The sequence below is a fragment of the Triticum aestivum genome, chromosome 5D (genome assembly GCF_018294505.1).
Source record: "Triticum aestivum cultivar Chinese Spring chromosome 5D, IWGSC CS RefSeq v2.1, whole genome shotgun sequence".
Lineage (NCBI taxonomy): Eukaryota > Viridiplantae > Streptophyta > Magnoliopsida > Poales > Poaceae > Triticum > Triticum aestivum.
This window is the reverse complement of record NC_057808.1, coordinates 149,161,245-149,305,423: the sequence shown is the minus strand read 5'-3', so window position 1 is coordinate 149,305,423 and position 144,179 is coordinate 149,161,245.

Genomic DNA, 144,179 nt, shown 5'->3' with positions numbered 1-144,179 from the left:
CATCTTCAGATCGCTTGACAACTTCCGAAGCGAAGACTTGATCTTTGACATCGTCCCCTTCCGCAGTGGCTATCATGCACTGCTCGGATGAACCGCATTTGCTCGCCTCAATGCGGTGCCACACTATGCCTATCACATGACAGATATGCAGATTACCACCCCCATACTTGATGGTCTCTTACAGGTGCCGTAAGATGCCCGGACCACGCGGTGTCATAACAGTCAACGGAAACATGGAACGCTCCCTTCGTACCGAGGAGCACACCGCGGCCCTGGTAGTGGAAGTACAGGGCGACCTTAACAAGCAGAACATCAATTCGGCGGCCAAGGCCCCGGACACAATTAAACGAGTCCGGACTACTCCGCAGCATGACAGTCCAGCTCGTCAGGAGTTCGACTAGAAATTCGGCCTCCGTCTCAGTCCCGACCGGATTGCAGCTTACGTACCACGCGTACATAACTATGCACTAAAAATACCATGGGCAAGGACAGAGGCATAACCCGATCATGGTCCACAATACGGCTCGACCTTATCTGGGCACTCATACTTTCCCTTTCCACTCTATCCTTTTTCAGGTTTCTTTTCCACAGGCCCCTTACGACGACCTGATCGTTGATCCTTTCGAAGGATAAAACATACCACGGAGGCAAGCAGTATAGACGTGTGGCAGAATATCTAGATGATCTTCTTGACGATCACTTTGCCTGTTTTCAAGACCCGCTCGCAGCTTCCCCTTGGACCCGGCATGTTAAATAGCCCTATTGCTTATCGCATTACCTGTACAAAATATGCTTTGACGTATAAATCAGATTATAATGGAAACAATTTCCAGCCCAACATACGTGGCACTGGCCTACTCCTTCATTATATTTCACTGCTTTATCGATTGCACTCGTACACATTGGTCCGACTTAAATCGCCAGGGGCTCCATTGCGCTCCATATGTTTGCTACAAGTCCGAACACTTTTTACAGTATAATTCAGCGCCCCGAATATAACATTATATGCATTGGCTCTGAATCATGTCTTTTGTCAATAGTTGGGTTGCCCGGCTCCTGTGCTTGCTACCTTATGTTCCGTCTTATCGGCTAGGGTAGTAAAGGGAGAACTACTGCGATTGTGTTTCTAGTTCATCTGCATAAACACCTCAGTAGAGAAAGCCGAAAACTGACTGTCATGATGCCGCGAGAGCTGGTCAGCTATTCGGCGGCTAAACATAAATCTCTTGCAATTTTTTCCGCATTATGCGACGGATCGGCCTCCACCCGATCAGGTGTCTATGGCTTCCTAGTCTGGATAAACAAGTACTAACTAGGGGTTGCGTCTACACTCCTATTGTCAAACTCCTATGGCTAAGTGAGGGTGATAAAGCCACATAGTCTAATTGCCTGGTTCGGTGCACTAAACACCTCCTTCAAGGACCAAACTCTTGGGTCAAGTGTGTTTAGGTTCCAACCCGAACACCCCCGTACTACCTACGTGGGGGCAAAAGCCGACGACTGGCCAACTCTCAGATTTAATAAACGGCCGCACAGGAGGAAATATTTTCAAAAAAAACAACAACAAGCAATCTATTACATATAGGCTTTGTTCCATAATACAAGACCAAATAACACGAATACATTCATTCAAAGATAATGTCTTTCGCACACTGGCCCTCTACAATGCGGGATCCTTCCAGGACATCATCAAAATATAGCTCGGGCGTGCGGTGCTCTTTGCCCACAGGAGGTTCCTCGGTCGCAAGCTTGACGGCGTTCATCTTCGCCCACTGTACCTTGAAACGGGCGAAGGCCATCTGCGCACCTTCAATGCAGACCGACCGGTTTATGGCATCAAGCTGAGGGCAGGCATCGACCAGCCGCTTCAGGAGCCCGAAGTGGCTGCTAGGTATGGCTTCAGCGGGCCATAGACGGATTATCAAATCCTTCATGGCCAATTCGGCCACCCTATGCATTTCGGTCAGCTGTTTCAGCTGATCGCTAAGGGGCACTGGATGATCTGGCGCAAGGTATTGTGACCAGAACAGCTCCTCCGTTGAGCTCCCCTCTTCGGCTCGGAAGAACTCCGCTGCATCAGCAAAACTGCGAGGTAGATCCGCAAACGCTCCTGGAGAACTCCAAATCCGGGTCAGTAAGAGGTACCTTTTCTTCCGAAATTTTCTCTGCATAATAAAGGCCTTACCCGCCGCAATCTTCTTGGCCTCCTGGATTTCCCGGAGGGTGCCCTGGGCCACAACCCGGGCCTCTTGTGCCCTTTGGTGGGCCTTAGCAAGTTCGGACTCTTGGTCAGTAATCTTGCGCTCCAAGGACTCGTATTTATTTATGGCGTCCTTGAGCTCCTGCTGAACCTCCCCCACCCTTGACTCGTGTTTTTTGCGGGCGGCTTGTTCCTTCTTCGCTCTCTTCTGGGCCTCGGCCAGCGCGTTCTCGAGGGACTCCACCTCAGCCGGAGCTCCTATGAAACATCATAATAACATGATCAACACAAACAATTCATAACATTTTAGATCTGAACAGGCCATTGCATACCTTGCTTGTCCTCTAGTTGTTTTTTGGCACGGCCGAGTTCTTCATCGGCCTGCTCCAGACTCTGCTTCAGTTTGGAGACTTCGGCAGAATGAGAGGTCGCAGCCAGCATGGACGCTTGCTTATTCATACAGACATATATGATTAGTCTCCTACGAAAATTATTTGATCCTCTGTCCGGCCTTTCTTTTCGAACACCGGACAGACTCTCAGGGGCTACTATCTATACTACAACTTTCTTTTTGCATAATTACGTCACATACCTCAAAGCCTGTTAGAAGGCTGGCGCAGGCTTCGCTCAGTTCACTCTTAGCAGATTGAACCCTCTCAACCACCGTACCCATAAGGATACAGTGTTCTTCTACAATGGAAGCACCTTGAAGCGCTTCAAGTTGAGTGTCCGGTGCCTCTGGATGGATAGAAGTCACCAGCGGAATAGGGCACCTCCTTCTTTCGAAGGAGGCTGCTTACCTGATTCCGGAGCCGTATGGGCCTCCGGAATAGTACTCGGCTGGGGGCCAAATTGGGTATAGCCTCCATCGTCAGTTTCCAGAGGGATCTGCTCCCCCATGTGTCTGACGGCCGAGGTATCACCCTCTGGCACCATCTCGACGGCCTCCCGTACCTCTCCCTGGCCTGGGAGGGTCCTTCGGAACAACACCTCGGTGTCGTTCGTAGCATTCGGGGAGGAGGCCGGAGGAGGCGACCCACTGTCCATCACATTTGGATCCAGCGAATTACCTGAAGATGAGGATCGCTGGAGGTGGACGTGAGCCGGACTGCAGCGCATGATTCAACATGTTAAAACCACGAAGTAAAGGAGCTGGATATATATATATATGTGCATGAGTGCCTTTTAGTACTTACGATTCGGCCAGGGGCTTCTCCCTGGGACGCCACTCAGAGCTGCTATCGGTGTCCGGTTCGGAACTGTCCGCAAGGGAGACCCTCACTTTCTTGGACGCCTCCGCCTCCAGATCCGTGGATGCCGCCCTTTTCTTCCTTCCCCCTTGGGGGGAGAATTGCCTTCCTCCACCTCCTTGTAGTTTTCGGCGGGGGAGGAGTTGGTTTCGGCGTCTTCGGACGTCACGTCCAAAGTGCATTTACGGTGGAGGCCGCTTCTCGCCTCCTGGCCCTTCTTCTTGGCCTTCTTCTCCGGCGCCTGGTAGGGCGCCGGAACCAGCATCTTCGTCAGAAGAGGGATAGCTGGGTTTTCAGGCAGTGGAGCCGGACACTGGATCCGCTCCACCTTCTTTATCCAGCCCTGAAAAGACAAATGGAGAAGCTTATACACCTTCCTTGAATGCATAGGTAGAGGATACACCTTGAAATATGAGGAACTTACCGAACTGGCGGGATAAGTCAGGTTCTAGCCGCGGTCCTTAGTTGTCTTTGGCCAAGTCTGATTGGCCTTGAAAAGCACCTTCCAGATACCTTCGTGCCTGGCGCCAAAGAACTGTTTCAAGGTCTGGTGCTTGGCTTGATCGAACTCCCACAAATGGCATGTCCGGCTTTGGCAAGGAAGGATCCAGCGAAAAAGAATCACCTGGATCACATTGACAAGCTTGATGTTCTTGTCCACCATGATCTTGATGCGCGTCTCCAGCACTGACACCTCGTCTGACGATGCCCAGTCCAGGCCCTTTTTTAGCCAGGAGGTAAGCCACATTGGGGGCCCAGACTTGAATTCGGGAGACGCGGCCCAGGTGGTGTCACGGGGCTCTGTGACGTAGAACCACTGTTGTTGCCACCCTTTGATGGTCTCCACAATGGTGCCTGTGGGCCATGTGACGTTGGACAGTTTGCTCACCATGGCGCCTCCGCACTCTGCATGCTGACCATCCACCACTTTCGGCTTCACATTGAAGATCTTTAGCCATAATTCGAAGTGGGGTGGGATGTGGAGGAAGGCCTCGCACACGACAATGAATGCTGAGATGTTGAGGAAAGAATTTGGGGCTAGATTGTAGAAATCTAGCCCGTAGTAGAACATGCGTCCGCGGACGAAGGGGTGGAGGGGAAATCGTAACCTGTGGATGAAGTGGGGGACGAATACCACCCTCTCGTTGGGCTCCGGGGTGGGGACGATCTGCCCCTTGGTCGGATGCCGGTGGGCGATTTCCTGGGCCAAGTACCCTGCTTCCCGGAGCTCTGTGATGTTCTCCTCCGTGACGGAGGAGGCCATCGACTTGCCCTGCGCTCCCGATCTGGACATGGTTGGAGTGCTTTTTTGGGGGCGGAAAGGATGGAGGCTTGGGCGCTGGAGCTCGAGAGTGGATGGGCAGAGAGGAAGAAGGCGTGGGTGAAAGAGTGGATCTTTATCCTCTTAGAAACGCAGCGAATATCAAGCGCCTCCCTACTCGCCTTAAAGCTCGCCTATTCCCCAAGGGTCGTGCGGACGACGCGGTTGGATTACCCACGCCCGTATTAATGAGAATCCCGCAATAAGGGGACACGATCTCTGCTTCGACAAGACGTGCCAATGAAAACCACATGTCGAAACATGGAGTGGGAGGCTAAAAAACGGTTCAAAATAATGACCTGGCAGGGATGTAACATCTCGCTACAAATGTTGTCACTAGATGGGACTTGTGAAATATTATACTCTTTGCGCTTGTGTGTGGTGCCTGTTTTGCAGAGCCGGACACATTTTCTGAGTTCGAAGACTACTTTGAAGTGTTCGGAGGAGGAACCTGCCTTGCAATGCCGAAGACAATCTGTGCGTCGGACACATCGTCATTGAAGCCTGGTTCAGGGGCTACTGAGGGAGTCCTGGATTAAGGGGTCCTCGGGCGTCCGGGCTATGTGACGTGGACCGGACTAATGGGCCATGAAGAAACAAGACAGAAGACTTCTTCCCGTGTCCGGATGGGTCTCTCCTTTGCGTGGATGGAAAGCTTGGCGTTCGGATGTGAAGATTCCTTTCTCTGCAGACCGACTCTGTATAACCCTAGGTCCCTCCGGTGTCTATATAAACCGGAGGGGTTAGCCTGTACAGGGGAATCATAATCATACAGGCTAGACATCTAGGGTTTAGCCATTACGATCTCGAGGTAGATCAACTCTTGTAACCCCATATTCATCCAAGATAATCAAGCAGGAAGTAGGGTATTACCTCCGTCAAGAGGGCTCGAACATGGGTAAACATCGTGTCCCTCTCTCCTGTTACCTTTGATCCTCAGATGCACAGTTCGGGACCCCTACCTAAGATCCGCCGTTTTTGACACCGACACTCGCGACCACAAATGCCGCGGGGGATGCGGGGACAAGTGAGGACGTGAGCGCTGCTGGGGGCCGTGGCAGGGGCAGGTGGCGCCATCGCCACTTCCCCTGCGGCTGACACGGGGGCTGAAGGCGTCGGAGGAGAACAACTTCAGCAGCGTGTCGACGGTCAAGCTCCGCAAGGTCTGGACGGGAGGGTGAGTCCTTTTACATCCCCTCCTCCCACCGACGGGCGCAGCCACAGCAATGGCACTCGGACCTGGATGAACCACCGCCCTCCGGCCTCCCTACCACGGGGGCGGTCACAACACGTGTGTCTCCTCTCAGGCGAGCCACACAACCACTACACCCGACGGAGCCGTGGACCGTCGAGCGCCATCACTGCACGACCCCACTGCCCAGGTGGCCGCCCCACCGCAGCGTGGGCGCGCCACCGCCGCCGCCGCCGTGGGCACCGTCAGGTCATCAACTTCCATGCCAAGCACAGCCACGGAGGCTATGGCGTGGGCCCAGCTGCAACTAAGGTTCCCACCAGCAACCGACCAAATGGATGAATGGCGTGCCACCATCGAGAGTCTGCTCGGTTTCGCTGAGGCTGGAGGCTCGCGACGCGCTAGCCCGCCACGACCTCCCCAAGTGACGATAACTGCTGGTACTACTGGCCGAACGGAGGGGGCTGTTCCCACTGTGCAGTCCCCACCACGACAGCAGGTACGAGCGCAGCAAGATCAAGATCCCGACGATGTCTCGATGGCCTCTTCCGACGCTTGAGCATGTCCGGGCCAACAGCGAACCCTGGAGGATTGGCGGCGGGGAGACGCGCACGTCCTCGTGGGACGGCCTCTCGATGACCCCCGCCAGAATGACGAGTGCGGCAGCCTCAACGTCGACGAGCCTACGTTCGGTGTTGGCAGGTGCCTACATTTTGAGGTCGGCTTCCCTGCCTTTACACAAGAGCTGCGGCAAGTCCGTTGGCTGTTCGTCCGCACGTTCAAGTCGGAGATACCCGAGAATTACGACGGGAGACTGAACCCGGCAGATTTCCTGAGCATCTACACCATCACTATTCAGGTTGCCGGGGGAAGAGACGAGAAGGTGTTCGCCAACTACTTCCTGTTGGCTCTCAAGTCCAACATGAGATCTTGGTTCATGCACCTACCGGTTAACTCCATTTCATCATGGGAAGACTTGTGCCACGAGTTCATCGGTTCCTTCACCGGTGGCCACCAGGAGCCCGACAGGCCCAGCGACCTACAGCTTCTCTAGCAAAAGGAAGAAGAAACTCTCCGTATGTATTTACAAAGATTCAGTAAAGTCCATAGGAATATTCCGAATATCCATCCCGAAGCTGTTATCGCAGCCTTCCAGTCCAATGTCCGCAACCGTCGCATTCGTTCTAAGATGAATGTGCGGTAGCCTAAGACTGTGAAGGAGTTGTACACACTAGTGGACAAGTCTGCTTGTATAGAGGAAGGAAGGAAGTTGCCAGGGGAGGAGGATTGCATCAATGTGGATTCAGAGGAAGAAGATGAATCAGCCAGTCAAAGAAAGGGCAAGAAGTGCAATAAGAAGCCAAGAGATAAGACCGTGATGACTGTGGAAGGTTCTGGCACGCCTAGTACCGTGATGACTGTGGAAGGTTCATGCACTGCCTGCCGGGATGCCGCTGCCGCGGAGAAAGCCGGGAAAGGTGATGGGCCGTACTGCATGATCCACCGGACTAAGGGCCACGACCTCCATGAATGTTATCAAGTTGGGCAGCTTGTCAAGAGACAGATAGCAGAGTATGATAAGCATGATAAGGAAAAAGGTCAGAATGCTGCTAGCGGAAAGAGCCGAGGTGGTGAAGCAAACTACCCCGGCAAACCCTTTCGGAACCAAGGAAAACCCGCCAAGGGCCAAGAGAAGGAAACTTGTGATGATTTGAGTGATGGAGGGAATGAAGAGGAAACCAGTGAGCAGGAATTTCAGAGGGCCACTAACGCCCTATGCCTTGATGGAGGTGCGTCTATGCACTCCTCCCATCGCCAGCTCAAGTGATGGGCACGAGAGGTCAATGCTGTGGAACCAGTGCTAGAGGCCCGGAAGCTACTCAAATGGTCCTGCACGCCCACAATCTTTGATGAGGAGGACCACCCTTGCCGCACCACCGCGGTAGGGAGTTTGCCGTTGTTGGTCTCCCGAACAATTCGCAACCTCAAGGTCACAAAGATGTTAGTGGATGGCGGGGCCGGGTTGAATCTGATTTCCCGAGCAGTTACTAACAAGCTTCAGATAGGAGAAGAAGAGCTGGAGGTTACCGGCACGTTTCAAGGAGTCAATCCCGGTAGGAGCCGTCCAAAGGGAAAGATTACGTTGCCGGTTATGTTTGGTGGAGAGCTACACTATAGGACTGAGAAAATTGCGTTTGATGTGGCTGAGCTCCCCCTGCCATTTGGAGGAGAGCTAAACTATACGACCGGCCTTGGCCAAGTTCATGGCAGCATCCCACTATGCTTACAACAATTTGAAGATGCCTGGGCTGTTGGGAGTCATTACAATCCCATCGGATGAGATGGATGCGATTATCTGTGTGGACAGGATGTATCGGGATGCCATCGCACCAGAGGCTGCGGCGGCAACGGTCCCCACGAAGGAAAGCAAAGGGAAGACGAGGTATTGTAGGACCTCCGGCAAGGAGTCCGGGAAGCGTGCCCCCTCCGAGTGCATGACACCCATTGACAACGTGCCGGGGTGTTCCAACAGCAAGAGATCCAAGGTCGCAGCACCCCAAGTGAAGAAGGTCCTGGCAGGACTGGCTGGTGTTGATGGTACTTTCACCATCAGCGCCACCCTTGACGACAAATAGGAAAGCGCGCTCATTTCCTTCCTGCCGGCGAATATCGACGTGTTTGCGTGGCAACCATTTGATATCCCCGGTGTTCCTAGGGAGGTAATCGAGCACCAGCTTGCTGTCTGCCCACATGCCTGAGCTGTCAAGAAGAAAGTAAGGAAGCAAGCTTTGGAGCGGCAGCAGTTCATTGCCGAGGAAATCAAGAAGTTAGAGGCAGCTGGATTGGTCAGAGGAGTACTGCACCCTACATGGTTGGCAAACCCTGTGGTAGTTTGGAAGGCGAATGGGAAATGGAGGCATTGCATTGATTTCACATATCTCAATAAGGCTTGCCCGAAGGACCCATTCCCCTTGCCGGGCATCGATCAGATTGTGGATTCTACTTCAGGGTGCGATCTGCTCTCCTTTTTGGATGCATACTCCGGATATCACCAGATCTTCATGCCCAAAGAAGTTGAGGAGAAAACATCGTTCATCAGTCCATGTGGTACATACTGTTTTGTCCGCATGCCTTCCGGACTGAAGAGTGCCGGATCCACTTTTGCAAGAGCAGTCCAGATTGGTTTTGAGCCACAACTACACAGAAACATAGAAGCCTATATGGATGACATTGTGGTCAAGACCAAGGATAAGGCCACCCTTATCCAGGATTTGGAAGAGACATTTGCTAATTTGTGCAAGATCAACTTGAAGCTCAACCCGGAGAAGTGTGTATTTGGTGTTCCCTCTGGCAAACTACTTGGATTCTTCGTGTCCCATCGGGGGATTGAAGCCAACCCCAACAAGATCAAGGCCATTGAGCAAATCCAAGCGCCAAGGACAGTTAAGGATGTGAGGCGCTTGACGGGATGCATTGCCACGTTAAGCAGATTCATTTCCAAGTCTGCCAAGTGTGCCCTGTCGTTCTTCAAAATTTTGAAGAAGGCAGGGCCTATGAAGTGGACCCTGGAGGCAGATACAGCCTTGCAAGAGTTGAAGGCTTACCTGTCATCTGTGCCTACCTTGGTTGCACCCAAACCTCAAGAGCCGTTACTGCTTTACTTGGCAGCAACCAACCAAGTGGTCAGTGCAGCCTTGGTAGCACAAAGAGAAGTGGATGAAGCAGAGAGCGGCCAGACCGCGGCAGAGTCAGAAGAGGATCAGAACCGCAGTAAGCACGACAATGAGTGCAACCCCAAGGATGTGGCAAGGAAGAAAGTGGTGCAGCGCCCAGAATACTTCGTCAGCTCCTTGCTGCAAGGGGCTAGATCGAGGTACTCTAGTGTGCAAAAGTTGATCTTTGGCCTCGTCATGGCCTCAAGGAAACTGCGCCACTACTTCCAAGCCCAGCAGATCACGGTTGTTACTCATTTTCTGTTACAGAGGATACCCGGGAACCCTGAGGCTACTAGCAGAATAGTGGAGTGGGCTTTGGAGTTCTCCAGCTTTGGTTTGAAGTTTGAGAGTGTCGGCGTTCTGGGAACGGGGGTCCCCAGACTTGCCTGCCTGCGGCCCACAGCGTGGCTAAGCCAGCAGGCCGTACGGCCCATCTTCATCGACAAGGCATCCAAGACCCTCGCGAGGCGGATGATGCAAGACCTCCTCTGGAGTAGCCTAGCCAGGCAGGCTCACGAGGAGCGGAGGTATCAAGGCGGGGCAAAACCTCACGAGGCTCTCATGACGTGAGCCATGACGAACGACACCAGGAGGGGGCCAGCGCGCGTAGCGTCCTTATTTCCTCTTTGGTGCTAAGGACGCCAGCGCAGGCGAAGAGTACCGAGGCATCAGGCAAAGGTTGCTATATTGGTGCAACGAGACCAAGACAAGGACGACGGCAAGATGGAGGTCATCGTGGAGCCCAAGACGGGGTCACCACCAAAGCCTTTCGCAGGCGAAGACCGCTTTTGTCAGGATAGCTTGTACTAGTTGTCCCCGTTTAAATTTGCCCGCCGTTGTTGCCTCCCTTCCCGCTCGATATTTCGGAAGAGGACCAGGGCCTATATAAGTAGAGCTAGCCACCATAGCAGGGGGGCATCTCATCTTAGCTTGATCCAATTCGATCGAAAGCATAGCCACAAGAACACCTCAACCTCAGGAGGCTATTCTTCCCTTGTATTGTTCATCATCAGCCCAAGAGGCAATCCACCACCGCCACACTGGAGTAGGGTATTACACCACAACTGTGGCCCGAACCAATATAAATCTCGTGTTTTTCTATGTTGCGAGTTCGTCGAGTTCGTCCGCGAGATCTTAGCGAGCTAGGGCGTAGATCGGTAGGAGGGAAAGACTTCGCGCGCACCCCAGTGTTCGAACCTTAAGGGTTTGCCGGAACCCCACATCCTACATTTGGCGCGCCAGGTAGGGGTGCGCCGGGGCTCCTCTCCAGCAACCTGCACCCCGTACTGCCGCACTACGCCCCCATGGCAGGTGCCCCGCCGCCCACCTCTGCGGCCGACACCAGCAGCAGGGAGTCTAGGTACCGAGCCCTGGCCCCCGCCCTGCGGCGAGTGCAGTGGCCGACCAAGTTCAAGCCGGAGATGCCGCCGTGTTACGACGGCGCCGCAGACCTGGCGCTGTTTTTAGTGGCGTATGAGGAGGCCTAACTCGAAGCCGGAGGCGACGACAAGATTATGGCCAACTGGTTGCCCATGGCCCTCGACGGCGAGCCGTGTGCCTGGCTACTCAACCTCCCGGATCCACGGTGGCATCCTGGGAGGAACTCCGCAACCTCTTCACCGCGCGCTACACGGTGCCGGCGCACCACGCGGTCGGGGCACTGCTGGGTGGCTCCCAAGCACAGCCTTCAGATCACCACGTCAAGCCGTTCCTCTATCCGATCGGGGCCGTCTCCAAGCGCCCGGGGGCTCCGCCAGGTTGGGCTGCCCCGGAGGCCGACCTCACCTTCGGCTCAGAGGACCACCCCGGCTCCACCGCCGGCTCCGGCATGCTCCCGATGCTCTGGACGCCCACCATCTGCAACGTGGCCGTCACCAAGACCCTCATTGACGGTGGAGCCGGCCTCAACTTGCTCTCCGTAGAAGCCTTCAACCTTCCCCACATGCCGCCCGAGCGGCTCAACCTCAGCTAGCCCTTTTCGGGAGTGGGTGGTGGAGCTGCCCACTCTCTGGGGCAGATCCGCCTCCCTGTCACCTTTGGCACACGCGACAACTACCGCACTGAGCTGGTGGACTTCAACATCGCCACATCGGTCTCCCATACAACGCCATCCTCGGGTACCCGGCTCTCGCTCAGTTCATGGCGGCGACTCACCCGGCCTACAACCTCATGAAGATGCCAGGGAGTAAGGGCGTCCTCACCATCAAGGGGGACACTAAGGAGGCCGTGATGGCGGTCAGGCTCACCTTCAAGACCGCGGCAGTAGCACAGCCAGCCAGCGCCGGTACGCCTGAGGCCAAGGGGACTGCGCCCACCAAGAAGAAGCAGTTGTTCACTCAAGACAAGGCGGAGACCAAGCAGGTGCCGGTCAACGAGGACGGGTCTTCAAGAGCCACCTTCACCATAGGAACCGGCCTTGACCCGGGACAAGAAGAAGCCTTGGTGAGATTTTTGCGTGCGGACAAGGACATATTCACGTGGGATCCCAATCAGCTAGTAGGGGTCCCGAGAGAGGTGATCCAGCATCACCTAAGGGTATGCCCCAACATACGCCCCGTGAAGCAGCGAGCAAAACGGCAATCCACGGAGAAGCAGGCCTTCATCGTACAAGAGACACGCAAGCTGGAGGCGGCAGGCACCATCCGAGAAGTTCGATACCCTGAATGGCTGGCGAACCCCATTGTAGTACCGAAGAAAGGCGGCAAGGAACGGATGTGCGTTGACTTCACCAACCTTAACAAAGCTTGCCCCCAAGATCCGTTCCCGCTACCACACATCGATCAAATCGTCGACTCCACCGCCAAGTGCGACTTGTTTTGTTTCCTGGATGCATTCTCAGGATACCACCAAATCAAGATGGCGGTGGAGGATGTGGAGAAGACAGCCTTCCTGACACCATGCGGGGTGTACTGCTACACCTGCATGCCGTTCGGGCTCCGCAACGCTGGCGCAACCTTTCAACGGTTGATGCACATCGCCTTGGGGCGCCAGCTCGGCAGAAACACAGAGGCCTACGTTGATGACATAGTGGTCAAATCTCGCGAGGCGAGGACATTGATTCAAGACTTGGAGGAGACCTTCGAGAGCTTGCGCCAAGTGAACTTGAGGCTTAACCCGGAGAAGTGCGTGTTTGGCGTCCCCTCCGACAAGCTACTGGGGTTCCTCGTATCCCACAGAGGGATCGAGGCGAACCCGGAGAAGATCAAGGCCATCGAAGACATGAGCCCACGACAGACCTTCAAGGAGATGCGGAAGCTAACAGGGCGGGTGACCGCCTTAGGGCGTTTCATCTCCAAGCTAGGCGAGCGCGCCTTACCCTTCTTTAAGCTCATGAAGAAGAAGGGCCCGTTCGAGTGGACCCCGGAGGCCGACCGAGCATTCCAAGACCTCAAGAAATACCTCACTAGCCCCCCGGTGATGGTGGCACCGCGGCCTCTCGAGCCTCTGGTGCTCTACCTTGCCGCCACACCGTACTCCGCCCGTGCGGCGCTGGTAGCGGATCGGGAGGAGCGCCAAGACAATGGTGTGCCGCGCCAAGCCAGAGCCGATGCAGCGCGGGGTCAGGAAGGTGCAGCAAAGCCATCAGCGGCGGAAGACCAAGCTCAGCAGGGAAACATCGCAGAAGCTCCTGAGGACGGTCAGGTCTCAGGAAACCCACCACCTCAGGATATGCCACAATCTCCGCAGGAGCCTGGTGTCTTTGAGGAGCGGCTCTTCAAGCCCTCAACTACGCCGCCTCTTTCAAGCATGACTCAGCCTCGGGAGGAGCTCCCACAGCCTCCGACCACGGGAGCCCCAGCCTGTGGCCCGGCCTCAGGAGCCCGGCTGCTCTTGGCACTACTAGGAAAAGGGCTATAGATGGAATGGCCACTAATGGCGCACCAGAAATGTGGTGCGCCATTGCTATATAGCAATGGCGCACCATGTGCTGGCGTGCCATTAGTGTGAAAGACACTAATGGCGCACCAGACAAACGGTGCGCCATTAGTAACAATTTTTTTTTGCCAGACATACTAATGGCGCACCAGGACATAGTGCGCCATTACTAGTTGTAACTAGTAATGGCGCACCAGCAACATAGCGCGCCACTAAAATATTTTTTTTATTTTAAACTTTTTTGCAAAACTACTAATGGCGCACCTGGTGCAGTGTGCCATTAATAGTTTAGGCTAGTAATGGCGCACTGCTCCCCGTGCGCCATTATTGTATATTTCATGGACACTTGATCTCGATCCCCCTTCCATCTCGATCGCTATCCCACCTCGCCAGATCCGGTCCCCCTCGCCGCCGAGCACCCCCTGCACCCTCTACCCCGCTCCACCGGGCGCCGCCGCCGACCCCCCGCACCCTCCCCCGCTCCACCGCCGCCGACGACCCACCGCACCCTTCCCTGCTCCACCGCCGCCGACGACGACCCACCGCACCCTCCCCCGCTCCACCGCCGCCGACGACCCACCGCACCCTAGCTCCCCTGCTCCGCCGCCGCCGATGACCCACCGCACCCTCCCCGGCCCGCTCCACCGCCGCCGACGACCCCCTGCACCCTCTCCGGCCTGCTCCACCGTCACAAATGAATGCTATAGCTAATTCCTCCCTCTCCCTCGCCAGTTCCCCTTCGTCCCTCTCCCCCGCGCCAGTTCCTCTCCGTCCGCTCCCAATCCGCGCCCCCGCCGCCTCCCTCTCCCCATCCTCCCCTACGACCCCACCCCACTCTCGCCGGAGCAGCGCCGCAGGGCCGACACCAACATCGCCCTCGCCCGCGCGCGCCGGAACCTCCGCCTCGCATTCAACAGCTACACATTCTACACCGAGGACAAGGACATGAAGAGCAATGGTTATCAGAACTCCGGGGTAACGATGGAATCCTACACCGGTAACGACAAGGACAGAGCACCCCCCGCAACCCCCGACGAGCCACCGCACCCTCCCCCGCTCCACCGCCGCCGAGCACCCCCCGCACCCTCTCCCCCGCACCCTGTTTTTATAAAAATTATTACTGTTTTTATAAAAAATTATTACTGTTATGATTTAAACAAGTTTCAACATATTTAAACACAAATAAATATCAAACAGCATTTTAAATGCATTTTTTATAAAAATTATTACTGTTTTATAAAAAAATATTAATGTTATGATTTAAACAAGTTTGAACATATTTAAACACAAATAAATATCAAACAGCATTTTAAATGCATAAAAAAATTGGGAGCCTGGAATCGAACCCAGGACCTCCTAGTGTGTGTGCTGCTTGCTGACCAGTCGGGCTAGTGGGCGTGTTCTAATGGAGATAGGGTTAGGTGGGATATAACCTGACCAGTCGGGCTGTAAGTAAAACAAAATTCTAATGGCGCACCAGGGGGAGGTGCGCCATTAGAATCGACGTACTTATGGCGCACCAGGGGGAGGTGCGCCATTAGAATTTTTATACTTGTTCCCCTCGCACTGTCGCCTCCCTCCCTCCCTCGCTCGCCAGATCCCCCACTCCTCGACCCCAACCGTACGCCACCGCCCCCTTGCTCAGCCCCCTCCGTCCGCCGCGCCTGCACGCCGTCGGCGACGCCGCCGCCGCTGTGGTCTTGCGCTGCCTCGACGCCGCCGCCCCGACCCCCGCGGGACTCCACCCCCGCCACCCCTGCGCCCCCCGAACGGGATCGGCCGAGCGCGCGCCGCCCGCTCCTTTCCACTCCTCCTCCCTCCGACGAGCGAGGGCCTCCTCCAGCCCCTGCAGCAGCCGGCGAGCGCGGCCCCAACGCGCCCATCCCGCCTTTCAAGTTCAAGTTCAGCACTTTCATATGGTATCTCCAGTTCTGAAAAGTAGATTCATATTGTATCTCAAGCAAGTCTCATTTCTCATTATCATAAGGAGTATAGGCAATATTTACAGAGCTTCACTTGGTCCAAATCAGAACCTATAATGCCCACATCAATTTGTTAGTTTATGTTCCAGCTTGACAGTTTGTTTGTTGAAAGCAGTGATGTTGTTAGTTTAAAGGGAGCAAGCTTTGCTGCCCATGAAATCTGTTACTCTTTAGGTCCTGGCCATGTTTGGCATGAATAACCTCCAGATAATTAATTATTGTTTGAGTAATAATAAAAAGTAGAAGTGTGATTTAGAGACGAAACCTTCGAGGAGTGACAAACCTTCGAGGTCCCTGCCAAGACCTGCCAAGACACTCAGCAACATAGCATTTAACACCAGACAAAACCTTCGAGGAGTGACAAACATGGCTTGCACTGTTGCACAAGGTGGCAAACACCACTTACTAAAAATATATCAAGCAGAAAACAGATTCATTCAAACAAGACCCTCACTCAAAAATATATCAAGCAGAAAACACCAGACAAAATTCTTGTAGCTCCATTCAAACAAGACCCTCACTCAAAAAAGTTTCAAATGCAGCCTCTCAGATTTGCTGCATTTGTGGCATCGGTTTGGGACACTTCGTGGAGTTGTGCTGCACAATTAACTTCATGGAGAACATTAGAATTTGTGTTTAGTGAAGTAGTTAGTGTACTGTACTTGCAATAGTTTGCTTGGTCTTTCTTTGGTTTAAGTTAAGTTATTGTCAGATTTTCCTCTCCATTGCTCTGTGTGGTGCTTGTGTTTCTACTTGCAGAAATGTACCATGAGTGGTACAATCTAATTTACTACTGCTGCTATATACATCAATGCTTTACTACTAGCCCTTGAGTGGTGCGTGTGCTACTACTTGCAGAAATGTACTACTTGGGAATTTTGTCAACTTGTGATGCTGCTGCTGTACCCTGAGAGGCCCTTGAGTTTGCCGAAATGTCGATTGACTTCCGTTCCGGCAAATTCGGGTACTCCATATGTCCTATTTTCAGCAAAGGTCATGCTGAAATTTTCCGTGAATTTTAGCATGACTTTGCTAAAAATAGGACATATGGGGCACTTGCGACTAATGCATGGGCCGGGGTATCTTAGTACTTAATTAAGTAGGATCAACTGCCCCTTTATTCTTGCTGCATTAAACCATAGGTGGCAATAGAGCCAAGTGATTAGGCCCAACTTAGAATTCTCCTTCCCTTTTCTTGATAGGGTGTATTATTAGAAGATACCCATATATATCAGTCAACCTAGGGTACCTCGGCATCGATAAACCCTAAATGATGAAAACTTAACTTAGCATTTAGGGTGCCTCAGCGTCGACAAACCCTAAAGGATAAAACCTTGGCTTTTAGGGTGCCTCAGTGTCGATAAAAACCTAAATGATGAAAGCTTAGGCTTTTAGGGTGCCTCGGCGTCGACAAACCCCAACATATTCTATTTGGATGGCCCTGCTAACCCTTGACCATAAATACTTGAGATGGATGTAACAGGCTTAAAGAAAGAAATGTTTTTAGGCCAACTCCACTGGGCCTGGCTGAAAATGCACAAGTGTGCATGACTAACAATATTCTATTGTAAAGCTAAACAGGAAAGAGGAACCACTCAACCTAACCATTAGCTCTCAAAATTACCACTTCACTTCTTACTACTGAAAATCATAGACCATCTCCATTCACCAATTGCTCAAACCAGTTCGAAGGGCGTGTTTTCACCACACTGTGGATTATCTTATTGGACCCAACAGAGATGATGTAGTTTTGAATTATGAACATAGGAAATGTCGTCATCGGACGACGAAAGTCTCTCGGGGGAGTGCGACTGGTGCCACGACGGTCGAGGTCTGTGCGACAGGCCTCACCTGGACGATGATCGGTGCTTCAGCATTAAGCTCGAGGAGACCTTCGAAGTTGAAACGGTACGCAACGACGACAAGTGTTTTTTTTCATAATTAAGCATGACTTCAACTATTCCAACGTGTAATTTCATCTTTTACAATTCGAGTATAGTTTATCCCATGCCATGCAAGACACTATGTCTTGGAGAGGATGGATTTTGAAGATCATGAAAATTTTGAAACGAAGAAAATCCACCTAAGGACACATCATGATGTGGATTTTGAAGTAAATTTGTATAATGCTGAGAGCGTAACCCATTTTGGTTGCAAAAATTGGGAAGCATTTTGCAAGAGTAAAAAATGGTTTTGATGAGGGTATGCTTGTCACCATGGATCTTGGTGATCCTGGCATCGACCAAGACAATATGGACATTTGGGTCCTTGTTGATACGCCTCCAGTTCTACCGGTATGTGAGTTTCTCAAACATAGTTAATTATTAACTAATTTATATTGTTCATTTCAAAATAGTTGACAGCTTATTTTCATTGACAGCTTATTTTGATTGTTCAAACAATGTGCGGAACATGGTAGACAGAACCTACTACACCGATGGCTCTGAGTTAACTTATAAGGAGAAAACTCATCTGGTCGGATTTTGTACTGATATTGAGAATTACAATATCTACAATCAAACTCCTCATCATTATGGTCCTCAATACGTGCCACTAGTGGACGTGTTGAACTACGGTAACTACTATGGAGATACCCTGGTAAGATTTCTTACTATTACGACATCCGTGCATATTTTGCATAGTTCTAAAACTAGTACATTATCATTGCTAACTATGAAGTTATTACTATGTTTTTCAACAGATAATCCCAGAGGATTGTGTGCCTCATTTGATGTATCAGAATGGTAGGCTTGATGTTTTGAATATACAACCAGGTCATCCTACGAATCTCAACTATCCATACCGGATTTCTAAAAGAAGTGGAGACATGCAAATCAAAGAATGGAAAAAATGTATGGACAGTCGCAAGGAGCTTCTTGGAAGCAAAAGGAAGCGAGGCGCAAGAATTGGAGACAGGATGATCTCCATTCTCCATAATGGAGAGTTAGGGTCTATATTGTTTTATGCTATTTTACCTTAAAGAGGGTATTTCGGTCCTACCTAATACTGATGATCATGTGCTAAGAACAATTAAATAGGGTTGGTTCGATGACTGTGAGGATGATGATCGTATGACTTGTTATTAATAACGAGTAGAAGTTGTATGATGATGATTAGTAGGACTTGTTAGGATTAGTATTAATTTCGACAAACTCGCTACTCGCGGTCTCGAGACTTGTAATGTTCTATCTTTGTTCGGTCTTTTGATTTCGGAGACTAATATGATGAGTTGTATTCGGAGACTAATCTTCTATTGTATTCGATTAATCTGCTGTTGTTGTGTGGTGCTGTTTATATTGTGTCCAATAATATATTTTGTAATCTGTGCAAATATCAGAAAAGAAAAAAAATCCCTAATATACATACTAATGGCGCATCACCCAGACGTGCGCCATTAGTATGCCAAAGGATACTAATGGCGCATCGCCCACCAGTGCGCCATTAGTATGGCAAAGCACATGCCCACTGGGAGGCATACTAATGGCGCACCGGGGCCTATACTAATGACGCATCACCCAGACGTGCGCCATTAGTATGCCAAAGGATACTAATGGCGCATCGCCCACCAGTGCGCCATTAGTATGGCAAAGCACATGCCCACTGGGAGGCATACTAATGGCGCACCGGGGCCTATACTAATGGCGCACTGCCTGGTGCGCCATTAGAGTACCAGATACTAATGGCGCACCAGCGGTGCGCCATTAGTAAAAATTACTAGTGGCGTGATGCTAGTGGCGCACCAGTGGTGCGCCATTAGTAGGCAAAACTGGTGCGCCACTAGTAAGCCTTTTTCTAGTAGTGTGGCGCTCGAGCCCCAGGAGGAATGCTGGACTAAGGAATTAAAAGAGTACCTGATGCACGGGACATTGCCAGAGAAGGAACAGGACATGGAGCGTGTGGCCCGGCAAGCCATGGCATACTATATCGAAGACGGCGAGTTATACAGAAAATGACCGAACGATGTCACGCCGCGCTGCATCTCCAGCGATCAAGGAAGGGAGTTGCTGATTGACATACACGGCGATGACTGCGGACACCACTCGTCCTCACGGACCCTCGTCGGCAAGGTGTTTCGCAGTGGGTTCTATTGGCCTACAGCACTCAACGACGCAGCCGAGCTGGTGAAGTCCTATGAAGCTTGCCAATTCCATGCCAAGCAGATCCATCAGCCTGCTCAGGGCCTCCAAACCATCCCGCTCACGTGGCCGTTTGTAGTCTGGGGGCTGGACATCCTAGGCCCGTTCCCCCGGGTGCCAGGGGCTACCGCTATCTCTACGTCGCCATCGACAAGTTCACCAAGTGGGCGGAAGTGGAAGCCGTGCGTACCATCCCAGCCGGCTCTGCCGTCAAGTTCATCAAGGGCCTCCTGAGCCGCTTCGGGGTCCCCAACCGCATCATCACAGATAACGGTTCGCAGTTTACTAGCAACCTCTTCAAAACCTACTATGCTAACCTTAGAACGCAGATCTGCTACGCTTCGGTGGCCCACCCCAGGAGCAATGGTCAGGCTGAACGCGCCAACGCTGAGGTCCTGAGGGGCCTCAAGACCAGGACCTTCAAGAAGAAGCTGGAGGCCTGCGGCAGGGACTGGCACGACGAGCTCCAGTCCGTGTTGTGATCCATTCGCACCACCGCTACCAAGCCAACGGGCGAGACTCCGTTCTTCCTCGTCTACGGAGCCGAAGCAGTCCTCCCTCACGAGGTCAAACATCGCTCCGCGCGGGTCCTGGCGTTCGACGAAACGCAGCAGGACGCCATGCGGGGGATGCATCTCGTGCTGGGGGAGGAACGTCGTCGCGAAGCTGCACTAAGAGCGGCAAGGTACCAGCAAGCGCTGCGGCGTTATCACTGCCGCAACGGTCGCTCCAGGACGCTCGACGTGGACGACCTCGTCCTGAGGCGGGTCCTCTCCAGAGAAGGGCTGCACAAGCTTTCGCCCATGTGGGAGGGCCCGTTCAGGGTCGTCCATGTCTCCAGGCTGGGTCCAGCATGCCTAGAGATGTAGGACGGGACACCTATCCAAAACGCCTGGAACATCCAGCACCTCCGGAAGTTCTACCCATGAAGCAAGGCCCAGAGCCTGTGAAGAAAGGCCTAGAGCCTATGAAGAAGGCCCGGTGCCTGTGAAGAATCGCCTCCCGTGACACTATCACGTAATAATGAGTTGGGGCTGTACACGCCCCGGAGTCGCAGGAGCGCCGGCCTCAGGCCCTGGGGCTCCCTCCCACGCCTAGTAGACAGCCCTTAGCTCCGCGCTGGTGAGAAGACTTGAAGACTAGATTAGGTGCCGGACGCGGCTTTTCAATATTTGCTTTCCGTAGTTGGCTCGTTTTGCCTTAATCGAAGTTACTCTTGGTGTTCGTTGCTGATTAGATTCCCTAGCCTTTTACCGCATTTTTCGGCTCTGGTTTGCTCATGTTCTCTCTCCCGCATGCCTCGCGAGCGAGCTAGGCAGGTGCCCTCGCGAGCATTTTTTTCTCCTCTCTGCCTTCTCGCGAGCCACCCTCGTTCGAGTTTTTTTCTCTCTGCCTTCTCGCGAGCCACCCTCATTCGAGCCTGAAAGCTGGCACATCTCTCCTAATCCGTGCCCCTCGGGTACCGCGATACAAAGCGCCAAATCAAGGCTTGGGTGGACGGCAAATCCTCTGGCGCACCCCCTAACGAATATTTTGTAGTTCCCGAGCAACGCAGACACCTCGTGAGGGATAGGGCGTCCCAAACGCGCCAGGTTAAGTTATCTTCACGCGAAATAACAACACGGCATGGGAATAACACGCACCGTGCATTAACCAAAGAACCATAGTTCAATACACGCCCCTCTGGGCCCATACTGGTTTCGTTTTCTGATGCATGGAAAAAGAAAAAGCTAAACAAAGCGGCGTTGCAGCAATCCGCGGAGGCAGGCCCTCAACAACGCCCCGAGCCTATCCAGACCCCTCCTCGCGCTTCACGGAGGCGCGGCGATGAGATGACCTACTGCCTCCTTTGAAGCGGGCGCGGTGGCGCGGCGGCTGGTCATAGCCACCGGTGCTGGAGCTGTCACCGGAGGAAGAGCCGCCGTAGCTGGAAGAGACGCGGTCTCCGCCAAGGGCAGGCTCGCCCTCATCCTCGTCGCGACCATCACCAAGGCCGAGAACCTCCTCACCGTCGTTCGTCTTGGGGCAGCACCTGGCGCGGCGACCATCTTCCCCGAACACCCTCACATAGAGGGTCGTTCTGCCGTCATACTTGAAGTGGAGCATGCACCGCCTGCCCAGGCCGCGCGCGCGGGCGAACGTCTGCCAGCCGCGGGCCAGGGCTATCTTGCCCGCGGCGGAAGTCTCGACTGCGACCCAAGAGGCCTTGCTGCAACAACCATCCGCCTGCAACCAGAGCCCGCCTGGACCAGGGGTCGGCAGTTCATCGACAAAGAAGCGCGGAAGCTGGAGCCAGTTGCCGGTCGGGTTCTCCGACCAGACGACGAACTCCGGCGACACCTCCGCTGAATGGAAGCGCTGGCGGGGAGGCCGCGCCACCATTGCGCACCTCCCCTCGTCAGCTGTGTCGCCATGGTTGGGACGATCCCCTCCGCGTGCCGCGGCGACGCCGTGACGGCGGGCCACGGCGGGGGTCGCGGCATGCTTGCGCGTACGGCCGCGACCGCGCTTGGGCGCCGGGGAACCAGGGCCCTCGCGAGGGGACTTCCCCTTCTCGGCGGCAGAGAACTTCCTTCATGGTGCCATCGAAGGAACTGCGAGCGATGGAGCGAAGAGGAAGGAGCAAGCAAGCAAGGAAGAGATGGGCAACGGGGGCTCCGCCCCCTCCCCATTTATAGCAAGAGAAGGCCAACCGACATCTCCCATGATCGCAGGTAATGATGGTTTTCCCTGCATGTCGCAGGGACTTGTCAAGTCGTGCAGCTGCCGAGGCAACATGGGGAAGCGGAGACGCCCACGTCCAATCAACCGCCACGCGTCAATCGAGGACGCAGGCTTTTGGGGCCCGCGGTGCTCCGAACTTGACCCTTGGCTTCGCCGTAAAGCAAAGCCCGAGCGCACCTTGGGCCCGGGGGCTACTGTCGGTGTTCTGGGAACAGGGGTCCCCAGACTTGCCTGCCTGCGGCCCACAGCGTGGCTAAGCCAGCAGGCCCTACGGCCCATCATCATAAACAAGGCATCCAAGACCCTCGCGAGGCGGACGACGCAAGACCTCCTCTGGAGTAGCCTAGCCAGGTAGGTTCACGAGGAGCGGAGATATCAAGGCGGGGCAAAACCTCACGAGGCTCTCGTGACGTGAGCCATGAAAAACGACACCAGGCGGGCGCCAGGCGGGCGCCAGCGCGCGCAGCGTCCTTATTTCCTCTTTGGTGCTAAGGAGGTCAGCGCAGGTGAAGAGTACCGAGGCATCAGGCAAAGGTTGCTATATTGGTGCAACGAGACCAAGACTAGGAGGACGGCAAGACGGAGGTCATCGTGGAGCCCAAGACGGCGTTACCACCAGAGGCTTTCGCAGGCGAAGACCGCTTTTTTCAGGATAGGTTGTACTAGCTGTCCCCCTTTAAATTTGCCCGCCGTTGTTGGCTCCCTTCCCGCTCGATATTTGGAAAGAGGACCAGGGCCTAGTAGAGCTAGCCACCATAGTAGGGGGGCATCTCATCTTAGCTTGATCCAATCCGATCGAGAGCCTAGCCACAAGAACACCTCAACCTCAGGAGACTGTTCTTCCCTTGTACTATTCATCATCAGCCCAAGAGGCAATCCACCACCACCACACTGGAGTAGGGTATTACACCACAACGGTGGCCCGAACCAGTATAAATCTCGTGTCTTTCTATGGTGCGAGTTCGTCGAGTTCGTCCGCGAGATCTTAGCGAGCTAGGGCATAGATCAGTAGGAGGGAAAGACTTCGCGCGCACCCCAGTGTTCCAACCTTAAGGGTTTGCCGGAACCCCACATCCGACAGAGAGCACTTCAACCATTCAAAGCAGGTTGCTGGCAGAGTTTATTGCAGAATGGACGCCAACCCCTGATGAGGAAGCAACAGAAACAGCTCTCCATGGCAAGGAATCACCCCAAGAATGAATTATGTATTTTGATGGTGCTTTTTCCCTACAAGGTGCAGGAGCTGGCGTGCTTCTTGTTTCCCCCTCTGGTGAGCACCTAAAGTACGTCTTCCAAATGCACTTTGCCCGGGAAGAAGCCACCAACAATACAGTTCAGTATGAAGGGCTACTTGTGGGGCTCAGGATTGCAGCAGAGTTGGGAATTAGGAAGCTGAACATTCGAGGAGATTCACAGTTAGTGGTGAGACAAGTCAACAAGGATTACCAAAGCCCATTGATGGAAGCATACATTGAGGAAGTAAGGAGGTTAGAGGAGCGCTTTGACGGGTTACAAACAGAGCACGTACCCCCTGTGGAAAACAACATAGCTGATCACCTGTCAAAGTGTGCTACCCAGAAGCTTCATGTGGAACCAGGGACTTTTGTTCTCCACCTCTCTCAACCCTCCGTATCACCAATCACAATGGCCTGAAAAAGGATAAAGTTGGACTACGGTAAGCCTCTCCCGATCGAGCTATCCGCTCCCGGCAGAGACCCTGTCGGAAACAACTCCTCACAGCCTGCCGGACCACCCCCTGTCGGAAACAACTCCTCACAGCCTGCCGGACCACCCCCTCCCGGCAGAGACCCTGTCGGAAACGAGGCTGGTGCTCCTGTAGCTGAGGTGGTGACGCTGGTCCTCGTTGTCGAGCCTCAGGCTCCAACTTGGGCAAGGCACATCTTCCGCTTCCTCCAAACCGGAGAACTCCCCGGTGACCCAAATGAAGCTGAGAAAGTAGCTCGGAGGGCTAGTATGTACCAGTTTGTCGATGACACTCTGTAAAGAAGGAGGCCCAACGGTGTGACATTGAAGTGTTTCTGCCGGGAGGGCGAAAAGGAACTGCTGGCTGAGATTCACAGAGAAATGTGTAGCTCACACATTGCATCAAGGGCATTAGTTGGGAAAGCATTCCGACAAGGATTCTATTGGCCCACAGCCCTCCAAGACGCAGTTGGGCTCATCACGACATGTGAAGCCTGTCAGTTCCATTCAAAGAAAACACACCTTCCTGCCCAAGCTCTTCAGACAATCCCTCTATCATGGCCATTTTCGGTATGGGGGCTCGATATCCTCGGCCACTTCCCCCGAGCAATCAGGGGCTTTGAATTCTTGTTCGTCGCCATCGACAAGTTTACAAAGTGGCCGGAAGTGACTGCCATGAGAAAGGTGACTACTCAGTCAGCTATCAAGTTCTTGAAAGAATTGGTGTGGCGTTTCGGAGTTCCGGCAAGGATCATCACTGACAACAGCACCCAATTCACGAGCCACGCCTTCATGCAATATGTTCAAACCCTGGGATGCAAATTCTCATTTGCCTCTGTGGCACACTCCCGGAGCAATGGACAAGCTGAGAGGGCGAACGCCGAAGTGCTTCGTGGACTCAAGACAAGGACTTTCGATACGCTGCAGAAGCACGACAGGCGGTGGATCGAGGAGCTGCCGGTAGTTCTATAATCCCTCAGAACGACACCTAATCGAGCTACCAGGCAGACTCCCTTCTCCCTGCTCTACAGGGCAGAAGCAGTTATTCCCACAGAAATCATTTACGGGTCTCCTCGGGTGCTTGCCTACAATGAAGTAGCGCAAGATCATCACCGGCCTGACGACGCTGTGCTACACGAGGAGTATCGTCTCCGGGATGCTACGCGTGCTGCACGCTATCAGCAAGCCCTACGTCGCTATCACAGCCACAGGGTTCATGCCTGGTGTTTTGAGGAAGGTGACCTTGTCCTTAGGCGCGTTCAGTCCGCCAAGGGTACACACAAGTTATCACGAAAGTGGGAAAGCCCTTACCGGGTAGTACGAGTATCTAGACCCGGCGCAGTCTGTCTCGAGACTGGAGATGGCACACCTTTGCAAAACTCATGGAACATTGAGCATCTCCGTAAGTTCTACCCGTAAGGCGCAGAGGCTGCTGGGCCCTACCCTGCCCGACATCCACCCATTGTACATGGCATTGCCGAAGTTGCATGTAACCCCTTGTACAAGCCGGGGCGATGACCCCATGCAAGGGAAAATAAAGAAGCGTTATAGGGGGGCCCCAACGAAGATTGCGTGCATGCACAAGAACACCCAGATCATTGCATAAGCACTTCATGAGCATTTGCATATGCATATAGATAGGATTGCATCCTGCATTCATTCTCATATACATGGAGTTGCACATTCTTGCCGTGAACCTGGCTTTGACAAAGACGAGAGGATTGCACTGTACGGTGATCCCCGGCAAGCCAAACTAATAAGTTCACCTCTTGTCCATTAGTATTCTGTAAAGCTACAACTTTGCATGAGAAAACCTCGCCTCTCTCTTTGAAACTTAGGTGCTCCCATCCATGACTCGAACGCTACCTCGGTCAGGGTGGTACTAGTGACCTTTGGGAAAAAGGAGTTGGCAGGGGGTTGGCCCCTCTGTCTGTTCCCCGGTAGACGTAGTTCTCCGGCAGACGAAGAGGATGCCTGCAGGATATCCTGCCGGGGAAGACTTATTTATTCTATTAAAGAGGCACTTTGCCTCTACATGGACATACACATGCACGAGTTCCCGACAAGATTCATCTTTTTCATTCATATGCAATTACAAGTACAAGCATTACGGAATACAAAGACGGACTTGAGAGATTACATTATTTGAATTAAAATTTGGCGATTGCCGGCTAGTTTTAGAATAAAAAAAGATAAGTGCCCCGTGATCCCCTCTTTTCATTTCCCCTCCTTCAGGCACTGCGGTGGAAGGAGGAAAAGACGAGAAAAGGGGCACCCAAGCAGGAGCCCACCCCGATCCCGTCAGGTCCCGTCAAGCAGGGCCTGACAAGACCGGGATTGTCGAGGCTGCGAAGGAGGAGTGCGGGAGACGGGGCGACGCCTTCTGGTCGCCACCTCCAGAGCCGGCAAGAAGCCCTGGCTTGAGCGCCGGTAGGGTCATCCAGCAAAGCTCAGCCAGAAGACTGCTGGAGGCGAGGAGAAGGCGCCAAGAGAACATCCCTCCCCGGCTACCACCCGAAGAGGCTGGTGATGACGGTGCCGGGGAGGGAGGGGAAGAGCGGAAAGACGAGACAGCAGGTCATCGGTCGAAGACGAAGGCATCCGCGCCATCATACTCCGACCTGACCCCCTGCCACCCGCATTCTCTGTCTTCCCTCGCTTTCTCCTCATGACCGCTGCTCCCGGAAAACGCCAAGCCCCCGGCCCGGTGCCTCCTGCGGAGAAACAGCAATCAGACAGAGCTGCCGAAGGGCCCGAGGCGTGTCGCACCCCTCCTTGGTGGGTAGGAAGGCGCGCCTCTCATCCACAACAGCCCCATGGCCTCCGGGAGGGGCAATGATGGGATTACCAATGATCTCCGGCCCTGCCTCCCGGCCGAGCTTGAAATAGACCCAGAGGTTCACCGCACCAGGAACCAGGCTCACTCCCCAAGCGTCAGCACCAACATGAGGCAGCAATTGCCCCGAGCAGAAGCCCGGGGGCTGGCACCGAGCCCTTCCCTTCAGCATCACCAGAACAAGCAAAGAACCAGGAAAGAGGGAGGAGAGGGGTGCAGCACTGGATGACTTTGCCCTCCTCTGCCCCTCCTTTTTATAAGACTGGCGGGGAAGGGCGGCTGCTCCATCAATAGGCAACCGCTGCCCTCCTCCAATTCAAAACAAACGGACCCATTTCAAGATGGTCTTCCACACCACGTGCCTCCGTTACCTACCCCGTGCTATGCATGTGGCATACGTGGCTAAGGATAAGAGCGCGATGTGGGAAGAGTAATTTGGCGGTTTCTACCCCATGCGTTAAAGTTATTCACAGGCCATCACTGCCGCCACTGGTACACGTTGATGCTAAACAAACGGTTTTTTACCCCGTTTCGCGACGGCATTTGGAACCGTCGCAGAGTGAGTGTGGGCGATAGGGGGTGTTGGATTACGGGTTCCGGCAAAACCCTTGAGGTTCGAACACTGGGGTGCGCACGAAGATCTCTCTCCCCCTAGCTCAGACTCTCGCCATGATGTCAAACCCTAGCTTGCCGAACCCGAGGAACAAGGGACACAAGAGTTTATACTGGTTCGGGCCACCGATGTGGTGTAATACCCTACTCCAGTGTGGTGTAGTGGATTGCCTTGTAGGCTGGGGCTGAACAAGTACAAGGGAAGAACAACCTCCTAAGAGGTGTTCTTGAGCTCGGTGAGCTTGTGCGTGCGAGGATGGAATGGGTCCGATCCAAGATCAGTTGCCTCCTACGGTGGTGGCTAGTCCTATTTATAGAGGCCCTGGTCCTCGTCCCAAATATTAGGCGGGAAGGGATCCCACAACGCCCAATTCGAAGGGGGACAGCTAGTACAAGCTATCCTGACAAAATGTGGTCTTCGCCTGCCAAAGGCTCTAGTAGTGATGCCGTCGTGGGCTCCACGGTGACCTCCGTCCTGCCGTCCTGCTGGTCTTGGTCTCGTTGCACCGATATGGAAACCTTTGACTGATGCCTCAGGACTCTTCGTCTGTGCCTGCCCCTTTAGCACCAAAGAGGCAACTGGTACTCTGCGCCCGCAGGCGACCGCCTGGCGCCCGGCTGGCCTTGGTCGTCATGGCACACGTCATATGATCCTCGCGAGGTGCCGCTCACCTTGATCTCTCCACTCCTCGCGAGCCAGCCTGGTGAAGCTGCCCCTGAGGAGGTCTTGTGTCACCCGCCTCGTGAGGCTTGGCCCCTCGCGAGGGTCTTGAGTGTTTGTTGGTGAAGATGGGACGTACCAGGCTGCTAGAGGTGCCATGCCATGGGCCGCATGCAAGAAAGTCTGGGTACCCCCATTCCCAGGATGCCGACAGTAGCCCCCGGGCCCAAGGCGCGCTCGGACTTGGCTTTGCGGTGAAGCCAAGGGTCAAGTGCGGAGCGCCGCGGGCCCCAATAGCATGCGGCCTTGATTGACGCGTGGCGATTGATAGGACGTGGGCCTCTCCACTACCCCATGCAGCCTTGATTTCTGCTTGGCTAAGCAGCCATAGTTTCCTATACAACACCACCCCCATCGCAGGCAAGTGCTCCTAGGCTCCCTCGTCTTCTGGAAAACTACGGATCTTTTCCCTTGGCCTGATCTGACACCAGCTCTCACTGCTACCATGGCACCAAGCCGGAAGAAGAAGGGGAAGAAGGAGTCACGTACCTCGGGTCCTGCGCCGCCGATCTTCGAACCCGTTGTCGAGTGGACGGTGGTGCTCAACAAGGAGGCGATGGTCAGGGTGCGCCCGGCGCTCGCCGCCGACTCCAGTTAGTGGGGGCGACGGTGGCCTGGCCTGCTTCCCATGCTGAAATCGACATGACGGCCACCGAGGTTCCCCTTCATCTTCACGCCCTCAGGGCCGGTCTAATCCCTCCCTTCTCTGACTTCTTCAATGCGGTGCTCTCGCATTATCAGATCAACGCGCTGCACCTTGATCCCCAATCCATCATCCTTCTTGCTATCTTCGCCTTCGTCTATGAGGCCATGGTGGGCATTGCCCCTTCCGTGGCCTTGTTCTGCCATTTCTTCTCCCTGCATCTGACAGACGCTCGCCAGCGCTCGGGGTGCGTGTCTTTCCAGGCTGTGGCTGCGACAGCTGGCTCGGGGATCGACTTCGAGCTCTTGCCGGTCGTCGGTGGTTTTCGGAAGCGATGGGTGTATGTGGATGTTGGCGTGTGCAATGCCTTGCTGCTACGTCTGCGGATTCCGGCCGCCCCATGCTCTGACTGGGAGCACGCCAGGCTCGTCGACCAGCGGCTTGCTCATGTCTGGCTCCCGCTGGCCAGGCTGAAGGGCCTCGGGGTGACGGCGCCTATGGTGGTGAAGGAGTTCATCCGGTGCCGTATTGCTCTGCTTTAGCGTCAGTCCCGGCCGATGTGGACCTTCTCCGGCTACACGGACTGCATGAGGCTTCAGGTGCCGCCTCTAGCCCCTGTGGCGCGGCGCATGGTGCTCGAGCTCCTGACTGGTGACCCAACGCCAGCCAGCCTGCCGGGAGAAGGTAGTCTTCTATACTGCTGCTCGAACAAGGTGGAGTTCACAAAGCATATGCCCCCTTTCGACGAGTGGGGACTACGCCCGGCCGGCTCGCGAGAGCCCTGTCTTCGTGGCTCCCTTGCCCGCCGCCAACGCGGCGATCTCCCTGGAAGTGGGCGCAGGGGGGCAACCACCACTGGCCGCTAGCAACGCGGCTGCTGAGGAACCGGTGCCGCTCGGGGCTCCTAAGGGGTCGTCCTGCGGGCCCCCAGAGAGCCGTTCTGAGTGAGGGGACGGAGGGAAGCTGCATCCTAGTGCTCCTGAGGCAGAAGCCCCCGAGGCCCTGGCGAGTCGCCACGGAGTGAGGGCCAAGGTCTCCATGCAGTCCAGCACCCGTGAGGTCGCCTCTTCAGGAGCCACACCAGCCGCATTCGGCACTGGTGACCACACCCAGGGCTTCGGTCGGCTCCGACCGAACTTCGACGCGCTTCGGAAGAGGAAGGGATATCCAAGTTGCAGCAGTGATGCCTTCCGGCCATTGAAACAGAGGAAGTACATTGCCATAGACGAGTGAGTACCTTATCTTTGTAGTTTCTTGAGTGATGCTTCCCCTCCAGACTAGGGTTTCTCAGGGCCCCTTCTGCGAAGACGACGAAGTCTCCCGGGAGGCAACCTCCTCCTGCCTCGAGTCCTCTACTGACCTTGGGAGCCCCAAGCCGGCCTGCCGCACTTGTTGCAAGGTCGGCCGGTGGGGCAAGCGCGCCGGCCTGGCGTCTCGACCCCGCGCTCTTGCCGCCCCTCCTTCGCGGCCTTGCCTGGGATGCGGAAGGTGTGCCAAGGACTCCTCCTCTGGTTATTGACCACGGCTGGGTGGCCTCAATCCTAGTCTCTCCTTTGGGCAACGAGCTTCCGCCCCTCGGGGCCCCCGACGGGGCCCGAAGGGCAACTGGAAAGGCGCCGGCCCCCAACCCCCTGCTGGGAGAAGGCAAGCCACCTTAGACCTCTTCAGTGACTTCCGGCAAGGAGGACGGGCCCGGTCGTGCGTTCGAGCTTGCACACGAGAATGGTGCCGTCCGTCATGAGCTCTTTCGGGAGGCGATGGGTGCGTTGAGCCGGCTTGGGGAATAGCTCATGGATGTCGACGCCCGCCTCGAAACTAAGGGTCTTCGGCTAGCAGATGAATGGCATCAACTGAAGGTGGCCATCAACCACGGGCGTCTCTGGCACGAGCGTGCCAACGCGAAGGCCGAGGCATCCCTTGCAACCTCGTGTGAGGCCAGTGCCTGAGCCTTGGAAGAGGCCAGGGAGGCTGACCACTAACGCGAGGTTGCGGAGGAGCGCAGGCAGGAGCTCCAGGCCTTGAATGCCTCCCTGGAGCAGTAGGTCGAGGCCCACAGGGCTGTTTTGGCGTCCATGAAGGGGGCGCCTTCCGAAGAGGACGAGATCTTGAGGCGTGAGGAAGCGCTGGTGCTGGAGGCTGCGGAGGGCAGCCTCGAGCTTGAACGGTTGGAGACAAGGGAGCGCCAAGTCATCCAGGCGGAGGATGCCGCAAGCGCGCGATTGGCCAGGATCCAGGAGGAGATTGACCACAGGGTGGCGGAGGGCCATGCGGTTCTTGCCAATAGATATGACCTTAAGTTGAAGCTCTTGGAAGCCGAAGCTGATGGTAGAACCGCTGCCCTTCGGTCCAAGCTGAATGAGGTGGAGCAGCGTGAGAAGGCCGCCGCTGCGGCCCTGATCTCCGTTCAGGCGGAGTTGGCCTCTGCCCGTGCTGAGCTGCTCACGCTTCAGCGACGAGTTTCCAACGCCGGGTCCTTCGCACAGCAGAGCAGGGAAGAGGCGCTCCGCCAGCAGACGTTACGCGCGAGCACACTCCCATGCTTCGGGACCTCAGGACGAGGTCCAATCAGGCGCTAGGCGCCATCTGCGAAGAGCACGCCCCTCACTGCCATGCCGAGCACTATGCCAGCCACCTTCGCTTCTTCACCGACGTCGTGATGCGCCTAGAGAACCGGGCTGAGAAGGCTCGCGAGTTCATGGACGAGAAGAGCCGAGGCCTCCTCGGGCACGCATTCTCCCGCATCTTCAGCCATCTTCAAAATGTCGACCCCAACTTCAATTTTGACGCCGCCATTGCCCCAGTGCCCGGGGCTATCCGGGATAACCTGGCGCGCTGGGTGGACGATAATATGGATGCTCTGGTCAGGGCCTTCGCCTCCGAGGAAGACATGGTGGTGGTCATGGCGGACAAAAAGGCGCGGTTGACGATGGCGGGGGCGATGCAGGCGACGACGATGGTGCCAGCAACGCGTCCAGGAATGATTCGGAAGACGCTGCGAGCGACATGTCCGGTTAGGCCTGTGCTCCTTTGTTTTAAACCTGCGCGCAAAAGCTTGGGCATGGCCCTTCAAGATGTAAGATCATTTTTTGGGAGGGGAGCCCCTTGTGTAATTAGACTATTCTTTTATTCCTTGAGCCAGACTTAAAGCGCGCTTTTGTGAGTCCTTAACTTCTTCCGCGAGCTTGCTGTAGCAACTTACCTTAGTCCAGACAGACCTCGGACCGGTCTTGCGGTTGCTAGTGTGGATTTCTCCCGAGGGGAGTCCGTTGCAGGCCGCAAGGTGCTGGGCTCCTGAGGAGCCTGCTAGTCCGCCCAACAGGGCTCGCGAGAAGCACGCGCCTGAGCGCAACAGGATGCACATGCATGCCACACCCAGCCCCCGCTCGCGAGGTGCTCGTGAGAGAGGGGTAGCAGACGCGGTCCTTAAAAACAAGGCGCAAGACCAAAAAATTCAAGATACCAATGCAACGATAAAAAGACGCCCCCCGTACTTGTCAGCGAAAATACAATTTCATGTTCAAATCTGAAAAGGCAGCGAGCTAAAGAATAGAGGGGTTGCAAGCAAATGGCCACGTCTGGCACCAAGCTAGTCTTCTTGTCTTCCCACCAGCGAGGAGCTAAGTGCTTTCACAGGCCGTGAGCATAGTCATCGGGGGACAGTGTCGACGGCCAGCGTGGAGCATGGTGCTTCCACTAGGACGTGGGCGGGAGCCCCCGAGGCCCGAGGGTGGCTCTCCGGAGACTCCGGGGCGTGTACAGCCCCACTCATTATTACGTGAGAGTGTTACGGGCGGAGACCTTCACATGCGTGAGGCTTTCTTCATATCGCCAGACGAGGGCCCCGCCTTGCGCTGCCCTCGACCACCGTTGGGTCGTCCTGAAACCAGGATTATGCCAAGGGGCAAAGGGGATGCTAGCGGCGCCCTCGGCGACCACGGGCCCTCTGCCGGGGAAAGGCTCGCCAGTGCCTCCCCGACAGAGGACCTACCTCCGTGTGATGCGGAGAGGGGCCTTGCTCTAGGCCCCTCCCGTGCAGCCCCCAGTGTGCTTCCCCTGGTTGAAGTGAGGTTGCAGAGCTAGGGTCGCCGTCCACCACTGTGACCTGGTCCACCTGCGAGCCATGGTTAGCGTAAGCCTGCTCCTGGGTGGTTCCTGGAGGGCCTCAACTACTAGTATCTCCTCTTCCCAACCTGGCTCGAGGAACAAGCCGGGGTCATCTCCGGCGTGTACTCTCGATCCACCATGCGGGGCGCATAGGCTTCCGGAGCCGCCACCCCGGAACCCCCGCCGAGACGCCCCGCGCGAACCCCCGCCAGGCCCAGCTCTCCGCCCTGGTGGTGGTAGGGTGGCATCCCACTGGGGTCGCGGGGAGCAACGTCCGTATCTGCGCCCGCTGGGGGAAGCACAGGTGCGGCCGGGTGCCCGGCACCATTGGCCGCACCGACGCCGATGAACCCTCCTGGTGCGCCTGGGAGTACGCGGGCGCGACGAGGCCCACCGTGCAATCTGGCCACAATTTGAGGCGTAGGTAAGGAGCAGAAAGGCGGCGTACCCCTGGTTGCAGCGTCCAACAGCTCAGCGACACGCTCCAGCAATGCATCGCGACCGCTCTCTACCAGCCGGCACCGCAGCAGCACTCACGCCACTATGAGCGCGGCTCGCATGTTGGCTTGTTCCCATCGGGTGTGAGGCGCCATCGCTGCTGCGTAGCTTGACGCCCTTGGAGCGGCCCGCGCGCGCCGCGGTGTGAGGGTGGGAGGCGCCGGACCGCGCCGCCCGCGCCCCGCGGTGTTCGGCGGTGCACCGGCCACCTGGAGTGCGCAGTTGAGGTCTTCTTGGGCGATGGTTCCGCCGTGAAGGGGCAAGCTTCCCAATAGTCGGCGTTGGTCCTTGGGTCGCCGGACATCGGCACCGCGGGGTGTCGGCGGATCAGCTGATGAAAGAGAGGTTTCGGCGCACCCCTACCTGGCGCGCCAAATGTCGGATTATGGGTTCCGGCAAAACCCTTGAGGTTCAAACACTGGGTATGCACAAAGATCTCTCTCCCCTAGCTCACACTCTCGCCACGATCTCAAAGCCTAGCTCGCCGAACCCAAGGAACAAGGGACACAAGAGTTTATACTGGTTCGGGCCACCGATGTCGTGTAGGTTTAAGCACACTAGTGAAGCAAAACAAGTGGAAAGGTGTGTTAACTTCAACATGCCTAACATTTAACTACAAGCAAACATAGTCATTCAAACTGGTATTGTGCCGGTCTAAGTACACTGGTTATTGTTAAATAAAAATGGAAAGGCATGTTAACTACAAGATGCAACAACCAAATGTAGTCATTCATAGTGGTATTGTTGACACTGGTACTGATGAAATTGAACTGCACAGTTCATACTTGCACATATAGAACATCACATTGTGAATAACTGGAATAAACAAGGCATACTACGAACAACCAAAGATAACATTTGAAACTGGACATATGCTAACTAGAAACAACCGAACAATCAAAAACTTTAAAAGAGGCATATGCTAGCTATAACAGGCTTAACAGCAAGCAAATATATGCATTCCTATCGGTATGTTTAAAATTGGATTGATGAAATGTACTACACAGTAAATAATTGCACATATAGAGCATCACATTGTGAACAACTGAAATAAACAAGGCATACCGGAAACAACCAGATATAGCAATTAAAACCAGACATATTCTCACTACACTACAAAAGGGACTCGACTAAACAAATCATGGGTTTCCCCTTGTTAAGAGGCACGGCAAAACAAATCATGGGTTTCCTCACTTGTCACAGATGGGCTCGTTCCCGTGGGAAGAGCACAGACCCTGGATGCGCTCCATGTTGTCGCAGATGGGCTCCTTCCCCTTGGAAGAGCATGGATGTAGGGTGCCCTCCCTGATGTCGCAGATGGGCGCTGTCTCCTTGGAAGAGCATATGGGCTCTTTCCCCTTGGAAGAGCCGGATATGGTGCCCTCCCCTTGGTCATCGTCGATGAGGTCTGACTTGGAAGCTGTGGATCCCAAGCCAGCATCGTAGAATGTGTCCTTCAGAAATGACAAAAGGGGCTCGATGGCGATGTAGGATGGCAAATTGTTGACAGCGAGCCAGAGGAGATCAGCGGCGGGGCCATGGATGAGATTGACGGCGGTTGAACCCGAGGGGTTGGGGGTGGGCCACTTAACCTGTGACATAGCCTGCCTCTGGCCATTGCTGTCGATGACCTCGATGTTGTAGCCAGCAGCTGAGACATGCCCACATACTCTAGCCCGGTGCTTGAGTGCCTGCTAGAAGTAATGGTCGTCAGCTTCCTCGGCGACGTCGGGCGAAGAGACCGCGATACACGTTTTTTAGGCCAGTCGCTCCTCGAGCTCCACGAGAAGCGTAGCCGGGCTTAGGCTGCGATGCTCTGGAGTGGGGGATGGGGAACTGTGGGAAAGGGGGCATTTGGCAGGCGTCATCTAAGAAACTCAAGGCGGCTTGGGTATGGACATCGGTGGGTAAGCTGCACGGGCAAACCGGCAGATGTTGACAATGGAGGCCTTGCGGCCTTGCTAGGGTTTCGAGCGAGGGAGGGATGTGTGTGTGTGTGTGTGTGCGCGCACGTCTGAGGAGGTTTTGGTGTTTGTCTGTGTGTGTGTGTGTGGAGGGGGAGTGTTTCAGGAAATGACGCGGGTACTGAAAAATTTATTACGCGGGACGTCGGGAGTCAAACGTAGGATTAAAATGCCGGGGCTATTGAAAATTTTGATGATGGTGCATTGCACACGGTCTGGAGATAACAACCGTGTGTTATGAAACAGAAAAACCGTCGAGCCGGGCAGATATTTTCGAGGGATGCCGGCGGGATTGTTAACAAGAAACATCGCACATGGTCCAGAGATAACAACCGTGTGTTATGAAACAGAAAAACCCTTGAGGCGGGCAGATATTATCTAGGGATGCATGCGGGATTGGGAACAAGAAACATCCCACATGGTCGAAACACAATAACCATGTGTTATCAAACATAAAAAGCTGCAGGCCGGTATATATTTTTTAGAGGGGAAACCTCTTGGAGCCCAATGTACTGTGCGGATGTGTGCGTGACAGGGGCACCGGTGTGGCACACGATTAGTTTGAGTGAACCGTGTCTGTTGGGTCATCCGACTTGTCAAATGTTCATAAATTTGGCGAAAAATGACACGGGAGAGGGTGAGGGCACGAACACACATGCATGTGGACCAAGTTTATGTATGAAAAGAGTGGTTTGATTTTCAAATACCAAATGCAACTTCGATGTGGCAACTATCTCGCAAAGCGCACGGTATTGCTTGCCCCCACCCCCCTCGTGTCGGCACGAAGGGGATCCTAAGCTATGAATGCATGCCCCTCCCCCCAAACGAGGTTCACCTAGAAAAGTGCAAGTAGCTAGCAGCCCCCCTCCCTCGTGTCGGCACAAAGGGAATCTTAAGCTATGAATGCATGCCCCCCAACCGAGATTCACCTAGCAAAGTGCGAAGTAGCTGGCAGCCCCCTCCATCGTGTCGGCACGAAGGGAATCCTAAGCCTGAATGCATGCCCCCCCCAACCGAGGTTCACCTACCAAAGTGCGAAGTAGCTACCATCCACCCCCCTCCCTCGTGTCGACATGAAGGGAGTCCAAAGCTATGAATGCATGCCACCCCCCAACCGAGGTTCACCTAGCAAAGTGTGAAGTAGCAGCTAGCAGCACCCTCCCCCCTCATGTCACCATGAAGGGAATCCTAAGCTATGAATGGATGCCCCCCAACCGAGGTTCACCTAGCAAAGTGCGAAGTAGCAGCCCCCCCCCCCCCCACACACACACTTTCAGTCAGCGGGCCAGAGAGGCATCTCTCACCAAGATTGATCGTAAAACAGACCAAAAGTAATCCACCTTTGTCGTACAACCTCTCTCTTGTTGTTGGTCAAAGTGATGGTCGTCCATGCGACCCCGGAGATGGACTAGCTCGCCAATAATCACCCAAGTAGCTAGTCCCCGAAGACAACCACTGTGTGCGTGTGGCCCAAACATATGTATGGAGAGGTGTGTTTAACAATGGAACAACTTTGATGTGGCACCGTGATTTCGAACTAGAAATACCCACACTGAGTGAGGGTTAGGTTGACGATACATATGTATGTTACACCACACTTCAAGCCAACGACGGGGATTCATGCATGCATGTGTGCATAGTATATGCGCTCAAACTTAATTAGGTCTGAATCTCACCATGACCTATACTACGATAACATGAACCAAATGAAGAATCCGCCATGGTAACCTATCTTGTGGTTGGTCAAGGTGATAATGGATGTACCGTTTGAAGGTAACCACTACATGCATGGGTATGGAGGTGATGCGTGCTTGCATGATTGAATACCATTTCACAACATTGATGTGGCACGTGCGTCAAAAATCGTACACTAGCTCCCCACACAGAGTGAGATAGGTTCATGACGTGTCGTTGTACTTAAAACTTCGACTCAATGGGAGGGATTCATGCATACACATGCATGTGTGTGTGTGCTCAAACTGTATCATGTGCGTCATCCCAGAGCATGACCTATATATATAGGACAACACTATTCTAATCCCATGATTAGAATAGTTATTAGGATCACAACAGCTCTGTATACCTATATAGGAGGCGATGGATGCTCCCGAACTCAAGAAAAACAAAAAAACAAAAAACAAAGCCCACCCCGCACCCCACGTTCTCTCCCTGATTCCCAGCCGTTCCCATCCCCGCGGCCACGCGCCTCCCAGCGCGCCGCCATCACCGGCGGCCCGAACCACCCTCACCTGACCAGCGCGCCGCCGCCGACCCACACCTCCTCTCCTCCTAGCGCGCCACTGAAGGACCACGCCTCCCCCTCCCAGGATGCCGCCGTCGGCCCGCACGACCCTCACCTGACCAGCGCGCCGCCACCGGTGGCGGCCCGCACCGCCCTCACCTGACCAGCGGTACTACCTTTCTTTTCATTTTTCCTTGATTTTGTGTGTCCGCACTCCACACAATGTTTCTCTTTCTCTGAATCAGGTTGAAGTAAAAAAAATTGTGTTTCAGATAAAAATGCATGTGGGCGCATACTTGAACTTCAGTGAACCTCAACTCTCTCTGAATTGTTGTGGATGTTTTTTCGTTCAGAGGAAGGAGGAAGAGAAGACATCAATCAAACACACACGTTTTGAAAAAAAAAAATTGAAAGTCAAGAATTTTGATGCCCTGGTTCAGTGAATGCTCTCTTCCTTAGTTTGTCAGAAAATTGAAGTCCATGTATATGGAAAATTGATGATTGTTGTGTGTATACGGGGAGCAAAAAAATTATGACTGACCAAGGTCCACTCATGCTGAACTTCTGTGCAGTGGGTACATAAAATTATGTGTGTATAAAAAGACAGAAGTTCAAATATAACAAATGCAAAAGTTCAAAAATATGTAAGACGATATAAAGTTTCATGTACGAAATTCAGATGCAGAGAAAAAAAATGTAAATTCCCATATAGAAGTTCAAATATTTTTTTTGAAACTCGCATAGAGTAAGAAGGTGCATTTCTCAAAAAGGATGTACTCCAAACTACATATTCTCTAATGCCCGAAATTCAAATTAAAATAACACGAAAGCTCAAAGTTTATTAAAATCCTAGGATTTAAATGTTCGATAAACAAAAAAACCAATGACATTTTTGGCATTTAGAAAAACATATAAGCGGTGATGAATTTTGAAAAAACTCTCCAGATGCAAAAGTTTCTCCTATTCAATACCCTTTCAACGGGATGGCATATCATCAATTCCGTTAAACGGTTCAAAATTTTGGGTCACTACGAAAACAAAGCAATTCGATATTCGCAACGAAAACTTGGATCATTCCGGCTACTAAGGAATAAAACAAAGAAGTTCAAATAAAAAAACGAAGTAGTTTGATGTTCATGGAAATTTTAGATTTTCCAGTTTTTTAAAAAGCTAGAAGTTCAAATTAAAATAACGGTGCGGTTCAAAGTTTGAAATAATCCAAAATTTTGCTTTTCAAAATAAATGAAAACCTAGAAGTTAAATTTAGAATAAGAGGGCATTTGAATTTCCCCGTTTCAAAAAACCCGAGAAGTTTAGATTAAAAAAACTAAGAAGTTAGAATTTAAAAACTTGGATTTTTCTTGCTACTAAATAAATAAATAAAACCAAGAAGTCCCAAATAAAATATGGAGTAGTTCGATGTATACAAAAAACAGAGAGAAGTTCAAAGCAAAAAGAACAAGCAGTTCAACTACTACATGGAGTGTGTTTCATATAAGAAAAAGGTATAAAAAGACAACGTCTGGAAAAACTTTTGCTAGAAGTTCACGTGGTTGGCCTAGGAATGTTCAAAAATTCTTGTGAAGGAGGTTCTTCGTGTATTTACATGTGCAAAAATACACAAAAAATGTTGTGCAAAAATTTGATGAACGGATGAGGAATTACGAACAAAAAATACGTGACAGAAGTTCAACATGAAAACAATGAGCAATTCAACAAGTACACCGAATGCGTTACATAGGAGAATAAAAAGAATAAAAAACTAAAATCCTAAAAGGGTTGTTGCAAAAAGTTCATATGCTTGTCACATCCCTAGCTCTGGTATGACCTAGACTAGCTAGTCATGTGTGCATCATGTTTAAATTCCATTTAAATTTGAAGTGGGGATCTATGAAACCCTCAGAATCATTTCTGGAAATGGCCCAGATAAAAATTGCTCCAAAAGGGTCCAAGAAAATGTTCATGTTGCTCTCTGAAAATATTGGACAGAGATAAAAATCAAACCAATATTTTTAGTAGCTCATAAATATTTATTTTGGCCATTTGGAATTAATGCAGTAATTATTTGCATTGGATATATATATGTTATATATTTTATATATGTCCAAAAATTCTGAATTTTGGTGAGGGGCTTTGGATTAATCCCTTAGGTCCCTGCAAAAATTGACAGAAGTAAATAAAATGGTTTAGTATTTCTACTAAATCAAACAAATGTCAGAAAAATAGAAAAATAAACAAAAAAGGGAAAACCCTTACCTGGACTTACCTGGGCCACTTGCTGGCCTGGCTCTGTGCCGGCCCAGCTGACTGGCCAGTGCCAGTCGTCCCCTTCCTCGCGCCAGGAGGACAGGGGCACGCGCTCGCCGCCCGCACACATGCGCGCCACCTCCTGCTTCTCCCCTCGTCGCCTGGATCGCCCGAACGACGCCATGCGCCGCCCCAAGCCTCTCTCGCTCTCCCCCGTGCCCATTCTCTCTTCCCCCTCGCTCTCTCTCTCTCTCACGGCCGAGCACTGCCGTCGCCACCGGCCACCGTTGCCGTAGCCACCCCCTCGCCTCTCCGGCACGCCCAAAAGCTCCGCCACGTCGCGGGCTACCTCTCCGTCGAGCCACACGCCTCGGGAGGCCCTGGAGCGCCGCCATCGCCATCGTCTTCCTCCTCGGGCTCCGCCGTCTGCCGCCGCGATTCGCCGTCACCAGGTCTCCCCCGAGCCCGCTGTGCTGCTCCGCGTAATCGCCGTGAGCACCTCCCCGTTCCCCCCCTCTTCTCCCCATTATTCCTGCGTCGTAGCCGCCGTTTCCTCCATGGCCGTAGCTCCTCGCCGCCGTCCATGTCGCCGCCGTCGCTCAAGCCACTGCAGCCCGCAACCGCACGCGTCACCGTGTTCCTGGTGACGCCAGGAGGCTGTAGAGCCTCTCCGATCGCTTCCTCGTGCTCCGTAGCCCCGCAGCCGCTCGAGCCCGAGCTCCGGCCGCCGCCGTGAGCTCCGCTCCGGCGAGCTCCGCCGCCCCCGCAGCCTCTCGCGGGCTCCCCTGGATGCGCGGGAGCGCGGCCAACCTCCTGGTGCCCCCAGGCGCCGCTCCCGTGGCTTCTAGTGGGGACTCCGCCGTGGCCAGTGGTCGCCGGCGACGAGCCCTGTCGCCTGAGCCCTGCCACGTGGGTCCGGCCTGTCAGGTGATTAGCTTAATGCTAATCACCACCTAACCTAACCCCTGACACTGACCAGTGGGCCCCAGCGCCACTAACACTGTAATTAGGATAAACTAACCCCATGTTTAACACTGAGTCACTGACGTGTGGACCCCACACGTCAGGTTTGACTTGGTCAGCGCCGCTAACCCGCTGACGTCATGATGACGCAGTGCTGACGCAATAAACCATTTTTCTGGATTTTAATTAATTCAGGAAATTCCAGAAAATGTTCAAAACTTCTAAAATTCATAGAAATTCAACCGTAGCTCAGATTTAAATAATTTATATATGAAAAATGATCAGAAAAATTCATTCTATCCATCTGTGCCATTTTCATGCATGACAAACCAACCTATACATGCTGTATGTATGAAAACACACTTATGGCATTTAAAGGGACTTATATTAGAGTTGCATTTGAACCTTTGGTTCAAATGGATCTCTTCCAAGTTGAATGCTAAATGCATTGGCTCAAAACACATCACATATTCATGCCATATTCATGCATCATATTGTTGCATATGATTGTGTTCTGATTGTCGACACCGTTCCTTCTCGATAGGTCCTGCTCCGGAAAGTGTTCCAGAGTACCTGTCTGAGGAGTAGTGCCACCCTATTGATCTACCAGGCAAGCAAACCCCCTTTGTTCATTCCGATACAAACCTACTCTCTCGCTCCTGCTCTCTTTTACTGCATTAGGGCAACAACGATTCAACTGCTACTTTATGCTGCGGTAGTTGAACCCATTCCTCTGCATGACCTGTCATTGCCACAGTAAATAGTTGAAACCCACTAGCATGTGTAGGAGTTGATTGAGCCATGTTGTGTTCCTACCATGCCATGCCTGCTATTGCTTAGAGTTGTGTCAGGTCTGGTTCATTGGGAATGAATTGGAGTGTTACGGTATGTTCTGGTGCCGAGAGTTAAGCGTGGGAACACGATTTGGTAAAGGTAGCGGTGAGAGGCCATGTAGGAGTACATGGTGGGTTGTCTCACTGGAACCGTCCTTAAGCACTGAGTTCTGTGTATGTTGTCCAATGACTAGCTACTACCACACATTGGGTTCCGGTAACTCGACCCCTCTCGACTTATTAACCAACGTGATCTCTGTCCAGGAGTTGCAATTAGTTTCTGGTGTTTGTAGGTAGTGTTAGTAGTCTACCAAGTGGCATCCGGCCAGGTGGGCTTGGGACAGACTAGGCACAAGTGGCACGGTGTACCAAGCATAGATCCATCCGGCGAGGTGGGCTTGGGAACCCTGCGCACGTCGTTTGGGGCCGTGAGCGACACCCCGGCCGGATCTCCTTGCGGATGGAACCCGCATAGGCGATAAACCTGGACTAGAGTCTTGTGAGGTTAGTCAGGTCGTGGCCGACACCCTCGCCAGGCTTCCGCTTGAAGGTTGCCGAGGTACCTGACGTGTACATGGCGGTAAGTGGCGAGCGCGTGTGTGAAGCAGTACACCCCTGCAGGGTTATCATGATCTATTCGAATAGCCGTGTCCTCGGTTATGGACTTCTTGGATGCTTACGTGGTACATAGATAACTTGAAGTGGATACTCTAAAATGCTCAAGATAAGTGTGAGTGCTATGGATGGCTTCTCGTAGTGAGACGGGAATGAATCCATAGTGGTGTATTGAGGTGGTGATTAGTGGACTCGTGTGTGCCTTCTTACCTCAAAGAAGTTTCTCGTAGTCGTAGAACAGGATAGCCACTGAGTCAAAGCTGGCTTGCTGCAACTAAACCCCACACTACCTTCTTGATACAAATGCATGTATGATAGGATCTGATGTAAGTCTTGCTGAGTACCTTTGTACTCATGTTGCCTTGTTCATGTTTTTGCAGCGGAGACTTCGGTCTTATTAGTAGCTCCGCTTGGACTTCGACGAGTAGCTTGTACCTCAGCTACGATCTTGTACCCTTGGGAGGGTCTTGTAGATAGTCAGGCTTCTCAGCCTTTTTCTTCTGTAGTTGTCTGTACCCAGACATCTAATGCTTCCGTTGCTTGTATGCTCTGAATGATGGGTCATGTGACCCCTGTTTGTACTTAATGCTATGTGGCTCTTCTGGGCCTTTATCTATATGAGTTTGCGTTATGTTGTGATGCCATGTTGTACAACACATACTTGCATGTCATGCGTACGTGTAACATGCATTGCTATGTGTGGGATCCGACAACCTAGTTGTCTATCCTTGGTAGCCCCTCTTATGGGGAAATGTAGTCTAGTGCTTCCATCGAGCCCTGGTAGTCCGCTACAGCCCGGTTTACCGGAGTCCTGCTAGCCCAGCACTACTGCTCTGGAACAATTAGACTGGCCGGCATGTGATTCACTTCGTTCCTGTGTCTGTCCCCTCGGGGAAATGTCACGCGGTGACATCCGGAGTCCTGTTAGCCCAGTGCTACAGCCCGGATTCGCATGCTGCTTACCGACATGCTCGGTGTTGACTCATGTATGCCTGTCCCCGTAAGTTAGTGCCACTTTGGGTTCACGACTAGTCATGTCGGCCCGGGTTCTCTGTCATATGGATGCTAGCGACACTATCATATACGTGAGCCAAAAGGTGCAAACGGTCCCGGGCCATGGTAAGGTAACACCCGTGGGAATACCGTGCGTGAGGCCGCAAAGTGATATGTGGTGTTACATGCTAGATCGGTGTGACTTAGAATCGGGGCCCCGACAGCGCTCCTCCGGGTGCGGTTGAAGATCTCTAGTGCGAGACGTCCGACCTTCAGTTACATGTTAAAAACAGGCAAAAACGATGTTGTTTTTGCCAATTTTAAAACTGCTCTCAAAAGTCCATGAATTTGTAAAAAATGTCTAGATGAAAAAAGTTGATCCTATTCATAAGCTTTCCAATGGTATATTATATGCTACATACCAATGTAAGGTTTAAAAGTTTCATGTATACCAATTAAAACATGTTTTTATGTATTCAAAAAATATTTTTGAACCACCGCGAGTATGTAAAAATGTTCAACACGGGAAAGTTGCGTCTTTTCAATAGCATTTCATCGATATATCATTTGCTGAATTCAGGTAAGTGGTTGGGGAGTTAAAGGGCAAAAAACAGCATGTGAAAAACAGAGTGAAGTTCAAATATAACTACTCCAAAAGTTCAACCCTCTCCAGGTAGTGCATTTTCGGAGAATTTGTTTTTGCGATGAACGCAAAACGCATGATCTAAGAAGTTCAGATTGATAACTGCGAGAAGTTCACGTACTACACAGTGTGCATTTTTTATTTAAAAAAAGAATGAAAAAGCAAAGGCTAAAAGTTTTGTAACTGCTTGTATTTAAAAAAAGAATGAAAAAGCACAGTGTTACACAAATTATTTTGAACCATCACTAGTATGAAAAATTGATCAACACAGGAAAGTTGCGAGTTTTCAACAGCTTTCCATTGGTATATCATTTTCTCAATTCCGGTAAGTGCTTTGGGAGTTACGGGCAAAAACAGCACTTCAAAAAACAGAGTGGAGTTAAACAAACATGCCCCAGAAGTTTAACTACTTCACGTAGTGCATTTCCGTTCGCGATGAACACGGAAATAATGATCTTGCCATCTTCTAATTTACTTCAAAACGCCAGGAATATCATTTGTGTAAGTTCAAGTCCTCGGTCGGAGAAAGTTAAAAAAAATATTGTGAGAGAGGTTTGTACAAAAGGAATATCATTTGTGTAACACCGGCGAATGGATGAGAAAATTACAAACAAAAATACGTCACAGAAGTTCAACGTGAAAACAACAGGAAGTTCAACTACTACACTGAATTAATATCTAATGAAAATCTTTAAAAACTGTTACGAGTATGAAAAAATGATCAACATGGGAAAGTTGCGTGTTTACATCTGCTTTCCATCGGTATATCACTTGCTCAATTCCGGTGAGTGTTCGGGTGAGTGGATGGAGAGCTGCGAGCAAAAAAATAAACCTAGAAGTTCAAATTTAATGAAGTGGCTCCATGTCTATCAAAAAGTAGGATTTTTTCCGTTACTAAAAGAAATAAAACCAGGAACTCCAAATTAGAAAGATGGAGAAGTTCGATGATTATAGAAAACTCAGATTTCCCTCGTTATTAAAGAATGGAATACAACAAGTTCAAAAATTAAATAACAAGAAGTTCAACTTAAAAAAATAGAGCGTTTCAAAATTTCATAAAAAAGATTAAGAAAAAATCAGGAAGTCCATATTAAAAAGATGCAGAAGTTCGATGATTATACAAAACTCAGATTTTTCCTCGTTATTAAAGAATGGAAACAAGAAGTTCAAGAAAACAATAAGTTTAACTTTTAGAAATATAGCGCTTCAAAATTCATAAAAAGGATTAAGAAAATCAGATAAAAATTCATGAAAAAACTCAGATATTTTCACGTAACCAAGAGAAGTTTAGATTGATAACTGCCAGAAGTTCACGTACTACACGGTGTGCATTTGTATTAAAAAAGAATAAAAAAGCAAAGGCTAATTTTGTTGTTGTTATAAGTTCAAGTCCTCCATTGGAGAAAGTTAAAAAAATTATTGTGGGAATGGTTTGTACAAAAGGAATATCATTTGTGTAACACTAACGAATGGATGAGAAAATTACATACGAAAATACGTCACAGAAGTTCAACGTGAAAACAACAGGAAGTTCAACTACTAGAGTGAATGAATTTTAGATAAAAAAACTTTTAAAATCATCGCGAGTATGAAAAAATGATCAACACGGGAAAGTTACGTGTTTACATCACTTTCCACCGGTATATCACTTGCTCAATTCCGGTGAGTGTTCCGGTGAGTGGATGGAGAGCTACGAGGAAAAAAGCATGTGAAAAACAGAGTGAAGTTCAAGTAAACAAGACGAGAAGTTCAAATTCTTCACGCGGTGCATTTTTAAAGAATCTGTTTCGCGATAAAGGCAGAACGAATGATCCTGCCGTTTTCGAAATTACTTGAAAACTGCTAGGAATCAGAGAAAACCATCAACATGAAAAAGTTTCGCATTTTCCGTAGATTTTCAACGGTATATTATTTGCCCCATTCCGAAAAAAAATTTAAACATTCAAAATTGACACAAAATCGTAATGAATTGGGAGAAATAATATATACCAAAAAGTTTCGCGTTTCTTCAAACATTCTAACGCCATATCATTTGCTGCATTCGGATATAAGGTTAAAAAATTAGCTCAAAAATACGAACTTGGTGGAACTTGTACCGTTTTCTAAATTACTTTTAAACCGTTCAAAATTAGAAAAAACTTTCAAAAAAAGAAAGTAGCACATTTTCATAAGCTTTCCAACGCCATATCATTTGCCTCAATTGGGTTAGCCGTTTAGAAATGACATCAAAAATACGAACTCGGCTGTTCGGTTTGCGAAATTTTACGATTTTCCAAATTACTCTTTAACCATAAGGAATTAGAGAAAACTTTCAAGATGTGGAAGGAGCGGTTTTACAGCAGCTTTCCAATGCCATATTATTTTCCTCATTCCGATAAACGGTTTAGAAATGCGATCAAAAATATGATTTACATTTTTTGTATGAATAAAAAACGGTTTTCAAAACTGCTCTTAAACCGCTTACATTTTGCTAAAAATTCAACTTGGGGCATGATACTCGTGTCCATAGATTTCCAACGTTATTTCGCAAGCCCCATTTGGACAATGTTGGCGGAAGTTCAACCTATCACCGGGAGAAGTTCATGTCAAACAACTCAGGCAGTAAAATTGCAAAAAACGCAATTTCATCACAACCCAAGAGCAAAATCCGCCAACGAGCGAGATTCCTATTTAAAACGGGTATTTAGTTGCTAAAATCATTTCTAGAGTACATTAACATCATATAGAACACAACTAATCAGAATAATTCGCGCGGGGAGACACGGTTGTGAAGATAGCCCAAAGGTCGGGTTCGTATAGAGGGTAGTTTAGGCGCGTTACTCAGGCAGTTCAGGTTGTGATCAGAATATTATTCCGATCCCGTGATCAGAATAGTGTTTATGTATATATATATAATATATATATAATATATATACCATATTATGTCGGATTTCGGGTTCCGACAAAACCCTTGAGGTCCGAGCACGGGGGTGCGCACAAAGATCTCGCCTCCCCCTAGCACTCTCCCTCACCGCGATGTCAAGGCTCAGCGCGTCGAACTCGCAATACAAAGGGACACAAAATTTACACTGGTTCGGGCCACCGATGCGGTGTAATACCCTACTCCAGTGTGGTGTGGTGGATTGCCTCTTGGGCTAAGGAAGAATAGTTACAAGGGAAGAACAACCTCCCGAGGTGAGGTGCTCTTGTGCTTGGTGAGTTTGTGTGGATGAGGATGATCTGAATGGCCTCGGATCAGTTGCCTCCTATTGTGGTGGCTAGCCCTATTTATAGAGGCCCTGGTCCTCTTCCCAAATGCTGGCGGGAAGGGATACCACAACGGCCAAATTTGAAGGGAGACAACTAGTACAAGTTATCCTGACTAAAGGTCGTGTTTGCCTGCCAAAGGCTCTGGTGGTGACGCTGTCCTGGGCTCCATGGTGACCTCTGTCCTGCCGTCCTGGTGCTCTTGGTCTTGTTGCACTGATATGGAAACCTTTGCCTGATGCCTTGGGACTCCTCGCCTACGCTTGCCTCTTTAGCACCAAAGAGGAAACGAGGACACTGTGCGCGCAGGCGCCCGCCTGGCCTCGATTGTCATGGCTTGCGTCACAGAAACCTCGCGAGGTGCCCCTTGCCTTGATCTCTCCGCCCCTCGCGAGCCAGCCTGGTGAGGCCGCCCACGAGGAGGTCTTGCGTCGTCCGCCTCACGAGTGTTTGTTGTGAAGATGGGCCGTACAGGGCTGCCGGTGGAGCCACGCCGTGGGCCGCAGGCAGGCAAGTCTGGGGACCCCAGTTCCTGGGACGCCGACAGTAGCCCTCGGGCCCAAGGCACGCTCGGACTTGGCTTCGAGGCGAAGCCAAGGGGCAAGTGCGGAGTGCCTCGGGCCCCAACAGCCCGCGGCCTTGGTTGACGCATGGCGATTGATGGGACGTGGGCGTCTCCGCTTCCCCACGCTGCCTCGGCAACTGCCCGGCTTGACGAGTCCCTATTGCATGCAGAGAAAAATCATCATTACCTGTGATCGTGGGGATCGCCGGTTGGCCTTCTCCCTCTATAAATGAGGAGGGGGCGGAGCCCCCGTCGCTCATCTCTTATTGCTCCGCTCGCTTCTCATCCCTTGCTTCATCGCTAGTAGCGACACCCATGGCGCCTGCACAGAGGTTCTCGACCGCAGAGAAGAGGAAAGCCCGACAGGAGGGGCCCGGCTCACCGCCGCCTAAGAGGGGGCGCGGCCGTCCCTCCAAGCACACCACGGCCACCGACGTGGCCCCTCGCGGCGGCGGCCGTGCCTCTTCGCGCGGTGGGAGTCGCCCAGGTCGTGGCTGCCCAGTCGATGAAGGGAGGCGCGCCATGGTCGCGTGGCCTCCCCGGCCGTGCTTCCACTCAGCTGAGGTGCTGCCAGAGTTCATTGTGTGGTCAGAGAAACCGGCCAGCACATGGTTTCAACTCCCGCGCTTCTTTGCCGGCGAGCTGCCAGCAACGGGTCCAGGCGGTCTCTGGCTGCAGGCGGACGGCTGCTACAGCAAGGCTTCATGGGTCGCGGTCGAGGTCTTCGTTGCGGGAAACGCAGCCCTGGCCCACGGCTGGCAGACGTTTGCCCGCGGGCGCGGCCTGAGCCGGCGGTGCACCCTCCACTTCAAGTGCGATGGCAATGTGACCCTGTATGTGAGGGTGTTCGGGGAAGATGGTTGCCGCGTCGGGTGCTGCCGTGAGGACAACGACGGCGGTGAGGTGCTCAGCCTCGGCGACGGTCGTGACGAGGGTGAAGGCGGGCTTGTCCTTGGCGCCGGCCATGGCTCGTCCAGCTACGGCGACTATTCTTCCGACGACACCTCCAGCAGCGGCGGCTACGACCAGCCACCATGCCGCCGCGCCTGCTTCGAGGCTGGTAGCGGGTCGTCTCGTCGCCGCGCCCCAGTGAAGTGCGAGGAGGGGTCTGGTTGAGCCCAGGAGAGCGCTATGGGCCCATCCTCGTGAACTGCTGTGGGGGCACGCGCCATTTTTGTTTCGTTCTTCCTTTTCTTCCAACATTAAGAGAGAGACAAGTATGGGGCCCCGCAGGGGCATGCAACGAACCATGATTTCCAAGTTGCTATGCTATGATTATCATTCCTGTGTCGTGTTGCAGCATCGGCGTTTTATGTAGGCGTGTAGAAATAACTTAGCTTGACGCGCTCGAAGTAGTTTCTGCCTCGTGAGGCGCGCATTTCCTAGTACCTGGCGAGGCCTCCTTGGCTTGGGAGGCATCTAGGAACTGCAAAAATTCGTTAGGAAACTTCTTATTCTTCCGAGCCCTTCCGAGCCCTGGTCGCAGGCGCAGCCGGCCACGACCCAGCGCTTCGCATCGTGGTACCAAAGGGGCACGGATGGAGAGAGGTGCACCAGCTTGCGAGCTCGAGCGAGGGTGCCTCGCAAAGAACAGGAAAAACGCTCACGAGGGCACCTGTCCAGCCCCCTCGCGAGGCATGCATGGGAGAGTACGGGTTAAAACAAGGAACCGAGGGCAGAAATGGAGGCAAAAGGCGATGGAACCAAGCCGGCAAGGAACACTAGAAAGAAAATTTTCATTAAAGAGGGGCAAGCCAACTACGGAAAGCAAATGAAAAGCCGCCTCCGGCACCTAGTCTAGCCTTCTCACCGGCGCGGCGCTAAGTGCGGCCACTAGGACGTGGGAGGGAGCCCCGAGGCCCGAGGGCGGCACTCCTGAGACTCCGGGGCGTGTACAACCCCACTCATTATTACGTGAGAGTGTCACGAGCGGAGACCTTCACAGGCACTGGGCCTTGCTTCACAGGCGCCGGGCCTTGCTTCATGGTAGAACTTTCGGAGGTGCTGGATGTTCCCGGCGCACCAGCGCCTGGAACGGACGCTGCGACAGTGATACCGGTGCAGCGCCTACTGGTATCTTGCCGCCCGAAGCGTGGCTTCACGGCGGCGTTCCTCCCCGGGCATGAGGTCCATCCCCGCATGGCATCCTGTTGCGCCTCATCAAACGCCAGGACCCGCGCGGAGCAATGCTTGACCTCGTGAAGGAAAACCGCTTCTGCTCCGTAGGCGAGGAAGAACGGGGTCTCGCCTGTTGGCTTGGTGGCGGTGGTGCGGATGGACCACAGCACAGACTGGAGCTCATCGTGCTAACCCCTGCCGCAGGCCTCGAGCTTCTTCTTGAAGGTCCTGGTCTTGAGGCCTCTCAGGACCTCCCCATTGGCGCGTTCAACCTGACCATTGCTCTTAGGGTGTGCCACCGAAGCATAGCAGATCTGCGTTCCAAGGTTAGCACAATATGTCTTGAAGGGATTGCTAGTGAAATGCGAGCCGTTGTCGGTGATGATGCGATTAGGGACACCGAACCGGCTCACGAGACTCTTGATGAACTTGACCGCAGATCCGGCCGGGATGGTGCGGACAACTTCTACCTCCGCCCATTTGGTGAACTTGTCAATGGCGACGTAGAGGTAGCGGTAGCCCCAGGCGCCCGAGGGAACAGGCCTAAGATGTCAAGCCCCCGGACCGCAAATGGCCACGAGAGCGGGATGGTCTGGAGGCCCTGAGCTTATTGATGGATCTGCTTGGTGTGGAATTGACAGGCCTCGCAGGACTTCACCGGCTCAGTCGCGTCGTTGAGCGCCGTAGGCCAGTAGAACCCGCTGCAGAATGCCTTGCCGACGAGGGTTCGTGACGACGAGTGGTGTCCGCAGTCTCCGCCGTGTATGTCAGCTAGCAACTCGTTTTCCTGTTCCCTGGAGATACAACGCAAGGAAACGTCATTCGGCCGCTTCCTGTATAACTCACCGTCCTGGATGTAGTACGCCGTAGCCTGCCGGGCAACGCGCTCCGCGTCCTCCTCTTTCTCTGGTAGCGTCCCTTGCGTCAGGTATTCCTTGAACTCCTTGGTCCAGCCCCCCTCCCGAGGCTCGAGCGCCAAGAGTAGCGTGCTCCCGAGGTCGGGCCGCAGGCCTGGGCTCTCGAGGCAGGTGGTTGGGCGAGCTCCTCCCGAGGCGGCGCCGGCCTCGAAAGTGGAGGTGCTGCCGACGGCTTGAAGAGCCGCTGCTCGAAGATGCCAGGCTCTTGGGGTAGTCGCTTGGATTCTCTTTTGGTGATGTCGTCGGCCTCCTTGTTGGTGCCACGGTGCACGTGCTGCAATTCTAGACCCAGCAACTGCTTTTCCATTTTGCGTACCTCTGCGAGGTATGCCCCCATGTGCTCGTCCCTTGGCTGGTATACCTTATTGGAGAAGTTGACGAGGAGCTACGAGTCACCCCTGATGGTGAGGCGCTTCACCCCTAGGACCACCGCAGCCTTAAGGCCAGCTATGACGCCTTCGTACTCCGCGATGTTGTTCGAGACCTTCTCGCCCTGCTGGAAGCAGAGCTGCACGGCATAGTAGAGCTTGTCTTGAGTGGGCGAGATGAGCACCGCTCCAGCCCCCACGCCCTGGTGTGGAAACGCGCAATCGAAATACATAACCCAGCCGTCGGGCGCTTCACTTCCCGGCGAGAGGGATCGGTCCTCGCCTGCTTCAAGCCCTGGGGCATCCATCCATTCTGCCACGAAATTAGCGAGCGCGGCTCCCTTGATGACCGTGGTTGTGCTGAACTCCAGCTGGAATGCCTGCAGCTCGATGTTCCATTCAGCGACCCTTCCAGGAGCGTTGGGGCTCCTGAGTACCCTCTCTAGTGGGTAGTGTCACAGCCCTAGAAATCTACTTGTAATTAGTGGCATTGCATCCATGCATCATTTTCAGTTTCAATTAATCTTGAAATGGGGATGTTCAAACTCTAGCATCACTTGAATCAAACTAGGTTCAACTAAAATTTGCATTCCATGAAACAAAAATGATCTTTATTGATATTTGGTATTTTTGGCAAGGGCTTTGATCCAAACCAAATATAATGAACATTTTTAAGGAAGTATTTTAGGCATTGAATTTAAATCAATGTTGTATTTGGATTTGGTTTTATATTCTTAATATATGGAATATAATTTCAGATAACTCTGAAATAATTTATGTGCCTTTGGATAATCCCATTGTGCAACATAAACATATTTAGAGGAATGTTGTCACTGTTTTTTACATTTGTTGGAATTTAAAAACAGTGGCAAAATGATTAAATAAAGGAAAATAGAACAAACATTAAAACAGAGCAGAAAACCCACCTGGGCCCCTTACTTGGCGCAACCAGATGGACGGCTCAGCCCACTGGCCGAGCCGGTTGTCTTCAACCTCTGCCAGTAGGCAGAGGCGTTGCGACGCCTGCGCGCCCGAGGCCTGCACCTCCTCCCTTCTTGCCTCACGCCCCGAGACTCTCTCCCAGCGCCACGAAGACTGCCACGAACCCCCCTCTCTGGAACTCCTCCCGCTTCTCTGCTCTCTCTCCCCCAACCACCTGAGCTTCGGCCGTCGCCGCCGCTCGCTGCCAACACACCCACCGAGCTCGCTTGACCTCATCACCGTATCCCGAGGATCCGCCGCGGCTCTGCACGTCGACGAGAAGAACAAAACAAGCCCGGGAGCCCCTCAGCCTCGCCATCGCCATCGTCCTCATCCTCGGGAGCCGACCACCGCCATCGTCGATTCGTCGGCCATAGGACATCCCCGAGCAAGCAGAGGCCCTCTTCGTGATCACTGTGAGCTTAGCCGTCGTTTCCCCTTAACCCCGCGGCCTAGCAGTCGCTATAGCCACCGTTTTCCATGACGCCCGAAGCACGCCGCCGCACGAGCTCGTCGCCGACGAGGCTCCAGTGACCAATCGGTCCCGTTATTATGGTCCTTGGCTTTTCGAGAGCCTGAAGAACGCATAGGTGCTAACCATTGATCCTTCCGTGCACGGTGTCGTCATTGTCATTGGCGCCCGAACTCCGGCCGCCGCCTAGCTCGCTGCTGCCGTCACCACAAACCACCGCAGCCCCCTCTGCTTGCTCCATCAGATGCGCCGCACCGCCGGCTCGCCGTAGCCTCAAACCACGCGCGAAGCGGTGCTCTGTAGCGCCCTCCCAAGTAACTCCGGTGATTCCCCACTGTTGTTGTGGTCGCCGGCGTCGACTGCTGACGTGGCGCCGGTTTAATTACCGCTAATGACCCTACTAAACACCCCTAGAGCCACTCCCAAGTGGGCCCCTTTGCCTGTTTGAAAGCACAAGTGCTCCCTGGGTGATTTTGGTGATTAATGTCAACATATCTCTTGTTGGACTAAGGCTTCTACCTAGTATATTTCAGATAAGTTCAACAATGGAGTGGCATGGACAAGAGGATGCGGAACCCTTTCAATATGCTAAGGACAAAGGATTGGCTCAAGCTCAAAGCTTAGGACTCTACATTTTCTATTTTAGTGATCCAAGATCACATTGAGTCCATAGGAAAGCCAATACTATTAAGAAGGGATGAGGTGTTACTTAATGGCTTGCTTGCTCAAAGTGCTTAGTGATATGCTCCAAAGCCCTCAACCTTTTTCCCACTTCCAAATTTGTCCCAAACCAAAAGTCCAACTCGGCCCCACCGATTCTTTCTCTCCGGAGCCACCGAGTTCAGTTGACATAAGCCACTGCCAGAAACCCTAATCAGTTCGGTCTCGCCGATAGGATCTCGGTCTCACCGAGATGGGCTTGCGAACTCTCTGTTGTCTGTTGCAATAATTTCGGTCCAACTGAGATTTGCAACCGGCCCCACCGAGTTCGCTTGGCCAACATTCTGTTTCACTTATTACCCGAATTGGTCCCACCGAGTTGGAGTAATCGGTCAAACCGAGTTTTGGATTTACCCTAACCCTAGAACATCGGTCCCACCGAGTTGATCCAGTCGGTCCCACCGAAATGCCTAATGGTCACATTATGAACCAAATCGGTCTGACTGAGTTCTCTGAATCGGTCCCACTGAGTTTGGTGATTGGTGTGTAACGGTTAGATTTTGTGTGGAGGCTATATATACGCCTGTTGGGGAACGTAGTAATGTCAAAAAAATTCCTACGCACACGCAAGATCATGGTGATGCATAGCAACGAGAGGGGAGAGTGTTGTCCACATACCCTCGTAGACCGAAAGCGGAAGCGTTAATACAACGCGGTTGATGTAGTCGTACGTCTTCACGATCCGACCGATGAAGTACCGAACGCACGGCACCTCTGAGTTCAGCACACGTTCAGCTCGATGACATCCCTCGAACTCCGATCCAGCCGAGTGTTGAGGGAGAGTTTCGTCAGCACGACGGCGTGGTGACGATGATGATGTTCTACCGACGCAGGGCTTCGCCTAAGCACCGCTACGATATTATCGAGGTGTAATATGGTGGAGGGGGGCAACGCACACGGCTAAAAGATCGTAGATCAATTGTTGTGTTTCTGGGGTGCCCCCCTGCCCCAGTATATAAAGGAGCAAGGGGGAGGCCGCCGGCCAAGGAGGAGGGCGCGCCAAGGGGGGAGTCCTACTCCCACCGGGAGTAGGACTCCTCCTTTCCTTGTTGGAATAGGAGAAGTGAAGGGAGAAGGAGCAAGAAGGAAGGGGGCGCCCCCTCTCCCTAGTCCAATTCGGACTAGTCCATGGGGAGGGGTGCGGCCACCCTTTGGAGCCTTTCTCTCCTTTCCCGTATGGTCCATTAAGGCCCAATACGAATTCCCGTAACTCTCCGGTACTCCGAAAAATACCCGAATCACTCGGAACCTTTTCGAAGTCCGAATATAGTCGTCCAATATATCGATCTTTACGTCTCGGCCATTTCGAGACTCCTCGTCATGTCCCCGATCTCATCCGGGACTCCGAACTCCTTCGGTACATCAAAACACATAAACTCATAATATAACCGTCATCGTAACGTTAAGCGTGCGGACCCTATGGGTTCGAGAACTATGTAGACATGACTGAGACACCTCTCCGTTCAATAACCAATAGAGGAACCTCGATGCTCATATTGGCTCCCTCATATTCTACGAAGATCTTTATCGGTCAGACCGCATAACAACATACGTTGTTCCCTCTGTCATCGGTATGTTACTTGCCCGAGATTCGATCGTCGGTATCTCGATACCTAGTTCAATCTCGGTACCGGCAAGTCTCTTTACTCGTTCCGTAATACATCATCCCGCAACTAACTCATTAGTCACAATGCTTGCAAGGCTTATAGTGATGTGTATTACTGAGTGGGCCCAGAGATACCTCTCCGACAATCGGAGTGACAAATCCTAATCTCGAAGTACGCCAACCCAAGAAGTACCTTTGGAGACACCTGTAGAGCACCTTTATAATTACCCAGTTACATTGTGACATTTGGTAGCACACAAAGTGTTCCTCCGGTAAACGGGAGTTGCATAATCTCATAGTCATAGGAACATGTATAAGTCATGAAGAAAGCAATAGCAACATACTAAACGATCGAGTGCTAAGCTAACGGAATGGGTCAAGTCAATCACATCATTCTCCTAATGATGTGATCTCGTTAATCAAATGACAACCCATGTCAATGGCTAGGAAACTTAACCATCTTTGATCAACGAGCTAGTCAAGTAGAGGCATACTAGTGACACTCTGTTTGTCTATGTATTCACACATGTATTATGTTTCCGGTTAATACAATTCTAGCATGAATAATAAACATTTATCATGATATAAGGAAATAAATAATAACTTTATTATTGCCTCTAGGGCATATTTCCTTCAGTCTCCCACTTGCACTAGAGTCAATAATCTAGTTCACATCGCCATGTGATTTAACATCAATAATTCACATCACCATGTGATTAACACCCATAGTTCACATTGTCATGTGACCAACACCCAAAGGGTTTACTAGAGTCAATAATCTAGTTCACATCGCTATGTGATTAACACCCAAAGAGTACTAAGGTGTGATCATGTTTTGATTGTGAGATAATTTTAGTCAACGGGTCTGTCACATTCAGATCCGTAAGTATTTTGCAAATTTCTATGTCTACAATGCTCTGCATGGAGCTACTCTAGCTAATTGCTCCCACTTTCAATATGTATCTAGACCGAGACTTAGAGTCATCTAGATTAGTGTCAAAACTTGCATCGACGTAACCCTTTACGACGAACCTTTTGTCACTTCCATAATCGAGAAACATATCCTTATTCCACTAAGGATAATTTTGACCGCTGTCCAGTGATCTACTCCTAGATCACTATTGTACTCCCTTGCCAAAATCAGTGTAGGGTATACAATAGATCTGGTACACAGCATGGCATACTTTATAGAACCTATGGCCAAGGCATAGGGAATGACTTTCATTCTCTTTCTATCTTCTGCCGTGGTCGGGCTTTGAGTCTTACTCAATTTCACACCTTGTAACACAGGCAAGAACTCTTTCTTTGACTGTTCTATTTTGAACTACTTCAAAATCTTGTTAAGGTATGTACTCATTGAAAAAACTTATCAAGCGTCTTGATCTATCTCTATAGATCTTGATGCTCAATATGTAAGCAGCTTCACCGAGGTCTTTCTTTGAAAAACTCCTTTCAAACACTCCTTTATGTTTTGCAGAATAATTCTACATTATTTCCGATTAACAATATGTCATTCACATATACTTATCAGAAATGCTGTAGTGCTCCCACTCACTTTCTTGTAAATACAGGCTTCACCGCAAGTCTGTATAAAACTATATCCTTTGATCAACTTATCAAAGCGTATATTCCAACTCCGAGATGCTTGCACCAGTCCATAGATGGATCGCTGGAGCTTGCATATTTTGTTAGCACTTTTAGGATTGACAAAACCTTCTGGTTGCATCATATACAACTCTTCTTTAATAAATCCATTAAGGAATGCAGTTTTGTTTATCCACTTGCCATATTTCATAAAATGCAGCAATTGCTAACATGATTCAGACAGACTTAAGCATAGATACGAGTGAGAAACTCTCATCGTAGTCAACACCTTGAACTTGTCGAAAACCTTTTTGCGACAATTCTAGCTTTGTAGACAGTAATACTACTATCACTGTCTGTCTTCCTCTTGAAGATCCATTTAATCTCAATGGCTCGCCGATCATTGGGCAAGTCAATCAAAGTCCATACTTTGTTCTCATATATGGATCTCATCTCAGATTTCATGGCCTCAAGCCATTTCGCAGTATCTGGGCTTATCATCGCTTCCTCATAGTTCGTAGGTTCGTCATGGTCAAATAACATGGCCTCCAGAACAGGATTACCGTACCACTCTGGTGTGGATCTCACTCTGGTTTACCTACGAGGTTTCGTAGTAACTTGATCTGAAGTTACATGATCATCATCATTAACTTCCTCACTAATTGGTGTAGGAGTCACAGGAACAGATTTCTGTGATGAACTACTTTCCAATAAGGGAGCAGGTACAGTTACCTCATCAAGTTCTACTTTCCTCCCACTCACTTCTTTCGAGAGAAACTCCTTCTCTAGAAAGGATCCATTCTTAGCAACGAATGTCTTGCCTTCGGATCTGTGATAGAAGGTGTACCCAACTGTCTCCTTTGGGTATCCTATGAAGACACATTTCTCCGATTTGGGTTCGAGCTTATCAGGTTGAAGTTTCTTCACATAAGCATCGCAACCCCAAACTTTAAGAAACGACAACTTTGGTTTCTTGCCAAATCACAGTTCATAAGATGTCGTCTCAACGGATTTAGATGGTATCCTATTTAACGTGAATGCAGCTGTCTCTAATGCATAACCCCAAAAGGATAGTGGTAGATCGGTAAGAGACATCATATATCGCACCATATCTAATAAAGTACGGTTACGATGTTCGGACACACCATTACACCATGGTGTTCCAGGTGGCGTGAGTAGTGAAACTATTTCACATTGTTTTAACTGAAGGCCAAACTCGTAACTCAAATACTCTTCTCCACGATCAGATCGTAGAAACTTTATTTTCTTGTTACGATGATTTTCCGCTTCACTCTAAAATTATATGAACTTTTCAAATGTTTCAGACTTCTGTTTCATTAAGTAGATATACCCATATCTGCTCAAATCATCTGTGAAGGTCAGAAAATAATGATACCTGCTACGAGCCTCAATATTCATCGAACCACATACATCTGTATGTATGATTTCCAACAAATCTTTTGCTCTCTCCATAGTTCCGGAGAACGGCGTTTCAGTCATCTTGCCCATGAGGCATGGTTCGCAAGCATCAAGTGATTCATAATCAAGTGATTCCAAAATCCCATCAGTATGGAGTTTCTTCATGCGTTTTAAACCAATATGACCTAAACGGCAGTGCCACAAATAAGTTGCACTATCATTATTAACTTTGCATCTTTTGGCTTCATTATTATGAATATGTGTATCACTACGATCGAGATCCAAAAAACCATTTTATTGGGTGTATGACCATAGAAGGTTTTATTCATGTAAACAAAACAACAATTATTCTCTAATTTAAATGAATAACCGTATTGCAACAAACATGATCAAATCATATTCATGCTCAAGGCAAAACACCAAATAACACTTATTTAGTTTCAACACTAATCCCGAAAGTATAGGGAGTGTGCGATGGTGATCATATCAATCTTGGAACCACTTCCAATACACATCGTCACTTCATCCTTAACAAGTTTCTGTTCATTATGCAACTCCCGTTTCGAGTTACTACTCTTTAGCAACTGAACCAGTACCTAATACCGAGGGGTTGCTACGAGCACTAGTAAAATACACATCAATAATCTGTATAGCAAATATACCTTTGTTCACTTTGCCATCCTTCTTATCCACCAAATACTTGGGGTAGTTTTGCTTCCAGTGACCAATCCCTTTTGCAGTAGAAGCACTTAGTCCCAGGCTTAGGACGAGACTTAGGCTTCTTCACTTGAGAAGCAACTTGCTTGCCGTTCTTCTTGAAGTTCCCCTTCTTCCCTTTGCCCTTTTCTTGAAACTAGTGGTCTCGTCAACCATCAACACTTGATGTTTTTTCTTGATTTCTACCTTCGTCGATTTCAGCATGACGAAGAGCTTGGGAATTACTTTCATCATCCCTTGCATACTATAGTTCATCACGAAGTTTTACTAACTTGGTGATGGTGACTAGAGAATTCTGTCAATCACTATTTTATCTGGAAGATTAACTCCCACTTGATTCAAGCGATTGTAGTACCCAGACAATCTGAGCACATGCTCACTGCTTGAGCTATTCTCCTCCATCTTTTAGCTATAGAACTTGTTGGAGACTTCATATCTCTCAACTCGGGTATTTGCTTGAAATATTAACTTCAACTCCTGGAACATCTCATATGGTCCATGACGTTCAAAACGTCTTTGAAGTCCCGATTCTAAGTCGTTAAGCATGGCGCACTATACTATCAAGTAGTCATCATACCGAGCTTTTGTCAAACGTTCATAACGTCGGCATCTGCTCCTGCGATAGGTCTGTCACCTAGCGGTACATCAAGGACATAATTCTTCTGTGCAGCAATGAGGATAATCCTCAGATCACGGATCCAATCCGCATCTTTGCTACTAACATCTTTCAACATAATTTTTCTCTAGGAACATATCAAAAATAAACACAGGGAAGCAACAACACGAGCTATTGATTTACAACATAATTTGCAAAATACTATCAAGACTAAGTTCATGAGAAATTTAAGTTCAATTAATCATATTACTTAAGAACTCCCACTTAGATAGACATCCCTCTAATCCTCTAAGTGATCACGTGATCCATATCAACTAAACCATGTCCGATCATCATGTGAGATGGAGTAGTTTCAATGCTGAACATCACTATGTTGATCATATCTACTATATGATTCACGCTCGACCTTTCGGTCTCCGTGTTCCGAGGCCATATCTGCATATGCTAGGCTCATCAAGTTTAACCTGAGTATTCCGCGTGTGCAACTGTTTTGCACCCTTTGTATTTGAACGTAGAGCCTATCACACCCAATCATCACATGGTGTCTTAGCACGAAGAACTTTCGCAACGGTGCATACTCAGGGAGAACACTTTTATCTTGAAATTTTAGTGAGAGATCATCTTATAATGCTACCGTCAATCAAAGCAAGATAAGATGCATAAAAGATAAACATCACATGCAATCAATATAAGTGATATGATATGGCCATCATCATCTTGTGCTTGTGATCTCCATCTCCGAAGCACCTGTCATGATCACCATCGTCACCGGCGCGACACCTTGATCTCCATCGTAGTATCGTTGTCGTCTCGCCAACTATTGCTTTTACGACTATCGCTACCGCTTAGTGATAAAGTAAAACAATTACATGGCGATTGCATTGCATACAATAAAGCGACAACCATATGGCTCCTGCCAGTTGCCGATAACTCGGTTACAAAACATGATCATCTCATACAATAAAATATAGCATCATGTCTTGACCATATCACATCACAACATGCCCTGCAAAAACAAGTTAGACGTCCTCTACTTTGTTGTTGCAAGTTTTACGTGGCTGCTACGGGCTTAGCAAGAACCGTTCTTACCTACGCATCAAAACCACAACGATAGTTTGTCAAGTTGGTGCTGTTTTAACCTTCGCAAGGACCGGGCGTAGCCACACTCGGTTCAACTAAAGTGAGAGAGACAGACACCCGCCAGTCACCTTTAAGCAACGAGTGCTCGCAACGGTGAAACCAGTCTCGCGTAAGCGTACGCGTAATGTCGGTCCGGGCCGCTTCATCTCACAATACCGCTGAACCAAAATATGACATGCTGGTAAGCAGTATGACTTATATCGCCCACAACTCACTTGTGTTCTACTCGTGACATATAACATCAACGCATAAAACCAGGCTCGGATGCCACTGTTGGGGAACGTAGTAATTTCAAAAAATTTCCTACGCACACGCAAGATCATGGTGATGCATAGCAACGAGAGGGGAGAGTGTTGTCCACGTACCCTCGTAGACCGAAAGCGGAAGCGTTAATACAAGACGGTTGATGTAGTCATACGTCTTCACGATCCGACCGATCAAGTACCGAACGCGCGGCACCTCCGAGTTCAGCACACGTTCAGCTCGATGACATCCCTCGAACTCCAATCCAGCCGAGTGTTGAGGGAGAGTTTCGTCAGCACGACGGCGTGGTGACGATGATGATGTTCTACCGACGCAGGGCTTCGCCTAAGCACCGCTACGATATTATCGAGGTGTAATATGGTGGAGGGGGGCACCGCACACGGCTAAAAGATCGTAGATCAATTGTTGTGTTTCTGGAGTGCCCCCCTGCCCCCGTCTATAAAGGAACAAGGGGGAGGCCGCCGGCCAAGGAGGAGGGCGCGCCAAGGGGGGAGACCTACTCCCACCGGGAGTAGGACTCCTCCTTTCCTTGTTGGATAGGAGAAGGGAAGGGAGAAGAAGAAAGAAGGAAGGGGGCGCCCCCTCTCCCTAGTCCAATTCGGACTAGTCCATGGGGAGGGTGCGGCCACCCTTTGGGGCCTTTCTCTCCTTTCCCGTATGGTCCATTAAGGCCCAATACGAATTCCCGTAACTCTCCGGTACTCCGAAAAATACCCGAATCATTCGGAACCTTTCCGAAGTCCGAATATAGTCGTCCAATATATCGATCTTTACGTCTCGGCCATTTCGAGTCTCCTCGTCATGTCCCCGATCTCATCCGGGGCTCCGAACTCCTTCGGTACATCAAAACACATAAACTCATAATATAACCGTCATCGTAACGTTAAGCGTGCGGACCCTACGGGTTCGAGAACTATGTAGACATGACCGAGACACCTCTCCGGTCAATAACCAATAGCGGAAACTGGATGCTCATATTGGCTCCCACATATTCTACGAAGATATTTATCGGACAGACCGCATAACAACATACGTTGTTCCCTTTGTCATCGGTATGTTACTTGCCCGAGATTCGATCGTCGGTATCTCGATACCTAGTTCAATCTCGTTACCGGCAAGTCTCTTTACTCGTTCCGTAATACATCATCCCGCAACTAACTCATTAGTCACAATGCTTGCAAGGCTTATAGTGATGTGTATTACTGAGTGGGCCCAGAGATACCTCTCCGACAATCGGAGTGACAAATCCTAATCTCGAAATACGCCAACCCAATAAGTACCTTTGGAGACACCTGTTGAGCACCTTTATAATCACCCAGTTACGTTGTGACGTTTGGTAGCACACAAAGTGTTCCTCCGGTAAACGGGAGTTGCATAATCTCATAGTCATAGGAACATGTATAAGTCATGAAGAAAGAATAGCAACATACTAAACGATCGAGTGCTAAGCTAATGGAATGGGTCAAGTCAATCACATCATTCTCCTAATGATGTGATCTCGTTAATCAAATGACAACCCATGTCAATGGCTAGGAAACTTAACCATCTTTGATCAACGAGCTAGTCAAGTAGAGGCATACTAGTGACACTCTGTTTGTCTATGTATCCACACATGTATTATGTTTCCGGTTAATACAATTCTAGCATGAATAATAAACATTTATCATGATATAAGGAAATAAATAATAACTTTATTATTGCCTCTAGGGCATATTTCCTTCAACCCCTCCACCCACTCTTCATTCGAGGTGAGAGCCATCAGAACATGCCTACACTTCCAACACATATTTTCTGAAAGAGAACCACCTACACTTGTGTTGAGGTCAAGATATTCCATTCCAACCACATAAATCTTGATCTCTAGCCTTCCTCAAGTTGCTTTCCACTCAAATCTTCTTTCCACCAAATCCAAATCCTGTGAGAGAAAGTTGAGTGTTGGGGAGACTATCATTTGAAGCACAAGAGCAAGGAGTTCATCATCAACACACCATTTGTTACTTCTTGGAGAGTGGTGTCTCCTAGATTGGCTAGGTGTCACTTGGGAGCCTCCGACAAGATTGTGGAGTTGAACCAAGGAGTTTGTAAGGGCAAGGAGATCGCCTACTTCGTGAAGATCTACCCGAGTGAGGCAAGTCCTTCGTGGGCGACGGCCATGGTGGGATAGACAAGGTTGCTTCTTCGTGGACCCTTCGTGGGTGGAGCCCTCCGTGGACTCGTGCAACCATTACCCTTCGTGGGTTGTAGTCTCCATCAACGTGGATGTACGATAGCACCACCTACCGGAACCACGGATAAAAAATCTCCGTGTCTCCAAATTGCGTTTGCACACTCCAAATAGACGAAATTCTCCATAAGTCTATTGCCTTGAGTAAGATGAATTCTAGTGATCCTGGCTTTGGTGATTGTCTATTTGAGCTTACAAATCTCATGCGTGCCATAGGAGATGTTGGGATCATTAGCAATATCATTTCCGAAGCTATAAGAATCCATAAAGGTAACCATAGAAGTGATCATTTATCTAATGAATTACCCTCTCTAGGAATTGATCAATCACAAAATGATGTTGAACATGGATACTATGACGAGGATGATGATAGTGACTATGATCTTGATGATGCGATGAGACACTTTGGTCTTACGGAAAATCTTCGCGGCTACATGGCTGGAGGAAAGGAATGGCTTCTTGATAGTGGATGTACTGATCATATGACCGGAGATAAAGATATGTTCTGTGAGCTTGCTAAAAACGACGGCCCTCAAAAATATGTCACTTTTGGTGATAACTCAAAGGGTAAGGCGGTTGGCCTCGGTAAGGTGGCCATCTCACATGATAGCTCCATACAAAATGTCATGCTCGTTGAATCTCTTGTGTACAATTTACTTTCAGTTTCTAGACTTGCTGATTTCGGTTTCAATGTCCTATTCACTGAAGTAGATTGCCGAGTGTTTCGTAGAGACAATCGTAGAATGGTCTTTACCGGTATACGTAGAGGTGATCTTTACATTGTTGATTTCAGTAAAAAAGGCTCAACCTAGAACTTGCTTAATTGCTAAATCTTCTAAGGGTTGGTTGTGGCATAGAAGGCTAGGTCATGTGGGTATGCGAAATCTTGATAAGCTTATTAAGGGTGATCATATCCTTGGAGTAAAAGATGTCATATTTGACAAGGATAGACTTTGTAGTGCTTGTCCGGCAGGGAAACAAGTTGGAGGAAGTCATCGTGCGAATAACATCATGACCACGAGAAGACCACTCGAGCTACTTCACATGGATCTCTTTGGTCCAAATGCCTACAAGAGTCTCGGTGGTAACTCATTTGGACTAGTCATAGTTGATGATTTTTCAAGATTTATGTGGGTGTTCTTTATTGATGACAAATCGCAGGTCCAAAAGATCTTCAAAAACTTCACTAGGAAGGCCCAAAATCAATTTGACGTGAAGATCAAGAAGGTTCGGAGCGACAACGGAACGGAGTTCAAGAACGCAAATGTGGATACCTTTGTTGACGAAGAGGGGATTTCACATGAGTTCTCGGCTACGTACACACCTCAACAAAATGGAGTCATTGAGAGGAAGAACCGGACTCTTATTGCGATGGCAAGAACGATGCTTGATGAGTACAAGACACCAAAACACTTTTGGGCAGAAGCGGTTGAGACAGCTTGTCATGCAACAAATTGCTTGTATCTTCACAAGCTACTCGGCAAGACGGCATACGATCTCCTCACCGGTAACAAACCCCAAGTTGGATACTTTCGAGTATCTGGCTCAAAATGCTACATACTTGATAAGCATCGTCGTTCTAAATTTGCTCCTAAATCTCATGAAGGTTTCCTACTTGGTTATGGCTCACACTTACCATGTCTACAACAATTTCACCCCAAAGGTTGAAGAGACTGTAGATGTGAAGTTTGATGAATCTAACGGCTCGCAAGTAGAGCAATTGCCAATTGATGTCGGAGACAAAGACCCTTCGGAAGCAATCCAAGACTTGTCTATTGGCAAGATTCGTCCAACGGAGGTGAAGGAGAGTACCTCGTCCATCCAAGTGGAAGCTTCTACCTCACGACAAGGTGAACCAAGAACTGATACGGAAGCATCCACAAGTGGGACACACCAAGACGAAGAAAATGAGGAAGTACACCAAGATGAACATCAACAACCTCTTTCTCCACCACGACAAGAGAATGACAATGTCAACAATGAAGAAGGCCAAGAAGAAGAACAAGATGAAGAAGATGTCCCACCCCGAGCCAAGCCAAAGCTCCCATGAGTTCGAGCAAGAATCGCCAAAGATCATCCCGTCAAGCAAATCTAAAATGATATCCAAACCGGGAGAATAACTCACTCTAAAACTCATTTGGCTAATTTTTGTGAACATTACTCATTCATCTCTAGCATTGAACCTATGAAGGTTGAAGAAGCATTGGAAGATCCGGATTGGATAAACGCTATGCATGAAGAGCTACACAACTTTGAGATAAATCAAGTATGGACATTGGTCGAGAAGCCCGACAACAACCACAACATCATTGGTACCAAATGGATGTTTCGCAACAAGCAAGATGAAGATGGTCAAGTCGTCTGCAACAAAGCACGCCTAGTCGCCCAAGGCTACACTCAAGTCGAAGGTATGGACTATGGTGAGACATATGCTCCCGTTGCTAGACTTGAGTCCATTCGCATCTTACTTGCTTATGCTAATCACCATGATATCACCTTGTACCAAATGGACATTAAAAGTTCTTTTCTAAATGGTGAAATTGAGGAGGAAGTTTATGTTAAGCAACCTCCCGGCTTTGTCAATCCTAAGAAACCTAATCATGTCTACAAACTTCACAAAGCCCTTTATGGTCTTAAACAAGCCCCTAGAGCGTGGTATAAATGCTTGACCAAGTTCCTTATTGAAAAAGGCTTTGAAATTGGTAAAATTGATTCTACTCTTTTTACTAAAGGGTTAATGGAGAACTATTTGTGTGCCAAATTTATGTTGATGATATTATATTTGGTTCGACTAACCCTCATTTTAGTGAGAAGTTTGCAAAGCTAATGTCGGAGAAGTTTGAGCTGTCTATGATGAGTGAACTCAAATTCTTTCTCGGTTTGCAAATCAAGCAAACTAAGGAAGGTACCTTTGTCTCTCAAACAAAGTACACCAAGGACTTATTCAAAAAGTTCAATATGCAAGAATGCAAAGGTATGTCTACACCCATGCCTACTAGTGGACATCTTGATTTGACCAAAGACGGTGATCTGGTGGATCAAAAAGTTTACCGCTCTATGATTGGTTCATTGTTATATCTATGTGCCTCTCGTCCTGATATTATGCTAAGTGTGTGCATGTGTGCACGGTATCAAGTGGCCCCTAAAGAATGTCATCTTAAGGTTGTGAAAAGGATAGTGAGATACTTAATACATACACCAAATTTTGGCATTTGGTATCCTAAGAGGTCTTCTTTTGATGTTGTTGGCTACTCCGATTCAGACTATGCCGGAGACAAGGTTGATAGAAAGTCCACTTCGGGTACTTGTCAATTTCTTGGTAGATCTCTTGTGTCTTGGTCCTCCAAGAAACAAAACTCGGTATCCTTATCCACCGCCGAAGCGGAATACATTGCCGCTAGTTCATGTTGTGCTCAGTTACTTTGGATGACCCAAACTCTTAAAGATTATGGGATATATGTGAAACATGTTCCATTGCTGCGTGACAATGAAAGTGCTATTAAGATTGCTCACAATCTCATGCAACATTCTCGAACTAAACATATTGAAGTTCGTCATCATTTCATTCAAGACCATGTTGCCAAAGGGGACATTGATCTTAAGCATGTTCGCACCGATAAGCAATTAGCGGATATATTTACCAAACCGCTTGATAAGAAAGTCTTTTTCTGTTTGAGAGGTGAATTGAACATCATTGATGCTTCAAACTTGGAGTAGGAACTCCATTTGGATACATGTAAGGCATGAGCCTTTGACTAATCCTTGATATTTCATTCATGATGCTATCTATATGTCTTGGATACTTTTGCACCCTTGCATGCTATCTAACCCTTGTAGGTACTTGGATGAATCTAAATCCATGAGATTGCAACTCATTCACATCTTGAGAAATCTCTACATCACCAAGTCTCTACACAATGGTGGTTGAAGTCAAGGAAGCACAAAACCCCTCAAATATATCCTTCAACTCATTCTGTGTCAAATTTTGTGATTGTCATTTTGGATACACAAGTGCTCTTCCTTGCAAAGCTAAGCCATGTAGGAAGATGAACTCAAACTCCAAGTGGTGCTCCCAACTCTTGATGAGCTACATCAACCTTGAGCAACCCACACAAGTTCGACTACATGATCAAGATCAACACCACCACCCAAGGTATGCTATTCCATCTTAGAGAAGCTTTACTCCAAGTCATGGGATAAAGCAACTCAACAAGATGTGAATACATCAAGAAGCTTAAACGAAAAATGGTAACCCCATTTGGAGCTTAAACGATGAGTATGACCAAAGATTAAGTTATCTCACTTGACTCCTAAGTCAATATACTCTAACATAGGTGACTTTGTCACTGCCCAATTCTAGATGAAGTTCTCTTGTATTTCCTCTTGAATTTGTCTCATGCATTTGTGTTTCCTCTTTCCAAATAAACTTCATCTAGATCTTTTCTTCTCTTTTCTGTTCTGCATTTTCTGCATCCAATTCATTGCAAATCTTTCAGCTAATTCCTTGCAAATCCTTGTGAGATCTTAAAGTGCCTAGTGAGCTGAGGTGACAAGTGTTACTGTGATGAACTCGGTCACACCGGTCTGTTTTCTTCGGCCCAACCGAATTCTCTCGGTGCCACCAAAGCACACAACTCGGTGCTACCGATTTCACTACAGGAAAGACAACTTGCCACTTATTTCTGCAGTCTTTTTGCTCCAGCTCCACTCAATGACTCTTGTTCTCTACTAGCATCACAGTCGCTTTGCTTTGTGACTCAAGGACCAAACCCTTTTGCAATAAAACAAAAATCCAGAAGAGCCCTTCTTGGAAATTGATGTCAAAGGGGGAGAGAGGGATCACATCAACATCAAAGCTCTATGCTTGATCATTTCTATAGGGGGAGAGGATACTCAGCGGGAGTGTGTGTAAGAAACCTCAGACCTCAGATGCTTGGTGTTCAAGAGGAGAGAAATTACATGTCTTTAAGAGGGGGAAGACATGTTCATATTTGATCATATTTGATTGCTTGCATTAATTATGTTGTTTTTTATTTTGCTCTGATTTTCTGCTCCCTATCTTCACCCAATATCCCATGCAAGATTCAGGGGGAGCAAGACATCTAAGGGAAGGAAATCTCTGATTTTATTGCATATCTTTACCTTTGGGGACATGTCGACACCCAATGGGGTACTCAGTACTCACTCTATACATGTCATCCCAGTCTTGGTTCTCTTGTGGTTTCTTCTGTTTGCTCTGGCTAGTAGGTGTATCTGTGTTGTCTAACCTTGTTTACTCAGGTTCATTCCTTCCTAAGCCAACTCAAGACCATAAGGTAAGTATATGCATCACAGTCATGTGTATAAGGATTTCTTGCTGATGTACATACTGTTTGCAAGAAGGACTCATGGGCATGAAGGTACATTTCCTATATTCACATCATTTGCTCTGATGCATATAGCCAAGATACATGTAACACATGGCTTACTCTGTCATGCTTATGCATTCACATGCTCCTATGTTTCATATTTACATGATTGCATACATGGAGGGGGAGCCTACGCATGTTAGATGTCTTTCCAAAGGTTTGCTTACTGCTCTCTATATCTTTATCTAAAGCTTTGATGTATGTTGTCATCAATTAACAAAAAGGGGGAGATTGAAAGCACAAGTGCTCCCTAGGACATTTTGGTAATCAATGTCAACATATCTCTTGTTGGACTAGTGCTTCTACCTAGTATGATTCAGATAAGTTCAACAATGGAGTGGCATGGACAAGAGGATGTGGAACCCTTTCAATATGCTAAGGACAAAGGATTGGCTCAAGCTCGAAGCTCAGGACTCTACATTTTCTATTTTAGTGATCCAAGATCACATTGAGTCCATAGGAAAGCCAATACTATTAAGAATGGATGAGGTGTTGCTTAATGGCTTGCTTGCTCAAAGTGCTTAGTGATATGCTCCAAAGCCCTCAACCTTTTTCCCACTTCCAAATTTGTCACAAACCAAAAGTCCAACTCGGCCCCACCGATTCTTTCTATCCGGAGCCACCGAGTTCAGTTGACATAAGCCACTGCCAGAAACCGTAACCAGTTCGGTATCACCGATAGGATCTCGGTCTCATCGAGATGGGTTGCAAACTCTCTGTTGTTTGTTGCAATAATTTCGGTCCCACTGAGATTTGCAACCGGCCCCACCGAGTTCGCTTGGCCAACATTCTGTTTCACTTATTACCCGAATTGGTCCCACTGAGTTTGAGTAATCGGTCAAACCAAGTTTTGGATTTACCCTAACCCTAGCACATCGGTCCCACCGAGTTGATCCAGTCGGTCCCACCGAAATGCCTAACGGTCACATTATGAACCAAATCGGTCCGACCAAGTTCTCTGAATCGGTCCCACCGAGTTTGGTGATTTGTGTGTAACGGTTAGATTTTGTGTGGAGGCTATATATACCCCTCCACCCACTCTTCATTCGAGGTGAGAGCCATCTGAACATGCCTACACTTCCAACACAAATTTTATGAAAGAGAACCACCTACACTTGTGTTGAGGTCAAGATATTCCATTCCAACCACATAAATCTTGATCTCTAGCCTTCCCCAAGTTGCTTTCCACTCAAATCTTCTTTCCACCAAATCCAAATCCTGTGAGAGTAAGTTGAGTGTTGGGGAGACTATCATTTCAAGCACAAGAGCAAGGAGTTCATCATCAACACACAATTTTTTACTTCTTGGAGAGTGGTGTCTCCTAGATTGGCTAGGTGTCACTTGGGAGCCTCCGACAAGATTCTGGAGTTGAACCAAGGAGTTTGTAAGGGCAAGGAGATCGCCTACTTCGTGAAGATCTACCCGAGTGAGGCAAGTCCTTCGTGGCGACGGCCATGGTGGGATAGACAAGGTTGCTTCTTCGTGGACCCTTCGTGGGTGGAGCCCTCCATGGACTTGCTCAACCATTACCCTTCATGGGTTGAAGTCTCCATCAACGTGGATGTACGGTAGCACCACCTATCGGAACCACGGATAAAAAATCTCCGTGTCTCCAAATTGCGTTTGCACACTCCAATCCCTTCTCTTTACATTCTTGCAACTTGCATCCCTTACCTTCCGCTGCTCATATACTCTTTGTATGCTTGCATGCTTGCTTGATATGTATTGTGAATGTTTAAACTTGTGCTAATACTCCACTTCAACTCAAGAGATTAAAGACTGCAACTTTTCTTGATTAGAGTCTATTCACCCCCCTCTAGACACCTCTTCTCGATCCTTTCACTGTTTAGGTTAATTTAATTTCTGTTTGGATTAGTACATAACCCAGAGGGATCGACACGTCAGCATTGACTTTGCTAACGTAGACGCTGACCGGACCCACCTGTCAACGACACTAACCAGCCTTGTGTCACGGACGTGTGGACCCTACACGTCATGTTTGACCTGAACCGGGTCAGTTGACCGCTGACGTCACATAGACGTCATCCTGACACGGTAAATATTTTCTGGGATTTAAAATAAATCAGAAATGATTTATCTATTTCAAAAAATATCCAAAACTTCAAAAATTCATAAAATTAATCTATAGCTCCAAATGAAATAAATTATATATGAAAAATGATAAAAAATCCAATCTTTCCATCTGTACCATTTTCATGCATGTTTGAACAACTTATACCTGCTGATCAGGTCAAATCAATTAAATGACATTTAAATAACCACATGAGGAGTTTGAATTTGAATCTTGGGTTCAAACCAACTTCATTTAAATCATTGCTAGCTGCATTAGCTCAAACAACAACATATTTCCATGTCATGATCATGCATCATATTGTCGCATTGCATTGATTGTGTTCCTTCTTTGTTGCCGGTATTTGTCCCCTCTCAGTAGTCCTTCTCTGTTGCCGGTATTTGTCCCCTCTCAGTAGACGTGGTTCCGACGATGAGATCGATGACACCGATGAAGAACTATACTATCTTCAGAAGTGCTAGGAAAGCAGAACCCCCTTGTTCATTCCGATACAATCCCACTCTCTCGCTCCTGCTCTCTTTTACAGCATTAGGACAACAACGATTCATCTATTACATGTTGCGGTAGCTGAACCCCTTTCCTCTGCATGACCTGTCATTGCCACAGTAAATAGATGAAACCCACTAGCATGAGTAGGAGTTGTTTGAGCCCTGTTGTGCCTACTCATTCATGCTTGTTTTCATGCCTGCTACTGCTTAGAGTTGAGTCGGGTCTGATTCATCGGGGATGAATTGTAATGTGGCGAACATGTCCTACTGTTGAGAGCTAAGTGTGTGAACACGATTTGGTAAAGGTAGCGGTGAGAGGCCATGTAGGAGTACATGGTGGGTTGTCTCACTGAAGCCGTCCTCAGGAACTGAGTTCTGTGTTTGTGATCCATGAACAGCTACTACCACACATTGGGATCCTTAATTGACTCTCTCGACTTATTAACCAGTCCTGTCCTCTGTCCAGGAGTTGCAAGTAGTTTCTGGTGTTTGTAGTATGCTAGAGGCCGTGCGCAGTGCTGACCCGAGGGGTGGGCTGTGATGCGGTAGGCACGTGGCATGGTGTACCGGGCGCCTGTTTGGTGTCTCAGGAACCCTGCACACATCATTCGGGGCCGTATGTGGAAACCTCGGCCGGACTCCCTACGGATGGAACCTGAATAGGCGATAAACCTGGACTAGGGACTTGTGTGGTTAGTCAGGTCGTGGCCGACACCCTCGCCAGGCTTCCGCTCGAAGGTTGCCAACATACATGACGTGTACATGGCAGTAAGTGGTGAGAGCATGTGTGAAGAAGTACACCCCTGCAGGGTTATAAATGATCTATTAGAATAGCCGCGTCCGTGGTAAAGGACCTCTGGGTTGCCTGTACAGTTCATAGACAAGTGAAAGTGGATACTCTAAAATGCGCAAGATAAGCGTGAGTGCTATGGATGGCCTTCTCGTAGGGAGATGGGATCGGGTCCATAGTGGTGTATTGATATGGTGAATATGTGGACTCGTGTGCACCACCCCAAAAGAGTTACTTGCAGTCGTAGTTCAGGATAGCCACTGAGTCAAAGCTGGCTTGCTGCTGTTAAACTCCACCACCCCCTTTGCTGATACTGATGCATATGTAGATAGTTCTGATGTAAGTCTTGCTCGGTACATTTGTACTCATGTTTGCTTAATTTATGTTTTGCAGAGAGACTTCAGTCTCACTATTAGTTCCCCGTGGACTTCGACGTTTAGCTTGTTACCTCAGCTACGATCTTGTGCCATCGGCAGGGTCTTGTAGATAGTCAGGCTTCCCAGCCTTTTCATTTGTAGTTGTCTATACTCAGACAAGTTAAGCTTTCGCATGTGCTTTGTTGCTTGTATGACTTGAATGCTGGGTCATCAGACCCATGTTTGTAATATCTGGCTCTTCGGAGTTGTAGAGTTTTGTTGTGATGCCATGTTGTATTTGCACATATCGAGCATATTGTGTGTATGATTTGAAATGCTTGGTATGTGTGGGATCCCACAACCTAGTTGTTTATCCTTGGTAGCCTCTCTTACCGGGAAATGTCTCCTGGTGCTTCCACTGAGCCATGGTAGCTTGCTACTGCTCCGGAACACTTAGGTTGGCCGACATGTGTCCTTCTTTGTTCCTGTGTCTGTCCCTTCGGGGAAATATCACGCGGTGTCTACCGGAGTCCCGTTAGCCCAGCTGCTACAGCCCGGATTCACTCGCTGATGACCGACAGGTTCGTTGCTGGGTCATGTATGCCTGTCCCTGTAAGTTAGTGCCACTTTGGGTTTACGACTAGTCATGTCGGCCCGGGTTCTTTGTCATATGGATACTAGCGACACTATCATATACGTGAGCCAAAAGGCGCAAATGGTCCCGGGCCAGGTAAGGTGGCACCCGTGGGAATACCGTGCGTGAGGTCACAAAGTGATATGATGTGTTACATGCTAGATCGGTGTGACTTTGGATCGGGGTCCTTATAGGTAGGCCGAGACGACCTTGATTGGATGACCTTGAAAGTAGTGTCGTAGCTTACGTGAGGCCACCAAGAGCTTGAGCAAGAGCTTCTGAGGCATGGGGTACCGTGCCCTTGCATCCCGCAGTACCATGCTGACAAAATACACTAGGTGCTCGACGTGGGTGGGCGTGTCGACGGGGCCTACGTCTGTCGGAGGTTGAGGCGCCTCCGGTAGCGATGGAACCCCCAGAGCCCGGTCGCTCATTGGGGCCTCTGCAGGCCCAAGGACGCCATGTTGCTGGGCCTGGTCATCCGTTGGCGTTGCTGCAGCCCTTGCGGTGCCCTCCGGGTCTTGTATCGCCCGGCTAGGGGCTTGGATCGGCGCGACGTATCCTTGGCCTGGCGCTCTTCCCGAACCGCCACCAGCTGCGCTGGTAGAGTAAGGAGTGGCGGCAAGGTAGAGCAACATGGGATCGAGAGGGCGGGGCGCCACCATCACCGGAGGGCTGGTCAGGTATCTCTTGAGGTCTTGAAACGCTTGGTCAGCCTCCGGGGTCCACTTAAAGGGGCCCTTCTTCTTCATCAGCTTGAAAAATGGTAGGGCGCGCCCTCGCAGCTTGGAGATGAAGCGCCCTAGCAAAGTCACACAACCAGCAAGCTTCTGCATCTCCTTGAGGGTTTGCGGTGGGCTCATGTCTTTGATCGCCTTGACCTTCTCCGGGTTGGCCTCGATCCCCCTGTCGGACACTAGGAAGCCCAGCAGCTCGCCGGAAGGGACACCAAAGACGCACTTCTCCGGGTTGAGCCGCAAGTCCACCTGGCGCAGGCTCGCGAAGGTCTCCTCCAGGTCCTGAATCAAAGTTCTCGCCTCCCGAGACTTTACCACAATGTCGTCGACGTAGGCTTCAGCGTTCCTCCCGAGCTGCTGACCCAGGGCGATGTGCATCAGCCGTTGGAAGGTCGCGCCTGCGTTGCGCAGCCCGAACGGCATGCAAGTGTAGCAGTACACCCCGCACGGGGTTAGGAAGGCCATCTTCTCCACATCCTCTACCGCCATCTTGATCTGATGATAGCCTGAGAACGCATCCAGGAAGCATAGCAGGTCACACTCGGCGGTGGAGTCAACGATCTGGTCAATGCGTGGAAGTGGGAACGGATCTTGGGGACATGCCTTGTTGAGGTTGGTGAAGTCGACACACATGCGCTCCTTCCCACCTTTCTTTGGCACGAAGACGGGGTTCGCCAGCCACTCGGGGTACCGAACCTCGCGAATGACACCTGCTGCCTCCAGCTTGCGGGTTTCCTGGACGACGAAGTACTGCTTCTTCGTGGACTGTCGCACGCTTTCTGCTTCACAGGGCACACATTGGGGCACACCCTCAAGTGATGCTCGATCACCCCTCTTGGGACCCCTACCAGCTGTTTGGGTTCCCATGCGAATACTTCCTTGTTTGCGCGCAAGAACTTCACCAATGCCTCCTCTTGATCCGGGTCGAGGTTGGCACCTATGGTGAAGGTGGCTCCACAGGACCCATCTTCCTCGACCGACACCTGCTTGCTTTCTGCCCGATCTTGAGTGAACAACTGCTTCTTCTTAGCTGGTCCGGCCTCCTTAACTCCAGAGGTGACCTCGTCAGCCGGTCGTGCTACCACGGCGGATTTGAGAGCAAGCCTGAGTGCTACCAGAGCTTCCTTGGTATCTCCGACTACTGTGAGGACGTCCTTACTCCAGGGCATCTTCATGAGGTTGTAGGCCGGATGGGTTGCCGCCATAAACTAATCCAGAGCCGGGTACCCAAGGATGGCGTTGTACGGGAGGCCAATACAGGCGATGTCGAAGTCGATCAACTCAGTGCGATAGTTGTCGCGGGTGCCGAAGGTCACGGGAAGATGGATCTGCCCTAGGGGGCTGGCGGAGCCGCCACCGACCCCGGAGAAGGGCTTGCTAGGGCTGAGCCGCTCTAGCGGCACATGAAGGAGGCTAAAAGCCTCCATAGAGAGCATGTTGAGGCTGCCGTCGATGAGGTCTTGGTGACAGCTCTACAGATGGTGCGTGTGCAAAGCATTGGGAACACGCCCCGAGCCGACGGTGGTGACTGGGTGATCCCCCGAGTCCAAGGTCAGGTCGGCCTTTGGCGCCACCCAACCCGGGGGAGCTCCCTGCCAAGCGGAAGCGGCGCCGATCTGGCGAAGGAACGGCTTGGTGTGACAGCCTGAGGGCGGCGCTTGCGAGCCGCCGAGGAGGGCCGCAACAGCGAAGGGCGCCGGTGCCGCGAAGCGCGCAGCGAAGAGGTTGCGCAGCTCCTCCCAAGATGCCACCGTAGATCCTGGGCGGTTGAATAGCCAGGCGCGCGGTGCACCAGTGAGGGCCATGGGAAGCCAGTTGGCCATGACCTTGTCTTCGCCCCCAGCCTTCAGGACGGCCTCTTCATAGGACAGCAGGAAGGCCGATGGGTCCGCCGCGCCGTCGTAACATGGCGGCATCTCTAGCTTGAACTTGGGTGGCCACTGCACCCGCCGCAAGGCGGGGGCTAAGGCTCGGAGCCCCCTGGCCCCACCATTGGCATCCGTCATCGCAGCCGGAAGAGCAATGCCGGCCATGGGGGCAAGGCGCGGTGATGGCAGAGCGTGGATCGATGGAAGGAAGGCTTCGTCGCACCCCTACCTGGTGCACCAAATGTCAGATTTCGTGTTCCGGCAAAACCCTTGAGGTTCAAACACTGGGGTGCGCACGAAGATATCTCCTGCCCCTAGCACTCTCCCTCACCGCGATCTCAAGGCTCAGCGCGTCGAATTCGCAGTACAAAGGGACACAAAATTTATACTGGTTCGGGCCACCGATGCGGTGTAATACCCTACTCCAGTGTGGTGTGGTGGATTGCCTCTTGGGATGAGGAAGAATAGTTACAAGGGAAGAACAGCCTCCCGAGGAGAGGTGCTCTTGTGCTTGGTGAGTTTGTGTGGATGAGGATGATCTGAATGGCCTCGGATCAGTTGCCTCCTACTGTGGTGGCTAGCCCTATTTATAGATGCCCTGGTCCTCTTCCCAAATGCGGGCGGGAAGGGATGCCACAACAGCCAAATTTGAAGGGAGACAACTAGTACAAGTTATCCTGACTAAAGGTGGTCTTCGCCTGCCAAAGGCTCTGGTGGTGACGCCGTCCTGGGCTCCACGGTGACCTCCGTCCTACCGTCCTACTGGTCTTGGTCTCGTTGTACTGATATGGAAACCTTTGCCTGATGCCTCGGGACTCCTCGCCTGCGCTTGCCTCTTTAGCACCAAAGAGGAAACGAGGACACTGTGCAAGCTGGCGCTCGCCTGGCCTCGGTCGTCATGGCTTGCATCACAGAAACCTCGCGAGGTGCCCCTTGCCTTGATCTCTCTGCCCCTCGCGAGCCAGCCTACTGAGGCCGCCCCCGAGGAGGTCTTGTGTCGTCCGCCTCGCGAGGGTCTTGAGTGTTTGCTGGTGAAGATGGGCCATACAGGGTCGCCGGTGGAGCCACGCCGTGGGCCGCAGGCAGGCAAGTCTGGGGACCCCCGTTCTCGGGACGCCGACATATTACAAGCAAAAAAAGCCCCTTCACAAGTAATTTGGTCATTTGGGCTTGACCGAGCTTCAGTGGCTTCATCAACACTTGCATATAGTGATCAGTGAGTTCAGGTTCATGATATAAACAATGAGCACCTTCAAGGGGAGGACTAACAGGCAGGGCATGAAGCAATTCAGAGGCAGGTGCTTTGAAGTGAGTGTTTTCTGTCATCCAGTCCAACACCCAAGAGTTCACATCTTCAGCATTTCCTGTGATGTGCAGCATCGCATAGAACGGAAGAATTAGCTCTTCATTCCAATCAGATATATCGGTGCAGAAGTTGAGCAATCCAGCATTGTGAAGAATACTGAGAACTGGTGTTAAGCACGAAAGTGATTCCATTTCCAGATGAGGAATATGCTCATGGTCGAAGACTTTGTCCTTATCACAAAGCATAGAAGAATAGTAGTTTGCTTGGCTGGCGGTCCAGAAATGCTTTCTTCATAGGCGAGCAGAGTCATAGGGATTGTAATTTGTGAAGAACACATGCTCGTGGAAGAAGTCATCAGCCTTGAAGTTTTGGTTCTTAGCGATGGGATTCTTCTGCTTGGGCTGAGGAGTATCAGTCAAAGTCATCAGAGGCTCAGGAATCACATTCTCAGGCACCATAGGCTGAGGAATTTCAGTTTCTTCTTCAGTTGCAGCCTGGGTCTTCTTTTCTTGACCAGCATTTTCATCAGCACTAGTGGCTGGAATTTCTTCAGGAATGGAAGGAGTGGTGTGAGGTTCGTCAGAGCCCATTTGAACTTTAGCGTGCACTGGGGACTGAGGAATTTTTGCAGTGGCGTGAACAAAGGAGAGTTGGGGTGCTGACTTTCCCAAAAGTCATCATTCATCACAGGCATGGTGCTCCCAATTTCCACGTCTTCATCTTCTTCACTTAATTCTTCAATGCATGCCTCTTCAGCTGTGAACTGAGGCATAGGCGATTAGATGACTAGGGTTGAAGGGATATTATCCGCTTCAATTTCTTTGTCCAACTGCTCTGAAAAAGCAGCAGAAGAAACGTCTTCATCCGATCCGCTTGGGATCTCATAATCTTCACCAAAAGGAACGAGTTCCTTTAATGGCATACTCGAGATAGGAAGAGCATCAATGTGATTCTCAAAAGAGCTTGTCAATGACTTCATCTTCTTCGGGGCTGAAGAATCTGATGAAGCTGATGCTTTCCTTTTCTTCACTGCTGCTTGCTCCGCAGCCTTGGTTTTCTTTGCTTCTGATGCAGAAGGAAGAACTGGACTTGGTATTGGTGCAGGAGGAGCAATGGAAATTGGTACATTTACCTTAGGCACAACTGATGCAGTTGGCCTGGCTGGTTCAGTTTCTTCAGGCTCAGTGGTTGATGGCTTAGCTGTCCTAGATTGTTCTTCAGGCGCAACACTAGTGGTTGCCCTGGCAATTTCATCAACGGCTGGAATAGAGTCATCAGCCCTGGTACTAGTAGTTTCATCAGCAGCCTGATTTTCATCAGCGGTGCTGGCATGTTCTTTAGTCAGCTGAGCAGATGCTTCAGCCTGAGGAGATTCATGTTGCATTGGGGCTGCAACAATTGTGGTGAATCCTTGAGCCAACTTGACAAATCTGACCTTGGCTCCTAGCCAATCAGTGCGGTAGACGTTGAATTCATCACTAAGTCCTTTGATCTCAGTTTGTATAGCGATGAGTTCATCAGTTGTCATGTTGACAACATTTTTCTTCAGAAATCGCTCCTTTTTGTATTGAGCTTTCTTCAGCTACCTGGCCTTCTCAAACTTCCATTTTTCTTCGCCAATGAAGGCGGTCAGCATGTGACTTTAGCCAGGAGTCAGCTTGAAGTCAGGCACAGGTGTGTTGGGGTCCTTCTGTCAGAGATCAATGTACTCAAGGATCAACTTTGGATCCAGTAGGAGAGGAACTTCACTTCCTTAGGCTCTAGTGGCCCTTTGTTGTCCATCTCTAATGATTTCAGCAAGTTCCTCATCATCAGCTTCGTCTTCATCGGACGGTACTTGAAAGGCAACCTGCTTCTTGTGAGGACTTGGTCTAGAGCCTCGTCCAGCAGTGGCCTTGGTCTTCAGCAAAGTAGGGCCTGTTGAGGAATTTGGAGGAGCTAAAGAACTTGCAGAGGCTCCTGAGGCAATTGATTTGCCTGAGGTCCTTTGACATGAGGCAAGATGCACAGGTGCTGAGGACTTTGCCAAAGGAGCTGAGGACTTTGGAGGAGCAGGAGCAGCATGAGGAATTTTCTGTGAGGGCTTTGCAGAACTGGGCCGTGAGGGCATTGCTGAGGTGCTTGGCCGGGAGGGCATTGAAGCAGAAGCACTGGGCTTTGTGAGCGGGCTTCTTGGGCATAGCCTTCTTAGGCTTGCTAGCAGAGGCCTCAGTTATGGCAGCAGCAGAATCTTCATTGAATTTCTTCACTGCCTCCTTTGCCATTTTGGCCAGTTTAGCTTGACGCTTGGCCCATTCAGCGGGAAATTCTTCACCACGTCTGATGCTTGAGGGATCAGCTTCTTGGCCAGGTGCCACTGGAGGTCTTGGGCATGGAGGGTGTACATCAAATTTCTTCATGTACTTTGGAGTGACATAACGATATTCCCTCCATTCTCTGGCCCATCTCCTCTCTATCTTCTGAATGCGCACTTTGCGCTCATACTTCGTTTCATGAGGAGGAGTGCAGTACCCTGCATAGATGTCATCTGGAATCTCAAACGCAGTGTTGACTTCAGGTTTCTTCCCTCCCTTCTAATGTTTCTTGCCGTCAGCCATTTTCTTCAGCTGAGGAATCTGAACAACAGAATTCTCTGAAGAGGTATGCAACTTTTCTTCGAGGAACGCTGCAAATGAGTTAAGTTGATGAGAACCTAGTGATTCAGCAGCGGACATGTGTACCTGTGAACAGAGTGTAGGTGCGAAGAATTTGGAGAGGTCATATGCGTTCTCAGAAGTTTTTGCAAAATGAACAAGTTTGAGGAATTTGACCAGATGTGTCTTGAGGAATTTCACTAAGCGTTCTTTGACTTAGGTTCCAGAGTTGTATAGACTGAAAGTCCACACAATTGAGGAATCTTGAAGAAAAACGTTGCTTTGGGAAACAGATCTAGAACGGATGTTTGTGTGAGGTGTTTAGAGTGTGAAGATTGAAGAATAAACACCTTTTGAAGATTTGTAGAAATCAAAGGAATCAACAACGGCAGTAAAAATGACTTTTAGTTACCCTTGACGAAGAACACGACAAACTGTGAATAGTAGATTTGAAGCTCGTCAGTTCAGATCTTCCACGCCCTAAATTGGCTAAGGAAGACAGCTACGGTGGCGGCGGAGTGAAGAAATCCGCGGCCGGCGCGAGTACGACAGTGACGAGGTCGAGGCAGTGAAGCTCTTCCTCACCGACGACGATGGAAGTAGCGGCTGCGCTAGGTTTTGAGAGCTCGAGCGAGGGAGTGAGGTCGAGCGGAGTAAAAACAGTCTGAGGAGGGTGATGGGTATTTATAGCCGAGGTGGAAACCCGTTCGCCCGAGGAAAATGGACGAATGTGCCCCTAACCTTCTCATTCATGCGACATGTGTCCCCCACGTACTGTGATGTGGAGATCGTGTGAGATCGTGGGTGAATAGATAAACATATCGTGGAATGTGGAACGGTTTGAGTGGCAAAAGCCAAAAATTCAGATTAGAATATTTTAAGGTTTCGTTCGCAAATTCTTCAGCTGACAAGGACACAGTGAAGATTTTGAGAGGGTTTCAAATAGAACGCACATGAAGAATTTGTGAGCAGACTGGGTTGATTTTAGCATAGAGGGGCAAGGGTCCGATCACATTCACTTAGCAGAAAAAGGCAACTTGAAGAAATAGCTATAAGTGAATGCTGTAGAGGACATAAACTCATATATTTATATAGCCAGTGAAGAAAAATAATGGAGAGAGTGAAGATAATGACAAGTGGAAGAAATTGAACAACTGAGGAATTTCAAAAATGAAGAAAAACTCAAATTGAAGATTTTCAACTGTTGTTGGTGGCGTAGCCCACCGTATAAGAATGGTGATTTCAGACACCGCGTACAATTGTCGTAGGGCTCTGAGAATCAAATTCTTCGTTAATTTCTTCACACTTAGGGTGTTAGTCTTCATTGATTGAAGAAAAATGTTACTTCGTGTGTTGCACATCTAAGTCATCAATTTAGCATAAGTGTTAGGATGTGAAAAGGACATTCGAAGATTCTAAGATATTTAGCTCACACCGCAACTTGCTAAATCTCTTCTCATCCAAGGGCTTTGTGAAGATATAGGCTAGCTGTTCTTCAGTCTTCACGTGCTCAATAGAGATGTCGCCCTTCAACACATGATCACGAAGAAAATGATGATGAATCTGAATGTGCTCTGTCTTTGTGGGGACCCCGACTCATAAATCGTGATCACCGAATGCACATGTACAGTGATCCCAGATATCAATGCTCACTGAACACACAGAAGCTGAATAACAAAAGTCTTACATCCATACATACCTTCTTACACAAATTATGACCATTATGGTCAAGTCTTACATAGATAAAGCCACAAGGGCTGAATACCAAATAAACTTAAGCAGCGGAAATCTTCATCGATAAGTAGAACCCATTCCATCTGCCATAACCCTACAGGCATTCTGACTAGGAAACGTCCTAGTTTGCATGTTCGTCTCCAAAGAACTCTTCTTCGAACTCCTGTTCTTCCATGCCTGGCCAATTAAATAACCAGTGGCAAGCCAATGAGTACTTTTGAATGTACTCGCAAGCAACCCATGTTTTGCCTCAAGATACAACAATGCATGACATAGATAAATTTTTGCAGAAAGCTAATTTTATTGTGCTATGACATGTTCAACAACCGGTAAATCATGCATCATATGAATTCAATTAACCATAGGGAGTGGTTACAGATATCAACGTAAAGGGAGTGGGCTTCAACCCAACTCAATCATGTCAAGTCCTTTGACTTGACCCAAGTAGTTCTTCCCACTTATCCAAACACCCACACTGGTTTGTAAACAAGTGGACGTAGCCCAAGAGCGGTTACCCAACTGTCCTTGACCGTGGACACGGCTATTCGAATAGTTTTACACTCTGTAGAGGTTGCACACTTTACCCACAAGATCCACGGAACTTCCATGTCATCCACGACCCGCGGTACCTCAAGTACCCGGGGTAAGCACCCGACCACTATCTTTCCCAAGTCGACACTAACATAGAGTCCACTCGATTGGTAGTAACCCCCGTGGCCAACATTTCACATCTGAAAATTGTGGAGCCGCGCTCCCATATTCATCACATACCACAAGCACGGGGTACCAACGGTGTGTCCGGTGCCCTGTAAAAATAGTCATGGCCGCCCTACCTGGCACGACCCCGTCCTGAGAGTGACCTCGTGTCACCCCCGTCACTAGTAATGCGGGCACCATGCTAGTGTCGGCCTAGGTAATCAATAATGCCCTTTCCCATATAAGGGCAGTGTGGTTGCGCATGTAAGGTTGGAATAACGGTCGCAACTTAAACTAATCTGTTTTGAAAACAACACACGCACTTGCCTCGGTACACCACTTCGTCATCAAGTAGTTACCCAACTCATTATCTCCCTCGGTCATAAGTGGCACCCGACAAGGTTTTCGAAAAGTCTTTTGAAAATACTTTGCTTCCATCACCATGCATATTCCCGTCCCTTTTTGCGTAGCAACTACTTTAGCATCCTATCTACTCCCACCGGCATAACCCTCATAAGGAGGTAGGGTCATGCACCATGCAAGTATCAACGAGGAAGTAACGGTGGAAAACCACCCCATGTGGTCACCTCATCATCATGTCTCCGATGCAAGCAATTAAAGTGCTATTTGATATGCATAAAAAAAAGGTTTCACAGACATGGTCAAAGGGCTGCTTGCCTTGGTCTTCAAAGTCTTCAAGTCCTTCTCCTTCTTCGTATTGAACTACTTTGTCATATACGGGATCTATTCGTCGCAAAAGAAATGATGGGAAAATAAGGCAATAGCAAAACAGAAAAACCAAAGTGTTCAGAAAAATGTAAACCTATTTTTAATAAATACTAGGGTGAAAACTAAGAAGGATAAAATTCCAAGTTTTTGATTTGGGGTGGTAGAATATGAGGAATGGATTTTTAGAGAGGTTTAAATATATTCAAATTTGAATTTGAATATGAATAGTACATAAAAGTTGTTTGGACATGCGTGAAAGTTATACCATTAAATAGTAGGATTTTAGCAAGAATTTAGGAACTGGAATTATTGCATTTGGATTAATATTTAATCCTGAGGAATCTTTGCAAATTTATGGAAAAAGAAAAAGGTGAAGCAGCACTGTGCAACTAGGCCAGAAGGACCATAGTGCAGCAGGCCTAGAGAGGATCCAGCCCGCGTGAGGCTGCCATGTCAAAGGCGTAAATAAAAAATACACCTTCAGCCGACGGGCAAACTGGTACGCGCGCGCGCGTGTGTTTAAACCTGACGGGCGGGCCCACCCGTCAGAATGTGAGGCTGACCGACGGGCCCCACGGCCGTCGTCTGCAACCTCGGGCCAGAGAGGGAGGCAAGCTCACCGGCGTTGCTGTGGTCGACGGTGAGGCGATCCAAGGGTACCGGCGTGCTCAGGGCGGAGTCGCCGTTCGGGTGGAGGTGGAGGCGGTCGCCGGAGTGTAGGGGTTCGCCAGCGACGAGGAAGCCGGCGGAAGGCTTCGGGAGGTGCTTGCTCCGGTCGATTCTGGCTGCAATAGAGAGGGGAAACAGAGGGGAAAAGGTTAGTGAGGTGAGGACGTTCCAGATCGGGAGAGAGCGGGGGCAGGGGAGGCCTGTACCACGAGATCGACAGCGACCCGAGGCGGCGGAGCTCGAGCTCGATCTCGAGCTCAGGCTGCTTCGAGGAGGAGTGGTGGTTCGGGCACTCGATAGGGAGTGGTAGAGAGTGAGGGGTGGAGAGAAAGGGGCTTGGGTGGCCTTATATAGCCGGCCCGGGGCTCACCATGGACAGAGCTCACGGGTGCCCGCGGCAACGGCTCTGGTGGCCAAGGGGAGGAGCTGGGGCTGCTTTGCGGTGCTCGTGGGGGTAGTTTAGGGCCCTGGGAGGAGAGAGGAGGAGCGGGGCGAGATCGAGGCGGGACCCGAGCGAGCACAGAGAGTGGCGGAGCTGGGCGGCCCTCTGTCCATGCACAGGACGGGCAGGGGAGAAAGAGGAAGGAGGGGGCCGACCGGCTGCCATGTTGCGGACGTCAAGGCGTCTCGTCGGGCGCGCTGGAGGACCGAGGTGGCCGGAGGCAGTTGGAAGGGGCGGCTACAGTGCCTGGCCGCACTGTAGCGCGCTCCAGAGCGCCCAAATGGCTTGGCACACCATTTTCTAAGCAGTGTGGGCACCCCCAAGCATGTCCAGCATGTCTAGGAGGGAGTAAAGAAAGGGGGAGGGGCCTTGGATGCCATGGATGGCCAGTAGGAGAAGAGTGGGGTTGAGAGAGAGAGATGGAAATGGGCTGTCCAGAGGGGTAAATGAGGTGGTTTCACCCCTCAATCATTGAGGTGAGATGCAGCCATAGTTACTGGAGGTACAAGAGGGTCAGGAGCAGCTGTGGTACAAATTTGAGCCCATGGATATTAGTGGAAGAGGTCAAAAATGGAATTTTGGTAATGTGGCAGAAGGTGTTTGATGCTTGTTTGGGTAAGCAAATGACCTCCATTTGGCATGAGACTCCACAGGGTGAAATGGCACATATAATTAGGGCCTTCCACCAGTTTTGAGCTCATTTTGGGAAAGTCGCCAATGCAACTTTTGTAAACCCTAGAAATCAACAGAAATACATTTACCAAGATCTTATCATGCAAAACCATTCCCCTTGATGCACCACTTGGTGCAGTGACATCATTTGGGATTTTGAGTATGACCACAAAGTTTGGGGGCATTTGGAATAAGTTGGCAATGTAAATTTGTTCAAACTTGAATCCGGACAGAGATGATTTTGGGGCACTTTGGTGAACCAAAATAGTTTGGATTGAGCTGAAACTTTGCAAGGTCATCATATTATGTATATGTGACTTGCTATAAGTTTCCAGGATTTATTGGAAAATATTGCTTGTAGAAATATTTCAAATACTTGAAATGGACAGAAATGGGTTTGGAGGGTTTTGCCCAATATTTTGAACATGACCATGTGTTGAAACTCCTATATATGGAAAATATATGTCCACTGAGTTTTCCTGATTTTTCTCAAATACTTTTGAAGCTTTTAAATAACTTTAACCTATTAAAGACCATTTCTGGCGTAAAGAAAAAGCCTTTAAATAAAATAGGAAAATTACTTATAAAATTATATTTTTGTGGTTTATGGGGGTCCTATATCTAATAGGTTTCAAATATACTCTTTGAAATATTCTTCATACCCCAAATCAAGTACGTGTAGTGTAAACCTCAATTCAGGGGTTTTTGTAAAACTAATTTCTGAAAATACTATTTGGCCAAATTATTTTTGTAAGAAAATACTATACTATTCTATACACATGGCATGATCATTGGGCAGAAGTTTGGGGCAAGGAGATGAAGTATAGAAGGTGGAGTTGTGTTGACTTTAAAGAGCACTTGAAAAACACAGAGAGAAAACCAACTCCAAATAAAAGCCAAATAATGCAAACGTTTTTGTCAAACCACACTTTATCATGATTTATTAGCTGAAGATGGAATGAAAATCAGGGCGTGACAGACCTACCCCCCTTACAAGAATCTCGTCCCTGAGATTCCCAAACTAGGCGTGGAAAGGAATACGAAAACTGGATCTGGGGGTAGTCTTCACGTCCTCATACTGCATGTGCTTCCGAGTGGTGCTCCATTGAACCTTGAAGTACTCGATGGCGTGGCTTTGTGTATGACATCCTGCTTGATCCAGATTGCAATTGGGGTCTCTCGCGTAAGTCATATTGGGCTGGAGGTCAATGGCTAGGTGATCGATGTCCTTGTAGAGATCGGGCTAGTTAGGGAGTTAGAAGCATTTTCAGAGTGGTGTTGTGTGGAAAAATGTCGTGCACAGTGGGTGACTCCGGTGGTAACTCTAGCTAGTAGCCGCCCATTCTTCATCTTGCAGTGATCTTGGGGAAGGCCGATAAATCTTGGTGTGAGTTTCCCTTTGGCATGGGAATGCTTGGTTCCTTTGAGAGAAGTGGCTTGTAGATACTCCTGGTCTTCGACGAGAAAGTTCACTCCTTGACGACGGGGGTTGGTATAGTTCTTTCTCCTTGGCATGGCGGTCTTCAAATATTCCTTGACTAGCTGAACGGCTTGTGACACCCACGATGCGGCTATATCTCCCACGTGTCGAGGCACGACTTAGAGGCATAACCGCATTGTGGTTTTGTCGCAAGAAGGGTCATCTTCACACAATCCCATGTAATGAACAAGAATGGGATAAAGAGTTGGCTTACAATCGCCACTTCACACAATACATAAATAAGACATACATCATTCAGAGTACACACATAGGTCCGACTACGGAACAAAAAGAAAAGAAGACAACCCAACTGCCATATCCCTGATCGTCCCAACTGGGCTCCACTACTGATCAATAAGAAAAGAAACAACACAACGGACAAGATCTTCATCGAGCTCCCACTTGAGCTCAGTTGCGTCACCTGCACTGGTCTCATCGGCACCTGCAACTGTTTGGAAGTATCTGTGAGTCACGAGGACTCAGCAATCTCACACCCGCGAGATCAAGACTATTTAAGCTTATAGGAAGGAAGAGGGGTGGTGAGGTGGAGCTGCAGCAAGCACTAGCATATATGGTGGCTAACATACGCAAATGAGAGCGAGAAGAGAAGCAACGGAACGGTCGTGAACTAGCAATGATCAAGAAGTGATCCTGAACTCCTACTTACGTCAAACATAACTCAGAAACCGTGTTCACTTCCCGGACTCCGCCGAGAAGAGATCATCACGGCTGCACACGCGGTTGATGCGTTTTAATTAAGGTCAAGTGTCAAGTTCTTTACAACCGGATATTAACAAATTCCCATCTGCCTCATAACCGCGGGCACGGCTTTCAAAAGATAATACCCTGCAGGGGTGTCCCAACTTAGCCCATCATAAGCTCTCATGGTCAACGAAGGATAAACCTTCTCCCGGAAAGACCCGATCAGTCTCGGAATCCCGGTTTACAAGACATTTCGACAATGGTAAAACAAGACCCGCAAAGCCCCCGAATGTGCCGACACATCCCGATAGGAGCTGCACATATCTCGTTCTCAGGGCACAACGGATGAGCCAGACGTCGGGTTGGCATAGACTCTGGTTGCCCAGGGGGCGCCGGACATCGCTCGGTTTGGACCAGCACTCGAAGGAGAACTGGCCCGGGGGGTAAATAAAGATGACCCTTGAGTCTACAGAACCCAAGGGAAAAAGGCTTAGGTAGGCAAATGGTAAAACCAAGGTTTGGCCTTGCTGGAGGAGTTTTAGTCAAAGCGAACTGTCAAGGGGGTCCCATAAATCACCCAACCGCGTAAGGAACGCAAAATCAAGGAACATAACACCGGTATGACGGAAACTAGGGCGGCAAGAGTGGAACAAAACACCAGGCATAAGGCCGAGCCTTCCACCCTTTACCAAAATATGTAGATGCATTAATTAAATAAGAGATATTGTGATATCCCAGCATATCTATGTTCCAACATGGAACAAACTTCATCTTCACCTGCAACTAACAACGCTATAAGAGGGGCTGAGCAAAAGCGGTAACATAGCCAAACAACGGTTTGCTAGGAAGGGTGAAAAGGTTAGGGGCTGACATGGCAGTATGGGAGGCATGATATAGCAAGTGGTAGGTAGCACAGCATGGCAATAGAACGAGCAACTAGCAAAGCAAAGATAGAAGTGATTTCAAGGGGTGGTCATCTTGCCTGAGATCCCGCAAGGAAGAAGAGCGAGTCCATGAAGAAGACAAACGGATGTAGTCGAACGAATCCTCACAACTCCGGAAAGAAACCGAAGCTAACGAGAGAAGCAAACCGGAAAGAAACAAACAACATAGTAAACGACCACCACATACACATGGCATGATGCAAAAAACAAGTATGATGCATGTCCGGTTTAATGAGGCATGGCATGGCAAAGTGCAACAAACAATACTACAAATTAAGTGGAGCTCAATATGCAACGAGTTGCATATTGAAGAAACACCACATTTAATTATTTAGTACGCTCTTGTTTAAGTAACCAACAATATTAAATGTTGTTAACCATGGCAAGGGGTGAAGCATAATGAAACTACCTATTTAAGCAAGTTAAATGAGGCCGGAAAGAAACAACAACAATTCCGGAAAATCCTCATGTCCATATATTGGGATTGGTACTGTTCTGCCATAAACGCAATTTTAATATTGTTAAACAGAAAAATGAAGTGCACCAAGTTAAACTAGGCATTTTTCTACCCCATTTACATATATAATTTATTAAAATCCGAGTTACGGTTATTTAGTTATGAAATAAATCATTTTAACATGTTATTTGAGCAAATTTAATCAAACAACATTTTAAACAATTTTAACATGGGTGAAAGTGGCATATTATTAAACTACACAAATTTCTGTGCATTTTACATATATAAATTATTTTAATATGATGCACGATTCGTGAGTTATTAATGCATGAACATGAAGGACTTTTCTGTAAAACTGCAATACTCTGGATAATAGCTAAATCGCAGACATGGAAAAAAACTACACTGGGCCGAATCTAAAACCGGAGCAAGCCCAAAAGAAGAATAACAAAGGGGCGCTGGGGGGGCCTCACCATGGGTCAAGTCCCACTCGGTGGAGAGGGAGGCTGGAAGGGGCGCTGGGCCTTGGCGCTTGCTTGCGGCCCAGGAGGCTGGATCGAACGAGGAGGCGCGGGACCGCGGTCAACGCGAACGCTGCTCGTGCGCTTGTTCCCCTGTTCGAAGCAGGGAACTACGGGCGGCGCCTGGAGCAGAGCTCCGACGAGCGGGCGAAGGGGCGGCGAGGCGAGGGACTTGGCGGGGCGAGGGACTGCGGGATCCGGCTAGATCCGAGGCCATGGCGTCGCTCCCGGCATGTACTTGGCGGCGGCGGTTCCTTGCTGCGGCAAGTACAGAGAGAGAGATGTGAGAGAGAGAGAGAGCGAGGAGGAGGGACCCAAGGAGAAGGCGCGATGGAGCCAGCCTGGTGATGGAGCAGCTTGCGGCCGGCTCGAGGAGAGGGCAGAGGAGACCGTAGGGTCCTGCTGGTGTTGCTCCGGCGAGGGGCAACGGGTGGCGATGGCGCTCGGGCGTGAGCTCCTGCTCGAGGAAGACGACTGGGAGGCAGCAGCCTCGGGCAGTGAGGAGGTCCGACGGGAGTCGCGGCTCCAGGCGGTGCTCGGGCGCCGCGGACGAGGCGAAGGAGGTCGGCGGCGGCTGGAGAGGCAGCACGGGGACTGGGCTCGAGGGCGCTCGGTTCCTGTTCGGCTGCTTCTTGGGGGTGGAGCGCCGCGCAGGGGCCGAGGAAGGAGGTGGCCGAGGTGCCCGGTGGTTGGATCGAAGGAATTTGGGTGGTGGCTGAAAACAGGAGGGAGGTGGTTGGCTGGATCGGGAGGGGATCCCGATGGGGATTTGGTGAGTGGCTGGCGGCGGCACGAAATGGATGGATGGGACAGGATCCCTAGTATCTAGGGTTTCCCACTATTTGTATAGGTAGGGGATAGCTTAGGGGTATCCGGTCCCTCCGTTCATCATCGGACGGTCCGGGAAAATTAGGTTAGGGAGCCCAATTAAGAAAACGGAGATGTTTTGTTGATGTTAGGGGATGTTCCGGACCCAACGGTAACGAAAATCCGGTTCGGGTTCGGGACAAATTTCGGATGCGCGCGAGGGAGCGATGCACTGTGCAAAGAGGGACTCCGGTTTAAGCAAGAGGGAAAACGAAGAACGAGGTTGGTCTCGGAAGGGTCAGCGGAAGCAAGGGGGGCGCGGCCACTACGAGGGGATGCAAGTTTTAAAACATGGCGGCAACGAAGTGCCGATGCAATGCAAATGATGCGATGATGAATGCAACACACAAATAAAACACCGCTGACTCGCCAAACAAGGAAGGCAATTGGAGCGTCGGTCTCGGGGCGTTACAACACTCCACCACTACAAGAGGATCTCATCCTGAGATCTAGGATGGCACCGGAGGGAAAAATGGAAGATGAGGAGAAGAGGTAAAACTAAATTGCTTCTTTGACAAACGAGTGAAACCAAAGAACCTTGCGAGGTTGAACAAATCGAAAGAAATGACACAACGGAGATAAGTGAATTGAGAGTACTCCGTAGTAAACGGAAAACAAGGGACACCAAGTGAACTTTGGAGTTTGCAAAGCTATGAATGACGAGAACAATGGACGAGAAATACATGCAAGCACTCTGGTTGAAACGAGATGTACAAGGAACTATAAAGATCAATTACGATAATGCTCCGGTTGGAAAATGGAAGGGGTACAATATGGACTTGGCAAAATGAAAGCACTTGGATGAGACTCCGGTTAGAAGAGGAATGATAGACACCAACACTCCGGTTAAAACAAGATAAAGAAGGAATGAGAATGATATAATTTGGGCAGCACTCCGACTGTAAATGGAAGGAATTGAACATGAACTTGACAAGATGAGAGGATACTCGATGAAATTAACAACACATTACCTCCGGAACTAATGAAAGAATGGCACAAGGGGTAAGAAAGATTTCAGACAGCACTCCGGTTGAGGAAGGATGCAAAACTTGATAAAATGAGAGAACTCGAATAAAAACACGACACTTCGGCTAAACGGATAAGAAAGGAAAAAAAATACATGATCTTGACAAAACAAGATGATTGGTCGAAGGGAGCAACATCACAAAGCCTCCAGAAGAAAGAATAGAAGATAGATCAATGGAATAACAGAATGGAGAAGAAAATGACAACACCTTCCACAAATGAATTTGGAAAGTATCCTTGCAAGAAGGTTAGAACGGAGTTGCTGGAAAAAACCAACAACAAAAGGATATGATCCTCATGGGCTTATGGAGACATCTCAAAACATGAGGTGAAAATTTTGCCACTAACGAAAACAATTGCTTGCTTGAGATCAACGAAGAGATGAAATCTTCTCTTGCCGAGAGGATAGGAGAAAATTTGGATCATTGATAGACACCACAATTAGCAACATTCCTTAGGGAAGGCTGTAGGTGAAATATAACCCAAGATAAACTCCGACAAAAAGATTGATTGGTTGAAAAGATCTCTTGAACGAAGAGAAAATGATGGATTTATTTATCTCATTACCGACAACTTGTGAATCATGAAACATGAAGAAATAATCAAGAATGACATAACACCACCTCAAAAGATAAGAGAGAAAGAATTGCACTTCGGAATGCAAGATAAAGAAATGCTTGAACTCCTCAAAACAAACATGTGTTGAGCACCATGTTTATTTTAGAGTATAGCTTGGCGGATCTTAACTCCGAGACAAATCTTGAAGAACAATTCGAGAATGAATTAAATCCTTGATGAACCACCATGTAGAGCCTCGATGAAGAACTCCGGTAATAAAAGAATGATCAAACGAAAGGGAAAGTTGAAAAGAACTCCGGGAGAAGCCTTGCAAGGATTAGATGAAGCTTTGAAATGATAAAATTGAAATAACTTGAAGCTCCGGAAAGAAAAGATGAACAACTTGGCGCCGAAAATTTGATATCATGAACGAACTCCAAAAGAAAGGAATAAATCACTTGGAGGAAACAAGGATAAGAATTATGTTATGCGTATCCTTCACCAATTTAAATTGATGACAAGCAACGAATCTTGCATACTACTTATTCTCGTAGAAAGGATTAAGATAGATATTGCGCAAACTAGTGAAGGTCTTCATCGAAACACCGGTAGGATTTGGAAACAACGAATGAATTGATATGGTAACGAGGGAAGAGAAATCTTGAACGAACCACCGTAAGAATTGGAAATGAAAGTAGCAAAGGCACAATTCAACGGAAAGAATTAGAAAATGAATGAAGATACTTGACAGAATTTAGATACACGAGAACGAAGAGATCGTGAACTGATTAGAGGATATTTGAAAGATGCACCGGAAGAATTCGAGAACGAGAGCTGAAAGCTGAGAACGACGAAATCTTCTGACATGAAGGCCTTCGGAGAATCAAACTGAAAAGACTCCTGAAATGCTCCGGATGGGAAAGAAAAGAATTCTCGCAATCGAAAACAATTATGAGAGGATGGCATAAGCTAGAACTATGAATCTTCAAGAGAACGGATCAAGATTTAGGAGAAATTCTTCTTCGGTCTTCAAATGTGGAGAATGATGATGAGAAACACCACCATGAATTATTGAGGTACTCCGGGATGAAAAATTAGAAAGGTTGAACCAACGATGAAAAGAATTTGAAAGATCTTGGAGAAAGAAATATGACCGATGTTAAATCATTCTTACGTCAAACTTCGAAAAGAATTTGGGAATAACTCCAGAAAAATTAGAAGAGTCAGGTAAGATCCTGGGAAAAGACCTGTGGGTTAGGGCCCACTCAAAAGATACACCGTTGAAAAGATTACTTGAAAGATAGAATACACCGGTTGAATTAAATGGCTTTAATGAGATAACAACCTCAAAATAGCTTGAACAGATTGATAATGGAGACACAAATCTTCTGAGATATCTTGTACACTCCGGAACAATTGAATAGCAAGCGGGGAATGATTAAGAGTTGCACCGGCATGAGAAAACATTTGAAACGAGGAAAGGACATGATCGACAAAGCTTGAATTGAATCCACCGGAGAAGAAAAAGAACGAAGAATAATAAACTTGAAGCTTCGTGAGCATCTTCATGAGAAATCACCGGTTAAGAACATGGAGGAAAAGAATGAAGAGACTTCACATCCATAAGATGGATACTTGATTAAGAAATCTGATTCCTTGAATAAAAAGGGTGGGAGGGTGGGAAAAACAAAGGCAACTTGGGGACGGATGAAACGAACAATGTTGGGAAACTGAGAGGTGATCTTGCGAATGTTGAAATGATTGGATCCACTTGAAGAGAAGCACGCCGGTAGAAAAAGAAATTACCATGACGACCTCGATGATCAAGAAGGATTAGTATTCACATAGCAATATGAGAACACCGTTTAGGAAAGGTGTGGATTCAACATTTGACTTCGAAGCAACTCGAATACCACAAATAAAACAAAACAAAGGATTTGGCCTGCAAAATAAGCCGGAACAAACATACGATAGATATTTCGTCCGAATTTTTCGTGGCGGGGCCCACACGGGCTCAATCGTACAGCACCATCATGTACAAGGCTGTGCACATGACATACGAAGCGTCCCCGAGTCGGCATGGCCATGGACTCTTTAAGACACTACGAGACCACTGTAAAATCAACCGTGTACAGGTGGACCACTAGACGTCGAACCCCAATCTCATATCATGCGTCTGTCGGAAAGATATCCTAAGACTACTTGAATTCCCACTTATAAACTCCCAAAACTTTTTGGTTATGCAATCTGGTGTTGGGGATACAGGGGACATAAAATATATCACCCAAACTAGCAATCCCTAGATCCAGCTGTATCCATCCGTCAACACATAACCAAGAAATCTTCGAAAATCGTTTACCTCAACCTTCGAAAAACATCCGTTATACAAGTTATGGCAATACTCCCGAACTCCCGCCCCAGTACTGGGTGGCGTCGAGGTGATCTCACCAACAACTGCATAAAAGATATTTCGATGTCGGCGAAACTCAGGTATTCCAGAACTGCAACGATAAAATTGTGACGACAACACCTCGGAGCTCAACTCCCCGGGACACTGCCACAACCCCTAAATGTCAGGAGGCACCAAGAACAATGTTCTCGTCACAAAACCATCGGAACGATTCCAAGATACCCGCGTGATCCTAAAATTTTTTTTAGTGAAATTTGAGGAGAGAATAGTCAAAACTTCTACGTCAGGAGACCTCACCAGAGCGACGAAGGGACTGAGGAGTAAAAAGAATCCTACTCTCCGATATATATAATCCTAAGACTCAAAACATTTTTGTTCTAGACAAAACAACGCCAGCGATTCGATCAAGCAGGGGGCTCCTAAGTCGGGGATGGCTCTGATTACCAACTTGTAACACCCACGATGCGGCTATATCTCCCACGTGTCGAGGCACGACTTAGAGGCATAACCGCATTGTGGTTTTGTCGCAAGAAGGGTCATCTTCACACAATCCCATGTAATGAACAAGAATGGGATAAAGAGTTGGCTTACAATCGCCACTTCACACAATACATAAATAAAACATACATCATTCAGAGTTACACACATAGGTCCGTCTACGGAACCAAAAGAAAAGAAGACAACCCAACTGCTAGATCCCGATCGTCCCAACTGGGCTCCACTACTGATCAATAAGAAAAGAAACAACACAGCGGACAAGATCTTCATCGAGCTCCCACTTGAGCTCAGTTGCGTCACCTACACTGGTCTCATCGGCACCTGCAACTGTTTGGAAGTATCTGTGAGTCACGAGGACTCAGCAATCTCACACCCGCGAGATCAAGACTATTTAAGCTTATAGGAAGGAAGGGGTAGTGAGGTGGAGCTGCAGCAAGCACTAGCATATATGGTGGCTAACATACGCAAATGAGAGCGAGAAGAGAAGCAACGGAACGGTCGTGAACTAGCAATGATCAAGAAGTGATCCCGAACTCCTACTTCCGTCAAACATAACCCAGAAACCGTGTTCACTTCCCGGACTCCGCCGAGAAGAGACCATCATGGCTACACACGCGGTTGATGCATTTTAATTAAGGTCAAGTGTCAAGTTCTCTACTACCGGATATTAACAAATTCCCATCTGCCTCATAACCGTGGGCACGGCTTTCGAAAGATAATACCCTGCAGGGGTGTCCCAACTTAGCCCATCATAAGCTCTCACGGTCAACGAAGGATAAACCTTCTCCCGGGAAGACCCGATCAGTCTCGGAATCCCGGTTTACAAGACATTTCGACAATGGTAAAACAAGACCAGCAAAGCCGCCCGAATGTGCCGACAAATCCCGATAGGAGCTGCACATATCTCGTTCTCAGGGCACACCGGATGAGCCAGACGTCGGGTTGGCATAGACCCTGGTTGCCCAGGGGGCGCCGGACATCGCTCGTTTGGACCAGCACTCGAAGGAGAACTGGCCCGGGGGGTTAAATAAAGATGACCCTTGAGTCTGCAGAACCCAAGGGAAAAAGGCTTAGGTAGGCAAATGGTAAAACCAAGGTTGGGCCTTGCTGGAGGAGTTTTATTCAAAGCGAACTGTCAAGGGGGTCCCATAAATCACCCAACCGCGTAAGGAACGCAAAATCAAGGAACATAACACCGGTATGACGGAAACTAGGGCGGCAAGAGTGGAACAAAACACCAGGCATAAGGCCGAGCCTTCCACCCTTTACCAAGTATATAGATGCATTAATTAAATAAGAGATATTGTGATATCCCAACATATCCATGTTCCAACATGGAACAAACTTCATCTTCACCTGCAACTAGCAACGCTATAAGAGGGGCTGAGCAAAAGCGGTAACATAGCCAGACAACGGTTTGCTAGGAAGGGTGAAAAGGTTAGGGGCTGACATGGCAGTATGGGAGGCATGATATAGCAAGTGGTAGGTAGCACAGCATGGCAATAGAACGAGCAACTAGCAAAGCAAAGATAGAAGTGATTTCGAGGGGTGGTCATCTTGCCTGAGATCCCGCAAGGAAGAAGAGCGAGTCCATGAAGAAGACAAACGGATGTAGTCGAACGAATCCTCACAACTCCGGAAAGAAACCGAAGCTAACGAGAGAAGCAAACCGGAAAGAAACAAACAACATAGTAAACAACCACCACATACACATGGCATGATGCAAAAAACAAGTATGATGCATGTCCGGTTTAATGAGGCATGGCATGGCAAAGTGCAACAAACAATACTACAAATTAAGTGGAGCTCAATATGCAACGAGTTGCATATTGAAGAAACACCACAGTTAATTATTTAGTACGCTCTTGTTTAAGTAACCAACAATATTAAATGTTGTTAACCATGGCAAGGGGTGAAGCATAATGAAACTACCTATTTAAGCAAGTTAAATGAGGCCAGAAACAAACAACAACAATTCCGGAAAATCCTCATGTCCATATATTGGGATTGGTACTGTTCTGCCATAAACGCAATTTTAATATTGTTTAACAGCAAAATGAAGTGCACCAACTTAAACTAGGCATTTTTCTACCCCATTTACATATATAATTTATTAAAATCCGAGTTACGGTTATTTAGTTATGAAATAAATCATTTTAACATGTTATTTGAGCAAATTTAATCAAACAACATTTTAAACAATTTTAACATGGTTGAAAGTGGCATATTATTAAACTACACAAATTTCTAAGCATTTCACATATATAAATTATTTTAACATGAAGGACTTTTCTATAAAACTGCAATACTCTGGATAATAGCTAAATCGCAGACATGGAAAAAAACTACACTGTGCCGAATCTAAAACCAGAGCAAGCCCAAAAGAAGAATAACAAAGGGGCGCTGGGGGGGGGCCTCACCATGGGTCAAGGCCCACTCGGTGGAGAGGGAGGCTGGAAGGGGCGCTGGGCCTTGGCGCTTGCTTGCGGCCCAGGAGGCTGGATCGAACGAGGAGGCGCGGGGCCGCGGTCAACGCGAACGCTGCTCGTGCGCTCGTTCCCCTGTTCGAAGCAGGGAACTGCGGGCGGCGCCTGGAGCAGAGCTCCGACGAGCGGGCGAAGGGGCGGCGAGGCGAGGGACTTGGCGGGGCGAGGGACCGCGGGAACCGGCTAGATCCGAGGCCATGGCATCGCTCCCGGCAAGTACTTGGCGGCGGCGGTTCCTTGCTGCGGCAAGTACAGAGAGAGAGATGTGTGAGAGAGAGAGAGCAAGGAGGAGGGACCCAAGGAGAAGGCGCGATGGAGCCAGCCTGGTGATGGAGCAGCTTGCGGCCGGCTCGAGGAGAGGGCAGAGGAGACCGCAGGGTCCTGCTGGTGTTGCTCCGGCGAGGGGCAACGGGTGGCGATGGAGCTCGGGCGTGAGCTCCTGCTCGAGGAAGACGACGGGGAGGCAGCAGCCTCGGGCAGTGAGGAGGTCCGACGGGAGTCGCGGCTCCAGGCAGTGATCGGGCGCCGCGGACGAGGCGAAGGAGGTCGGCGGCGGCTGGAGAGGCAGCACGGGGACTGGGCTCGGGGGCGCTCGGTTCCTGTTCGGCTGCTTCTTGGGGGTGGAGCGCCAGGCAGGGGCCGAGGAAGGAGGTGGCCGAGGTGCCCCGTGGTTGGATCGAAGGAATTTGGGTGGTGGCTGAAAACAGGAGGGAGGTGGTTGGCTGGATCGGGAGGGGATCCTGATGGGGATTTGGTGAGTGGGTGGCGGCGGCACGAAATGGATGGATGGGACAGGATCCCTAGTATCTAGGGTTTCCCACTATTTGTATAGGTAGGGGATAGCTTAGGGGTATCCGGTCCCTCCGTTCATCATCGGACAGTGCGGGAAAATTAGGTTAGGGAGCCCAATTAAGAAAACGGAGATGTTTTGTAGATGTTAGGGGATGTTCCGGACGCAACGGTAACGAAAATCCGGTTCGGGTTCGGGACAAATTTCGGACCCGCGCGAGGGGGCGATGCACTGTGCAAAGAGGGACTCCGGTTTAAGCAAGAGGGAAAACGAAGAACGAGGTTGGTCACGGAAGGGTCAGCGGAAGCAAGGGGGGCGCGGCCACTACGAGGGGATGCAAGTTTTAAAACATGGCGGCAACGAAGTGCCGATGCAATGCAAATGATGCGATGATGAATGCAACACACAAATAAAACACCGCTGACTCACCAAACAAGGAAGGCAATCGGAGCGTCGGTCTCGGGGCGTTACACGGCTCTTCTTCCGTCTTCGGGTAGACAAGTAGGTCACCAAATAATGATGACAACTATCTTGTCTAAGTACTCCATGAAGACTTTGTTCACGGGGTACATAAAGTAGGCTGGGGAATTGGTGGTGGTCACTGTTGAGTGTTGGTTAGGGTCTACTTGACCTAGACCCAATGCCCATGGTCATGATCCGACCATGTTGTGGCTTGGTAGGGCTTAAGGGTTTCAAGGATTCTAGTGTGCGAGTGAACATTTATCATCTTATCTTTAAGCACGGTTTCTGAGATGCCAATAGTCTATCTAGTCCTTCACACAAATAACCTTATACCACCGAAAGCATCATTTCGTATAGGTCAAATCCAATCATCACTCATGTGATCCATATTCTCGTGACTCCCACGAGGAGGTGTAACCAAATCATATATGTCTAGGATCCCCAAACTCATATGTATGGCTACCCCTAAAAATCCATGGGTAGAGCATACAAGCTTCCAAGCGGGAATAAAACACGACAATCCAAGTGCTCATCCTATTCTTCCAAGGTCCATGTTAGTGTATCTCTATCCTAAGGAAACATGTCGTATGCCACTCCAAAGTCTTGTTTCCTTCCTATGAATCAACTCCATCAACCCGTTAACTTCCATTAATCACTACATAATCCTTTAATTCTACAAATCCAATGTCTATGGTGTTCCACATGATCTCCTAAAGTCCCTATAATCCCCAAATACTTGAAAGGGCTACCTTACTATAGTCATTCCACCAATTTTCCATTATCTACTCCGACAATTAATCCAATCTCCTAGTTTATCGTCCACCGAGAAACATGGTATCATGATCGAGATCATCAGTCTAAATCCAATTTACTCCGAACCATGTAGACTTACTCACCACCTATACTCCACTAGGATCACCTATTTAAATCCAAATCTCATGTCCAACGAGAATTCCTACATGTTTCCCCCAAGTCATTTACGTAATATCAACTGTCTCCTATCAATATCCCATGGCTAATTTACATCCATATACTTCCAAGAATTCCAGCTTGCGATCATAATTGTCCTACTAAATCCAGTTTACTCAAGGGTAATGAAAGTTATGCTACTCCATGAAAATGATCCCACCAAGTTCATCTACCAACATGAAAGCCTCATGATCTAAGACTCAGATAATTCCTCAAGGTCACTGATACAAACTCATGAAGTCATTTGTCCTCTATTCCTATATCCTCAAATAGGTTTTCCCTATGGCATCGTCAGTTCTTGTGCTATATTAGGATCATAATGTGCTCATTCCCTATGTCCACTAGTTCCATAATGAACCCAATGTTGAGCGAGGTTACGGAGGCTTAACTGGTTCTCTTGCAATTCTGTGGGTTAAGCACATGGTTAAGGATTCTAGATGGGTTATCTCATCAAGTCTTGAAGGGTCTAGGGATGGGGTTCCAGTCATGAGGGGTAATACTACGGGATTGCACTTGTTCATGGACGCTGTAGCAAAAGTCTTCAGTGTCAGTTGCTTGCCGAGGTGGAATCCTTGGTGCATTTTGTCTTGCTGGTCTTCAGAGATGGGAGGGAGAAGTAGCATAGAAGGGGGATGCCTAAAGGGGGTTTTATGGTGCAAGTGTAAACAAACAAGTGCCGTAAAGGCCACACACAATTCCATTAAGACATGATAAGTGATATAGTCGCGTACAAGCTGCCTACGGCAAATGTGCGACTTATACCAAAACACAAACAAATAAAAACAAGCAACACATAACGTGGTTCCATTCGAACCATCACACGGACTCGACTACGCATATGGGGGTACACGACTCATCCTACCCTAGGGGTTCTCGGACTCGTTAGTCGTGCTTGCTCGGAGAGAAGGGCGTTCAGTCTTCAGTTTCTGGATTCCCCTTGTGGTGCAAATGGGTATGCGACAGTCGGCCGCCTGTTGGGACACATCCATTTAATGTGCCCAAGTTCACCACACCCGTGACAAGTGACGGAAGCAAAAAGGTTGTCATTCAGTCTTGGGTTATGTGGTCGGTGGCCTGACGATGATCTTCTACGAGGTGGATATGGAAATTCATTCCTATGCCTCCTGCGTGGGGTTTGGTTGCGGGTTTTCCGAAGTTCCTCGATTTGTTGCTCCTGATTGGCAATGTGGGCTTGTAGGGAAGTGATTTGTTGTCCTTGCTCGGCCACCTTCTTCTTCTCGAGGCAGTGGAGGTGCAGAAGTGAAGGGAGGTCTTGGCAAGCCTTAAGGAATGCTTCGGTAAGGTGACGTAGAAGGTAGTCTCCAGAGTTGATGAAGCGGTCTGGTACTTGAGGATTGGATCCTCATCTTCTGGGGAAATCATCACTTGAGTTGGGGCTCCAAATCCGTTCTTGCCAGGTAGGTAGCGGGTGGCGTGTTCTTCTTTCATTTCTGGAAGGAGGTCTCGAAGATGGAGGAGCGCTTCATATGCCACTTGCTGAATGGCCAGGTCTCTTGTTGGCATGGGCGGTCCAATGAAGAACCACCCCTGGGGTGAGCTCTTGGCAGGCACAAAAACCTTGGCGTAGAACTCCTTGTCGAACACATCATTTTCCAGTTCATGCAGGGTGTACATGGGTAGCAAGGGATAACGGCATTGTAGGAGCCAATCTCTTAGGAGTGATGGAAATCCCGTCGTAAGTAGTCTCAAGGGGGCGAAGGCCATCTACAAAAGTTGAATAGGGAAGGTCAATATGGGAAATTCATCTTGGGTTTGGTAAGCTTTAGAAAAGAAGAGGAGTATAGAGGGTTTTTGCAAAAACAGATTTTGTCCTATCTAACGCCCATGCTAACTAAGGCTTCCTACAATCGGGATGGCTCTGATACCAGCTCTGTGGGGACCCCAACTCATAAGTCGCGATCACCGAATGCACGTGTACAGTGATCCCAGATATCAATGCTCACTGAACACATAGAAGCTGAATAACAGGAGTCTTACATCCATACATACCGTCTTACAAAAATTATGACCATTATGGTCAAGTCTTACATAGCTAAAGCCACAAGGGCTGAATACCAAATAAACTTAAGCAGCGGAAATCTTCGTCGATAAGTAGAACCCATGCCATCTGCTTTAACCCTACATGCATTCTAACTGGGAAACATCCTAGTTCGCATGTTCGTCTCCAAAGAACTCTTCTTTGAACTCACGTTCTTCCATGCCTGGCCAATTAAATAACCATTGGCAAGCCAATGAGTACTTTTGAATGTACTCACAAGCAATCCATGTTTTGGCTCAAGATACAACAATGCATGACATATGTAAATTTTTGCAGAAAGCTAATTTAATTTTGCTATGACATGTTAAACAATCGGTAAATCATGCATCATATGAATTCAATTAACCATAGGGACTGGTTACAGATATCAACGTAAAGGGAGTGGGCTTCAACCCAACTCAATCATGTCAAGTCCTTTGACTTGACCCAAGTAGTTCTTCCCACTTATCCAAACACCCACACTGGTTTGTAAACAAGTGGACGTAGCCCAAGAGCGGTTACCCAACTGTCCTTGATCGTGGACACGGCTATTCAAATAGTTTTACACTCTGCAGACGTTGCACACTTTACCCACAAGATCGGGGGAACTTCCATGTCATCCACGACCCTGCGGTATCTCAAGTACCCAGGGTAAGCACCCGATCACTATCTTTCCCTGGTCGACACTAACATAGAGTCCACTCGATTGGTAGTAACCCCCGTGCCCAACATTTCACATCTTAAAATTGTGGAGCCACGCTCTAATATTCATCACATACCACAAGCACGGGGTACCAACGGTGTGTTCGATGCCCTGTAAAAACAGTCATGGCCGCCCTACCTGGCACGACCCCGTCCCGAGAGTGACCTCGTGTCACCCCCATCACTAGTAATGCAGGCACCATGCTAGTGTCGGTCTAGGTAATCAATAATGCCCTTTCCCATATAAGGGTAGAGTGGTTGCGCATGTAAGGTTGGAATAACGATCGCAACTTAAACCAATCCGTTTTGAAAACAACACACACACTTGCCTCGGTACACCACTTTGTCATCAAGTGGTTACCCAACTCATTATCTACCTCGGGCATAAGTGGCACCCGACAGGGTTTTCGAAAAGTCTTTTGAAAATACTTTGCCTCCATCACCATGCATATTCCCGTCCCTTTTTGCGTAGCAACTACTTTAGCATCCTATCTACTCCCACCGGCATAACCCTCATAAGGAGGTAGGGTCATGCACCATGCAAGTATCAACGAGGAAGTAACGGTGGAAAACCACCCCATGTGGTCGCCTCATCATCATGTCTCCGATGCAAGCAATAAAAGTGCTATATGACATGCATAAAAAAAGGTTTCATAGATATGGTCAAAGGGCTGCTTGCCTTGGTCTTCAAAGTCTTCAAGTCCTTCTCCTTCTTCTTATTCAACTACTTCTTCAAATACGGGATCTATTCGTCGCGAAAGAAATGACGGGAAAATAAGGCAATAGCAAAACAGAAAAAACAAAGTGCTCAGAAAAATGTCAACCTATTTTTAATAAATACTAGGGTGAAAACAAAAAGGGTAAAATTCCTAGTTTTGGATTTGGAGTGGTAGAATATGAGGAATGGATTTTTAGAGAGGTTTAAATATATTCAAATTTGAATTTGAATATGAATAGTACATAAAAGTTGTTTGGACATGCGTGAAAGTTATACCATTAAATAGTTAGGATTTTTACAAGAATTCAGGAACTGGAATTATTGCATTTGGATTAATATTTAATCCTGAGGAATGTTTGCAAATTTATGGGAAAAGAAAAAGGAGAAGCAGCACTGTGCAACTGGGCTAGAAGGACCACAGTGCAGCAGGCCCAGAGAGGATCCAGCCCGCGCGAGGCTGCCACGTCAAAGGCGTAAATACAAAATACGCCTTCAGCCGACGGGCGAACCGGTACGCGCGCGTGGGTGTTTAAACCTGACGGGTGGGGCCCACCCGTCAGAATGTGAGGCTGATCGACGGGCCCCACGGCTGTCGTTTTCAACCTCGGGCCAGAGAGGGAGGCGAGCTCACGGGCGTCACTGTGGTCGACGGTGAGGCGATCCAAAGGCACCGGCGTGCTCAGGGCGGAGTCGCTGTTCGGGTGGAGGTGGAGGCGGTCGCCGGAGTATAGGGGTTCGCCGGCGACGAGGAAGCCGGCGGAAGGCTTCGGAAGGTGCTTGCTCCGGTCAATTCTGGCTACAATAGGGAGGGGAAACAGAGGGGAAAAGGTCGGTGAGGTGAGGCGGTTCTAGATCAGGAGAGAGCGGGGGAAGAGGAGGCATGTACCACGAGATCGACGGCGACCCGAGGTGGCGGAGCTCGAGCTCAGGCTGCTCCGAGGAGGAGTGGGTGGCTCGGGCAGTCGATAGGGAGTGGTAGAGAGCAAGGGGTTGAGAGAAAGGGTCTCGGGGTGGCCTTAATTAGCCGGCCCGGGGCTCACCATGGACAGAGCTCACGGGTGCCCGCGGCAACGACTCTGGTGGCCAAGGGGTGGAGCTGGGGCTGCTCTGCGGTGCTCGTGGGGTTAGTTTAAGGCCCTGGGAGGAGAGAGGAGGAGCGGGGCGAGATCGAGGCGGGACCCGAGCAAGCACAGAGAGTGGCAGAGCTGGGCGGCACTCTGTCCATGCGTAGGACGGGCAGGGGAGAGAGAAGAAGGAGGGGGCCGACCGGCTGCCGTGTTGCGGATGTCGAGGCGTCTCGTCGGCCGCGCTGGGGAGGCCCGAGGTGGCCGGAGGCGGTTGGAAGGGGCGGCTACGGTGCCTGGCCACACTGTAGCGCACTCCAGAGCGCCCAAATGGCTTGGCACGCCATTTTCTAAGGAGTGTGGGCGCCCCCAAGCATGTCCAGCAGGTCCAGGAGGGAGTAAAGAAAGGGGGAGGGGCCTTGGATGCCATGGATGGCCCGTAGGAGAAGAGTGGGGTTGAGAGAGAGTTGGAAATGGGCTATCCAGAGGGGTAACTAAGGTGGTTTCACCCCTCAATCATTGAGCTGAGATGAAGCCATAGTTACTGGAGGTAGAAGAGGGTCAGGAGCAGCCGTGATACAAAGTTGAGCCCATGTAGATTAGTGGAAGAGGTCAAAAATGGAATTTTGGTAAAGTGGCAGAAGGTGTTTGATGCTTGTTTGGGTAAGCAAATGAACTCCATTTGGCATGAGACTCCACAGGGTGAAATGGCACATATAATTAGGGCCTTCCACCAATTTTCAGCTCATTTGCGCAAAGTCGCCAATGCAACTTTTGTAAACCCTAGAAATCAACAGAAATGCATTTACCAAGATCAAGTCATGCAAAACCATTCCCCTTGATGCACCACTTGGTGTAGTGTCATCATTTGGGATTTTGAGTATGACCACAAAGTTTGGGGGCATTTGGAATAAGTTGGCAACGTAAATTTGTTCAAACTTGAATCTGGACAGAGATGATTTTGGGGCACTTTGGTGAACCAAAATAATTTGGACTGAGCTGAAACTTTGCAAGGTCATCATATTATGTATATGTGACTTGCTATAATTTTCCTGGATTTATTGGAAAATATTGTTTGTAGACATATTTCAAATACTTGGAATGGACAGAAATGGTTTTGGAGGGTTTGCCCAATATTTTGAACATGACCATGTGGTTAAACTCTTATATATGGAAAATATATGTCCACTGAGTTTCCCTGATTTTTCTCAAATACTTTTGAAGTTTTTAAATAATTTTAGCCTATTAAAGACCATTTCTGGCCTAAAGAAAAAGCCTTTAAATAAAATAGGAAAATTACTTTTAAAATTATATTTTTGTGGTTTATGGGAGTCCTATATCTAATAAGTTTCAAATATACTCTTTGAAATAATTTTCATACCCCAAATCAAGTACTTGTAGTGCAAACCTCAATTCATGGGTTTTTGGAAAACTAATTTTTGAAACTACTATTTGGCCAAATTATTTTTGTAAGAAAATACTATACTGTTCTATACACATGGAATGATCATTGGGCAGAAGTTTGGGGCAAGATATGATGTATAGAAGGTGGAGTTGTGTTGACTTTAAAGAGCACTTGAAAAACACAAAGAGAAAAGCAACTCCAAATAAAAGCCAAATAAGGCAAAAGTTTTTGTCAAACCACACTTTATCATGATTTATTAGCTTAAGTGTTGTGGCATGAAAATCAGGGTGTGACAGTCTTCGAGTGCTAAACTGGGTTATGAGCAATCTTGATGGCACTCTCATTGTCACAATAGAGTGGCACAGTCTTCACATTGATGCCGTAGTCCTTGAGGGTTTGCTTCATTCATAGCAATTGAGCACAGCACGAACCAGCAGCAATGTACTCAGCTTCAGCAGTAGAGAGTGATACACAGTTCTGTTTCTTCAAGGACCAACATACCAAGGATCGTCGGAGGAAATGACATGTGCCTGATGTTGACTTGCGGTCCACACGATCACCAGCATAGTCAGAGTCTGAATATCCAATGAGATCAAAAGCGGAGCCCTTGGGATACCATAATCCAAGTGTTGGAGTGTGAGCTAGATATCGAAGAATATGCTTCACAGCCTTATGGTGTGATTCCTTCGGTGTAGGTTGAAAGCGTGCACACATGCAAACACTAAGCATAATATCCGGCCTAGATGCACATAAATACAATAATGAACCAATCATGGAGTGGTATACCTTTTGATCGAAGTCAATACCATTTTCATCAGTGCATAGATGGCCATTTGTGGGCATAGGGATTTTGACGCCTTTCCAATCTTCAATGCCAAATTTCCTCAGTACATCTTTTGAGGTATTTCTCCTGAGATATGAATATGCCATTGCATTGTTGACGTATCTAAAGACCTAAGAAGTATTTCAATTCTCCCATCATAGACATTTGATATTCTTCACTCATCATATAGGAAAATTCATCACTGTAACGTTGGTCAGTACAACCAAAGATAATATCATCAACATATATTTGGCACACGAATAATTCATCATCATAGGTTTTGGTGAAAAGAGTTGGGTTAAGTAAACCGGGTTTGAAGCCTTTCTTCATGAGGAATTCCTTCAAAGTATCATACCACGCCCGAGGGGCCTGCTTGAGGCCATAGACGGCCTTATTGAGTCTCAAGACCTTGTCAGGATGCTTTGGATCCTCAAAACATGTGTGTAGGCTTGAGCTTGATGGTTTCCTCAAGAGACTATTCATCTAGCACAGGAGGTAGGTGCTCTCTTTGTGAGCCTTTAGTTTCATCGAACCGCACATCTACAGTTTCAACAACCTTGTGGTGAACGGTGTTGAAAACTCTGTAGGTGTGCGAGTCCTTTCCATAACCAAGCATAAAACCTTCATGTGCTTTCGGTGCAAATTTAGAATTGTGATGAGGATCTCTAATACAACATTTAGCACCGAAGACTTTGAAATAACTCACATTGGGTTTCTTGTCAGTGAGGAGTTCATATGCAGTCTTCTTGAAGAATTTAAGAAGATATACTCTGTTGATGATGTGGCACGCGGTATCAATTGCCTTAGTCCAGAAATGACGAGGTGTCTTGTATTCATCAAGCATAGTGCAAGCCATCTCAACAAGAGTCCTATTCATGCGCTCCACGACGCCATTTGCTGAGGAGTATAAGTAGAAGATAACTCATGAGTAATACCAAGTTCATCAAGATAGTCATCAAGACCAGTATTCTTGAACTCAGTTCCATTGTCACTTCTGATGTGCTTGATCTTCACACCAAAGTTGGTCGAAGCCCTCGAGGAAAATCGTTTGAAGACTTCCTGCACTTCACATTTGTAAGTGATGATATGTACCCATGTGTAACGAGAGTAATCATCAATAATGACAAAGCCATATAAAGATGCATCATTGGTGAATGCAGAACAATGGTTAGGACCAAAGAGATCCATGTGAAGCAATTCAAATGGGCGAGTGGTAGTCATGATAGTCTTCATTGGATGCTTGGCCTTGGTCATCTTTCCAGCTTCACAGGCTCCGCACAAGTGATCCTTGAGGAATTTGACGTTCTCAATGCCAATGACATGCTTCTTCTTTGCGAGCGTGTGCAAGTTCCTCATACCAGCATGACCAAGTTTTCGATGCCATAGCCAGCCTTCTGAAGCTTTTGCAAGTAGGCATATAGCGGGCTGTGGTCTTGTAGAGAAATGAACAATATATAGGTCTCCTCTCCTAAAGCCTTCAAAGACTTTGGAATGGTCAGCTTCCATGATCACAACACAATGATACTTGCCAAAGATAACAACCATATCAAGGTAACAAAGAATTGAGACTGTCATGAGGTTGAATCCTAAGGACTCGACAAGCATGACTTTGTCCATGTGTCGATCATTTGAGATCGCAACCTTACCTAGGCCCAATACCTTGCTTTTTCCTTTGTCAGCGTAGGTGATATGCTTCAGATGCGATGGAGATAAGGGAGCATCCATCAGTAGATTCTTGTCACCAGTCATGTGGTTTGTACATCCACTATTGAGGACCCACTAAGTGGCTTTGGGTTGATCATCCTGCAGATGAAGTAGTGCAACCTACGAACTCATATACTTCATTAGTGAAGAATATTACATCAATTTCATCAGATCAATTTCATCAAGCAATAGAACAGATAAAGCAGTATGAGGACATGAGAAATGAAAGTTCATTTCTTCATGATTAGCTTGCTTCCTTTCAAGCATATTCAGGTCTCCAGCAAATTCCTCAGATGTTTAAGTATGTCTGGAGACCTGACCCTGCATAAGAGATTAGTTCTTTTTCGCACCACCCAAATTTTAAGGGTTGGCAAAGAGTTAATCATTCTGCGAGGTCCATAAGAGAAAGGTGGCATAGAAGCCAGTCCACTTCGTTTTACATAAGAGGAGTCAGGGTAAGCATATGAATAAGCAGAGAAATTCTTCGAGGACTTATGAACATAATGGTTAGAAGAATAATGCTCATATTCATAGCCCTTAGATCTTCCCTGTGAGACAGAAGTGTTAGCACGATGATATTCATATGAGGATTTTGATCCTGTTGAGGAATTTGATCCACGTGAGGACTTGGATCCATATGAAGAATTTGATCTGGGGTTCCTATTCTTCACAGGTGGTGTCATGATGACATTCACCTGAAGAATTTCAAGGCACCTTTTGGGAACCTAGATTTTCTTCATAGGAGAACCGTTCTTGCGGTTAGTGCCAATATATCTAGCAAATACTTCACCATTCTAATTTTTGAACAGCTTACAGTTGGAGTCAAATGACTCATCAGAAGAATGAGGAGATTCACATGTAAAGCCAGATAAAGTAGATGGATCAACTGGAGGTCCCTTTGCGGCAACCCATGAGGTTTTGGGGTACTGCTTAGGCTTCCAGTATGTTCCATCAGCATTGAGTTTCCTCTCAAAGGCATTACCCTCTTTCCTAGGGTTCCTGTTGAGGATCTGCTTTTTAAGCACATCACAAAGAGCCTGATGCCCTTTGAGGCTTTTTACATTCCTGTCATATACAATTCCTTCAGCCCTGCATTGTCAGTGATACTAGCAATATCCTCAGATGAGGAATTAGTGATAGCAGAGACAGGTGAAGAATTTGCAGCAACAGAAGCATTTGAACTTTCAGGTGAAGAATTAGCATGTTCACGTTTAATGCACTTCAAACATGGAGGAATGAGTTCTTCCTGAGCAGCGTTGATTTGTTGAGCAAGTAATGAATCACGCTCCTCTGAAGATATTCATAACTCACCCTTAGCTTCTCAAGATCTTTCCTTCTTTGAAGAAATTCATAAGAAAGCTTCTCATGATCAGATAAGAGAGTGTTATGATGACTTTGAAGGTTGTCAAACTTAGATTGAAGTCTCTGAAGATTTTCAGTCAAAGTTTTAGTGCGATCCATTTCTTCACCCAACATATCCTCACTTTTATCTAACATATTTTGAACCTTTTCAAAAGCCCTTTGTTGTTCCACAGCAATCTTAGCAAGTTTAGAGTAGCTAGGCTTGAGGTTTTCATCAGATTCATCCTCACTTGATTCAGAGGAGGGATATTTGAGTACCTTGGCACCCTTTGCCATGAAGCAATAGGTGGGAGCGTAGTCATCATCATCGTCATCAGCCTTGTTGTGGAAGCCATTTTCATCAGTGTTGAAGTTGGACTTGCTGACGAACGCAGTAGCGACGGCTAGGCTTGCCACACCAGATTCTGACTCCTCGGATGCCTCCTCTTCCTCATGTTCCTCATACTCAGCCTCAGAGTCCATTTCCTTGCCAATGAATGCCCAAGCCTTCTTGGAGATGCTCTTCTTGTGAGATGAAGGCTTCGAGGATTTTGATGATGAACATTTTGAAGATATATTCTTCTTCTCTGAATTATCAGAACTGTAATCCTTGTATTTCTTCTTCTTTGATTCATTTTCCCACTGAGGACAGTCTTGACTGTAGTGACCGGGTGTCTTGCATTTGTGGCACAGTCTCTTCTTGTAGTCACGGGATGAGGAATCATCACTTCTTGAGGATTTTCCAAAGCGACCATGTCTTGAGAACTTCTGGAATTTCTTCACGAGCATTGCTAGCTCCTGAATCAGTTCTTCAGGATCACCAAGACTGCTACCAGAATCTTCACCTTGAGATTCATAAACTGCCTTGGCCTTCAGAGCACGTGATCTGCCATAGCTCGGTCCATAGAGATCTCTCTTCTCAGCAAGTTGGAACTCATGAGTGTTTAGCCTCTCGAGGATATCAGCGGGATCAAGTGACTTATAGTCTCCACGTTCTTGTATCATCAATGCCAGAGTACCAAATGAGGAATCAAGCGATCTCAGCAATTCCTTCACCACCTCATGGTCGGTGATGTCAGTGGCACCAAGTGCTTGAAGCTCATTTGAGATGTCAGTGAGGTGATCGAAGGTTTGCTGAACATTTTCATTGTCGAGTCTTTTCAAGCGGTTGAAGAGATAGCGAAGAACGTCAACTCGGGAGTCACGCTGTGTTGAGACTCCTTCATTGACCTTGGGCAGCCTATCCCAGATAAGCTTAGCTGTCTCCAAAGCACTCACTCTACCATACTGCCCTTTGCGCAGATGGCCACATATTATGTTCTTCGCTTGATAGTCGAGTTGCTTGAATCTCTTCACGTCAGCAGCGTTAATGGTAGGGGTGACATAGAGGACACCATTCTCCACAACATACCAGAGATCGTTATCAATTGCCTCAAGATGCATGCGCATCTTATTCTTCCAGAAAGTGCGTTAAGTCGACTAGAGGGGGCGTGCAAGGCGATTTTTATAAATTCTTCACTGAGGAATTTCAGGGTGAGGAAATTCCTAAGTGAAGAACTACTTGAAGCGGAATAAGTACTCAGATGCATACATGACATAACATAAACATGGACATCATGATGAAATGAAAACAGACACAGAGTACAGAAAGCGTAAGCACAGGATAAAATAGGATAAAGTCAATAAGACTGAAGAAATTGAAGTGAGGAAATTGAGAAAGTCTTCAGTCGAAGTCTTCAAACAGATATGAACAAGCACACAACACAGTAATGAGGAAATGGAAGGGTTGAGGAAATAGAACCAGTTAGCTCGGTGAAGACAATGATTTGGTAGACCAGTTCCAACTGTTGTGACAGTTGTATGTCTGGTTGGAGCAGCTAGGTATTTAAACTTGAGGACACACAGTCCCGGACACACAGTCCTCACCGTATTCTCCTTGAGCTAAGGTCACACAGACCTCACCCAATCACTCGTGGTATGTCTTCAGGTGACTTCCAAACCTTCACAAACTCGGTCACTCAGCGATCCACAATTTCCTCTTTGATGCTCTAGACCATGACGCCTAACCGTCTGGAAGATGCACAGTCTTCAAAGGTAACAAGCATCAGATCCACACAGGAACAATTTCTTCAGTCATGCTCAATCACATGGGTTTGTAGGTGTTTGGGTTTTCCTCACTTGATGATTTTCGCTCAAAGTTCTCGGAGGATGGGATGCTCTCAATGACAAGTGTGAGTTTCTCCCGGAGCAGCCAACAAGCTAGTGGTTGTAGGGGGCGGCTATTTATAGCCTAGGGAGCAGCCTGACATGATAAGACATAAATGCCCTTAAGCGATATGACCGTTAGGTGGGAAGATATTTTGGGACAGCTGGCGCATAGCGCAGCAACGGTCAGAAATTTGACTACCAAATTCCTCAGGGCTATAATGATCCTTGCTTGTAGGCAATCCGCGCTGGCGAATTCCTAACTCCTCAGTCAGAACAAATTCCTGAGAGACCAGAAGAACTTCGTCTCTATCACTGAAGAAATTTACTGAACTGCATGAGATTTCCAATGGCTTCACTCGAAAGGATTTGTAGGTGTAGAATTTTGAGATGAGCATCACTTGGAAACTTTTCCTTAGTTTTTCCTCGACCCCCTTTAACAGTACGGTGTTTCCTATGACTCAAGAAAGAGAAAATGAAACTACGAAAACAAAAGTCTTCACGCTTCATATTCCTCGCATGAATATCAAGTCCTCACGGTCACACCAATTTCTTCACTTTCAAAGTCTTCAGAAAGTCTTCAGAAATCCAAAGTCTTCAGTTGAAGACATTCATTTTTAGGGGTCGACTTTCTCTGTAATTATCACACTCCTCATAGACTTATAGACCTGTTTACACTCACAAACGCATCAGTCCCATAACCTATAAGTCTTCAATACACCAAAATCACTAAGGGGCACTAGATGCACTTACAGCCGGCCGGTCCCCATTTATTATAGCGGCCATTTAACCGTTGTGTCTCTTCAACCTTTCGATCACGCCCCACCATTGTAAGAAGCACACCCACCACGAGAAATTCTTAGAGGTTATCCTGCGCGGCTCCAATGGCGCTCCGAGCGGCTGCCGACGAAGAGCAACAGTTCACCATTCCTGCCGTGGTGGACACCCATAGAAGGTTCATGGAACTCTCGGTGGTGTACACCAACAACCCGGTCTAGGTGAAGCACTCCATCCACATCATGGAGTTGTTGCTTGCCAAGAATAAGTACAAGGTGGTCGAGTACGACCTCGAGTACACCCACGCTCGTCCCGGGTCTCTTCCCAAGGTCGTCGTCGCCCTGATGTGCATGCACCACCATGTACTCGTCTACCACTATTGCCTGGCCACAAGGCCTTGCAAGTGTTTCACCAGGTTTGTCAACAGCCCCCACTACGTGTTCTCTATGATGGACATCACCAACGATGTAAAGGCGCTGGAGAATTCGGGCATCGCCTGCCAGAATCTTGTCGACATCCAGGGCCAATACAAGATCTGGGGCAGCAGGGAGCATGAGAAGGACTCACTGGTTCACCTCGTCGAGGCCCTCATCGACCCCTACTAGAGACACATGAAGGATTTGTGCAACAAGGACAAGCATGCCTGGCACTCGGCCTGGATGGAGAAACTCGACAAATCTCACGTCATGTACGCGGCCAAGGAGGCGCACACGAGCTAAAACATATACAGGCGGATGGTTGACATGAGGAAGTACCTCCTTCTCCAAAACGGCCAGGGATCCAGCCAGAAGCAGAGCAATGGCAAGCGTCGTCGCAACAACAAGTAGATGATTAGATCCTCGTTTCTCCTAGTTTAGTATGCATGTAATTGCTTACTTTGGTGTGTGGAAATGTTATGTGTGTAGTCACTTGTGTAATTGTATGCTTAATTTGGTTATGCAATGTTGTCTTTTTAAGTATACTAGCAAAAAGGCCCGTGTGTTGCACTAATATAAATAAAGAATGAGTTCATTAAAGTACGTTAAAGTGGTGGTTTGTTTTCTTACACTAACGGAGCTCATGAGATTTTCTGTTTGAGTTTTGTGTTGTGAAGTTTTCAAGTTTTTGGGTAAAGATTTGATGGATTTTGGAGCAAGGAGTGGAAAAAGCCTAACCTTGGGGATTCCCAAGGCAACCCAAGGTAAAATTCAAGGACAACAAAAAGCCTAAGCTTGGGGATGCCCCGGAAGGCATCCCCTCTTTCGTCTTCGTCTATCGGTAACTTTAATCGAGGCTATATTTTTATTCACCACATGATATGTGTTTTGCTTGGAGCGTCTTGAATGATTTGAGTCTTTGTTTTTAAGTTTACCACAATCATCCTTGCTGTACACACCTTTTGGGAGAGACACACGTGAATCAGAATTTATTAGAATACTCTATGTGCTTCACTTATATCCTTTGAGCTAGATAAATTTTGCTCTAGTGCTTCACTTATACATTTTTAGAGCACGGTGGTGGTTTTATTTTATAGAAATTATTGATCTCTCATGCTTCACTTATATTATTTTGAGATTATTTTAGAACACCATGGTAATTTGCTTTGTCTATAAAACTAGTCCTAATATGATAGGCATCCAAGATGGGTATAATAAAAACTTTCATATATAATGCATTGAATACTATGATAAGTTTGATACCATATAGTTGTTTTGAGATATAAAGGTGGTAATGTTAGAGTCATGCTAGTTGGGTAATTGTGGAATTGAGAAATACTTGTGTTAAGGATTGCAAGTCCCGTAGCATGCACGTATGGTAAACGTTGTGTGACAACTTTGAAGCATGGGGTGTTCTTTGATGGCTTTCCTTATGAGTGGCGGTCGGGGACGAGCGATGGTCTTTTCCTACCAATTTATCCCTCTAGGAGCTTGCACATAGTGCTTAGTTTTGATGACTTGTAGATTTTTGCAATAAGTATGTGAGTTATTTATGACTAATGTTGAGTCCATGGATTATACGCACTCTAACCCTTCCAGCGTTGCTAGCCTCTTCGGTACTGTGCATTGCCCTTTCTCACCTTGAGAGTTGGTGCAAACTTCGTCGGTGCATTCAAACCTCGTGGTACGATACGCTCTATCACACATAAGCCTCCTTATATCTTCCTCAAAACAGCCAGCATAACTACCTATTATGGGATTTCCATAGCCATTTCGAGATATATTTCCATGCAACTTACCACTGTCCCGTTTATTATGACACGCTCCATCATTGTCATATTGCTTTGCATGATCATGTAGTTGACATCATATTTGTGGCAAAGCCAGCTTCATACTTCTTTTATAAATGTCGCTCTTGATTCATTGCATATCCCGGTACACCGCCCGACGCATTCACATAGAGTCATATTTTGTTCTAAGTATCGAGTTGTAATTCTTGAGTTGTAAGTAAATAGAAGTGTGAGTATTTTCATTATTAGAGCATTGTCCCATGTGAGGAAAGGATGATGGAGACTATGATTCCCCTACAAATCGGGATGAGACTCCAGACAAAAAATAAAAAAAGTGGCCAAAGAAGCCCAAATAAAAAAAGGAGGCCAAAGAAGCCCAAACAAAAAAAATGAGAGAAAAATAGAGAGGGGACAATGTTACTATCCTTTTTTCCACACTTGTGCTTCAAAATAGCACCATGATCTTCATGATAGAGAGTTTCTTATTTTGTCACTTTCATATACTAGTGGGAATTTTTCATTATAGAACTTGGCTTGTATATTCCAATGATGGGCTTCCTCAAAATGCCCTAGGTCTTCATGAGCAAGAAAGTTGGATGCACACCCACTTAGTTTCTTTTGATGAGCTTTCATATATTTATAGCTCTAGTGCATCTGTTGCATGGCAATCCCTACTCCTCGCATTGACATCAATTGATGGGCATCTCCATAGCCCATTGATTAGTCGCGTCAATGTGAGCCTTTCTCCTTTTTTGTCTTCTCACATAACCCCCATCATCATATGCTATTCCACCCATAGTGCTATGTCCATCGCTTGCGCTCATGTATTGCGTAAAAGTTGAAAGAGTTTGAAAAGGCTAAGTATGAAACAATTGCTTGGCTTGTCATCGGGGTTGTGCATGATGGGAGCATTTTGTTGTGACGAAAATGATGCATGGCCAAACTATATGATTTTGTAGGGATAAGCTTTCTTTGGCTATGTTATTTTGATAAGACATAATTGCTTGGTTACCATGCTTGAAGTATACTATTTTTATGTCAATATTAAAACTTTGTCTAGAATCTTTTGGATCTAAACATTGATGCCACAATAAAGATAATTACATTGAAAATTATGTTAGGTAGCATTCCACATCAAAAATTCTGTTTTTATCATTTACCTACTCGAGGACAAGCAGGAATTAAGCTTGGGGATGCTTGATACGTCTCCAACATATCTATAATTTTTATTGTTCCATGCTATTATATTATCTATTTTGGATGTTTAATGGGCTTTACTATGCTCTTTTATATTATTTTTGGGACTAACCTATTAACCAAAGGCCTAGTGCAAATTGCTTTTTTTTGCCTATTTCAGTGTTTGCAGAAAAGGAATATCAAACGGAATGAAAACCTTTGTGAGGATCTTTTTTGGAAAAAACGCAATCCAGGAGACTTGGAGTGGAAGTCAAGGAAGCAACGAGATAGCCACGAGGCAGGAGGGTGCGCCCGGGGGGTAGGTGCGCCCCCCACCCTCGTGGGCCCCTCGTAGCTCCACCGACCTACTTCTTTCGCCTATATATACTCTTATACCCTGAAAACATCTAGGGGAGCTGCAAAACCACTTTTCTACCGCTGCAACCTTCTGTACCCGTGAGATCCCATCTTGGGGCCTTTCCGGCAACCTGCCAGAGGGGGATTCGATCACGGAGGGCTTCTACATCAACACCATAGCCTCTCCGATGATGTGTGAGTAGTTTACCACAGACCTTCGGGTCCATAGTTATTAGCTAGATGGCTTCTTCTTTCTCTTTGGATCTCAATACAAAGTTCTCCTCGATGATCTTGGAGATCTATTCGATGTAATACTCTTTTGCGGTGTGTTTGCTGAGATCCGATGAATTGTGGGTTTATGAACTTGATTATCTATGGATATTATTTGGTTCTTCTCTAAATTCTTATATGCATGATTTGATATCTTTGCAAGTCTCTTCGAATTATCGGTTTAGTTTGGCCTACTAGATTGATCTTTCTTGCAATGGGAGAAGTGCTTAGCTTTGGGTTCAATCTTGCGGTGCTCGATCCCAGTGACAGAAAGGGAAACGACACGTATTGTATTATTGCCGTCGAGGATAAAAAGATGGGGTTTATATCATATTGCTTGAGTTTATCCCTCTACATCATGTCATCTTGCCTAATGCGTTACGCCGTTCTTATGAAATTAATACTCTAGATGCATGCTGGATAGCGGTCGATGTGTGGAGTAATAGTAGTAGATGCACAATCGTTTCGGTCTACTTGACACGGACGTGATGCCTATATTCATGATCATGGCCTAAGGTATCATCATAACTATGCACTTTTCTATCAATTGCTCGGCAGTAATTTGTTCACCCACCGTAATACGTGCTATCATGAGAGAAGCCACTAGTGAAAGCTATGCCCCCCGGGTATACTTTACATCATATAAGTTTCCAATCTACAATCTAGTTTACTATTTATTTTGCAATCTTTATTTTCCAATCTATACAACAAAAATACCAAAAATATTTATCTTATTATCTTTATCAGATCTCACTTTCGCAAGTGGCCGTGAAGGGATTGACAACCCCTTTATCGCATTTGTTGCAAGGTTCTTGATTGTTTGTGCAGGTACTAGGTGACTCGCGTGTAGTCTCCTACTAGATTGATACCTTGGTTCTCAAAAATTGAGGGAAATACTTACGCTACTTTGCTGCATCACCCTATCCTCTTCAAGGGAAATCCAAAGCATGCTCAAGAGATAGCACGTGCCAGGTAGGGGCGTGTCGAAGCCTTTCCTCATCACCAACCATGTCCCATCCTCGCTTGTTCGAGCGGTGGGCCGTGCGCTCCGGTCAAGTGGTGTCGTCCCGCCACGACGTCCCTTGTCGTGCCCCGTTTTCCTCGCCATACCGTCGTCAGCGGCAAGGTTCGCCGCTGTCGCCCCTTACGCGGTGCGGCAGGTGAGCCGTCGCGCACTCGATCAACACCGACGCGGCTCTGCCCCACCGCACCCCTCGGGGCTGACAGGCGCGCGAATTACTGCACTACCGCCCTGCAGAGTGCGACCATGCCACTTGGATCGACCGGGTTGTCGAGCTGCTTGATGTCGCTTGTGGGGGTGCGGACCCCTCTGCCCCTTGCCTATGCCTGGACTCTTGTTGCAAGCTCAGGCGTGCCTTCACTGCTCCTTCGCAGGGAAAGAACCCGGAGGGCTAGGCGGCGAAAAGGAGGCGAATGAAACTCCCCCTCGAGCATCAGGCGAGGTAAGGGCCCGCAGAGAGAGGCACCACGGCGGGCTGCCTCCTGGTCGTCATGGTGCGGCGACAAAGTGGTGCCCAGCAAGCCCGAATAACCTGCGGGTCAGCGGAAGACAGGCCTTCGCTGGTATGGCCTCCATACCGTCAAGGTCATTCGAGGCCCGGGGGCTGCAGGGCCTCGACCGCTGAGATAAATACTTTCAGAACATATTTGTTGCTAACCTTGGGGCGCAGCAGACTCGCGTCCTGTAACATGCCCGCGAGGCAACAACCGGATCGTGCATGCCAGGGCACGCGCACTAAGGCGGCACCTCGAACCAGGATGGAGATCGGAGAGCCCAGGGGCCAAAGGGGCGCATGGGGGTCTTGGAGGCGGGCGTCGCGAGCCGATCGAGTGGCCCGCGGCTGATGCGGTGGCACACTGCGCCGCTTGCCCGCAGTCACTACTTCGGGGGCCCCGCTGAGGCAGTACTGGATTAGGGGGACCTCCGGTGTCCTGGGTATTTGATATGGGTCGGACTGATGGGCCATGAAGATACAAGCAGAAGACCTTCCCCCCGTGTCCGGGTAGGACTCCCCTATGTGTGGATGGCAAGATTGGTGTCCAGATATGTTATTTACTTCCCCTACCAACCGACTCTGTACAACCCTAGGTCCTTCCGGTGTTATAAACCGGAGGAGTTTAGTCTGTAGAGGATATCAGAATTCTCATAGGCTAGACATCTAGGGTTTAGCCATGATGATCTCGAGGTAGATCAACTCTTGTAACCCCTATACTCATCGAATACAATCAAGCAGGACGTATGGTTTTACCTGCATTAAGAGGGCCCGTACCTGGGTAAACATTGTATCCCACTTGTCCCTTGTTACCATCAACCGCACAGTTCGGGACCCCCTACCCGAGATCTACCGGTTTTGACACCGACACCCGCCCAGGGCTACTAGCGCTCAGGCTTGCTGGTGCGCGGCCCAAGGCGAGAGGCGGGGCCCCCGTTTAGGAAACAGGAGGATGCCTTGCGCCCCCTCAAGTCTCCGCTCGTGACACTCTCACGTAATCATGAGTTGGGTTGTTCATGCCCCGGAGTCTCCTGAGTGCTGCCCCTGAGCCTCACAGGGGCTCCCACCCACGTCTCACTGGAAGCACCATGCTCCGCACTTGCGGACGACACGGTCCCCCAATGACTATGCACACATCAAGTGGAAGCCCCATGCTCCGCGCTGGCGGACGACACGGTCCCCCAATGACTATGCCCACACCCAGTGGAGGCCTAAAAGCACAAGTTCTCCCTGGGTGATTTTGGTAATTAATGTCAACATATCTCTTGTTGGACTAATGCTTCTACCTAGTATGTTTCAGATAAGTTCAACAATGGAGTAGCTTGTACAAGAGGATGTGGAACCCCTTCAAGATGCTAAGGACAAAGGATTGGCTCAAGCTCAAAGCTCAGGACTCTACATTTTCTATTTTAAGTGATCCAAGATCACATTGAGTCTATAGGAAAAGCCAATACTATTAAGAAGGGATGAGGTGTTGCTTAATGGCTTGCTTGCTCAAAGTGCTTAGTGATATGCTCCAAAGCCCTCAACCACTTTCTCACTTCCACATATGTCCTAATCCAAAAAGTCCAACTCGACCCCGCCGATTCTTTCCATCCGGAGCCACCGAGTTCAGTTGACATAGCCACTGCCAGAAACCCTAATCTGTTCGGTCTCACCGATGGGATCTCGGTCACACCGAGATGGGCTTGCAAACTCTCTGTTGTCTGTTGCAATAGTTTTGGTCCCACCGAGATTTGCAACCGGCCCCACCGAGTTTGCTTGGCCAACATTCTGTTTCACTTATTACCCAAATTGATCCCACCGAGTTTGAGTAATCGGTCAAACCGAGTTTTGGATTTACCCTAACCCTAGCACATCGGTCCCACCGAGTTGATCAAGTCGGTCCCACCGAAATGCCTAACGGTCACATTATGAACCAAATCGGTCCGACCGAGTTCTCTGAATCGGTCCCACCGAGTTTGATGATTTGTGTGTAACGGTTAGATTTGGTGTGGAGGCTATATATACCCCTCCACCCACTCTTCATTCGTGGAGAGAGCCATCAGAACATGCCTACACTTCCAATACATATTTTCTGAGAGAGAACCACCTACACTTGTGTTGAGGTCAAGATATTCCATTCCAACCACATAAATCTTGATCTCTAGCCCTCCCAAGTTGCTTTCCACTCAAATCTTCTTCCTACCAAATCCAATCCTATGAGAGAGAGTTGAGTGTTGGGGAGACTATCATTTGAAGCACAAGAGCAAGGAGTTCATCATCAACACACCATTTGTTACTTCTTGGAGAGTGGTGTCTCCTAGATTGGCTAGGTGTCACTTGGGAGCCTCCGACAAGATTGTGGAGTTGAACCAAGGAGTTTGTAAGGGCAAGGAGGTCGCCTACTTCGTGAAGATCTACCCTAGTGAGGCAAGTCCTTCGTGGGCGACGGCCACGGTGGGATAGACAAGGTTGCTTCTTCGTGGAACCTTCGTGGGTGGAGCCCTCCGTGGACTCACGCAACCGTTACCCTTCGTGGGTTGAAGTCTCCATCGACGTGGATGTACGATAGCACCACCTATCGGAACCACGGATAAAAAATCTCCGTGTCTCCAAATTGCGTTTGCACACTCCAATCCCATCTCTTTACATTCTTGCAACTTGCATGCTTTACTTTCCGCTGCTCATATACCCTTTGTATGCTTGCATGTTTACTTGATATGCATTGTGAATGTTTAAACTTGTGTTCAAACTCCACATCAACTAAAGGAAATTAAAATCTGCAACTTTTCTTGATTAGAGTCTATTCACCCCCCTCTAGACACCTCTTCTCGATGCTTTCAATTGGTATCAGAGCTTTGGTCTCCATTGCCTTGGTTTAAACACCTTTGGAGGAAGATGGATGTGTCTACTTTGGGGAGCCTTAGACGTAGACACTAGTAGAAAAAGGGCCTATTGTCCCGGTTCGTGAGGGCCTTTTGTCCCGGTTTTTGAACCGAGACTAAAGGGTCATTACTAATGCCCTAACCCTTTAGTGCCGGTTCTTACACGAACCGGGATAGATGGGCCTCCACGTGGCCGCTGCGCCCAGCCCAGGCCGGGGGGGCCTTTGGTCCCGGTTGGTGACACCAACCGGGACCAATAGGCATCCATGCGTCAGCATCTGGCTGGAGCTGAGGTTTTTGTTTTTTTAAAGGGGCTGATTTAGGGGTTTTGGGGGTTAATTTAGGTTGTTATTAGGTAGCTATTATAGAGAATTGTCCTCTCTTATATCTCCGTGCTTGGTTTAGCAACGCTACGTACTGCTATGCCTAAACATGGCTTAGATTGAAGTGAAGGCAACATGTGGTGCATGTCGAAAGTAATACTAATCCTAACTTGATCAAGTTTGGATTGTACTACTTTCGACATGCACCACATGCATGGTGCCTTCACTTCAATCCAATCCATGTTCATTTCACCCGCTGATATATAATAACTCTTCATGTGCGCATCATGCATCATCATATATAATAACAAGTCCTACTAATCATCATACAACTTCTACTCGTTATTAATAACAAGTCATACGATCATCGTCCTCATAGTCATCGAACCAACCCTACTTAATTGTTCTTAGCACATGATCATCGGTATTAGGTAGGACCGAAATACCCTCTTTAAGGTAAATAAATCGGTAAATGACTGAAAAACAGCAAATGATGTCAGAAAGTGTTGAAAATTGATGACGTCGCTTTGAATGGTGCCGACTGAATGCAAAAAAAGTCTGGAGTTGTAATAAGTTTAAAAAATGAAGTGTCGGTGTAACAAATGAGTTTTCGTCCAAAACAGGCCCTGATACTTCGAAAGAGATTGTCCAGTTTGTACACGAAGTGCATCCAGTTTTTGTCGTAACACAAGGAGTCCGGAGTTGTAATAAATTATTAAAAATAAAAAAGAGGCGCAATGCTCGTTAATTAGCTTCAAGCCTTTCGGAATAGTGTAGACTGCACTGCACATAGCTCCATGCAGTCTACCTTATTCCTCAAGGCTTGAAGCTAAGCGACGTGAAGGTGAGCATTGCGCCTCTTCTTCATCGTCTCTACACTCAGGGCTTATAAACTGCTCCTAGTGCCTCTCTCTTCACGAGGTGGGACTAAAAAACAGCTTAGTAAGAAACTCTAGTACCGGTTCGTGCCACGAACCGGTACTAAAGGTGCTCGTGGGGCCACAGCCTCATTAGTACCGGTTCGTGGCACGAACCGGTGCTAAAGGTTTGCCACAAACCGGTACTAAAGAGCTCCTCCCGCCTAGCTATTGGAACCGGCACTAATGGACACATTAGTGCCGGCTCAAAATCAAACCGGCACTAATGTGCTTCACATTTGACCCTTTTTCTAATAGTGACGAGCTCCCATGGAATTAGGTCAAAGCCCAACCAATAGCCCATCCAAATATGCTAAGTGGGCCAAACATATCTTAATGGCCTTTCGGCCTAGGTGGAAATCAATCAGAGGAAGAAGTTGCTCTGCCGAACGCTCCGATGACTCCACATCATCATTTTTTAATCCTTTCTGACTTCATTTGTTATTTTTCATGCATTTACTAATTATTTTGAGCTATAAGACCCTAAAATTGAAAAGCTTTTCAAATGAACTCTGAAAAGGTTGAAAGTTGGCATGGTATCATCATTTCATCCACATAGCATTTGCAAGAAAGTTGAGAGGGTCCCGGCAAAAGGTGGATGCACTTCGTGAACAAAATGGACCATCTCTTTCAAAGTATTAGGATTTCATACGGAAACTCGTCTGTTACAAAGGGATTTCATTTTCTTGAACTTATTTGAACTCCTGACTATGCACCATTCAAAGCAGAGACTGATTTTGAATGGTGCATATTCAACACACAAAAAGTCTGTAAAGATCGCCAAGCCCAACATAAAAAAATGAGCATAGATGCGCCTATAGAGAAAATTCAACCTAAATTCATAATAAATTTCTATGAATTTCAGAGAAACTCACTATGAATTTAGGTTAAATTCCCTGTATAAGGGCATCTATTTTCATTTTGAGAGGAGCTCAACAAGGCAGAGAGGGACGGGCTTATAAACCAGTGTGAGCGCCCTTCGGTTGGCGAGGTGGGACTAAACTGGACCAACCATTTAGTCCCGGTTTGTGGCACAAACTGGGACTAATGGTCATGGGCCGGGGGCGAGGCGCATTGGTCCTGGTTCGTGCCTTGAACCGGGACCAAAAGGTCCAGACGAACCGGGACCAGTGGCCCGGCCGGCCCCCTGGGCTCACGAACCGGGACTGATGCACCCCATGGGTCCCGGTTCGTGCCGAACCGGGACTAATGGGCTGTCCAGGCCTGAACGAAGCCCTGTTTTCTACTAGTGAGAGTGCCTATTCTTGATGGAGAATATTTTCATGAGTGGAAAAATGAAATGCTTGACATTTTCAGTGAATATCATTTGAACAAGTACATTACTAGCCCTTGTGCACCTCATATTGATCGCATGCATCCCACACCCGAAGAGCATCTTGACATGATTCACAATCTTAGAACTATCAATCTTATCATAAGAGGATTGACCAAAAATTTGATTGCTAGTTTGCCTACTCTTGATTGTGCCTATACTATATGGAGATTTCTTGAGGAACGATTTCCAGATTATTCCTTGAAAAATTTAGATGAAATTCTCCATAAGTCTATTGCCTTGAGTAAGATGAATTCTAGTGATCCTAGCTTTGGTGATTGTCTATTTGAGCTTACAAATCTCATGCGTGCCATAGGGTATGTTGGGATCATTAGCAATATTATTTCCGAAGCTATTAGGATTCATAAAGATAATCATAGAAATGATCATTTGTCTAATGAATTACCCTCTCTAGGAATTGATCAATCACAAGATGATGTTCAACATGGATACTATGATGAGGATGATGATAGTGACTATGATCTTGATGATGCAATGAGACACTTTGGTCTTATGGCAAACCTTCGCGGCTACATGGCTGGAGGGATGGAATGGGTCCTTGATAGTGGATGTACTGATCATATGACCGGAGATAAAGATATGTTCCGTGAGCTTGCTGAAAACGACGGCCCTCAAAAATATGTCACTTTTGGTGATAACTCAAAGGGTAAGGTGGTTGGCCTCGGTAAGGTGGCCATCTCACATTATAGCTCCATACAAAATGGCATGCTCGTTGAATCTCTTGGGTACAATTTATTTTCAGTTTCTAGACTTGCTGATTTCGGTTTCAATGTCCTATTCACTGAAGTAGATTGCCAAGTGTTTCGTAGAGACAATCGTAAAATGGTCTTGATCGATATACGTAGAGGTAATCTTTACATTGTTGATTTCACTAAAAAGGCTCAACCTAGAACTTGCTTAATTGCTAAATCTTCTAAGGGTTGGCTGTGGGATAGAAGGCTAGGTCATGTGGGTATGCGAAATCTTGATAAGCTTATTAAAGGTGATCATATCCTTGGAGTAAAAGATGTCATATTTGACAAGGATAGACTTTGTAGTGCTCGTCAGGCAGGGAAACAAGTTGGAGGAAGTCATCGCGCGAAAAACATCATGACCACGAGAAGACCACTCGAGCTACTTCACATGGATCTCTTTGGTCCAAATGCCTACAAGAGTCTCGGTGGTAACTCGTTTGGACTAGTCATAGTTGATGATTTTTCAAGATTTACGTGGGTGTTCTTTCTTGATGACAAATCACAGGTCCAAAAGATCTTCAAAAACTTCGCTAGGAAGGCCTAAAATCAATTTGACGTGAAGATCAAGAAGGTTCGAAGCGACAATGGAACGGAGTTCAAGAACGCAAATGTGGATACCTTTCTTGACGAAGAAGGGATTTCACATGAGTTCTCGGCTATGTACACACCTCAACAAAATGGAGTCGTTGAGAGGAAGAACCAGACTCTTATTGAGATGGCAAGAACGATGCTTGATGAGTACAAGACTCCAAAGCACTTTTGGGCGGAAGAGGTTGAGACAGCTTGTCATGCAACAAATCGCTTGTATCTTCACAAGCTACTCGGGAAGATGGCATACGAGCTCCTCACCGGTAACAAACCCCAAGTTGGATACTTTCGAGTATTTGGCTCAAAATGCTACATTCTTGATAAGCATCGTCGTTCTAAATTTTCTCCTAAATCTCATTAAGGTTTCCTACTTGGTTATGGCTCAAACTCTCACACTTACCGTGTCTACAACAATTTCACCCTAAAGGTTGAAGAGACGGTAGATGTGAAGTTTGATGAATCTAACGGCTCGCAGGTAGAGCAATTGCCAATTGATGTAGGAGACAAAGACCCTTCAGAAGTAATCCAAGACTTGTCTATTGACAAGATTCGTCCAACGGAGGTAAGGAGAGTACCTCGTCCGTCCAAGTGGAAGCTTCTACCTCACGACAAGGTGAACCAAGAATTGATATGGAAGCATCCACAAGTGGGACACACCAAGACGAAGAAAACGAGGAAGCACACCAAGATGAACATCAACAACCTCCTTCTCCACCATGACAAGAGAATGACAACGTCAACAATGAAGAAGGCCAAGAAGAAGAACAAAATGAAGAAGATGTTCCACCCCGAGCCAAGCGAAAGCTCCCACGAGTTCGAGCAAGAATCGCCAAAGATCATCCCGTCGAGCAAATCTACAATGATATCCAAACCGGGAGAATCACTCGCTCTAAAAATCGTTTAGCTAACTTTTGTGAACATTACTCATTCATCCCTAGCATTGAACCTATGAAGGTTGAAGAAGCATTGGAAGATCCGGATTGGATAAACGCTATGCATGAAGAGCTACACAACTTTGAGAGAAATCAAGTATGGACGTTGGCCGAGAAGCCCGACAACAACCACAACATCATTTGTACCAAATGGGTGTTTCGCAACAAGCAACATGAAGATGGTCAAGTCGTCCGCAACAAAGCACGCCTAGTCGCCCAAGGCTACACTCAAGTCGAAGGTATGGACTATGGTGAGACATATGCTCCCGTTGCTAGACTTGAGTCCATTTGCATCTTACTTGCTTATGCTAATCACCATGATATCACCTTGTACCAAATGGACATTAAAAGTGCTTTTCTAAATGGTGAAATTGAGGAGGAAGTTTATGTTAAGAAACCTCCCGGCTTTGTCAATCCTAAGAAACCTAATCATGTCTACAAACTTCACAAAGCCCTTTATGGTCTTAAACAAGCTCCTAGAGCATGGTATAAATGTGCCCTAAGTCATAGCATGCGTGCTTGGTCGAGTCTCTTCCTTGGCTACGGTTGATAGTGCTTAGCGGTGACTAACCCCTAGCTTAGAGGTCGAGTGCGCGTCTATCTGTTTCTCTTCTGCCCTCTTTTGGTTCGCAAGGCACATGAGCACTTCTGCTGAGCTACTTGAAAAGAAGGAAACGGACCGGCGTCCCGACCCTGGCAAACCAGAATTGCCGGGGGCTGCGAGCACAAGGATCCAACCGTGGCAAGATGAGATTGCCGGGGGCTGTAGATCCAGATAAGTCTTTTATCCTCTATCATGCATTTCGGAATCGGACTGGGGCATATGAAACCTCGTTTTTATCTGTAGACTGTCGTGCTCCCCTTTTTCCTATACCTAAGGATTATTTCCTGGGTCCGGATTTGGTTGTAGCCGCGGCAGCAAGGAGGTAGAACGAGGAGCCTAAAGCCCACTTCATCCTTGTGTAACACCCACGATGCGGCTATATCTCCCACGTGTCGAGGCACGACTTAGAGGCATAACCGCATTGTGGTTTTGTCGCAAGAAGGGTCATCTTCACACAATCCCATGTAATGAACAAGAATGGGATAAAGAGTTGGCTTACAATCGCCACTTAACACAATACATCAATAAATTCATACATCATTCAAGATACACACATAGACCAACTACGGTCAAATCCAAATAAAAAGAAGATAACCCAAAATGCTAGATCCCTGATCGTCCCAACTGGGCTCCACCACTGATCAACAGGAAACTAAACACAGTAACGACCAAGTTCCTCGTCGAACTGCCACTTGAGTTCGGTTGCATCGCCTACACTGGTATCGTCGGCACCTGCAACTGTTTTCGTAGAATCTGTGAGTCACGAGGACTCAACAATCTCACACCCGCGAGATCAAGACTATTTAAGCTTATGAGTAGGAAAGGGTAAGGTGGTGAGGTTGGAGCAGCGACTAAGCATATATGGTGGCTAACATACGAAAATAAGAGCGAGAAGAGAGGCAACGGAACGGTCGTCAACTAGTAATGATCAAGAAGTGATCGTGAACTCCTACTTACGTCAAACATAACCCAAAAACCATGTTCACTTTTCGGACTCCACCGAAAAGAGACCACCACGGCTACACACGCGGTTGATGTATTTTAATTAAGTCGAGTGTCAAGTTCTCTACAACCGGACATTAACAAATTCCCATCTGCCACATAACCGCGGGCACGTCTTTCAAAAGATAATACCCTGCAGGGGTGTCCCAACTTAGCCCATTATAAGCTCTCACGGTCAACGAAGGATATTCCTTCTCCCGGGAAGACCCGATCAGTCTCGGAATCCCGGTTTACAAGACATTTCGACAATGGTAAAACAAGACCAGCAAAGCCGCCCGATGTGCCGACAAATCCCGATAGGAGCTGCACATATCTCGTTCTTAGGGCACACCAGATGAGCAAGACGTCGGGTTGGCATAGACCCTGGTTGCCCAGGGGGTGCCGGACATCGCTCGGTTTGGACCAGCACTCGAAGGAGCACTGGCCCGGGAGGGTAAATAAAGATGACCCTTGAGTCTGCAGAACCCAAGGGAAAAAGGCTTAGGTGGCAAAAGTTAAAACCAAGGTTGGGCCTTGCTGGAGGAGTTTTATTCAAAGCAAACTGTCAAGGGGGTCCCATAAATCACCCAACCGCGTAAGGAACGCAAAATCAAGGAACATAACACTGGTATGACGGAAACTAGGGTGGCAAGAGTGGAACAAAACACCAGGCATAAGGCCGAGCCTTCCACCCTTTACCAAGTAAATAGATGCATTAATTAAGATAAGAGATATTGTGATATCCCAACATATCCATGTTCCAACATGGAACAACCTTCATCTTCACCTGCAACTAGCAACACTATAAGAGGCGCTGAGCAAAAGCGGTAACATAGCCAAACAACGGTTTGCTAGGAAAGGTGGATTAGAGGCTTGACATGGCAATATGGGAGGCATGATATAGCAAGTGGTAGGTAGCGCGGCATAGCAATAGAGCAAACAACTAGCAAGCAAAGATAGAAGTGATTTCGAGGCTATGGTCATCTTGCCTGAAATCCCGCTAGGAAGAAGAACGAGTCCATGAAGAAGACAAACGGACGTAGTCGAATGAATCCTCACAACTCCGGTACGAAACTGAAGCTAACGAGAGAAACAACCCGGAAAGAAACAAACAACATAGTAAACACACAATCATAAACATGACATGATGCACAATCAAGTATGATGCATGTCCGGTTTAAAAAGGCATGGCATGGCAAAGTGCACAAGCAATACTGCAAATTAAGTGGAGCTCAATTTGCAACGAGTTGCATATTGACGAAACACCACATTTGAGTTATTTAGTTTGCTCTCGTTTAAGCTATCCAACAATATTAAATGTTGATTAACATGGCAAGAGGTGAAGCATAAGTAAACTAACTATTTAAGCAAGTTAAATGAGGCCGGAAACAATAAACAACAATTCCGGAAAATCCTCATGTCCATATTTTAGATTTGGTACTGTTCTGCCTAAAACCATATTTTATTGTTGTTAAACAGCAAAATAAAGTGCACTATGTTAAACTAGGCATTTTTCTACCCCATTTACATATATAATTTATTAAATTCGGAGCTATGGTTAATTAGTTATGAAATAAATCATTTTAACATGGCATATATGGAAAATTAAACAAACAGCAAGTTTAAACATTTTAACCATGGATGAAAGTGGCATATTATGAAACTAGACAAAATTCTAAGCACTTTACATATATAAGTCATTTTAATATGATGCATGGTTAATTAATTATTAATGCATGAACATGAGGGTTTTTCTGCAAAACTGGTAAATCCTGGGATAATGCTAAATTCGCAGAACTGGAAAAAAACATCTACGGGCCAAATCTGCACTTGGGCCAACAGTGGAAGGGTCCCGCTGCGGTGGCTCACCATGGGTTGAGGCCCAGTTGGTGGAGGCAGGCCGAGCGAGGCCGCTGGGCAAGGGCGTGGTCAACGCGAGCGCTGCTCGTGCGCTCGTTCTCCTATTCGATGCAGGGAGCTGCGTGCGGCGCCTGGAGCAGAGCTCCGATGAGCGGGCGAAGGGGCGGCGAGGCGAGGGACTTGGGGCGGGGAGCGGCGACGGCAGGGTTGGTGCAGGAGCTCCGGTGGCTTGATCCCGTCGGAGCATCGGCGACCTGCGGAGAGGCGACCACGGCGGGGAAAAATCAGAGAAGATACAGAGAGGGAGAAAAAGAGATAGAAGGAGAGGAGAAGGCGCGAGGCACAGGCCTGCTGGTCCGGTGGCTCTTCTCGTAGAGGTGGCCGATGGAGGACCTTGGACGGCGTCGAGGCGGTTCCCATTGGTTCGGTCGGCCTGCGGCGGGGCGGACGAGGCACGCGGGAGGAGGAGGAGGTGCTCAGGCGGCTTGGCGGCGCAAGGAGACGAGGTCGAGCGCTCCTGCTCAGGGTCTCGGGTGGGCGCACCGCGAGCGCGCGGGGATGGTGGCGGTGCCGTTTCCCTGTTCAAAGAGAGACAGAGGAGAACAAGGTGAGGTTTGGGGGAGAAGAAATGGAACGGGGAAGGAAGAAAAGGCAGAGGCGAGGTTCCTCCCGCGACGGGGAGCTGCTGCTCCAGCTGCTTGCAGGTGAGGAGGCCCGCAGGAGGTGCGAGGCAGGGGCTCCTGCTCGTGGCCGAAAAACACGGGAGGAGGTCGGAGGCCACGGGTTTAAGGGAGGAGGATCGGAGATGGATGGTGGTTGGCTCGGCGCTGAAACCAAGGGAGAGAGTTGCGGCGGCCTGGGGATTTGGTGGAGATTGGACAGGCTAGGGCTAGGGTTGGACGGTTTAAATAGCAAGAGGGTTTTGGTTAGGGGTAATCGGACCCTTCGATTTACATCGGGTGGTCGAGATAAAAAGGTTAAGAGAGATCAAATAATAAACCGAAGATATTAGAGGGATATTTGGAGATGATCCGAATCCAACGGTCACATCCGCCCGGATCGAGTTCAGGGAAGTTTCGGACACGGTCGAGGGGTCGATGCGCTGTGCAAAGAGGGGTTAGGCGAACGAGGTCAAGTGTGTGGTTGGACTGAGAACGGACAACGATAACAATGGAGAGACGCGGCAACTACGAACGGTTACGAGTTTTTATGAAAACCTGCGGATGCAATGCGTATGATGTCATGATGAAATGCAACCAACAAAAATAAAACACACGGCGAACACGAAATATATGGAAGTCTTCTGAAGCGTCGGTCTCGGGGCGTTACAACACTCCACCACTACAAGAGGATCTCGTCCCGAGATCTAGGATGGCACCGGAGAGAAGCGGAAGAGGAAGAGGTAAAACAAAGTTGCTTCTTTGACAAACTAGTGAAACCAAAGAACCTTGAGAGGTCGCAAAGCTTGAAGAAATGACACGACGGAGGTGAACAAAATTTAAAACACTCCGTTCAGCAAGAGGAACAAGGACCATTACAAGAACCTTGTAGGTTGAAAAACATGGAATAAGAGCTTAACGGATCAAAATTAACATGAAAGCACACCGGTAGAAAAGAGAAACAAGGAACAAGAATGGCATAATTTGGACAGCACTCCGATAGAAAATGGAAGGAATTAACATGAACTTGAGAAGATGGGATGATACTTGATGAATCAACAACACTCTGCCTCCGGAACTATTGAAAACGAGAAGGAAAAACTTGATAAGATGAAAAGAAATTGAGGAGATGACACAACACTCCGGTTAAATGGTTAGCATGAAAAGAACACGATCCTCACAAATCGAGATGATGAGTGAAGAGAGCAACACCACAATGCCACCGGAAAAAAAATAGTAGATCATTAGAATAATAGAATGGAGAAGAAAATGCCAACTTCTGCCACAACTAAGCTTGGAAAGCACCCTTCCAAGAAGGTTATAATGGAGTTGTTGGGAAATCAACAACGAAAAGAACAAGCTTGTTGTGGGCTTATGGAACACATCTCAAAATTATGAGGTGACAACCCGCCACTAACGGAAAAAATTGCTTGCTTGAGATCAACGAAGAGATGAAAACTTCTCTCGCCGAGAGGATAGGAGAAAACTTGGACCATTGATAGACACCACAATTAGCAACATTCCTTAGGAAAGGCTTTAGGTGAAATATAACCCAAGATAACTCTAACAAAGAGATTGGTGTGTTGAAAGATCTCCTGAGCGAAGAGAAAAAATGGTGGGTTTAAATATCTCATTCCTTACAACTTATGAATCATGAAACATGAAGGAAATTATCAAGAATGACATAACACCACCTCAAAAGATAAGAGAGAAAGAATTGCACTTCGGAATGCAAGATGAAGAATACTTGAACTCCTCAAAACAAAACATGTGTTGAACACCATGTTTATTTTGGAGTAAGCTTGACGGATCATAACTTCGAGAGAAATCTTGAAGAACAATTGAAGAATGAAAGGAATCCTTGACGAAGCACCATGAAGAACTCCGATAATAAAAGAATGATCAAACGAAAGGGAAAGTTGAAAAGAACTCCGGGAGAAGCCTTGCAATGATTAGATGAAGCTTTGAAATTATATAATCGATAAAACTTGGAACTCCGGAAAGAAAAGATGAACAACTGAGATCAAGAATTTTGATGAATCTCTAGAATAAGGAATTAATCACTTGGATGAAACAAGAATAAAAATTACATTATGCTTAGCCTTCACCAATTTAGATTGATGACAAGCAACGGATTTGGCATACTACTTATTCTCGTAGAAAGGATTAAGATAGATATAGCGCAAACTTGAGAAAAGTCTTCAACGAACCACCGTAAGAATTGGAAATGAAAGTAGCAAAGGCGCAATTCATCGGGAAGAATTAGAAAACGAATAAAGATACTTGACAGAATTTAGACACATGAGAACGAAAAGGTCATGAACTAATTAGAGGATATTTGAACGATGCACCGGAAGTATATGGAGATGAACGAAGAGACATCAATTTAGAATAATTGGAGAACGTGGCTGAAAACTTAGAACGAAGAAATCTTCTGAAATGATGGCCTTCGGAGAAACGAACTGAAAAGACTCCTGAAAAGCTCCGGATGGGTGAAAAGAATTCTCACAATCAAAACAATTATGAGAGGATGGCATCAAGCTAGAACCATGAATCTTGAAGAGAATGGAGCAAGATTTAAGAGAAACTCTTCTTCGGTCTTCAAATGTTTAGAATGACGATGAGAAACACCACCATGAATTGTTGAGGCACTCCGGAATGAAAATTAGAAAGATTGAACAAACAATGAAAAGAGTTTGAAAGATCTTGGAGAAAGACATTTGACTGATGATAATTCATTCTTACGTCAAACTTTGCAATGAATTTGAGAGTAACTCCGGAAAGAATTAGAAGAGTTAGGTAAGATCCTAGGAAAAGACCTGTGGGTTAGGGCCGACTCAAAAGAAACACCGTTGAAAAAAATTGCTTGAAAAGAGAGATTACACCGGTTGAATTAAATGGCTTGAATAAGATAACAACCTCAAAATCCCTTGAACGGATCAAGAATGGAAACGCGAATCTTCTGAGATATCTTCAACACTCCGCAACAAAAGAATAGCGAGCGGTGAAAGATTAAGAGATACATCGTCATACGAAAGCACTTGAAACGGGGAAGGGGATAAGATCAACACCGAAAGCTTGACTTGAGTCCACCGGAGAAGAAAAGAACGAAGAATAATAGACTTGAAGCTTCCTTAGCATCTTTATGGGAAATCACCGGATAAGAATATTGAAAGAAAAGAATGAAGGGACTTCGCATCAACAAAAAGGATACTTGATTAAGAAATTTGAGTCCTTGAAGAAAAAGGGTGGGAGGGCGGGAAAAACAAAGGCAACTTGGGGCATATGGAATAAACACCATTGAGAAAACTTATAATTGATCTTCCCGATGGGAAGAATGATGGGATCATCTCGAAGAGAAACGCACCGGTTGGAAATAGAATTAAGATGGCAATCTCGATGGTCAAGAAGGATTAGTATCCCCATAGAAATATGAGAACACCACTTAGAATAAGGTATGGAATCAACACTTGACAATGAAGCAACTCGAATACCACAAAACAAAACAAAACAAAGGATTTGGCTTGCAGAATAAGCCGGAACAAACATATGATAGAGATTTCGTCCGAAGGTTTTCGTGGTGGGGCCCACACGGGCTCGATCGTACAGCACCATCATGTACAAGGCAGTGCACCATCATGGTGGGGCCCACACGGGCGTCCCCGAGTCGGCATAGCCAAGGACTCTTTAAGACACTACGAGACCACTGTAAAACCAACCGTGGAAAGGCGGACCACTAGACGTCGAACCCCAATCTCATATCTTGCATCTGTCGGAAAGATATCCTAGGAGCTACTTGAATTCCCACTTATAAACTCCCAAAACTTTCTGGTTATGCAATCAGGTGTTGGGGATACAGGGGACGCAATATATCTCACCCAAACTAACAATACTTAGATCCAGCTATATCCATCCTTCAACACATAACCAAGAAACCTTCGGAAATCATTTACCTCAACCTTCGAAAAGCATCCGTTATACGAGTTATGGCAATACTCCCGAACTCCCGCCCCAGTACTGGGTGGCGTCGAGGTGATCTCACCAACAACTGCATAAAAGAGATTTTCGATGTCGGCGAAACTCAGGTATTCCAGAACTGCAACGATAAAATTGTGACGACAACACCTCGGAGCTCAACTCCCCGGGACACTGCCACAACCCCTAAATGTCAGGAGGCACCAAGAACAATGTTCTCGTCACAAAACCATCGGAACGATTCCAAGATACCCGCATGACCCTAAAATTTTTTTTGTGAAATTTGAGGAGAGAAAAGTCAAAACTTCTACGTCAGGAGGCCTCACCAGAGCGACGAAGGGACTGAGGAGTAAAAAGAATCCTACTCTCCGATATAAATAATCCTAAGACTCAAAACATTTTTGTTCTAGACTCAACAACGCCAGCGATTCGATCAAGCAGGGGGCTCCTAAGTCGGGGATGGCTCTGATTACCAACTTGTAACACCCACGATGCGGCTATATCTCTCACGTGTCGAGGCACGACTTAGAGGCATAACCGCATTGTGGTTTTGTCGCAAGAAGGGTCATCTTCACACAATCCCATGTAATGAACAAGAATGGGATAAAGAGTTGGCTTACAATCGCCACTTCACACAATACATAAATAAATTCATACATCATTCAAGATACACACATAGACCGACTACGGTCAAATCCAAATAAAAAGAAGATAACCCGAAATGCTAGATCCCTGATCGTCCCAACAGGGCTCCACTACTCATCAACAGGAAACGAAACACAGTAACGACCAAGTTCCTCGTCGAACTCCCACTTGAGCTCGGTTGCATCGCCTGCACTAGTATCGTCGGCACCTGCAACTGTTTTGGTAGAATCTGTGAGTCACGAGGACTCAGCAATCTCTCACCCGCGAGATCAAGACTATTTAAGCTTATGAGTAGGAAAGGGTAGGGTGGTGAGGTTGCAGTAGCGACTAAGCATATATGGTGGCTAACATACGCAAATAAGAGCGAGAAGAGAAGCAACGGAACGGTCGTCAACTAGTAATGATCAAGAAGTGATCCTGAACTCCTACTTACGTCGAACATAACCCAAAAACCGTGTTCACTTTTCGGACTCCGCCGAAAAGAGACCATCACGGCTACACACGCGGTTGATGTATTTTAATTAAGTCGAGTGTCAAGTTCTCTACAACCGGACATTAACAAATTCCCATCTGCCACATAACCGTGGGCACGTCTTTCGAAAGATAATACCCTGCAGTGGTGTCCCAACTTAGCCAATTATAAGCTCTCACGGTCAACGAAGGATATTCCTTCTCCCGGGAAGACCCGATCAGTCTCGGAATCGCGGTTTACAACACAATTCGACAATGGTAAAACAAGACCAGCAAAGCCGCCCGATGTGTCGACAAATCCCGATAGGAGCTGCACATATCTCGTTCTCAGGGCACATCGGATGAGCAAGACGTCGGGTTGGTATAGACCCTGGTTGCCCAGGGGGCGCCGGACATCGCTCGGTTTGGACCAGCACTCGAAGGAGCACTGGCCCTGGGGGGTAAATAAAGATGACCCTTGAGTCTGCAGAACCCAAGGGAAAAAGGCTTAGGTGGCAAAAGTTAAAACCAAGGTTGGGCCTTGCTGGAGGAGTTTTATTCAAAGTGAGCTGTCAAGGGGGTCCCATAAATCACCCAACCGCGTAAGGAACGCAAAATCAAGGAACATAACACCGGTATGACGGAAACTAGGGTGGCAAGAGTGGAACAAAACACCAGGCATAAGGCTGAGCCTTCCACCCTTTACCAAGTAAATAGATGCATTAATTAAGATAAGAGATATTGTGATATCCCAACATATCCATGTTCCAACATGGAACAACCTTCATCTTCACCTGCAACTACCAACGCTATAAGAGGGGCTGAGCAAAAGCGGTAACATAGCCAAACAACGGTTTGCTAGGAAAGGTGGGTTAGAGGCTTGACATGGCAATATGGGAGGCATGATATAGCAAGTGGTAGGTAGCGCGGCATAGCAATAGAGCGAACAACTAGCAAGCAAAGATAGAAGTGATTTCGAGGGTATGGTCATCTTGCCTGAAATCCCGCTAGGAAGAAGAACGAGTCCATGAAGAAGACAAAAGGACGTAGTCGAACGAATCCTCACAACTCCGGAACGAAACCGAAGCTAACGAGAGAAACAACCCGGAAAGAAACAAACAACATAGTAAACACACAATCATAAACATGACATGATGCACAATCAAGTATGATGCATGTCCGGTTTAAAAAGGCATGGCATTATGGGTTGTTATTACACATTATATCACAATTCTTCTGGCCTTTCTCTCTTATTTTATAAGGTTTACATTAAGAGGGAGAATGCCGACAGCGGGAATTCTGGACTAGAAAAGGAGCAAATATTAGAGAGTTATTCTACACAACTCCAAAAGTCCTGAAACTTCACGGAGAATTATTTTTGGATATATAAAAAATATTGGGCGAAGAATGCACCAAAGCGGGGCCACCTTCCATCCACAAGGATGGAGGGCGCGCCCTACCCCCTGGGTGCACCCCCTCCCTTGTGGGCCACCTAGCAGGCCCCCGATGCCCATCTTTTGCTATATGGCGTCCTTTGACCTGGAAAAAAATCAGAAGGAAGCTTTTAGGACGAAGCGCCTCCGTCTCGAGGCGGAACTGGGGCAGAACCAATATAGGGCTCCGGCGGAGCTGTTCTACTGGGGAACTTCCCTTCGGTAGGGGGGAATTGAAGCCATAGTCATCACCAGCGATCCTCTCATCGAGAGGGGGTCAATCTCCATCAACATCTTCACCATCACCATCTCCTCTCAAACCCTAGTTCATATCTTGTATCCGATCTTTGTCTCAAAACCTCAGATTGGTACGTGTGGGTTGCTAGTAGTGTTGATTACTCCTTGTAGTTGATGCTAGTTGGTTTATTCGGTGGAAGATCGTATGTTCAGATCCTTAATGATAATTAATACTCCTCTGATTATGAACAATAATATGCTTTATGAGTAGTTACGTTTGTTCCTGAGGACATGGGAGAAGTCTTGTTATAAGTAATCATGTGAATTTGTATGCGTTCAATATTTTGAAGAGATGTATGCTGTCTCTCCTCTTGTGGTGTTATGTGAACGTCGACTACATGACACTTCACCAAGATTTGTGCCTAGGGGAAGGCATTGGGAAGTAATAAGTAGATTATGGGTTGCTAGAGTGATAGAAGCTTAAACCCTAGTTTATGCGTTGCTTCATAAGGGGCTGATTTGGTTCCATATGTTTCATGCTATGGTTAGATTTATCTTAATTCTTCTTTCGTAGTTGCGGATGCTTGCGAGAGAGGTTAATCATAAGTGGGAGGCTTGTCCAAGGAAGGGCAGCAACCAAGCACTGGTCCACCCACATATCAAATTATCAAAGTAACGAACACGAATCATATGAAAATGATGAAAACTAGCTTGAGAACAATTCCCATGTGTCCTCGGGTGAGCTTTGCTTTATATAAGAGTTCGTCCAGGCTTGTTATTTGCTACAAAAAGGATTGTACTTTTGTTACTTGTTACCCGTTACAAATTATCTTATCACACAAGTATCTGTTACCGATAATTTCAGTGCTTGTAGAGAATACCTTGCTGAAAATCGCTTTTCATTTCCTTCTGCTCCTCGTTGGGTTCAACACTCCTAGTTATCGAAAGGACTACGATTGATACCCTATACTTGTGGGTCATCAGGACTCTTTTCTGGCGCCGTTGCCGGGGAGTGAAGCGCCTTTTGGTAAATGGAATTTGGTAAGGAAACATTTATATTGTGTGCTGAAATTTACTGTCACTTGTTACTATGGAAAATAATCCTTTGAGGGGCTTGTTCGGGGCATCTTCACCTTGACCGGAAGAGCAAAGATTTGATCTTCAACCTACTGCTCCTACTGAAAATATTTCTTACGAAATCCCTTCGGGTATGATAGAAAAACTGCTAGCTAATCCTTATGCAGGAGATGGAACATCACATCCTGATACGCAGCTAATCTTTGCGGATGAAGTTTGTGGATTATTTAAGCTTGCAGATTTTCCCGAGGATGTTGTAAAGAAGAAGGTCTTCCCTTTATCTTTCAAGGGAAAGGCATTGACATGGTATAGCCTATGTGATGATATTGGATCTTGGAACTACAACCGATTGAAATTGGAATTTCATGAGAAGTTTTATCCTATGCATATGGTTTATCATGATCGGAATTATATATATATAATTTTTGGCCTCGTGAAGGAGAAAGTATCACTCAAGCTTGGGGGAGGCTTAAGTCAATGTTATTTTCATGCCCCAATCATGAGCTCTCAAGAGAAATTATTATTCAAATTTTTTATGCTCGGCTTTCTCATAATGATCGATCCATGCTCGGACTTCTTGTACTGGTTCTTTTATGAAGAAGGATATTGAACTCAAATGGGATTTATTCGAAAGAATTAAACACAACTCTGAAGATTGTGAACTCGACGAAGGTAAGGAGTCAGGTATAAACCTTAAGTTTGATTGTGTTTAATTTGTTATGGATACCGATGTTTTTCGTGCATTTAGCACTTAATATGGACTTGACTCTGAGATAGTAGCTTCTTTCTGTGAATATTTTGCCACACATGTTGATCTCCCTAAGGAGAAGTGGTTTAAATATCATCCTCCCATTAAGGTGAAAGTAGTAGAACCTATTAAAGTGGAAGAAGAAACTATTACTTATAATGTTGATCCTATTGTTCCTACTGCTTATATTGAGAAACCACCTTCTCCTGTTAGAATAAAGGATCATGCTAAAGCTTCAATAGTGGTTCGTAAGAGTTATACTAGAACACCTACACCCCCTGAACAAATTAAAGATAAAACTAGTATTTCTATGGTTAAAGATCTATTGGTTGATAATATTGATGGGCATGTTATTTATTTCTGTGATGAAGCTGGTAGAATTGCCAAACCCGATATTAAAGATAAATATAGATCTGTTGTTAGCATGCCTGTTGTATCTGTTAAAATAGGAGATCATTGTTATCGTGGCTTATGTGATGTGGGTGCTAGTGTGAGTGCAATTCCTTTTACTCTATATAAAGAAATTATGAATGATATTACACCTGCTGAGATAGAAGATATTGATGTTACTATTAAGCTTGGCAATAGAGAAACTATTTCTCCAATTGGGATTGTTAGAGATGTTGAAGTCTTGTGTGGGAAAATAAAATACCCTACTAATTTTCTTGTTCTTGCTTCCCCACAAGATGACTTTTGTCCCCTTATAGTTGGTAGACCTTTCTTGAATACAGTTAATGCTAAGATAGACTACGAGAAAGATATTGTTATTGTTGGTTGGGGGATATGTCTCAAGATTTTTATTTCTCTAAATTTCATGGACAACCCCATGATAAAGAATTTCCTAGTAAGGATGAAATTATTGGTCTTTCTTCTATTGTCGTGCCTCCTACTGATCCTTTAGAACAATATTTGCAAGACCATGAAAATGATATGTTCATGAATGAAAGAAGGGAAATAGATGAAATATTCTTTAATCAAGGGCCTATTTTGAAACATAATTTGCATGTTGAAATCCTTGGGGATCCTCCTCCACCCTAGGGTGATCCCGTGTTTGAGTTTAAACAATTACCCGATACTCTGAAATGTGCTTATATTGATGAAAAGAAGATATATCATGTTATTATTAGTGCTAACTTCCAGAGCATGAAGAAAAGAAATTATTGAAAACTCTAAAGAAGCACCGTGCCGCTATTGGATATACTCTTGATGATCTTAAAGGCATTAGTCCCACTCTATGTTAGCACAAAATTCATTTGGAGCATGATGCTAAACCAGTTGTTGATCACCAACGACGGTTAAATCCTAAGATGAAGGAAGTGGTAAGAAATGAAATGCTAAAGCTTCTAGAGGCAGGTATAATTTATCCTATTGCTGATAGTATATGGGTAAGTCCTGTTCATTGTGTCCCTAAGAAGGGAGGTATTACTGTTGTTTCTAATGATAAGAATGAATTGATTCCACAAAGAATTTTTACACATTATAGAATAGTTATTCATTTTCGGAAAAACAAAGCTACTAGGAAAGATCATTACCCTCTACCTTTTATTGGTCAAATGCTAGAAAGACTATCCAAACATACACATTTTTTCTTTCTAGATAGTTATTCGGGTTTTTCTCAAATACCTGTGTCAAAAGATGACAAGGAAAAGACCACTTTTATTTGCCCTTTCGGTACTTTCGCTTATAGACGTATGCCATTTGGTTTATGCAATGCACCTGCTACCTTTCAAAGATGTATGATTGCTATATTCTCTAATTTTTGTGAAAAGATTGTTGATGTTTTCATGGATGATTTCTCTGTTTATGGAACTTCTTTTGATTATTGCTTAAGCAACCTTGATCAAGTTCTGCAGAGATGTGAAGAAACTAATATTGTCTTGAATTGGGAGAAATGCCACTTTATGGTTAACGAAGGTATTGTCTTGGGGCATAAAATTTCTGAAAGAGGTATTGATGTTGATAAAGGCAAAGTAGATGCTATTGAAAAGATGTCGCGTCCTAAAGATATCAAAGGTTGAAGAAGTTTTCTTGGTCACGTTGGTTTCTATAGGAGGTTTATTAAAGACTTCTCTAAAATTTCAAGGCATCTCACTAATTTCTTGCAAAAAGATATTTTTTATGATGATTGTGTAGAAGCGTTTGAAATACTTAAGAAAGCCTTGATTTCTGCACCTGTTGTTCAGCCACCTGATTGGAATTTACCCTTTGAAATTATGTGTGATGCTAGTGATTATGCTGTTGGTGCTGTTCTAGGACAAAGAGTTGATAAGAAATTGAATGTTATTCATTATGCTAGTGAAACTCTAGACAGTGCCCAGAGAAATTATGCTACTACTAAAAAAGATTTTTTAGCAGTTGTCTTTGCTTGTGATAAGTTTAGATCTTATGTTATTGATTCCAATGTAACTGGTCACATTGATCATGCTGCTATTAAATATCTTATGGAAAAGAAAGATGCTAAACCTATACTTATTAGATGGGTTCTTGTGCTACAAGAATTAGATTTGCATATTATTGATAGAAAGGGAGCTGAGAACCCGGTTGCAGACAACTTGTCTAGGTTAGAAAATGTTCTTGATCACCCACTGCCTATTGATGATAGCTTTCCCGATGAACAATTAGCTACCATAAATGCATCCCATAATACTCCATGGTATGATGATTATGCCAATTACATTGTTGCTAAATTTATACCAACTAGTTTCACATACCAGGAAAAGAAAAAGTTCTATATTTTTCACATACCACCTACTTTCTCATTGTTGCTTTAATTTTTTAGTTAAAGCAATTGTTGCTATTTAAATAAGTCAAATTCTTCAAGTTCTATATTTTTCATGCTGTTATATGCAAATTTTAAGTGGACATCTGATATGTCGACATGTGATTTGGACAAGTAAGGTGTGATATTTTGGACATGTGATATTTGGAAAATTATGGTTATGTGCGGGGTAAATGATCCGAGTGGCCTATGTTTCGCCGGAATGTTGATTCATTACTGTTTCGGTGAATTTCAAGCACTCCATATGTCCACTTTTTAGCAAACGTTATGCCGAAATTTCCCGTGAATTTTAGCATGACTTGTGCTTGAAAGTAGGCATATCGAGTGTCGGGATTTGCTGCGACGGGAATGAAATGACATTCCGGCAAACCATAGACCTTTTTTACGTCATTTCCCATTTTATTGTAGTTCTAGAATTAAACGAGGAGACTTAATCATAGGAAACATGTCGAACAACAAAGATACCGGGCCTTCTGACCAAGATCCAGATGAGATGGATTATGAGGGTGGTCAATAGTACCTCGACTTTTGTCTGCTAAGCACAGTCAAGGATTGCAGGGCAGCCTCGATGATGGTACTAACGCTGACATCGACACAGACGGCACCGGCACCGATTGCGGCGCCGAGACCAGCGGGGAAGGTACCTGCGCCGAAGCCGCTACCGAAAAGAAGAAGCAAAAGAAGCAGAGGATACAAAAACCTAACAAACTCGGCATCGGATGACTGGTGATCACAAAGATGGCCCCTGGCAAGTTTGGGCCATTAGATCCAGAAGAACCTCGCAACTGCTATGGGAACCAAGTAGGATGCTTCTTACGGGAATGCACGGGCATCAACGACGATGACTTAAGGAGTAAAGAACATTTGAGGCAGTTGCTCCTGATGAAGTTGCACAAGAGATTCAATTTCCCTGACTGGAATGATAGCATAGAACAACCGTGGGATGATCCAAAGGAGAAAAAGATTAAGAATCACACCATGGGCATGTTCAATAATGATTTGGCCTCCTAGAAAGGGAGGGTGAAATGAGCTATTGAGGATGAGGAACCCCTGTCCAAGATTCTGGAGGAAAATCCGACACTTACGGAAGAGGAGTTCCAAATGTTCAAGGACACTTGTGCTACCGAGGCAGCCAAGGCTAAGGCAGCGAAATTCAAGAGCCTTCAGCAAAGGAACATGGGGAACCAACGCCTAGGAAGCCGTGGCTACCTTGGCAAAAGGCCCATATGGGATAAGGAGGACGTGAAACGTGAAGCCGCGAGTCTCCTAGACCCCTTCGCGAAGGTCACAAACCCCTTGGAGCATGACTTCATCAGGGCCCGCTACGGGTGGGACAAGGAAAATAAAGTTTTTTACACGGACCTGATCACGAGGAAATTGATTAGAATACTGGTAATTAATCTTTTACCACCTTACATTTAGCTCCTGATCAAGTCGACTACACATTCGTAAACGGTTCATGTTCCTTCTGTTGGAGAGGCAACACCAACTTGCAGCCGAAAGCCAGTCTTCGTCGATGAGGCCCAAGTGGGACACCCCTCTCAATCGGGCCTTGAACGAACTTAAGGTACTCCCTTTGGACCAGCAGCCACAATATGGACATATGCACAGCGCCGGAGACGGCGCCATGTGGAAGGTCTTTTACAACGAAGGCCAGGAGGCCAAGAAGCAGAAAAAGAAGTTTAGTCAGACGGACATCAACGAGAAGGTGAAGTTTGCATTCGAGAAAAAAGTGGCTGAGGAGAAAAATGAGTTGTACAGCAGGCAGTCGCTGCAGCTATAGATGCCTGCAGAAATGATTTTGCTACTAACTTGATCCCGGCTATCATCAACTGGACGAAGGAAAATCCAGACAAGACATTAGATGATTTCCCCATGCCCAGTTTCGTCGGGAGCAACTCGATGAACAACACTACCGCACCATCACCTGCTCATGCAACCGCACCCGCACCCGCTCATAGCAGCCCGTCCTGAGTCTCTGGCGTGTTAGGCGGGCCTTCCTCTTTGGCTGAGCTCGTCGCCCACACGGTAATTACATGTCGCACCAATATATATCTAGAATATTCCATTTTCGTTGCCTTTCAAATGTTTTACACCGCAGACATGTGTTTGCAGGCCGAGGAAACCCTGTGCACCATACTCTACTTGATCAAAGGCCAGAACGTGGATGTGGGAAAGTTGGTGATAACGAAGCCCTTGGAACTCACGATCCACGGCCAGCCGATGCCCGGTGGGCACTTCAGGGTTACCTTGTCGGGTGTGAAATCAGGGCACGAGGATTTGCCTCCTCCAATATGGCTAGGGAGAGGATGACGAGACCCGTCAGTGGCTTGGAAACTACAATGGTTGGGTGCATCTATGGCCGAAGAATCTTCCTCGTCTGGAGCCGGCCAAGAGCACACCAATAACCACACATCAACAAGCAGGTATGAACACCACCACCCCGCCTACACAATTACCAGCGCCTGTAGTGCCGAGTGAGAGCGGCGGACGACGTGATGAAGGGGGTCCAATAGTGGCTGATGTAATAGCCCCCGTAGAACAAAGAATGCATGATGAGATGGACGAGGACCCTCTTCGGTTCCTCAATACATGCGCCTATGATGGTGACTTAGATATGATGAGTCAGCCATATGATGACCCGGGCTATCAGCATGCTGATTAGGATATGGATGATCTACCCGGGCAGGACATTCCTAGCAGGGATTGCAAGAAGTCTCTCTTCATGCAATCCTCACGGGACGCGCCTGAAGATGTCGTCTCAACACAGGCTCAACTAGCCGAGGGTCGTACAGAGCTTAGGCCGACAACACTGGGGCAGGGGTTAAGGAAGGGTCTGGAAGGTCAACCCAAGAGAAAGGAGAGGAAGATACTGGGGAAGAGAGGCTCTACTGCCTACGAACAAACTAGAGGACATAGCAGCCAGACAGCAGATTTTGAAGAGTGTGTACTTGTCAAAGGTGCGGCCATGTTCCATGTGACGGGCGAGCTGATGCAACCGCCGAAACCACTGGTGGAAATATCAGGGGATCCCAGGAGACTGCATGGCCATGTGCTGTCGACTGAGAAAAGCCTACTAGCCTCGAAGGATCCAGGATATCCGACATACGTGGCTCGTGTGCCCTAGGGGAAGTGCTACATCGACACACGGCTCGTGGGGGTGTTCTTCCTGTGGTTTGAGCATATCTTCGAGATGTTTGTGACAAGGCGGCTCGATTGTACAACCGTCTGCCTTTTTGCACTACATATGAGCTCCGTCATGAAGAGAGAAGAAGTCTCGCAAATCTGTCTGGAGGATCCATACTACATGCATGAGTCCTTCTTGAGCCTCGCCGACTTTGAGCATAAAACTGCTAGGGGTACCTCGAAAACTTCATGGTATAGAATAAGGACCATGAAATTGGCCTCCTTCCTTTCGTCCAAAGTAAGTCAGTACCGGACAACCCTTTCGTACATTTCAATCATTTCTTCTCGCTCATATGGAGAATAATTTGAGGTCCTTTTTTCCCGCAGCAACGGGCACGCCGTCCTTATCGTTCATTACCCGCGAGTCTCCCACACCGTGTATTTCGACCCTACCAGAAACTACGAGAAGAACGACTACACCCATGTAATTAATATTCTAGATGATACTCTCCAAGGCCTCAGCTTGAGGGGTGGCCACCTGCAGATCAGGAAACAAAGGAACAAGAAGATAGTGGATTCTACCTCCACCATCTGATGATGGAGTTCAGAAGGGATCACCAAAAGCTTCGCATGACAAGCAGAAACGATGATCATATTTGCAAGTGGGTAGAATATCATGGAGAAGCGGATTATAAACTTAGTGATGACCTCTTTCGCGTCCAGAGGGACATTGCGACGATCATCATGAAAGAAGTCATCGATGAGAAGTGGATGTTCCACCACGGCCCTGTATCGCGAGCTGACGTCCGAACTGGCATAGGCTTGCAACGTCGGGGCCTCGCGCCGTTCAAGAAGCTACGGTGCATCCTCGATGATTTGGAAGGATGGAACTTCTAGTGATTTACGATGCCGATGATGATGATATGTGTCGGTTGAACTTGTATAGTTTCTGTAGTGATGAAACTTTGTGATGTCCATGGTCCCTGCCGAACTTGCATAACGCTACTTTGTTAGTTTGGGTACGGTGACCTACGTACCTCTAGTTAATTAGTTTGCGTACGAGAAACTGTGTTGATTATATTTTGCATCTATTTGCTAACCCATTCTTTTTTGTGTTCCTCAACTATATTTTGTTGCATATGATAGTACATTCTCTTGATGAAGATGCATCTCTAACAGGTACCTAGATTCTTG